Source organism: Chiloscyllium punctatum, chromosome 32, assembly GCF_047496795.1.
Source record: "Chiloscyllium punctatum isolate Juve2018m chromosome 32, sChiPun1.3, whole genome shotgun sequence".
NCBI classification, from domain to species: domain Eukaryota; kingdom Metazoa; phylum Chordata; class Chondrichthyes; order Orectolobiformes; family Hemiscylliidae; genus Chiloscyllium; species Chiloscyllium punctatum.
This window is the reverse complement of record NC_092770.1, coordinates 28446621-28590799: the sequence shown is the minus strand read 5'-3', so window position 1 is coordinate 28590799 and position 144179 is coordinate 28446621. Positions and strand designations below refer to the sequence as shown.

Below are 144179 nucleotides of genomic sequence, written 5' to 3'. Positions count from 1 at the left end.
CAAAACTTTCAACTGCAGTCTATGCTCATGAGACAGATAGCTCACTAAGCTATCCCACTCCGCAAGGACTTCTTCATTTTTAAATCTATTTTTAGGCACATCAAGATCCATATCATCTGGATTTGATTCCTCACTCTGCGGGGCAGTAACTAACACCTGTTTCTCCAGTCCTTTCTCTCTAGTATAATCCGGTTTCAGCATGTTCACATGACATACCCAATACCTTTTTTTCCTATGTGGCATCTTTACAAGATAGTTCACCTGACCCAACCTTTTCTCAATTTGATAGGGACCACTAAACCTGGCTTTGAATGGATCTCCTAACAGGACTAACATGTCATCCCCTCCAGGAAGTGTCCAAGTTTCCGAGCTTTTATCTGCTTCCTGCTTCATTCTATACTGTGCCCTCTTTAGGTGCTGTTTAGCACCTAACTCACCTATTCAATTTAGTCTCTCCCCCACCTCTGATACATAATCTAATTGGGAGATGAGATCTCCAAATTTGGTCCTGTCAATTTTTCTTTAATTAATTTCAAAGGGCTCTCACTTCATGCCCAAATATTAACTCGAGGGGAGTGAACTGAGTCAATTTGTTTGGGGCATCTCTAATGGCAACCAATACGAATGGGATACCTTTATCCCAATTATTCAGGTAATCTTGACAGTATGCTCTCAACATGGTCTTCAAGGTCTGATGCCACCTTTGTAAAGCTCCCTGGGATTCAGGATGATACACACTGGATTTAAAGTGCTGTATACCTAAGCTATCCATAACCTCCTTAAACAGCCTAGCAATAAAATTTGACCCTTGGTCTGACTGAATCTCTCTGGGTAGCCCATACTGTGTGAAGAAAGCTACTAACTCCTCTACCACATTTTTTGACTTGATCCTCCATAACGGAATTGCCTCCGGAAACCTGGGTAGACACATCCATTATGGTTAACAAATACTGGTTCCCACTTTTAGTTCTCAGGAGGGGACCCACACAATCAATTATAACCCGTGTGAAAGGTTCTTCAAATGAGGGCATTGGCAACAAAGGTACTGATTTTATTACTGTCTGTGGCTTACCTACAATTTAGCATGTATGACACTTATGGCACAAGTTAACCACATCCGTATGCATTCCAGGACAATAACAATATTTTTCAACCTTCGCCTGAGTCTTTCATATCCCAAGGTGACCTCCTACAGTTAGTTCTGATGCTACCCGTCACATTTCCTGTCTGTATGCTACCAGCAACACAATCTGGTACAGTTCGGCCCATTTCTCCTCTGCACTAAGTTGCCATGATACCATTTCCATTTGAGGATTCTATCTTTCAGATAATAACCCTCCGGAATATTCTCTGCCTTTTTTTTGGAGTACTCACCCATATATATATCTTTTATTGTCTTGTCTTGCTGTTGCAATCCCTTAGCCTTTCAGGACTAAACCTTTCTGTCTGACCCTCTGCCTGTTCAGGTTTCTCCTGCATCATTACGTCAAACAGGGGATCCACTTACTGAATAAAAGCAAATTACTGCGGATGCTGGAATCTGAAACCAAAAGAGAAAATGCTGGAAAATCTCAGCAGGTCTGACTGCATCTGGTTGCTGCCAGACGTGCTGAGATTTTCCAGCATTTTCTCTTTTGAATCCACTAACTGAACCTCAACTCCTTCATCTTTCTCTTTAGTTTGCGCTTCATGCTGTGACTTATGGTAGTGGGATCTGGTTACAACACAGTCTGGGAAAATACCAGGATATTTCTGTTTTAACTCCTCGGTTTCTTGGTCTTCCTTGGGCTTCTCCACACAAGAAGTGTTACTCCCATCTTGCCAAATCATTCCCAAGAACAAACTGAATTCCAAAACTGACAGTCTGTCAATCACTCCCACTGGAACATCCCCAGTCTTGAGTTGGCACTCTAACCTGATCTTACATAGAGGAAAGCTAAATTTCTGTCCATCTATCCCACAAATTACCACACTCTCGGGTAACAGATCAGAAAGAGTGCATATTCGCTCACCCCTTACTATCAGCGACTGGTTAGATCCTGTATCTCTCAAAATTATAATTTTTTGTCTTTCTCCTCCTGTTCTTTCTGAGTAAACTTTACCCACAGAGGCACATTCTTTATAGAGATCAGGTACTGACTCCATACCTAGCCCCTGCCTAGGCTGTGCACTCTCCTGCAGCTCCTTGGCTCTTATTGGAGTCTCCTTTACCACCTTCACTAAGGTTTAGCTTCTTTTACCACATCTTTTCCCACAATGCCTTTCTTTAACGACCAGCACTGTGACTTTACGTGTCCCACTTTACCACAGTGGAAACACCTCCTTTCCACCCTCTTGGACTTCCTTTTTAACCTGTGGTAAATCTTTACCAATGCTCTCTACTCTTGGTTTCGTAGTGTAGGATCTCCCCTTCTCCCAACTTCTATCCCTCACAGGATGAAATTCTGGCCGGAAGTTTGTCTTATGCAGCAACACATCCTCATCCGCTAATCCTGCTGCCCTTCTCACTTCCTGAACTTGCTTTTCCTCAATGTGAATTCTTACCATCTCTGGAAGTGAGTTTTTAAACTCCTCCAGCAGAATGATCTCTCTTCCTGCCTCAAAGGTCTTATCTATTTTCAAAGCACGCACTCAAAATGACTATGTTTAATTCTTTCAAACTCAACGTAAGTCTGACTTGGTTTCTTCTTTATGTTTCTGAACCACTGTGTATTTGGTTCTGGGCCCAATTCATAAGTACTTAAAATAGCCTGTTTAACCTCTTCATAATCTCTTGACCCCTCTTCTGACAGTGCGGCAAATACCTCACTAGCTCTGCCTGCCAGTTTATTCTGAACTAGCATTACCCACAAATCCTCAGAGCACTCCATCTGCCTCGCCAATTTTTCAAATGAAATAAAGAAGACTTCAACATCTTTCTCATCAAAATGTGGCAGAGTTTTGACATATTTGTATATATACCATTACCTTCTCTTTTAAACTCTGTTCTGTTAACTTGAATTTGCTGACTAAGTCGCAACTTCTCAAGTTCAAATTCTCTCTTTCTGCTTCTTCTCTCTCTTTCTCTCTCCCTTTCTCCTCTCTCTTTGTTCAGTTAAGAACCTTCTGTCTCTCTCTTTTTCCTCTCTCTCTTCTCTCACTTTCTCTCTCTCTTTTCTCTCTGTTTATCTTCTAAATCCATTTTCCTCCATTGTAATTTCAGTTTTTCTACCTCTACTGCACTTGTCTGTTTCTCTGACACACCTGAGTGTTTGACTAATTCCCTTACAATTTCAGCTTTACTTTTGTCCTTAGTTGAATCCAAATCTAATTTCTTTGCTAATTTTAAAATTATGGCCTTTTCTTTCCTTATGAACTTTCTTGGCAAATTTGTGAATCATCTTCAAATCCCAGAACCTCTTCAGCAATATTTAGGAGCCATTTCTCTCACTTTTAATCAACCACAAGTCACCGAAATTAAACAAATTGTCTCACCCATGTTTTAATTAAAAATCTAGGACACTAACCTGCTAGTGTTGGGATTTTTTTGTCCCCACAAATGTATTCAAATCTGTCTAAACCTGTTCAAATCCCAACAGTGAGCTCCCAAAGCATTTAAGGTCATCAATATACTCAATTCAAACTTGATTGGAGTTTGGTTTTTTTTGGAATATAATTTAAACTGATTGGCCTAATTTAAATGTTTTGTCATTTCCAAGCAATCCACCTAATCTAGCTTTCAACCAAGTGTTACATTGTTTCCTTATTCACAGAACTTGGTGCTGTCAGGTAGTTCTACTGCTTTTAACTCCCTTAAAGGTACAGAGCACCCACATCTTCATAACAGTAGAAATGCTCACATTTGGCCCTTAACCAGGTGTCCCATTCAATATGATCAACTCTGTACCCTGTTTCCACTTACATCTCCATACCTGTTGCTGTCAGCTGTAAGAACAATATCTAACTTCTGATTGAAAACATTCAATATTTTGACCCCAATCATTTTCTGTGGCACAGAATTCCACAGGCTCATCACTCTCTGGGTGAAGACATTTCTCCTCATCTTAGCCCTATATAGCCTCCCCCATATTCTTAAACTGTGACTCCTGTTTCTCAACTCCCCAATCATTGGGAACATTCTTCCTGTATTTTCCCTGTCTAATCTGGCAAGAATTTCACAGGTCTCTATAAAATCCACATCTCATTCTTAATCCATTGAAAGGACAAAATGTCAGATTCCAAATATCAGCCATATAAGCAGTAGCTTTCACACAGACAGAATACGGCCAGTTTTCTTTTTGAAATGAAATTGTTATTTTGAATTATGCCTATCTGGAATGTTTACTTGACAGAAATTTGCACTGAAAAACATAGATAAAGTTCATGGAAGGAGATGAATTCCATTCATTTATTTGCTTGATTGTTCGGGTTTGTAAATTTCCGTAGCTTAAACACATTATTAACAACCTTGCACTAGCAGTTATAAAATTATAACCTTTGAATGATTAATACTCAGTGATATATTATACATTTCAACATCTGGTACAATCATAATAAAAAAAAGATAAGAATTTTTAAGAAAACACGAATTGGCGCCAACAAACAAATATGCAAACCAGCTATCTGTGGGAGTTGCAATGTTCCTTAATTTGTTAGAATTATTTGAACAACAAATTGTGATATAAAATATGTTTATTTAAGCATATGACTATTCTACATTATTGTTTTAAAAGGTTTACACAACTGACATTTTTAATCCCCATGAGACTTTAATATTTAAATATGCAGTGAAATTACGTTGTTTACACGCTTTGTATGCTTTCTGTGTGTATGTGGAATTTTATTGTCTATGATTACAATGCCACATGATCCACCCGCAACACAATGTGATAGTCATAGAGTCATGCAGCACATTAACTCATCACAATTCTGCAAAAGCTTCAAGGTGACATAACTTCAGCTCTTTTCAGGGAAGAAACGCCTTCAAAATTCAACACTAGTATCAAATGGTTGTCAAACAAAAACAGAAATTGCTAGAAAATCTCAACAGCATCTGTGGAGGGAAATCAGGAGTCAAGGTTTCAGGTCGGTTGACCCTTCCTCAGAACAGTTGGTAGCCTGTGCTATGGACAGGGCCAGACCCCTTCAAAACATTTTAACAAGGTTAACCAGAAGCAGACGTTTCTAGCTGTTTTAAGCAGATGTAAGGTGAATATTCCAGGAGTGATGCAGCTGGTCAAACCAAAACAAAACAGAATTAATTTACACATGAACAAAAGAAAACTGAATAATATAATTATTTAAAAACCCAAGCGGCATGAAAACGCAACTTAACACAGAGCGGTTCCAATTTCCTGCAACATCCCATACACACTCCCCTTGGCAAAAAGGTAAATTCAAACACAGGTTCTTACAGGAGAGAGATGTCAGAGAGAGAGAGAGTGAGAATATCCACATAACGCTGTTTCTTTGGGTCCCCAGTTAAAACAAACACAAAACTAGAAAAAAACCTGAACTGTGTTGTGGGGGAAATCACCAGCCCTGGAGTCAGAGTCGGGGTTCAACCACAGAGTTTATCGTACAAGGAAATACCGGAGCTCCAGGGAAAGAAAGACACCCAACAGCACAGTGATCAGCTGCGAGTCTTCTCTCATTCTGGAGCACATGTCCATTTTGTGATATAATAGGTCAGGAATGAGGTTATTTTCTCTGTAACATGTTTGTTTGTGATAAACATTGCAGAATCGTTGACAGTTTCGACACCATCATTGTCAGTTCCAGCGCAGACTTTGTTAATTTCAGTGCGGTCGTTGTCAGTTTCAGCACAGACATTGTCCATTTCAATGTCTGCGCGGAAGTCCATTGCTGTAGTAATGGGCACTAAACGCTCTTCCTGAGAAGGATGATTACTGCAGCCCTGGCTATTACATTTTTTATTGAGTCTGTATCAAGTTGTTAGCATTTCTATCCAAGGTGTTGGCTGGACCCATATTCTGGATTAGTGGTGCTGGAAGAGCACAGCAGTTCAGGCAGCATCCAAATAGCTTCGAAATTGACGTTTCGGGCAAAAGCCTTTTATCAGGAATAAAGCTTTACTCCTGATGAAGGGCTTTTGCCCGAAACGTCGATTTCGAAGCGATTTGGATGCTGCCTGAACTGCTGTGCTCTTCCAGCACCACTAATCCAGAATCTGGTTTCCAGCATCTGCAGTCATTGTTTTTACCTCGTTGGCTGGACCCAGACACTTTGGTGGGCAGTATATACTACTTATGTGTATTCTCTCCCCCACCCACCTTAAACTAATTAACTAGGTTGTGAGTGCATTGTGCTGGCATTCTGGTGGCCCCAGGCAGTATCTGTGTTTGTTCTGCTATCTCTCTCCATCTTGTAGTCCAGTGGCCATCTTGTGTCAGGTGGCCAACTTATGGCTGAACGGCCATCTTGTGTGTCTGTGTGCCTAATATCAACTGGGAGAATGACCCTTCTTGAAAAGAAACAAGGACAGAATAACCTTGTTAAGGGAGCAGCATTGTCACACTTGCGTACTGTTTACAATTGAAGGTGGCTATTCACCTCACTAAAGATCAATTGTTCTCTAGAGTGAGTATTATGTATCTCCAAGATGCAAACCCTTTAAACTGTGTTGCCTTTGTGCCAAAACTAAACTGACCACCATTCTCACACACAGGATATGCAGAGAGTGGTGAGCCTGTGGAATTCCCTGCTGCAGAAAACTGTTAAGGCCAAAATCCTGTGTCTGCGTGGGTTTTCTCCGGGTGCTCCGGTTTCCTCCCACAATCCAAAAGTGTGCAGATTAGGTGAATTGACCATGCTAAATTGTCCATAGTGTGAGGTGAAGGGGTGAATGTAGGAGTATGGGTCTGGGTGGTATACGCTTCGGCAGGTCGGTGTGGACTTGTTGGGCCGAAGGGCCTGTTTCCACACTGTAAGTGATCTGATCTAATCTAAAATATTGAAGACTTTCAAGAAAGATATATTTTTTCATAGAATCAAAATAGTTACAGTACAGAAGGCAGCCACGTGACTCATCACGCCTGTACTAGCTCCTAAAAAGAGTTACCCAGCTAGTCCCACCCTCTTTAGGGTTAATGGGTATGAGGAGAAAGCAGGAATAGGGGCTCTGACTTGGATGTTCAGCTGTGATCAGATTGAATGGGAGAGCAGGCTCTAGGGGCAAATGGCTTACTTCTGCTCCTATATTCTTTGCCTTTATGCAGTATTGTTAAGAGGTGATAGCCTAGTGGTATTATCATTAGTGTTGATCCAGAGACCCAGATAATGTTCCATGGCAGATTGTGGCATTTGATTTCAATAAAAATCTGGAAGTAAAGATCTAATAATGTTCATGAAATCAATGCCAACTGTTGGAAAAACCCATCTGATTCACTAATAGAGGTATTGCATAGGGTCTACAGCACGGAAACAGACTCTTCAGTCCATGTCGACCAAGTTCCCTAAATTAAACTTGTTCCATTTGCCTCCTTTTCACCCATATTCCACTAAGCCATTCCTCTTCATGTACTTATCCAAATATCTTTTAAATGTTGTAACTGTACCTGCATCTACCACTTCCTCCTATAGTTTACTCCATACACATACCACTACCTGTTGCCCCTCACATCCCTTTTAAATCTTGTAACTTTCACCTTAAGAATATTCCCTCCAGTTTTGAACTTCCTTACCTTGGGGAAAAGATCTTTGTTATTCATCTTATCTATGCCTCTCATGATTGAACAAACCTTTATGAGGTCACCCTTCAACCTCCTGTGCTCCAATGAAAAAAGGCCCAACCTAGGAGGTTCATAGTTCCATGAAAGTGGAGTACAGGTGGACAGGTTGGTGAAGGAGGCATTTGGTACGCTTGCCTTCAAAGATCAGTGCATTGAGTATGGGAGTTAGGAGGTCATGTTGCAGCTGTACAGGACATTAGTTAGGCCACTTCTGGAATACTGTGTGTAGTTCTGGTCTCCCTTCTATAGGAAGGATATTGTGAAACTTGAAAGGATTCAGAAAAGATTTACAAGGATGTTGCCAGGTTTGGAAGGTTTGAGCTATAGGGAGAAGCTGATTAGGCTGTGACTGTTTTCCCTGGAGTGTCAAAGGCTGAAGGGTGACCTTATAGAGGTTTATAAAATCATGAGGGACATGGATAGGATAAATAGACCAGTCTTTTCCCTGGGGTGGGGGATTCCAAAACTGGAGGGCATAGGTTTAGGGTGAGAGGGGAAAGATATAAAAGGGACCTAAGGGGCAACATTTTCACATAGAGGATGGTCTGTGCATGGTACAAGCTGGCAGAGAAAGTGGTGCAGGCTGGTACAATTACAACATTGAAAAGGCATCTGGATGGGTATGGGACTAGATCAGTTTAGAATATCTGGTTGGTATGGATGAGTTGGACTGAAGGGTCTGTTTTGCACTGTATGACCCTATGAATGGATGACTCTGTCCTGCTTGTCCCAATAACTCAAACTGTCCAGTCCCAGCAACATCCTCGTAAATCTTTTTCTGAATCCTTTCCAATTAATAATATCTTTTGTATAATAGGGTGACCAGAACTGGACCCAGTACTTCAAAAGAGGCCTCACCAACATCCTGTACAACTTCAACATGACATCTCAACTTCTGTACTCAGTGGTCTGAGCAATGAGGGGAAGTGTGCTAAACACTATCTTAACCACCCTGTCTACCCATGATATGACATTCCAAGGACTATGCACGTGAATACTTAGGTCTCTCTGCTGTCCTTAGCCAGCCTGGTCTACATGTGACTCCAGACCCTCAGCAATGAGGTTAATTCTCAACTGCCGGGTTCACTGCCATAGGTTCTAATTGACTAGCACAGGTGCAATGGGCTGAAGGGCTCTTTTCCATGCTGTAGATCTATGTGTTGCTATGACTGTATGACTGTGGTTTGAGAATCACCCTGTTGAATACACACGGACCCATGCCAGAAACTTGTGACTCGATGGAAGCAACATAAGGCCTTGTGACAGCTGCAGAATTAGGCCATTCGGTCCATCAAGTCTACTCTACCAGTTGATCATTCTCAACTCCATTCTGCTGCTTTCTGCCCATAACCCTTGATCCCCTTATTAATCAAGAACCTATCTATCTATGTGTTACATACATTCAATGACTTGGCCCCCACTGTCTTCTGTGACAATGATTCCACAAATTCACCATCCTCTGGCTGAAGAAATTCCTCCACATCTCAGTTCTAAAGGGTCGTCCCTTCACCCTGAAGCTCTGCCCTTAAGTCCTAATCTTTCTGACTCATGGAAACATCTTCTCCACATCCACTCTATCCAGACCTCAGTATTTTACAAGTTTCAATCAGATTCCGGTCCCCCGCCAATCCTTCTAAACTCCATTGAGTGCAGACCCAGAGTCCTCACCTACTCCTCATTTGACAAGCCTTTCATCCCCAAGATCATTCTTATGAAGGTCCTCTGGACTCCCTCCAATGCCAACATATCCTTCCTTAGATACGGGACACAAATCTGCTCCCAATATTCCAAATGCAGTCTGACCAGAGCATATACAGTCTCAGAGCTGAAAAACGTGTTGCTGGAAAAGCGCAGCAGGTCAGGCAGCATCAAAGGAGCAGGCGAATCGATGTTTCGGGCATAAGCCCTTCTTCCTGATGTAGGGCTTATGCCCGAAACGTCAATTCTCCTGCTCCTTTGATGCTGCCTGACCTGTTGCGCTTTTCCAGCAACACATTTTTCAGCTCTGATCTCCAGCATCTGCAGTCGTCACTTTCTCCATATACAATCTCAGCTGTACATCTCTGCTCTTGTATTCTAGCCTTCTCGAAATGAATGTTAACATTGCATTTGCCTTCCTAATGGCCAATTGAATCTGCACGATCTTATGAGAATCCTGAACTTCCCTAGCCTGTCCGAGTCTTTCTGCAGTCTACCCACTTCCTCAACATGACCTGTCCCTTCATCTATCTTTGTGTCATCTGCATACTTAGCAACAAAGCACTCAGTTCCTTCATCCAGATCACCTTTGAATTGAGGGACAGTGATGATAGTGCCATCGGTAAATGTCAATGTATATTTACAAATTGAGCTTAGCATTTGAAGTTCCAAACATCCGAGCCAAGTTTCTGTATAACCACATGTTATTGTTGTCTGGCAGTGATTGGATGAAGTGGGAAAAAGCTTACTGCTGTTCTTCAGTGGAACAACCATTTTGTCTTCCAAAGTAGCGGCCAAATTTTTAACCTTTACTTTGATTGTGAAGGGCTGAGCATAAAGCAATTTGTATTCAGGAACATTTCTGATTTGAGTGCAAGGTGATTGTGAGTTGTTTTAGACTGTTCACTGAACAGTTTCACTCATGCACAATACAGGTTGGCAGGCTGTGGGAGGGCATTGATGCAATGTGTGTTGTGGGACAATTTTGAAAACTGACTGTGTCACAGGAAATTGGTTGCAATTTCAAGGAAAAGAGAAATGAGACTCAAGAGGAGAAATTCATTCACAGAATGTGCTCCAGAGATGATGCTGCATGAATTAAGTTTTCGCCCCATGCCTGTTTATAATTCACAGAGAGAAGCAGACTCAGAACATAGAATCATAGAGTACACACAGAGGACATTCAGCCCATTGGGTCTGCACCGACCCTCCAAAGAGCATCCCACCCCGAACCTATCCCCCAACAGAGACACTCAAAAATCACTGGAGGAACTGAAGAAGATTCATTGGATCTGAAGCATCAACTCTGCTTTCTCTCTACAGATGCTGCCAGACCTGCTGAGTTTCCCTAGCAATTTATGTTTTTGTTTCAGAGTTTCAGCTTCCGCAGTCAGGACATAGAACACAGAAAAGTACAGCGCAGGTACAGACCCTTCGACCCATTGCATCTGTGCCAACCATGATACCACTCTCAACTCACCCACAGCAGGTGGACTGCAGCGCTTCAAGAAGGCAGCTTACCCCCACCTTCTCAAGAGGCAACTAAGGAAGGGCAATAAATACTAGCCCAGCCAGCAATGCCCACATCTCACAACAAGTCCAACACCGGCACCTCCATGCCTTTTGGATAAGGGCCTAATCCACACCCCTACGCGTTTTGTTAGATGGACATTGCTCCTCCCACGGTGCAATGTGCAAATCAGAAAGGATCTTTGTCTATCTCAGAACATACAGAATCTGTCTGCTTTCGGGATTCTGAAGTTACCTCAACATGGTTATTTATATTTTCCAATGCACAGAGCTCTCCCATATCACCTTGTTTAAATGGGATGCTAAAAGATGCAATGCCTGGCTCTAAGTACTTTTGTTCCCATTATTAGTTCAATTTATTTCATATTTCATGGGGTTGTCACTTTCTGATCCATGAAATTGGTTGCTGGGCTTCCTTACATTGGAGGACATTGTAAAAGTCATTCACCCATTGTGAAGCATTCTAAAATGTCCTGAGGCTCTGTGTGAATTATAAATAATGTCTATCATTGTGTGGGAGATACTTGTGAATTCTTTTTGCTCTCAGGAATGAAATATAGCTGAACTCAGACTTTGGGACAACCTGAAGGCATTGATTATGTGACATTTTGTTCTAAATATATATTCTAAGTGTTAGTTAGATATATGAAATTAGGTTAAGATGAGTATCTGCCTTTAATATCACTGAGGATCCTTTGGGTTACTATATTTACTGCTCTCTATCCAAACAGAATTGCTTTCTTAGCTCTAGCATGAGTGTTAAAACAGATTAATGTCCCCTTTTGAAAGTAGCATTCCAATCTTATTATTGTATTCTTCTTCCTATAATCCTTCTTGCATCAGTCAGACACTTGCAGTTTGGAAACATGTATTTTTAGATTCATTTCTGTCGAGGCAGCATTTTATGTGCTACACGTTTGACAGCCTAAGGTATATCAGCTGCAAAATCCAATCAGACTTGAATGATTAGTATATCTGTTGGTGCCAATGCAGGTAGTACCCATGTTTTAAACTGTGTGTTAATTTAAATGGTTGTCTAGCACAGCAAGCTTCTATGTTGCTGCCCAAATGGCCAACATGGGCAAAATCAAGTTTTGTGAAGATTTGTAGCTCAGGTTGAGGTTCTGGATGTAGGTTTGCTCACTGAGCTGGAAGGTTCATTTCAGACGTTTCATCAGCATACTAGCTAACATCATCAGTAAACCTCCCGATGAAGTACTGGTGGCATGGCCCAATTTGTAGTAAGACCTGGCATCATGGTAGCCCACAAACCGACCAACATGCTAAAACAGCAGCTAATGAACTTGAAAGACCCCATACAGACAACAAGCAAAGCTAATGTCAATTACAAACTATCTTGCAAGAACTGTAACAAACATATATTGGACAAACAGGCAGAAAACTAGCCACCAGGATACATGAACATCAATTAGTCACAAAACGACATGACCCACTCCCACTGGTATCCTTACATACAGGTGAGAAGAACACCACTTCGACTGGGACAACACATCCATCCTAGGACAAGCCAAACAGAGACATGCATGAGAATTCCTAGAAGCATGGAATTCCAACTGGAACTCTATCAACAAACACATCGACTTGGATCCTATTTACCATCCCCGATTAAAAGAGCAGGAAATGACATCACCACAGGAAATGATGTCACCACAAGAAATGACATCACCAACCCAAGGAAATCGAAACACATAATAGAAAGTGGGCCATGCCACCAGTGCTTCATCCAGATGCTTACTGATGATGTTACCTAGAATGGTGACAAAACATCTGAAAACATACCTTCCAGCTCAATGAGCAAACCTACATCCACGGGCAAAATCCGAAGAAACTGGTATGAGGTAAAGCCAGCCTACCTAGGTGCCAGCCAGTCCATAACTCTCAAAGACGATGCACATTGTGATAGGGACGTGTGCCAGAAGTGATTTGCAAGTGGTGACCACAGGAGGAATGCAAGGCTTTTAAATGCTGCACTGGAGGCCTTGGTGCGAAAGCTGGAGGGGAAAGGAGATGTGATCTATCCACAGGAGGCTCCTGGCACAAATCCCTTACAATGTAGCATAAGTGTTACTTACACCAGAAATGTGTGCATATTCCCAGACACCATTTGGATCTCTGAGACCATTCATTTCATTAAAGATGTGGCACTGCTGCCTCACAGCACCAGGGACCCAGGAATTAAAGAGTATTTAACTTATCATTGGTGATGGGAAAGGTAATGGATCCATTCAGCAAATATGTAATAGAAAAGTAGGCAGAAACTGAAAGTCTAATTAAATGTATATCGTAGAGTCATAGAGATGTACAGCATGGAAACAGACCCTTCGGTCAAACTTGTCAATGCTGACCAGATATCCCAACTCAATCTAGACCCATTTGCCAGCACTTGGCCCAATATCCCTTTCAACCCTTTCTACAGGAAGTTCAGGAAGTGAGGAGGACAGCAGGTGCCTTTCAAATGTTATAATTGTACCACCCTCCACCACTTCCTTTGGCAGCTCATTCCATACATACATCATCCTCTGCATGTAAGTGTAGCCTACTAGGTACCTTTTTAATCTCATGCTAAATCTATGCCCTCTTAGTTCTGGACTCCCCCCCATCCCAGGAGAAAGACCTTGTCTATTTACCCTGTCCATGCCCCTCATGATTTTATAAACTTCTATAAGGTCACCTCTCATGCTCTGATATTTCAGGGAAAACAGCCCCAGCTTATTCAGCCTCTCCCTGTAGCTCAAACCCTCATCTCTGACCTACTGTCACCATTGTATTTATACAGAGGGTCCAGTTCAGTTCATCGTGACACCTAGGATATTGATAGTGGGGGATTCAGTGATGCTAACGGCATTGAATGTCAAGGAGTGGTGGTTAGATTCTCTTTTGATGGAGATAGTCATTGCCTGGCATTTATAAGAGATAATCTTATTTATGTTATGACATGGGGTAACCCTGCTCCCCCTCCCACTCCCCAGCTAATTTAAACCTGCAACATAGAAATGATTCAATCCATGCTGTAATCTGTTAAAATTCGAGAACTATCCCAAAGGTCAGTATTTAAATTAAAAATGAACAACTTTATTTTATTTAAAGTCCAACAGAGAATAATTAACGAACAACTATTTATAACTCCTTTCTCTAACCTATCTTTTATTTTCCCTTCTATAATACTGGTCCAGTTAAGATTTACCAGAAAATTCAAATTTCAAAACCAGCGAGCTGTTGAATCTTCTCTTTGTATCTTCCTCGGTTTTCTTTTCTGCTTCTTATGGATTTCTGCTTCACAGGTCATTGATGGATAAAGGTACCTTTAAGAGAGCTATTCTACAGGCAGTCTGCATACGTCGGCGGCTTGGCAGTTCTCCTCCAGCTGTTAATTTTGTTTAATATTTATACCCCAAAGCATCAGACCATTTCATTGGTTTTAATATTGTCAAAATACCACATTCAAACTTGATTGGAATTTAGCATCTTGGGTATAATTTAAAATGATTGGCTGAATTTGAATTTGTTTTTGTCTCATAGCAAATCCAGGTATTGCTAGCTGCTGGACCAAATGTTACATTGTAAATTCTCCAGCACTCTGTGTGCTGGCTAAGTCCTTCACTCTTTTAAAGATACAGTACACCTCTACACCTTCATGACACCTCCCCCCTTAAGAAAAAATAAACCATCATAATGAAACGATAGCTTCATTTTTTTTTCTATTCTTAAAACACATTACCATAACATACAGATAACTTTAATCAAAGTTCATGTCAACGTCTTCCCACCTACCCATATACAGCATTGGATAGAGGAATTTTATCTAAACTTTATCAGTTAAATCTGAGATAACGCATCTGCAAATACATTCTTACGACACGCAACACATACGATTTTTAAGTTAAAAATCTGTAACATAAGCATCCAATGAAATAGTCACACATTCTTGTCTTTAAAGCATTCTAAGAATGTAAGAGGATTGTGATCGTATACACAACCGTCTCCGACACATTGTTTGTGACATACACATTAAAATGTTGTAAGGCCAGTACCAAACTCAATAGTTCCTTTTCGATCGTGGAGTATTTCCTCTGGTGGATGTGGAGCTTCTTTGAAGAGGAACCAACTGGCAGTTCAGTCCCATCCTTATCTTCCTGTAGGGATACGGCTCCAACTCCTATGTCACTAGCATCGATGGTGACTTTAAAAGGTTTTGAAAAGTTTGGTGCAGCTAAAACTGGTTTGGAGGTTAACATTGCTTTCAGATGGTCAAATGCCTCCTGGCATTGTTCTGTCCACTGAAACTTTGTGTTCTTCAGCAAATCGGTTAACGGTGCCACCACACTGCTGAAGTTTGGAACAGACTTCCAGTAGAATCCGCTGAGTCTTAAGAATCGAAGCACCTCTTTCTTAGAGGTTGGTTGTGGAAACTCCTGGATGGCCTTCGTCTGTGCGTTTTGTGAGGTCAACCTTCCACCCGATGTTATGTCCCAAGACGGTCACCTCTGCTTTCGTGAATTCAGTTTTGTGTAAGGCTTTTACCAGTTTTGCATCTCATAGTCTTTCAAAGAGCTCAGCCAACTGTATCATGTGGTCTTTCCAGGATTTAGCAAAAATCACTACATCATCCAAATATACTACACAGTTTGTTCACCCAGCCACAACTCTGTTCATGACTCTTTGGAATGTGGCGGGTGCATTCTTCATTCTAAAGGGCATCACTTCAAATTGATATAGCCCATTTGGGGTTACAAACGCAGAAATCTCTTTTGCCATAAGGTAAATACAGGTACCTGTCAGTAACCATACAGTAAGCCCAACATAGTGATATAAGTGGCTTGTCCAACTTTCTCGATACAGTCCTCCAATCTTGGAATTGGATATGAGTCTGATTTTGTAATGGCATTTACCTTCTGATAATCCATGCAGAATCATTGAATCCCATCTGGTTTGAGAACTAAGACAATTGATGAACTCCATTCACTCTGGCTAGGTTCAATGATATCTTTGTCAAGCATGACCTCCACCTCCTTCCGGACCAGTCTGGCTTTGAAAAGATTAAGCCGATCGGAGCAATATTCCCGACATCTACTTCATGTAGACGATAGTCCTTGCATTAGTCCTCTCCACCTGATTTTTACATAAGTCCCAAGATTGCAGTAACAAATCTTTCAACTGCCTTCTGTGCTGATGAGACAGATAGCTTACGAATCTGTCCCACTCCTCAAGGACTTCTTCATTTTTAAGGCACATCAAAATCCACATCATCTGGATTTAATTCCTTACTCTGTGGGGCAGTAACTAACACCTGTTTCTCCAGTTCTTTCTCTCTAGTATAATCCGGTTTCAGCATGTTCACATGACATACGCAATACCATTTTTTTCCTATCTGGCATCTTTACTAGATTGTTCACCTGACTCAACTTTTTCACAATTTGATAGGGTCCACTAAATCTGTCTTTGAAGGGATCTCCTATCACTGGTGACGGTACTAACGTGTCATCCCCTCGAGAAAACATCCAAGTCTCAGTGCTTTTATCTGCCTCCAGCTTCATTCTACACTGTGCACTCTTTACATGCTGTTTAGCTAACTCATCTCCTCGATTTAATGTCTCCCTCACCTCTGATACATTATCTAAGAATGAGATCTCAAAGGGAGTGAACTGAGTAGATTCATTTGGGGTATCTCTTTGTCCCAATCTTTTAGGTAATCCTGACAGTATGCTCTCAACATGGTCTTCAAGGTCTGATGCCACCTTTGAAAAGCTCCCTTGAATTCAGGATGATTGCATTGGATTTAAAGTGCTGTATACCGAAACTATGCATAACCTCCTTAAACAGCCAAGCAGTAAAATTTGACCCTTGGTCTGACTGACTCTCTCTGGGCAGCCCATACAGTTTGAAGAAAGCTACTAACTCCTCTACCACCCTTTTTGCCTTGCCGTAATGGAATTGCCTCTGGAAATCTGGTAGGCACATCCATTCTGGTTAACAAATACTGGTTCCCACTTTTAGTTCTTGAGAGGGGAACCACACAATCAATTATAACCCATGTGAAAGGTTCTTCAAGTGTGGGGATTTGCAGCGAAAGTGCTGGTTTTATTACAGCCTGTGGCTTACTTATCATTTGGCATGTGTGACACATACGGCAAAAGTTCATCACATCCTTGTGCATTCCAGGCCAACAAAAATGTTTCTGTATCTTAGCCTGAGTCTTTTGTACCCTGAGGTGACCTCCTACAGGTAGTTCATGTGCTACCTGTAACCACCTCCTGTCTGTATGCTACCGGCAACATAATCTGGTGTACTTCGGCCCATTTCTCCTCTGCACTAACCTGCCAGGGTCTCTATTTCCATCTGAGGATTCTATTTTTCAGATAATAAGCCTCCGGAATACTCTCTGCCTCCTTTTCGGAGTACTCATCCACATATATCTCCTTTATTGTCTTGTTTTGCTGTTGCAAGTCCCTTAGCCTTTCAGGACTAAACACTTCTGTCTGGCCCTCTGCCTGTTCAGGTTTTTCCTGCATCATTACGTCAAACAGGGGATCCACTTACTGAACCTCAACTCCTTCATCTTTCTCTTTTTGCTTTGTGCAGTGACTTATGGTAGTGGGATCTGGTTACCACACAGTCTGGGAGAATGCCAGGATATTTCTGTTTTAAATCCTCAGTTTCTTGGTCTTCCTTGGGCTTCTCCACAACAAGGGGTGTCACTCCCACCTTGGTTCCTGCCAAATCATTTCCAAGAACAAACTGAATTCCTGGAATTGACACTAGGTCAATCACTCCCACTGTAACATCCCCAGTCTTGAGTTGGCATTCTAACCTTATCTTACATGGGGAGCTCTAAATTTCTGTCCATCTATCCCACAAATTACTGCACTCTCGGGTAACAGATCAGAAAGAGTGCATTCTCACTCATCCCTTACCATCTGCGACTGGTTAGATCCTGCATCTCTCAAAATTATAATTTCTTGTCCTTCTCCCCCTGTTCTTTCTGAGTGAACTTTATCTACAGAGGCCAATTCTTTGTAGAGATCAGGTACTAACTCCATACCCAGCCCTTGCCTAAGCTGTGCACTCTCCTGCAGCTCCTCAGTTTTTCTTGGGGTCTCCTTTACTACTTTCACTAAGGCCACTGGCTTAGCTTCTTTTACCACATCTTTTCCCACAATGCCTTTCTTTAACGGCCAGCACTGTGACTTTACGTGTCCCACTTTACCACAATGGAAACACTTCCTTTCCATCCTCTTGGGCTTCTTTTTTAACCTGTGGTAAATTTTTACCAATGCTCTCTACTCTTGGTTTTATACTGTAGGATCTCCCCTTCTCCCAACTTCTATCCCTCACAGGATGAAATTCTGGCCGGAAGTTTGTCTTATGCACCAACACATCCTCATCCGCTAATCCTGCTGTCCTCCTCACTTCCTGAACTTCCTGTTCAAAATTCTTACCATCTCTGGAAGGGAGTTTTTAAACTCTTCCAGCAGAATAACCTCTCTCAGAGCCTGAAAAATCCTATTTATTTTTAAACGCATACCCATCTATCAAAATGACTATGTTTAAGTCTTAGTTTAGGTTAGCATGGTGCTAGAAAAGCACAGCAGGTCAAGCAGCATCCGAGGAGCAGGAAAATCAACATTTCGGGCAAAAGCCCTTATCAGGAATGTTTAAGTCTTACCTAGTTTCTTGCTTATGTTCTGAACCGCTGTCTATATGCTTCTGGTACCAATTCATAAGCACTTAAATAGCCTGTTTAACCTCTTCATAATCTCATTTGACAGTGCGGCAAATACCTCATTAGCTCTGCCTACCAGTCTATTCTGAACTAGCATTACCCATAAATCCTCGGAGCTCTCCATCTGCCTTTCCCATTTTTCAAATGAAATAAAGAAGGCTTCAACATCTTTCTCATCAAAATGTCACAGAATTTTGACATATTTATATATATCACTACATTCTCTTTTTTAATCTCTGTTCTGTTAAGTTGACTTTGCTGACTAAGTTGCAACTTCTCAAGTTCAAATTCTCTCTCTTTTTGCTCAGCTAAGAACCTTCTCTCTCTTTTCCTCTCTCGCTCTCTTTCTCTCTCCCTCTCTCTTTCCTCTCTCTCTCTTTGTTTATCTTCTAACTCCATTTTCCTCAATTGTAATTTCAGTTTTTCTACTTCTACTGCATTTCTCTGTTTCTCTGACACACATAAGTGTTTGAGTAACTCACTTACAATTTCAGCTTTACTTTTGACCTTGGTTAAACCAAAATCGAACTTCTTTGCTAATTCTAAAAGTATGGCCTTTTCTTTCCTTTGAGATTTTCTTGGCAAATTTGAGAATCATCTTCAAATCCCAGAACCTCTTTAACAATTTTAAGAGCCATTTCTCTCACTTTTAATTTAATCCACCACAAGTCACCGAAATTAAATTGCCTCATCTACGTTTTAATTAAAGACCTAGGACACTAACCTGCAAGTGTTTAAATCTGGTGGGATTTTTCATACCCGCAAGTGTATTCAAATCTGTCTAAACCACTTCAAATCTCGGATGAAAGCCCCCAAGTTGTTACGACACGGGGTAACACCCCCACCCCCACTAATTTAAACCTGTAACAGAGAATTGATTTAACCTGTGCTGTAATTGTTAAAATTCGAGAAGCCAAGAACTATCCCAAAGGTCACTATTTAAAGTAAAAATTAACAATTTTTTAAAAAGTCTAACAGAGAATAATTAACTAGCAACTACTTGCAGCTCATTTCTCGAACCTATCTTTTATTTTCCCTTCTATAATACTGGTCCGATAAACCCTGATTAAGATTTACCAAAAAATTCAAATTTCAAAACCAGCCAGCTGTCAAATCTTCTCTTTGTATCTTCCTTGGTCTTCTTTCCTTCTTCTTAGGGATTTCTGTTTCACAAGTCATTGATAGATAAAGGTACCTTTAAGAGAACTATTCTATGGGCAGTCTGCATATGTTGGTGGCTCGGCAGTTCTCCTCCAACTGTTTAATTTGTTTAATATTTATACCCCAAAGCATTAGATCATTTCATTGGTTTTAATATTGTCAAAATACCAAATTCAAACTTGATTGAAATTTAGCATCTTGGCAATTTAAAATGATTGGCTTTATTTGAATTTGCTTTTGTCTCATAGCAACCCAGGTATTACAAGCTACTGGACCAAATGTTACATTGTAAGTTCTCCAGCACTCTGTGTGCTGGCTAACTCGTTCACTCTCTTAAAGGTACAGTACACTTACTACTTCTCAACTCAAGCCAGGCCTTTCTGCATTAGAACATGGACTACTTCAGGATCTGAGGAGTTGCAAATAGTGCTGAAGATTGTGCAAACAACTGCGAACATCCTATCCGTGCCCTTATGAGGAGACATGGCATGGAACAGTGATATACATCAGGGCCCAATACCTGGTCCTAGACTCTAGGGGGTAGCTCAAATCAGAGAGTGGAGGCAGGGCTGCTCTGATCCAATCAGAGGCCAGGGGCAGCACTGTGGCTGCAATCACTGTCCCTTCCCCATAGTTGGAGCAGGTGAAGGATGTTAATGAAGCAGCTGAAGATGTTTGGATCACGGACACTTTCCTGAGAAACTCCTGCAGAGGTGTCCTGCAGTGGAGATGACTGATTTCCTGCAACCATGACCATCTTCCATTGGGCCAGGTATGGCTGCAGCCAGTGGAGAGGTTTCTTCCATGAGATGGCAATTCCGATAATGAACATAGTGAAACAGAGCTTAGAACATTACGGCACAGTACAGGCCCTTCGGCCCTTCAGCCCTCGATGTTGTGCCAACCTGTGAAACCAATCTGAAGCCCATCTAATCTACACAATTCCATTTTCATCCATATGACTATCCAATGACCATTTAAATGCCCTTAATGTTAGTGAGTCTACTACTGTTGTAGGCAGTGCGTTCTACTAAATAGAACTAATCACAAAATAATCACATTTATTTGGCTCTTCATGACTTTGCCAGATTGATCTGGGAAGAAAGATTGTTGATACACTGTCCTGGAAATAAATGATCTTTGTCATTGCTGGAAGGCGAGATGCTTGTTTCTCAATTTTCCAGAACATGGTCAGTCAATTTTTCTCTCTTCTTTCCTATGGTGACCATTTCTACAGATCTTTGATGAAGCATCATGTATTTCCCACACTGATTCATGGCGAGTTTTGTAATGCTTTAAACTTATTTATGTTTTTTGATTTGGGTTGGTGGGTCAGGGAACATGAGTGGTATTGAAAAAGAATCTGATTGGTTGGTTCCAAACGAACGAGCAGTTTTGAAAAAGTAGGACCCCAGTAATTCCTGATGAAGCAGGAGCCCCAGATTTAACATTGGTTACCTAACCAACTGTGCAGCAGCAACTGGGGTGGCATGGTGGCAGAGTGGTTAGCATTACTGCCTCTCAGCGTCAGAGACCTAAGTTGAATTCCTGCCTTAGGCAACTGTCAGTGTGGAGTTTGCACATTCTCCCCATGTCTGTGTGGGTGTGCTCTGGTTTCCTCCCACAGTCAAAAGATGTGCAGGTTAGGTGAATTGGCCATTTTAAATTGCCAATTGACCTGTTTCCACACTGTAAGTAATCTAATCTAAACTTTTCAAATGATATGCCTTGGGTTTGCAGAGTGAAGGTGGTGGATCTATGGGAATGACCACAGGATTACTTTACTTGCCACTTGTCAGCTCCAGACTGGATATTGTCCATGCCTTTCCGCATTTGAACATGGTCTGCTTCAGTGTCTGAGGATTATGTTATGCTTTACTCTGGATGATCTTCCTGCATTGATAGGATTCTCTTACCAAATAGAAGAAAATCAGGTCTTTTAATTAACTTATTCACAGGATGTGAGTGTCCCAGGCTAGGCCAGTATTTCTTGCCCAACCCTAATCAACCAGATACTTTTGAGGATTAACCACATTGCTGTGGGTCTGGAGTCACATTTTGGCCAGACCAGGTAAGGATGGTAGTTTCTTTCCCTAAAGGACATTAATGAATCAGATGGTTTTTTCTGAGAATCAACAATGGTTTCACGGTCATCACTAGATTCTTAATTCCAGATTTTAATTGGATTCAAATGCCATCACCTGACATACTGAGAACATCAAGAACTGCCCGCCCTGAGGAAGGGTCACCAGACCCGAAACGTTAACTCTGATTTCTTTTCACAGACACTGCCAGACCTACTAAGCTTTTCCAGCAGTTTCTGTTTTTGTTTTTGATTTACATCATCTGCAGTTCTTTCAATTTTTACATTAAGGGGAAATGATGGCCCAGTGGTGTTATCGCTATCTTATTAATTAAGGAAAATCAGCTGGGGACCTAGGATCAAATCCCACCACAACAGATGACGGAATTTAAAATCAATGTTGACAAAAAATCTGGAATTAAGAATCTACTGAAGACCATGAAACCATTGCAGATTGTTGGAAAACCCATCAGGATCACTAATATTCTTCAGGGAAGGAAGCTGCCACTCTTACCTGGTCTGGCCTACACATGCATCCAGACCCACAGCAATGTGCTTTCCTCTCAACTGCCCTCTGAAAGGGCCAAATAAGCCATTCAGATCAAGGGCAGCTAGGGATGGGCAACAAATGCTGTTCAGCCAGGCACACCCACATCCCATGAGTTAATAAAAAACATTACCTCGGTCTCTTGGATTAATATACAGCAAAGAACTACAGATAGAGTCATAGAGCCATAGAGATGTTCTGAAACAAACAAAAACTGCTGAACATACTCAGCAGATTTGGCCGCATCTATAGAAACAAAATGGAATTATTACTTCAAGTCCAGTGACCCTTTTTCAGAAAACAATTCGCTGGATTTATCAGCTGGCAATAACACCACTAGGGCCATTTGAGACTCATGCATCCTATGTTTAACTGTACATTCATCTAAAGGAGTTGAAAACAATTAACCTCCCTGCCTGACTTTACTGAATTCATTGTATCGAGGGATTTCAGTAGCCCAGACAAAGGAACAGGAACATTTGCACTTCTCTTTTGGACATCTTTCAAAACAAGATTTTCAAATATTTTTGCTCTATGTTAGAAACTAGGCGACTTTATGTCTGGATAACCAAGGAATACTCTACAATCTGATTCTAACTAACAGATTGACTAAAGACTTGGACAAATATGAACTGATCAGAAGAAGTCAGCATAAATTCACAAAAACAGAGAAAATAGGAGCAGGAGGAGGCCATTCGGCCCTTCGAGTCTGCTCCACCATTCAATATGATCATGGCTGATCGTGCAATCTCAGTGTTCTTCTCCCACTTTCTCTCAATACCCCTTGATCCCTTCAGCCACCAGAGCCATCTCCAGCTCCCTCTTGAATATCTCTAACAAACTGGCCCCAACAGCTTCCTGTGGGAGAGAATTCACAACTCTCTGAGTGAAGAAAGTCTTCCTCATCTCAATCCTGAATGCCTTACCCCTTATTCTTTGACTGTGTCCACTAGTCCTGGACTTCTCCAACATCAGGAACATTCTACCCACATCTAGTCTGTAAAGTGCAAGTCATAGCTAACAAATCAAGTTGAATATGGAGGAGACTAATGCAGCAGGTAAAAGAATGTCTGTAGTCATTATTCACATAGATTTTCCGAAGACAATGAAAAGGTAACACTTAAGTAACTGTGAATGGAAATTAGAGGCAATGTATGACTATAGGTATGTAACAGATTAGAAGGAAGGCGATGCAGAGTAGGGACTAGTGACTATTCAGTCAGATTAACAAGGCATAATTAATGTGTCCCACAGAGATGTGTATTAGTTTTCAGTTTTTCAATATACCTGGTCAACGACATAGATGAATGAATAATGAGCCAGATATCCAAAGATTAGTGAAAAATATCTTGATTTAATTTTGCTCAAAGTCAACAGTGTGGTGCTGGAAAAGCACAGCAGGTCAGGCAGCATCCCAGTAGCATGGGAGTCGATGTTTTGAGCATAAGCCCTTCATCCTGATGAAGAGCTTATGTCCAAAAGGTCGATTCTCCTGCTCCTCGGATGCTGCCTGACCTGCTGTGCTTTTCTGGCACCACACTCTAGACTCTGATCTCTAGTATCTGCAGTCCTCATTTTCTCCTGGTTAATTTTGCTCAAAGAGGAGTAGGAACTTAGGGACAGAAATGGACCACTCAAGTATTCTACTTCCTTTAGCTTCATACACTTTTACAACCTGGTTTAGGTGGCACAGCAAGTAATGTAGATGGGAGCAGAACATTCGCAAATGTGCTTTGATGGATGTTGGTGGGAAAATCGAGGAGATCCAGTTCAAAGTGGGGAAACGGGAAGCTATCCATTTTGGACACAAGAGAGAACAATTTATTTTATAATTGGTAAAAGCTGGGATCTCTGATGGTGCAAAGATATTTCACTGTCCAATAGCAGAATTTACCAAAAGTTGATTGACATGCATTTTTTAAAAAATTAGAATGGCAAGTGGGAGGTCCCTCTTTACCAAGATTGCAAAAGATGCTAGAGACCTGAAACAAAGAAACACTGTTGGAGAAATTCAGCAAGTTTGGCAGCATCTGCGGAAAGAAAACAAAATTAACGGCCTAAGTCTCGTGACCCTTCTTCAGAAATCAACTCTCTGGATTTATCTGCCAGCAATAATATCACTACACCATCTGAGAAGCATGCATCCTGGACGATCACAGGGTGCAAGTATACCACAACCGTATTAAACTCTGGCCAATCACATTTGAAGTATTGCATTCAGTTCTGGGTACTATACCTTAGGAAGATATTTAAAACTGGTTGGAACACAGATTCATTGGAACTATACTGGAGCTATGCTATATTAAAAGGGTAAGTTAGGAGACACAACTGCATGTTATGACACGATGGTGGACGTTCCTGCTAATTAAACCAAATACATAGAAAAGCTCATCTCGTCTTGTAATCTGATAAAGTATGAGTGACAGAGAACTCCCTAAATTCCACTATTTAAAGTATTAATTTTATTCTTTAATTCTAAATCTGAACATTAAACAACAACTATTTACAGCCCTAAGCCTCCTTTCTCTTAAAGGTCTGTTATCTACCTCCAACTCTACAACAACATACTGATCCAATTAAAAACCCCAACTAAAATTGTATGAACTTAATGTTCAAAACCAGACAGTGGCTGTTGTCGATGGTGTCTGCCTTCCTCTGGCTGTAGATCTCCCTGGGTCATCTTCGGTCTTTTGCTGGAAAGATGTTTCATATGAGAAAGGTATCTTTGATAAAGAGTGTTTTGAATACCAGTCTTTCTTGCTGGCAGTTTATCACTCTCTCTCTGCTAACTCTCAAAATGCTGGCTTCCTTTATACACCAAACATCAGATCGTCTCATTGGTTCGATGTTGTCAAACCAGTAAAATTCAAATTAGATTGGATTTTAGTATCCTGGGGACATAATTTAAACTGATTGGTTAAATTCGACCTGTTGTGAACATAGCAGCCAAATGTTATATATTTTCAATTTTCCAGTACACTCTGAGACTGCTAGTCAGTCACATGACAGGTGCCTTCATTCACTCTCTCTTAAATGTATAGTACACACACTCAACTTCATAACACATAGACTAGGCTTATTGTTTCTTGTGTAAAGATGATTAGATCGTATGTGAAATGAGAGTGTTTAAAGTTATTGAAGTACTTGATTGGGAAAATAAGGTTAAACCTCTGGGGGAGAAGTTCAGAATAAGGCGAATAAGTTTACAATTATTGCTCGGTTAGCCAGCGCTTCTGGTCACACGGTGCAGTGGAGGTCCTCAAAATGTTGCTGTGGATTCAATCTAAAGGTTCAGAACTGTAATTGATAACTTTTGTGGCTGGGTCAGGTTGTAAAAGTGTATGAAGCTAAAGGAAGTAAAATTCTTGAGTAGCCCACTTCTGTCCCTAAGTTCCGATTAATCTTTGAGCAAAATTAAGTCAAGATATTTTTCACTGAACTTTGTTTTCTTGATGTCATCATGGCTGCAACAAACCACAAAAATTAAAGAGAATGCAGCAACAAATAACCCACCATCACTTCCTTTAGAAATATGGTTTTTCTAAGAATCCAAACAGTAAAAGCTTGTCAAATGTCATTCATCCAGCTTTCTGTATGGTCTGCGGGAAAATGTATTAATTTACATCCATACAGATAAAAAAATTATAGTCTGTGAATTATAAAATCAGCCTCACTCAAGTGTTTTCACTACATAGTACTTCATTTGTACTTTCTTGTATATTCAAGAATGTACAAATCTAAATTGTAACTTTTGTTGTAAAAGTGCCACTCTCATTGAATGGCTCCATCAACTCAAGACAGTGTCAGAATCTTCCTTTAGCACTTCCTTCGTGTGAGACCTAGTGGTATTAACACTAGACTATTAACTGAGAGGAGAATGTGAGGACTGCAAATGCAGGAGATCAGAGTCAAAAAGTGTTATGCTGGAAAAGCACAACAGGTCAGCCAACATCTGAGGAGCAAGAGAGGTGACATTTCGAGCATAAGCCCTTCATTAGGAATGTGGGATTTGAGGGGGGAAGGGGCTGCTGCGAGATAAATAGGAGGGGGGATGGGGTTGAGGGGAAGGTAGGTGGGAAGGCGATAGGTAGTTGCAGGTGGGGAGTGATGGTGAGAGGTTGGAGTGGAGGGTGGAGCAGATAGGTGGGAAGTAAGATGGACAGGTGGGACAATTCAAGAGGGTGGTGCTGAAATGGAGGGTTGGATCTGGGATAAGGTGGGGGGAGGAGAAATGAGGAAACTGGCCAACGACATGCAATTCCTGGGCCTCCTCCACCACCAAATCCTAGCCACCTGACACCTGGAGGAAGAATGCTTCATCTTCCACCTTGGGACCCTCCAACCACATGGCAGCAATGTCGATTTTGCCAATTTCCTCGTCTCCCTTCCCCCCTCCCCCCACCTCATCCCAGATTCAATCCTCCGACTCGGCACCACCCTCTTGAACTGACCCACCTATACATCTTCCTTCCCACCTGTTTGCTATACCCTCCCCTCTGACCTATCACCATTACCCCCCACTTACACCTATCTATTGCCTTCCCATCTACCTTCCCATAACCCCACCCACCCGCATATTTATCTCTCAGCCCCCTTCCCTGTTATTCCCTCCCCCACTCCCCACATTCCTGATGAAGGGCTTATGCCTGAAATGTCGACTCTCTTGCTCCTCAGATGCTGCCTGACCTGCTATGCTTTTCCAGCACCACACTTTTCGACAATTAACTGAGAGGCCTCGGTAATGTTCTGGGGACTCGGATTTGAATCACTGTCATAGCAGGTATTAGAATTTGAATTCAGTAAAAAAAAATCTGGAATTTGATGCTGCCTGACCTGCTGTGCTTTTCCAGCAACACATTTGTAAGCTCTGATCCCCAGCATCTGCAGTCCTCACTTTCTCCTAAGTTATGAATCTGTTGTTCAATTGTCAGAAAAAAAATCTCATCTGGTTCACTAATGTCAGTTAGGGACGGAAATCAGCCATCCTCTCAAGTCTGGCCTACATGTGACTCCAGATTCATAGCAATGGGATTGACTCTTAACTGCCCTCTGGTTAACTAGGGGTGGCAATAAATGCTGGCCTAGCAATGCCCATATGCTGTGAATAAATAACTAAAACAATCCATTTTAATCAGCTACCTTTTACAGAATTAAAGGACTCTCCCTGGAGTTAAATAGAACCTCAAATAAGCAGCTATTCAGTGATACAGTCTAGCTGTCTTCGTTGTTCTCATGGCCATCTGCTAATTCTAAAGGATTCCCTTCAAAGGAAAATTGTCTCAATAGTGATTGTCATGAAGGGTGTAACCATTCCCTTTCTGTCATGAAAGATCACTGTTAGAGAAAGTGGGCAAATTAGAACAAGTGATTACATAAGGAAAACAGACTTGGTAAGAGTAATTTTGACTGAAGCAGACACTTAAGAGAATTTGATCTCTCCCTTCCCAGAAAAGCAGCCTTAAAGTCTGCCCTCTGCAGAATTTCCCTATTTCTTGAATAAGCCCTGTAGCCTGGTCAAAGCCATATTTCCTGGTAGACCTTCTAGTTGCAGCTCAGCATCTGTTTTAATTCACCTGAGGGTGTTGCTAGCTGGGCCAGCATTTATTGCCCGTCCCTAGTTGCCCTTGAGAAGGTGGAGGTGGGCTGCTTTCTTGAATCACTGAAAACACATGTTATAGTTATCCCACAACGCCCAAAGGGAGAAAGTTCTGAGATTTCGGACAAGTGACGCTGAAGGTTTGGTGACATATTCCAAGTCAGGAGGTGAGTGGTTTGTAAGGTGTGATTAAATCACATATTAATCTCCTGGTGGAGCTCATTGAGTATGAGTTCCTTTGGAAGTAGGCAATGGCCCACCCAGCTAGAGCTCATCATCGGAACCCTTTATAAAGCAGACCCAGGCCTTCCTGTGGTGAAGTGGTCGTGTCCCTATTCCTGGGCTCGGAGGCTTGGGTTCAAGTCCCATCTTGTACAGAGGTATGTAATAACATCTCTGAACAGATTGAATAGAAAAATAAGTTAATTTTTAAAAAGCTTATCAGAACAGGTGCAGGCAGCAAGCTGTGGACGGGGTCATCTCTGTCGATGGACCCAGTTCTGGAGTTATATTTGTGCCTGGGTGTCGTTGGAGAGGGAGCATGAGGTGTCCATTGATGATCTTGATGCCTGTTGAGAGAGCTGGGCACTGCGGGGCACACAATGCTTTATTTCCCCCTCCAACTCATTTTGATATAACTCCTTGTTGCTTTCCCTAACTCCCACAATCTCCCTCACCTTTGATGGTTTGCTTTGTTTGCGAATGCTGAAGTGACTGATCAGCTGTGTTTTCCCTGGTGGTGGTTATTAGATAAAATAAAAATCAAGAAAAAAAGTCAAGGTTATTTTGGTGGTAGGAAGGTTGCTCAGTTGCATGTGTTAACTCTTGGGGTAGAAACGTAAAAAGAAAAAAAATCAAAGAAAGAAAAAAAGCAGACCCAGGTGATCTGTTGTGGTGATTAGGTAGTATCCCTACCTTTGAGTCCCACCTGCTACAGAGGTATGTAGTAACATCTCCAAGCAAGTTGATTAAAAAAATTAATACAGCATACCCAGTTAGCTTTGTGTCATAGCACTTCTGAATATAAACAAAAAGCAGACCCAGGGATGGAGCTATAGATGTTTCAGTAAATCGGACTATTATTTGAATGGTAAAATGTTACAGCATGCTGCTGTGCAGAGGGACCTGGGTGTCCTTGTGCATGAATCACAGAAGGTTGGTCTGCAGGTACAACAGGTAATTAGGAAGGCAAATGGAATTCTTTCCTTCATTGTTAAAGGGATTAAGTTTAAAAGCAGGGAGGCTATGTTGCAGCTTTATAGGGTGCTGGTGAGGCCTCACCTGGAGTATTATGTGCAGTTTTGGTCTCCTTACTTGAGAAAGGATACACTAGCATGGGAGGGGGTGCAGAGGAGGTTCACTAGGTTGATTCCAGAGTTGAGGGCGTTGGGTTATGAGGAGAGACTGAGTAGACTGGGATTAAATTCATTGGAATTCAGAAGAACGAGCAGGGCTCTTAGCAAAACATATAAAATTATGAAGGGAGTAGATAGGACAGAAGTAGAGGGGATGTTTCCACTGGCAGGTGAAACTCAGACAAGAGGGCATAGCCCCAAGATTAGAGGGAGCAGGTTTAGGACTGAATTGAGAAGGAACGTCTTCACCCAGAGGGTCGTGAGTCTATGGAACTCCCTGCCCAGTGAAGTAGCTGAGGCTTCCTCAGTATATGTTTTTAAGGCTAAGAGAGATAATTTTTGAACAATAAAGGAATTAAGGAATTTTGTGAGAGGGCAGGTAAATGGAGCTGAGGTCATGAAAAGATCAGCCGTGATCTTATTGAATGGTGGACCAGGCTTGAGGGGCCAGATGGCCTACTCCTGCTCCTAGTTCTTCTTTTCTGTTTGTCCTGGGCTGGAACTAACCTTTGTAGACCACGAGTAGTGGCTCTACTTTGGTTTTCAACAATAAATGATGTTCCTTTCCAGATGGGCTTCCTGAGTTATTACAGAGAGGAATTGCAAGTGGTGGTGTTCTGTGTTTTAGTTTGTAGTCTGTCTCTTTGTTGTTCTTATTCAGCTTTTGTGTTCGATGTCATAGAGGAGGAATCGAAAGACATGCACTGGTCAAGTATCCAGTCAAAGTGATGAGTGACTGAACGGTCAAATCTTTCCTGCACATGGACAGTGGAACTGGCCAAAATGACCACTCATTGTCCTTCGAAGGCTTGCTTACTCCCTCCATCCCTCCCTCATGGCAACTCCAATCGGAGAATCTGTCTCTGGAGGAGCAGCAAGGTGAGGATAAAGGAGATCTATGATCAAAAGAGGAACTCGATCTCTCGCTTGCTCACTGCTCTGCTTTTGAGTCCTGTCCATGGCAGCTTTGGGTTTAATGGAGAGAGATCACAAAAATGGAGGTGATAGAGATGTGGAAGGGGAAAGATCCTGGAGGGATTCTAAAACAAGAATGAGAATTTTCAAGTCAAGACAATGCTAAATTGGGAGATGATGTGGGTCAGAAAGCAAAAGGTCAATTGGCTAATGAGACAAGGTGCAAAACTTTATCTGCTCTTGGGAAATAAGACACGGCAAGTGACTGAGGTGTTAGTGGGGGAGCACTTTAGGACCAGCGACCATACTTCTATTAGATTTAAAATAATGATGGAACAGGATAGACCAGTTCTAAAAGTTGAAGTTCTAAGTTGTAGAAAGGCCAACATTGAAGGTGTTAGGCAAGAGATTTCAAACGCTGATTGGGGGCAGACGTTCGCAGGTAAAGGGTCGGCTGGAAAGTGAGAAGCCTTCAGAAATGAGATAACGAGAACCAGAGAAAGTATATTGCTGTCAGGGTGAAAGGAAAGACTGGTAGATATAGGGAATGCTGGATGACTGAAGAAATTGAGAGTTTGGTTAAGAAAAAGAAGGAAGCATATGTCAAATATAGACAGGATAGTTCGAGTGAATCCTTAGAAAAGTATAAAGGCAGTGGGAGTATACTTAAGAGGGAAATCAGGAAGGCAAAAAGGGGACATGAGATAACTTTGGCAAATAGAATTAAGGAGAATCCAAAGGGTTTTTACAAATATACTATGAACAAAAGGGTAACTAGGGAGAGAATAGGGGCCCTCAAAGGTCAGCAAGGCAGCCTTTGTGTGGAGCCGCAGAAAATGGGGGAGATAGTAAACAAATATTTTGCATCAGTATTTACTGTGGAAAAGGATATGGAAGATATAGACTGTAGGGAAATAGATGGTGACATCTTGCAAAATGCCTATAATACAGAGGAGGAAGTGCTGGATATCTTGAAATGCATAAAGGTGGATAAATCACCAGGACCTGATCAGGTGTACCCGAGAACTCTGTGGGACACTAGGAAAGTGATTGCTGGGCCTCTTGCTGAGATATTTGTATCATCGATAGTCACAGATAAGGTGCCGGAAGACTGGACATTGGCTAACGGGGTGCCACTGTTTAAGAAAGGTGGTAAGGACAAGCCAGAGAACTATAGACCAGTGAGCCTGACGTTGGTGGTGGGCAAGTTGTTGGAGGGAATCCTGAGGGACAGGATGTACATGTATTTGGAAAGGCAAGGACTGATTTGGGATAGTCAACATGGTTTTGTGCGTGGGAAATCATGTCTCATGAACTTGATTGAGTTTTTTGAAGAAGTATCAAAGAGGATTGATGAGGGCAGAGTGGTAATTGTGATCTATATGGACTTAAGGTGTTCGACAAGGTTCCCTATGAGAGACTGATTAGCAAGGTTAGATTTCACGGAATACAGGGAGAACTAGCCATTTGGATACAGAATGGGCTCAAAGATAGAAGACAGAGGGCGGTGGTGGAGGGTTGTTTTTCAGACTGGAGGCCTGTGACCAGTGGAGTGCCACAAGGATCGGTGCCAGGTCTACTACTTTTTGTCATTTATATAAATGATTCAGATGTGAGCATAAGAGGTATAGTTTGTAAGTTTGCAGATGACACCAAAATTGGAGGTGTAGTGGACAGCGAAGAAGGTTACCTCAGGTGACAACAGGATCTTGACCAGATGGGCCAATGGGTTGAGAAGTGGCAGATGGAGTTTAATTCAGATAAATGCGAGGTGTTGTATTTTGGGAAAGCAAATCAGGGCAGGACTTATACACTTAATGGTAAGGTCCTCAGGAGTGTTGCTGAACAAAGAGACCTTGGAGTGCAGGTTCATAGCTCCTTAAAAGTGGAGTCGCAGGTAGATAGGATAGTGAAGAAGGCATTTGGTATGCTTTCCTTTATTGGTCAGAGTATTGAGTACAGGAGTTGGGAGGTCATGTTGTGGCTGTACAGGACATTGGTTAGGCCACCGTTGGAATATTGCATGCAATTTTGGTCTCCTCCCTATTGGAAAGATGTTGTGAAACTTGAAAGGTTCAGAAAAAATTTACAAGGATGTTGCCAGGGTTGGAGGATTTGAGCTATAGGGAGAGGCTGAACAGGATGGGGCTGTTTTCCCTGGCGGCTGAGGGGTGACCTTATAGAGGTTTACAAAATTATGAGGGGCATGGATAGGATAAATAGACGAAGTCTTTTCTCTGGGGTGGAGGAGTCCAGAACTAGAGGGCATAGGTTTAGGGTGAGAGGCGAAAGATAGAAAAGAGACTTAAGGGGCAACTTTTTCATGTAGAGATTAGTACGTGTATGGAATGAGCTGCCAGAGGAAGTGGTGGAGGCTGGTACGATTGCAACATTTAAAAGGCATTTGGATGGGTATATGAATAGGAAGAGTTTGGAAGGATATGGGCGAAGTGCTGGCAGGTGGGACTAGATGGGGTTGGGATATCTGGTCGGCATGGACGGGTTGGACCGAAGGGTCTGTTTCCATGCTGTACATCTCTATGACTCTATGACTTGCTGCGAGTTAAGTCACACTCAGTTTGCGGATTGTGAATATGGTCTAGATATTTTTGTCTGTGGGTCTTCACAGTTTTGTAAGACAGCAAAACCCAAACTGACCAGTGCAATCATTTTTGCCACATTCAGTTTCAGCACCGATGGACCAATGGCCTACAGCTGGATATTTCCATTTACTCTGAGGCTAACCCTCTGTCCAGTCAATAGTTCAAATTGCAAAAAATATCGCTCACTCTGACTCCAAAACCGAACAGAAGAGAGATGAGCAGCTGAGACTGTGCTCAAGTCACCGTTAATCAATTATTTAAAAAGAATAATGCCCTCAGGATGAATTAAGGTTAAGATTGCTTAGGATAAATACATAAATAATTAACATCATCCTGTTTCTGTGAAGGAGGAGTGCTCCAAAAATATGGTGTAAATTTTCAGCCTTTGTCAAGGCTTGTATGAGGTGCATCAGTGTGGTTGTTCTGCTCGAAAGGTTAAGAGGTTTGTAAATTAGATTTATTAAGTTGCTAACAAGTGATGAGCCTGTTACCCCATTAATACTTTGCAATTCCAGCCAGCTGCAGTACACAAATTCTCACATAAATTTTCATTATTTGCTCCAATGCTTTCTGGAGACATTTCTTGTAAATTAAATGCAGGTTGACAGTAATTGCAGCCGAGTTTCTCTGCACACCATCATAGATCAGTCCTTGTTATTCACTCTCTCATCAATGCTGTCAGAAATATTACAATGCGGGAGGAAGCCATTCAGCCCCACTATGTCTGCACTGAATCTCTGATTGCGCATTCTGAATTAGTGTCACTCTCACATCTTCTCGACATGTCCCTGCACATGGTCTCAGTTGAACTTGCCTCCCCCACACTTCCAAACACAGCATTCCACACTCTGACTACTTGCTGCATGAAGGAGTTTGTTTTTTTTTCACCTCAAATTTGCATCTTTTACAAATTACTTTATGTTTGTGTTCTCTGGTCCTCAATCCTTTTCTCAATTGGAATAGTTTATCCCTATCTACTCTATTTCCATTCTTTATGATTTTGAAAACTTCTATCAAATTTCCTCCGAGCTTTCTTCTCTCCAGGGAAAGACTTCCCAAAATCACCAAACTATTCATAGGGACAGGAATAGGCAATTCAGCCCCTCCAGCCTGTTCCACTATTCAATGAGATCATGGTTGATTTGTGGTCTAACCCTTGACATTCAATGGTGTTACCATCATTGAATTCCCCTACTATCAACATCCTGGTGGGGTTATCATTGACGAGAAACTTAACTGGACTCACCACATAAACAAGAGCAGGTCAGAGGCTAGCAATGTTGTGGCGAGTAGCTTACCTCCTGACTTCCCAAAGCCTGTCTACCCTCTTCAAGGCACAAATTAGGAGTGTGATGGAATACTCTCCACTTGCCCGGATGAGTGCAACTCCAACAACACTCAAGAAGCTTGACAGCATTCAGGACAAACAGCCCGCTAGATTGGCACCACATCCACAAAAGGCCACTCCCTCCACCACTGATACTCAGTAGCAGCAGTGTGTACCATCTACAAGATGCGCTGCAGAAATTTACCAAAGACCCTCAGACAGCACCTTCCAAACTCATGATCACTTCCATCTAGAAAGACAAGGGCAATGCATACATAGGAATGCCACCCACTGCAAGTTCCCTTCCAAGCCACTCACCATCCTGACTTGGAAATATATCGCTGTTCCTTCACTGTTACTGGGTCAAAATCCTGGCATTTCCTCTCAAGGGGCATCGAGGATCAGTCTACAACATGTGGACTGCAACAGTTCAAGAAAGCAAATTGCCACCATCTGTTCAGGGCAACTAGGGACAGGCAATAACTGCCAACCAGCCAGTGATACCCATGTGTCACAAAGGAATAAAAAAGTGTAACTATGTGATTACACAACCAAGGACATCAATTAGCAGGAGTGACTGATAATCAGGATAAGTGATTCATATAGGAATCATCATTAACAGGAAAATAACTCCATTTGTTGTCGATAATTATTCTTTAACAAACAACAAACATTATCCTTCTTATTCTTTTAAATTTCAAGATGACGGCACAGTAGGTCGTGTTTGGGTTGGGCCCATCTGCTTCAGGCCAGCCGCTTTCTTTGTCTCTCTCTCGCTCCCCTCTTCGTCTTTTTTTTCATCTTCCTGACGTCGTGGGGAGGCTGGAGTGGTGTCGATGGTGACTCCTGGTTAATAGGCCGGATACGTAGATTTCTGGAAAGGCAGCAGGGCCTTAGCTGCAGCAACAGGAGAGCATTGACTCCTGGCTATGGTAAGGCCGGAGCATTGACTCTTTTGGTGGTGGTGGGTTGTCACTGTGGTGGTGTTGATGGTTGGAGCAGGAACTCCTGACTGCAGTAGGCCCGGAATGTGGACCTAGCAGGAGTCCTGGAGCCATGTTAGGACACTGGTCAATGAAGACAAACTCTACTTAAGTATTTTCTTTTTCGTACCTCAAATGGCACCAGATTGTGGCAACAGAACACTTCTCACAGTATCTCCTGAGGTACACGTGACAATAAATTGTTCATTCATTCAAAAACACATTGTTCAGAACTGCTTTGTAAAGTAAGTGATAATCCTTTAAAACCCTAAACATAAAGCACATACATTTGCAAATAAGATAGACCAAAGCAGATAGTTTTACACAAATATTATAGATGGAAAAACATAGAGAGAAACATATTATGTAGTTCAAGTCCAGATGACAATGGTGGAATAAGTTGTTTCTCACAGTTCCTTTGATTGTTTTATTTTCAATGATGGTGAAGTGATGTTGTCTACAGGGTGATGGTTGACCTTCAGTTCAATCGTTGACCAGTTGAATGTCATCTTTTACTAGCTACCTGACGAAGGAGGAATGCTATGAAAGCTTGTACTTTTACGTAAACCTGTTGGACTATAACTCGTCATTGTGTGATTTTTAACTTTGTCCACTACTGTCCAACCCCAGCAACTCCACATCACATTTTATTGTAAAAAAACTCTCTCATTTTAAGATCTCCTAAGCTTTGTCTTTTCACTCAGAGGGTGAGATGAGGAGCGATGTTTCTAGCTTGCAGGCCTTTGGATGTCTCTGGGTGCATTGTACTCACAGGTCCGTAACAAAGTGCAGCTGGACCAATCTGAAGTCTGTTGCTTGGCAGTTTTTCTTTAACTCATAGACTCCTGGTGCTACTTTGCCTCATAAAGTATCCGCTTCACTGCCCCAAAAGGCAACAAAATCTTGTACAGCTAAAGTTAGGGTTGCACGGTCCTATTTGATCTTTAAGTTATAATAAGTTGTAATAAGTTATAATATTTTTAGCTATATAGCAGTCCAATTTGCACTTACTAGCTTGTAGTTGAAAAGCAAAAAAAAAGTTCCTTACAAAGAAGAGAGTTGTTTTTCTCCTAGAGGGTTGTGTAAATTTGGAACTCTCTGCCTTAGAAAGTGGGGTAATTGAATTCTTTTAAGGCAGAGGACAATGGGATTTTTATTAGGCAACAGAATCGAGAGGCCGTTGGGAATGTGGAAGTCAAAACACAAACTGATCAGCCATGACCTCATTGAATGGCAGAGCAAACTGACGGGCTGAATGGCCTTCTTCTGCTCCTATGACTTATGTTGAACATCACTTGGAAAAAAAACCACTGAGAGCAGCAATGGAACTGGATGCAATATCATTGATCATCATCAGCAAAGGGGCTCAGTGGCAGAAACGAGTGGTGAGGGATCCAAAGTAAGGGAATAAATTCCCTCATCGTGTCCCCAGCTATCGAACAGTCCTATTGTCATGGTGAGGATACTGGGAGAAAGTGAGGACTGTAGATGCTGGAGATCAGAGTCAAAGAGTGTGGCACTGGAAAAGCACAGCAGAGTCAAAGTTTCGGAGCATAAGCCTTATGAAGGGCTTATGCCCGAAACATCAATTTTCTTGCTCCCTAAATGCAGCCTGACCTGCTGTGCTTTTCCAGCGCCATACTTTTCGAATGGTGAGGCTACCGTTGTCTGTGTGTTATGGAGTTCTCTCAGCTTGTAAAGGGAATAAATCCAGGACAGAACCTGAAGCTTGACCTTCACTGTCTGTAAGGCAACCAGCAGCAGCAGAATTGTCCTCTATCTCAACCAATGAACCCATGGCCCAGCATAATTTAACCTGTGACATTTTTTCCCCCAAATGTTTTTGTTTCACCATTGGCAGACGTCTTCAACTTATCTAGCCTCCAATGTACTGGAATGCTCTCCCTTAAACCCTTTGGTCTCTCTCTCTTTTCCTTTCTCCTAATTTGAGACATGTTATGACATTAAATCCAAGGTCTAGATCAAAATTTGAAGGTGGGCTCCCTGTAAATGTCAGAGACAAACCTGCTTCCACTTGGCTGCCTAGTCCCATGTAAATCTTTGAGCTGATGGATCTTTAATTATTTTAAGATGAAATTTCAGTCATTCTCAAGAAGATGCCACATTGTTTGCTAATAGAAGACCGCCAGTAGTCTGCATTACTGGTAATGCCACCAGGAGTGGTGGTAGTGCAGTTGGTACTCTACTGAGTACATTGAGCTCAGTGACATGCCTGGACAACCAGTATAGTGCCAGGCCATGTCAATGTGGGTAGGGAACAGGGGGCATGTCGTATAGACAAGACAGGAAGGTGGGACACAGGGAGGGAATTCTGTGGGATAAGAGCGTAGGGCTGTCAATAAATGGCATTGAAGACCCAGAAAGGAAGCAAGCCCCCTTCGGTGATCAAGGGCAAAATTGTTTTGGACTGCAACTTGGATGCAAGCATCTCCTGTCACCTGTTAAATCTGAGTGGCAGGATGATGGGTCGTTTCAGTAGGCATTAGAGACTTCCCCTGCCACTTGTAAAATCACATAGCATTCTCTGTACAGGTTCACCTGCCTGCTTTCCCATCCACTGGTGGTTGTACAATCCAGTGTATTAATGTTGTGTGGTTTGAGTACCAAACCAACTGTATTCACACAGTTCACCGCAGAAGAACTGAGTGGTATTTAGTTATTTAAACTGTGGGAATATAGGAGTTAAAGGTCTTCGATAATAACTGCTGCATTGCTTCTTAATTATTAACACTCTCACCTTTGAGTGTAAGGTTGTATGTTCAAGTGCTACTCAAGGGTCTTGGGTATAATGTCTAGGTCAATACTCTGCAGAAGGCCATTCAGCCGATCAAGTTTCCTCTGCCATTCAATGAGAGCAGTTTGTGTTCTGAACTCCACATTCCCAGTAGAAAGTGAGGACTGCAGATGCTGTAGATCAGAGCTAATAATGTGTTGCTGGAAAAGCGCAACAGGTCAGGCAGCATCCAAGGAGCAGGAGAATCGACGTTTTGGGCATGAGCCCTTCTTCAGGAATCAGGACTCCCAGTGTCTAGGTCAACACACTGCTGCAGTACAGTGCTGCATTCTCAGAGATGCCAATTTTGAGAAGGGTGCAAAAGCAGGTGAATGTAAACGTTAGACTCAAAAAGTCACAAGGGACTCAAATTCAAAAAAGAAATCTTGAGGAGTTCTGGCTAAAATATATCCCTCAATCAACATCACTAAAAAATGATTAATCTGGTAGCTATCTTTACTTATTTGTTGAATCTTGCTAAGTACAAAGGGGCAGTTGTGGCTCACACTTCACAACAATAGCTTACAAGTCCAAGTTCCACTCCGGCAGATTCTGGAGAATTCAATAAAGATTTGGAATTAAGAGTCTAACAATGTGCATGAGTCCATTGTTGGAAAAACCCATCTGGTTCACTAATGTCCTTTAGGGAAGGAAACAACCATCCTTACCTGGTCTGGCCTACATTTGACTCCAGACCCACAGCAATGTGGTTGTTTCTCAACTTCCCTCTGGGTAATTAGGGGTGCGCAATAAATTCTGGCGCAGCCAGAGATGCTCTCATCCCATGAATACATTTTTAAAAGAAAATTCAAGAGACTGTAAGGTATTTTGGGATTTCCTGAGGTTTAAAAACATGATATAAATGCAAGTTCCCTCCATGCAGTTTAACAGTTTATGGAACTTGCCACATGAACATCACAGTCTTTTCAGACCCAGTACTTTTCACTGTTCCAGTTTCAAGTAATGCCATTAATCTAACTGCCCTTTAAATCATCTGGGAATTCCAACATGAACCCAAGAGAATGAGAGGAAACAAGCAAAGTAAGTTAAGTTGTTTGGACACAAACACAAAGATGAATGTGGTTGAATGAGCCTGTCGCAGGGTTGAAGTTTACACAATAAATGTACAGAGATGGTCACATAATTAAAAGGTAAGAAGAAGGGAGATTTATCCGCACAGTACCTTATACTGTATACCACATTATTTACAGTACATCTTTATTGTAGACGGCTCAAAAAAAATACAATTCCTTTGTTTTACAATAAAGCCAGTATTTATGTTGCAATTTTTATTTCACAAGCAATTGAAACTGCCAAAAGTTTTAATGAAATAAACAAGCTTTTCTTAAGTATCAGAAGTCACCTGACAAAGGAGCAGCGCTCTGAAAGCTTGTGATTCAAATAAATCTGTTGGTCTACAACCTGGTGTCATGTGACTTCCAACTGTGTACCAAACCCAACACTGGCACCTCTGCAGCATAGCTTTTTTTTTAACACCAGTGTTGTTCTCTGACCCACATGTATTGGCCATAATAAAATTTAAGTATTTGGCAACATTTCAAATCTTTCAGTCTAGTTCACCAAGTAGGAATCTACGCTAAAATAAGTTTCATTATTTAACAGAAGTAAATTCATACAACATTTTAAAAAATTAGATTTACAAGTATGCCGTGAGATACTGATTTTATACACACTGTAACATGAACAGTATACTGATTTCAGTAGAAAGTTGCTTCAAAATGAATATTGCTTCATGTGAATTTAAAAAATACAGATTTATACTTTAATCTAAGTCACAGGTGTAGAATATTTAAATTCTGCAGTCATAATGTATCGCAGTGTTGTGCGATGTCTAAATCAGTCCTTGTGTTGAAATGATCTTCAACCTGGTGTCTCAACTGATATTAAGGCCAAGATTGTTACTACAGAAATTATTTTTCAACACAGTGTTTCTCAAATTGGAATATCACAACCAACTTCTCAAGGACAATTAACAATCACACTCATGTACAAATAAAGAAAATTGACACAAAAATAATAATTAATATCAGGAGAAAAACTGTAGACAGTGAAAGTGTCTGCAGCATATTTGAGATAAATGAGTTCGGAGCAGCTGGATGAGGAGACAATGGCCTAGAGGTATTAGGGCTGGACTTTTAATCCAGAGAGCCAGGTAACGTTCTGGGGACCCAGGTTCAAATCCCACCATGACTGATGATGGCATTTGAATTCAATTTTAAAAATCTGGAATTAAGGGTCCAATGATGACCATGAATCAATTGTCAATTGTCGGACAAACCCATCTGGCTCACTAATGTTTTTCAAGGAAGGAAACTCCCATCCTTACCTGATCTGGCCTACATGTAACTCCAGACCCACAGCAATGTGGTTGACTCTTAACTGCCCTCTGGGCAATTAGGGATGGACAATAAATGCTGGCCTGGCCAGACACACCCTCATCCTGTCAATGAATAAAAAAAATTCCTTCACAGAAGTTTTGATAGATATGTTCAAAATCATGAGGGGTCTAGACTCAGTAGACAGAATGAAACTGTTTTGATCAGTGAAAAGTTTGAGAACCTGTGGGGACTGTTAAAAGAAAGAAGAGACAACATGAAGAGAAACACAGTGAGTGGATAGGATCTGGAATGTTCTGCCTGAGATTGTGGTGGAGGCAGGTTCTAAGAGGAATTAGGTCTACATCTGAAGAAAAACTGCAGGGCCACAGAGAATGGGCAAAAGAGTAGGTCCAGATCAGCTGCTCTTTTAGAGAACCATTACAAACATGAAGGGCCAAGACTGTAAGACACCAGAGCAGAAGTAGGCTATTCAGCCCATCAAGTCTGCTTTGCCATTCAATGAGATCATGATTGATCTGGTAATCCTCAACTCCACTTTCTGCCTTTTCCATATAAGCCTTGATGCCCTTCCTGATATGAAATCTATATCCACCTTGAACATAAAAACACTAAAACACTATGCAGTAAGGAATTCTACAGATTCCCTCCCTTCAGAGAAGAAATTTCTCCTCATCTCTGTTTTAAATGTGTGATCCCCTTATTCTGAACTTATTCCCTTTGGTCCTAGATTCTTTCACTTTTCCAAATGACCTCTTTCTGTGCCACAATCATTCTAGGTTTAACATGCCCCATTAACAATGGAGCAATTCAGTAACAGGCAAATAATAATCCAGAAAATGCTCTTGTCTTCACCAATATTACAAAGAGAGGCACTGTATTAAGTTATTGTGTAGCAGGACGTAATTTCAACCATGTTTTATTATTGAGTCCTGTTACAATTAAGGTAGGACGAATTTCTTTAAAGTACAACAATGTGCCAAATTAAAATAGATAATAGAGAGGCTGGGCAGAAAGGTTTAGGCTTTGTATTGGTTCCAAAGAAATTGAATCCATTTCTAAAAAGCCTAATCAAAATGAAATAACCTGCCAAAAAGCAGGAAAATAATCCAAGAAATACATTGACAGTTAGAGTTTCGGGAAATACTGGGCACTCCAAGGAGCTCTTTAGCAAGTTCGAATTTAATAGTGGAAATCTTTTTTTTAAAAAAAAAGTCATGAAATTTTGAGACATGGGCAAAATTAAAATTTACTTATCGTTGTCCATCTATGAAGACTGCAGCTTCAGAAGTGTACGATCACATTATCCAAATTTTAATAGGGCTGCCTTTTCTTGCAATGACTGTTGTGCAAAAAAAAACCCGAGAAGTGTCATAACCTCTGATGATCCAAACAATGTTTTGAACAAAGTATCTTCAGAGGCCTTGTACTGCTGAGAAAGCTTGCCTTGTCTTCATCCCGTTACTAATATCAGTGTTGGCCAGAACAGCTGCCTGTGCTGGTGTTGTTGCTGCTTCTTTTGTTCCATTCAACAAAGATCAATGGTACAGTGACGAACATGAATATTATCCCAACAGCTAGAAAAGCCATAGCCTGGATAAAGTAAAAGATCACAGGTAAATTATCTCTCATTCACTGAATTAAGTGATGGTCAGTATTTAAACCATCAGCAGCATGCATTTCTGAGAGATGTGCCTGATGCCACTCTGCTAGGATTTGCAGATTTGAAATTTTAGCAGAGTGAGCATTAAGAGCATCAATTGCTAGCATCATCAGTAAGATGCCAGCGCACAACATTCAATCATTGCAAAATGCTATTAATACAGCTTTATGATAACATATATGGGGAGGTGATGGCCTACTGGTATTATCACTTGACTATTAATCCAGACACCCAGGTAATATCCTGGGGACTTAGGTTCAAATTTCTCCATGGCAGATGGTGGGATAAGCCTGGAATAAAGGGATCAATGCTGACCATTGCTGATTGTCAGAAAATCTCATCCGGTTCACTAATGTCCTGGAGGGAAAGAAACTGCTGGATTACAGGTGACTGCAGACTCATAGCAACGTGGCTGACTTTGGACAGTTAGGGAAGGACATTAAATGCTGACTTAGCCAGTGATGGCCACATTCCAGAAACAAATTTGAAAAATCATTTCGGCTTAAACAACAAAGACAAACCCATTGCAGGAAACATGTCAATGTGGATTCTAAATAATTAACCTGTAGCAATTGTTGTGCTATCTATTCCAAAAAATCTCGACAATTTCTCCCATCAAATACTCACTGGGTTGAAAACTCAAGAATTGATCCAATATCACATGTTGGACTGCAGCATCTATTCAGCGCTCAATGCAGCTCAGAATGGATTATAAGGTACCAGCATGGTTCCCACCACTGGGGCCAAAGGCAGGTGCTAACTTGCTTCAGTTGTCAGGCTGACCCCTGGCTCATTCTCCTCAGCAGTAAACGATAAAGTGGCTGCTATCCCACCAATGACACATGAAGAGTTGATGGCCAATTGGAAGGCCTGTAGCTCAACAGTGCCACTGCTGGAGCTACACTTGGTGGTTGAGATTGCACTGAGGGCCTTTGCAATGGGAAGACAGGATTGATGAGGCAGATCGCAACCTCGCTACAGGCAGGAGCAGGCATTGCTCTCTGGGAAGTGGGGTGTGACGATGGGGTAGAATCATAGAACACCAAGTGTGGAAATAGGCTATTCAGCCTATCGAGTCCACAGTGACCCTCCGAAAAGCATCCTACCCAGACCCACAAATAATTCAGCTAGCCTTCACAGCTGTGGATTTTGGGTGGAAACTGGAGAAAATCCATGCAGACATGGGAAGAATGTGAATGAGTGAGAGTGTGTGTGCGTGCATGTGTGTAAGTATGAGAGTGAGAGATCCTCCCACCTGCCAGAGGTTCTAAAGTCATAATAAAATACTGGGAGAGAGGGAGAAGAGATCCTTAATTGGTCACTGATGTGCTTTAATTTAGTTTTGAACAGGCTTTCCCACTGCTAATGTGAAAGTAAGTTAGGAGAATGTTGAGCATATCAGCCACCACCTTCCTGACTCTACCCATACACTGAACCCCCTGTTATTTGAGCTAGATATGTCTCAGTTGCCTGCAAGGTAAAGTCCTACCAGATCATAAAGCTGCTCTCTCATTAGAAAGGGGGAGTGTGTGTGTGTGTGAGTGAGAGAGAGAGAGAGAGAGAGACTTCTGGTAGTTTAACCTGAGGTTCCCCAAATCTCTAGTGAGGGAAAAGGTTGAGAGTCCTTAAGGGTAACCTCAGCTGGTGTGGGAATTGAACCCACACTGTCAGCATCACTCATCATCACTACGCAGCCCACTGAGCTAGCTAGCCCCCTATTAACTATGAGACATATACAGTGGATTCCTGCTTTAGCTGCAGAACAGCTTTCCTCTTCTTCAGAACAGGATGGTTGTACTGGAAAAGGTCAGCACTCAGAAGAAGGAAAGTGCAAGGGGAAGCAGGCTTGTGATACAAGTATTTTTTAGAACGAACTAGGCAGCAATGTTAACATGCAGAAATCTTAAAATTGATGAAAACGTAATATTAAATATACATACCCCTTTTCTTTGCCAGCTGTTTTGAGGCTCATTTTTTACAAGTTTTAAATATAAGGAAGCAGGAAGAATGAAGATCAGCATGTTAGCCGAAGTCGAGCCTGTACCACAGAAAAGAAAGACCATTTGAAAGGTTTATTAAACACAGCACAATGAAAACGAAATTAAGTTACTCAAAACATTGTGAAGTCGCATACACTAAAATAGATACTTTAACTTACCAATAACAGCAAATACATCCATTATCGATGGAATGTATATAACCAAAAGGTTGCTACCAGTGAGAAGAAAGAATGTAATAATAAAGTGATGGAGCCATGTGAATTTCCCCTTTAATACCAACAAGACAATTGAAGAGCGGACCTGTGCAAATAAAAATGACACCTGCATTTAGCAAATTCTACTAAGATAATCAGTAGCACAGCCAACTACCTTCAGTTCAGTCTCTCTCATAGAGATGTACAGCATGGAAACAAATGCTATTGTCCAACTCAGCATGACGACCAGATATCCTAAATAAATCTAGTCCCATTTGCCAGTATTTGGTCCATATCCCTCCAAACCCTTCCTATTCACATACCCATTTAGATGCCTTTTAAATGCTGAAATTGTACCAGCCTCCACCACTTCCTCTGGCAGCTCACTCCAAACACGCACCACCCTCTGCATGAAAAAGTTGCCCCTTTAGGTCCCTTTTAAACTTTTCCCATCTCACCTTAAATCTAAGCCCTCTAGTTCTGGATTCCCCTACCCCAGGAAAAATACCTTATCTATTGACCCTATCCATGCCTTTCATGATTTTATACACCTCTATAAGATCACACCTCAGCTTCCAACGCTCCAGAGAAAATAGCCCCAACCTATTCAGCCTTTCCCTATCTCTCAATACCTCCAACCCTGGCAACATGCTTGTAAACTTTTTCTAAATTCTTTCAAATTTGACAACATCCTTTTGCCAGCAGGGAGACTAAAACTGAAAGAAGTATTCCAAAAGTGGTCTCAGCAATGTCCCGTAGAGCCGCAACAGCATCTGGATGGGTATATGAACAGGAAGGGTTTGGAGGGATATGGGCTGGGTGCTGTTAGGTGGAACTAGATTGGGTTGGGATACCTGGTCAGCATGGACGGGTTGGACCGAAGGGTCTGTTTCCGTGCTGTACATCTCTGTGACTCTATAACATGAAATCCTAACTCCTATATTCAATGCACTAACCGATGAAGGCAAGCGTACCAAATGTCCTCTTCACCCTGGTTAACTGTGATAGATATTTGGTAAATGAGGGAATCAAGAATTAATGGAGGAATGAGGAAAATGCAATTGAGACCACAAGTAATTGGCTATGGTCTTACTAAATGGCCGAATTATTTGCACCTAAGTCCTATGTTCTGAAAAGGAGTCACATTGAACTTGAAATCTTAACTGTTTCTCTTTCTGTAGATAGCAGCAGACTGAATTTCTCCAACATTCTCTGTGAGACTGTGGATATACCGAGTGTGAAATTCCAGCTGCAAATTACACCGTATAAAGAGCTGCATTGCTGAAGCATCATAGTTGAAGGCTATCTGACAGAATGATGCTTTTTGTGAGAATGCAAAGGGAAAGGAATCTGAGGACCACTGTTGATTTTGGAACAAATTTCTTAAGACAAAGTTGATCAAATGATTTAAATTTAACAGGTAATACTCACTGTGAACAGAAGGACTGGAACAGTTAGAACTACAGCCGTTATTACAGCCAAGCGAAGTATCAAAATGAGTTTGTCACGATGATCATGGTAAGATAAAAGCAGCTCCTCATTAACCGTGTCTGTGAGGAACGAAAAAGTAACCAGGTGTATAATTATTTCTTGTTGTCATTGGCTTGTTTATCGATTTCCAAACAAACCTAGGAAATTTTGCAGTAATCATTCTCGTTATTATTGTTTCATAATTTATTACCAATCTCCTACTTCCAGGATCAATTAAATTAATCACACCCATTACGAAAGAAATACGAATACTGTTTTGGTTACATACTGAGTCAGCTTTTAAAGTAATGGGGGAAAACAAAAATAATGTCAGTCCGATTACTTTCTGTCTTGTGTTTAAGATAAGAATATTGAAATTTTGAACATCCTGAGGACAATTGTTCGGATGGATCACATGGCAGAATCCAGACCATGGGGTCACAGTTTAAAAATCAAGGTTTACCTATTTAAAACAGTGATGAGAGAGAAAGAAAATTATTTTGGAGACTTATGAGTGTTTTAAGTCCTTTCCTCAAATGGCAGTGGATGCAGAACCTTTAAATATTTTTACAGTAGCAGTAGATAGAATCTTGGTGAGTAAGGGAATGAAAAATTGTTGGGGACATGCAAAAATGTAGAGCTGAGAGTTAAATCAGATGAGCCATGACCCTGCTGAAGGGAGAAGCAGCCTTAAAAAGGCTGTGTGCCCTCCTCTTGTACCTTGTTCTTATCTTTTCATCTCAACAACATTTCAAAGTAAAGTACTGGCCTCCCATAACTTTAAACAAACCATCATCCTATGATAAGACGATAAGATTAGGAACAGAATTAGGCCATTCAGCCCATCGAGTCTGCTCCACGTTTCATTATTGCTGATATATTTCTCGAACACATTCTCCTGCCTTCTCCCTGTAACCATTCATCCCCTTACTAATCAAGAAGCTATCCATCTTTGGCTTAAATACACTCATTGACGTGGCCTCCGTAGACTTCTGTGACATGGAGTTCCACATATTCACCAGCCTCTGGCTGGATAAATTCCTCCTCATCTCAGTTCTAAAGGGTCATTCCCTTCACTCTCAGGCCTTGCCCTCAGGTCCTAGCCTCTAATACTAGTAGAAACATCTTCTCCACGTCCACTGTGCCCTGGCCTCTCAGTATTTTTTTTAGTTTCAATGATATTAACTCTTTACTCCTTTACAACTCTACCACACCCTCACTGTAAAAATTGTAGGCAAACTGAAATCCAATCCTTTGTTTTGGTGGTTTCAGGAAAATAAATATTCACTTTTTGTTCAGAACTGATTAATTTGGAAAACTGAATAATCTGACAAAGTAATTGAAGCGTGCCTAGATGGAGGCAGTAATGAGTCATTCTGATGCTTGCTTTTGAACTAAAGCTGATGCCATTTCAATTCCCCTCAGGAGTTAAACTTTAGCATCTTGACTGACTCTGCTGTGATGTTGAGCAATAGTGGAATGCAGTGGTGGTGTTGGCAATCATCTTACAATCTTTCAAGATTTAATGAAATCATGATAATGTCTCAACAGCAATTCGATTTATAGGCAGGGAGCTCAGGTAATACAAACTAAAAGGGACATGAACAGAGAAAATTTAGAAGGTGGGGGGATCGGGGCAAATGCTGCAATAAAGGCACAGGCTATGAAAGCAAGGAGGACATGATAAACCTTGAGAAAACAATGATTTGGCCTCAGCTGGACTACTATGTACAATGTTTGGTGCTGCACCTAGGATGGATGTGAAGTCTTTCGAGATATCAAAGAAGAAACTGATGAGAATAATTTGAGGCACTTCAATTATTTGAATAGATTGGACAGCCTGATCGACTTGTCTCAAAGGGAAGGCTGAGAAGAGACTTAACAGAATTATTCAAAAATCATGTAAAATACAGACAGAAAAGGTTGGGAGAAACTTCCCATGAACACAAGAGTCAAGAATCAGAAGATGCTGATTTAAGATGATAGGCAAAGAAGCAATGATGATAAGAGAATATATTTTCATGCAGATTAGGATCAGGAATGCAGATGCCTGAGGAGGGCAAAGCAAGTTCAATCATAGTTTTCTAAGGGGAACTGGACAAGCACTTTAAGAGGAATTGCAAAAGTGGAGGGCAAAAGGGAAGGGACAGGGGAGTGAGTCTGACTTAACTACAGTTGCAGAGAGACAGCATAAGCAGAATGGCCCAATGGTCTCCTTTGCTTTAACCATCTTCTGATTCCAGGAATGAAAACAAAAATTGCTGGAAAAGCTCAGCAGGTCTGGCAGCATTTGTGGAGAGAAATCAGAGTTAATGTTTTGGGTCTGGTGACCTTTCCTCTGAGGTGTCCGCAGAACGTTCTGAAGAAGTGTCACCAGACCTGATACATTAACTCTAATTTCTCTCCATAGCTGCTGCCAGGCTTGCTGAGATTTTCCAGCAATTCCTGTTTTTATTTCTGATTTCCAGCATCCACAGTTCTTTCAGTTTTGTCTGACTTCAGGACTTTGAATCTGGGCAGAAAATATGAACACTTACTATAGAAGGTCAGGTACCCAAATACTGCTGTAAGCAGGTAGATGGCAAACATTGAGAAGAAGGATATCGTTGAAACAACCTGCATTTTTTTGCATGTGTGACTGAAAAACAAAAATATTCAATTTATACTCAAGGCCACTAGTCACAAATTCATATTAAATACATTTTTAACTGAATATACTTACTCTTTAAGCTCACGATAGATGGGCAGTACTGACGGATGACACACAAAGGCAAAGGCCATAGTGGGCAAAGCATAAACTGTCTGGAAAATAAAACAACAATTCAAATTGACATATAAATACAAACCAAAATCAACTACAAAATAAGCTTAAAAGATTACAAAGCATCCGAGTGTGCGCGTACACACACACACACACACACACACACACACACACACACACACACACACACATCAACAGAAAACACTGTACTATTGGGAATATTTTAAACTGAATAAGTTGTTTAATTCATTTTGGGAAAAATGGGTACTGGCACATGCTCTGTCAAATCATTCAAAATTAACCACCCACCAGGGGCAGATGAAGGGCCGAGGGCTATCGGTGCTGGATTGTTAATCCGGTGATCCAGGGACCTGAGTTTGAATCCCACCACGGCAGATGGTGGAATTTGAATTCAATAAATATCTGGAATTAGGGGTATGATGCTGACCATGAAGCGATTGCTGATTGTTGGAAAGAACCCATCCAGTTCACTAATGTCCTTTAAACAAGCAAACTACCGTCCTTACCTGGTCTGGCCTACATGTGATTCCAGACCCACAGCAGTGTAGTTGACTCTTAACTCTGGGATCTATTTAGGGATGGGCAATAAATGTCATCTCGCTGGTGACACACTCATCACAAAACTACAACTAGTAAGAAGCCAACACTATTTGCTAGCTGTCGGGGGGGGCTAGGGCACAGAAACATAGATATAAGATTAAATGTATGTGATTTAGCAGAGTGAGGAAAAAGAAGGGTTATGAAGTTTATGTTACATTATATTGTCAACATTTGTAACTTCTTGTTCTTCAGCGATTACCAGCAATCTGCTCGAAGATCTTTTCCAGCACTAGTTTGGAGCTGATGTCCGCAGGACACAAAGGAGTCCTGCAGATTAACTATCCAAGTGCCCCCCTCTCCCCGACACAATTTTTGTCTTGTGTGTGGCCTATTCATTTGAAGCTGGATTGTTTTTAATTTTGTTGTACAACCGGCCCATCAGTAGCATTATAAAGGGGATAACTTCTGAGTTGCTTGCTTCCAGATTGCTACACCCCAATGCGTAAGGAATATTGTTCGCTACTCATTCATTTTGCCCTGTCTTCCTCTACACGTGTTGATATAACATTCATAATCGTAAAAATTACAGCGAGATCTCCCAACACATCTTATTGCAATGGCAACATACAGTCATGGAGTTGTATATCATGGAAACAGACCTTTTGGTCAAACTCATCCATGCTGATCAGATATCCTAAATTAATCAAGTACCATTTGCCAGCATTTGGCCCATATCCCTCTAAACCTTTCCTATTCTTGTACCCAATATGTATTCTTAGTATTGGGAATACCTAATGATATTACTTTAGGTAAAAGAAACCCTGGCATTCTTTCAAGTTCAAACAGTTATCAAGTAATGGAAGCAAAAGTAATGTAAAAGACTGATACCTTATCATTCCAGACAAAATATTCTGGTGTACACGTAATTGTACAAACAAGGTCTGTAATATTAACTGATAATGAAGTATCACAGGAAAATTGTGTCTGTTTGTAGATAACCTGAAATCAAGGAAAACAATCACGGTTTTTTTATGTTAATAAGCACAATTGCCTAAATGCATTTAACACTAATCAATCTAGATATCTACTATGTATATATTCCATAGCCATTTTCCAACTTTTCAAGTAACATATTTTTGAGGCGTGGTCTTACAACAAAGTGATATGCTATAAATGTTGGAAACCTAAAATATAAATAGAGTCCAAGTAGCAAATTATTTCTGACTTGCAATGTTAATCCTGTTTTTCCTCCCTCCTCAGTTGTTGCCAGTAATTGCAGTGTCTCCAGCTCAAGCTACTTCAGATTAGAGTTGAGGAGCTGGACTTGGAGCGACAGACGTTGCACTGCAAGGAGAAAGGGAAAACCGAAACCTGGACACTTTGTTCCAGGAGGCAATCACACTCCAAAAGTTAGGCCTTTCAAAGGTCGGCCTATTACCAAAGACAGGAGGGTGAAAGTGAGACAGGCATGGGGACCCAAGGGGCAGCTTTTGAGGAGCCTCTGTCTCTGTAATTATCCAACATTATGGTATTCTTGTAAGCTGTGTGGACAAGAATGGGGACTACAGAGAGGATGAGCAAACTGACCACGGCACTGGGAACCATTCAAGTTGAGGGAGAAAATAACAATGTAGCCATGATCTCATTGAATGACATGAGATGGACTAAATGGCCACTTCTGCTCCTATGTCTTCTAGTCTTATTTCTAGCACTTTCTGTTTTTATTTATAACAAAGTAGTTGGTTTAACTGAATGACATAGAATTATTACTTACAACAATTAGGAAGAAAATCATACATGCGAGTGAAAATCCACTTGTGTATCCAAGGTACCCTACAAAACAGGAGAAGACATTATTTTCAATATTAGCACAATCTACAACAGAAAGATAAAGAAAGAGATTCCATTGTTGGTCTTCATATCCTAAAGTACCTTTCCATCAAAAGAAGAATTGCAGCAATATTTATATCCCTTGAAGCCTAAGAGATTAAAAGAAGTTTAAAAATGCTACTACTTTTCGGCCCTGCAAAGCTCAAAGCTCAGATATCACAAAGTAATAATCAATAATCTTCTCAACCATTTCACATTCTCCACCTTGATGCCCTTCGCATCACTGAAACCTTAATCTGATTTGCTTTAATTTATTTATTGCCATGTGTATATTGTTACAAAGTACAGTGAAAAGTGTTGTATACTATCACCACTCTCGGGCACCATCTTCAAACACAGAAAAATAAACCAATACATAGAAATATAAAGGCAGAAAAATGAAGAAATAAAGAACACGTCCTTCTAGTCAAGTGCTCTGTTGTGGGCCGTGGGCCTGGTAGCCAGGCACAAGTTATCTTTGCTTTATTTCCTCCTATCATGGTTGGTTCCATTAGCATGGCCAATCCCTCAGACCCAAGCAAATCTAGTGTATAACCAATTCGCCATCCATCTGCGGATCTATCCTGATCACTTAAAAATGTTTCCAATCGCAAAAGTGGAAAGGAAATATATGGCAGAGAGGAAGATTTGGCAGGGACCGAGAGGAAGAAGAAAGGAAAGAGAAGTAACAGGATTGGGTCTGCAACAACAACTACAAGATATATGTCAAGGTACAGAAAGAGTGCATTTACACAGGATACCCTACAATGCTTATTTACACAGAACATCCTCCAATGTTTCATCCTTAACTTTTGTAGCTGACTAATTTTGCTTCTTAATCGAGTTCCAAACTAAATTTTACCAACAATGGCATGAATGATGGTTACTCTTTTTCTTTTTGGTGATTCTGAATTGCCTACGAAAATAGAACAACTTCTCATTCGGCTCTGATCAACTATAATACTGCCTTGATGTGACACCTCATCTGAAAGATGACGCCTCCACCAATGTGGACTGCACTACAACATCCCTCAAGACAACACCAACATATCGATCTAAAAGATTCTCAACTCCAGAGCAGAATTTCAACCACAAACCTCTGTCTCAGTGGCAAAATGTTAACAATATCTAAGCTGACAATGAATGCTACATAAAGAGAGGGATTTCTAGATTTGGTTCAGATACATACCTTGCTCCAGATTAAATGCAAGCAGATCAGGTGGAGAGTTTACATTTTTAATCAGAATATTCAGATGTGGCTTTGACAATTCATTGGTGGAGGCCTGAAGGTAGGTTGGTAATTTGTATTCAATCTTCCAAAGATGGAGAGTGAGTGATTGAGCCAAAACAAAACATCTTATCAAAAGAAACAATCTAAATTAAATTTAAAATATGAGAACTTTATGGCTGAGGTTTGTGACACGTTGATCCCTGGTAGTCACCAGGTTTCACAATCTTTCCCCAATATTCCTCACTTCCTCATCTCTTCTGTTACTGTGATTAGAAAAATATTAGTATAACAGACTGAGCGGTCCCTACTTCAGGTTTGACTCACATTTGAACTCTTCGCAAGAATGAGAGAGTGGAAGTTTAACTTCCATCAGATTTCAACATGAACAGGATGGTCTGATTGAAATATACTTGGAGGTTATTAATACCTTGGAAATTGGACCCGGGCCTCATGTGCACACGATGATTGGGGATAGGTGAAACGAAAGAGAAAGACACTGGGCTGGCAGAATTCCACAACATTTTTGTGAGGGTAAGAGCTCAAGAATGACAGCAAGAGTCATATTTGCTTGTGTGTACACTAATTTCACAACAAAGTTCTAAAAATGGCATTAGGGCTTTGCTTTGCATATCCAAGTATATTTCCAGTCACTGCACTTCAAGCAACTAGGCTCTTCCAGAGGAAACTGTGCTTTATCACAAACCAAAATCTGCAACTCCAAACCTAACTTTTCACCCAAAAGTGGTCAAAATAAGGTTGAAGTTAAGTTTGGTAAATCAGCAGAATGCCATTTAATGGAGACCTAAAGTTAACTGTGTTCAACGTTTTTCCAAGAACTCAGCAGCATAGGAGTGACCATCTCCCAAACTATACAATTTCCTAAATCGTAACTTAACCTTATAATCATCAGTTCTATTTTGAAGTTGATTGAGGGCGGTATGGTGGCTCAGTGGTTAGCACTGCTACCTCACAGCACCAGGAACCCGGCTTCAATTGCAGCCTCGCGTGACTGTCTGTGTGGAGTTTACACATTGTCCTGTGTCTGCGTGGGTTTCCTCCCACAGTCCAAAGATCTGCAGATTAGGTGGATTGGCCATGCTAAATGGCCCTGTATAATTCAGGAGTGTGCATGCTAGGTGGATAAACCATGGTAAATTGTGGGGGTTTGGGGATACGGTGGGGGCTGGATCTGGGTAAGATGCTTTTCAGAGGTTCAGTTTAGACTTGATGGGCTGAATGACCTCTTTCTGCACTATAGGGATTCTATGATAACATCACCACTACTTCCTTCCCCTTCACTTCCTGCCAGTTTCTCATCTTGAAAATGGAATTAAAGTTAGCAACATTCACACCCTCTTTCTCCAATGCTTAAACCAACTTCATGTGAGCCAAGGCAGTAAGCAATACCAATTCCATCTGATTGAAGTAATATTGAAATTTATATTGCACATAGCCAAATCTAGACCACATTGACTCAGGATTTACCAGCAATCACTGACTAGCACTCCTGGGTGACTTTTTTTTTGTCCCTCTGTGCACAGGACACAGAGACTAGTTGGAGTTCTCTCCCACTCTGATGGAGGTCAGCTAGATTAAGGATCATGTTGGGTGAATTAAGGATGTCCATATATTGGAAACAGTTCAAAGAAGGCTTACTAGACTGGAATGTGCAGATTGCTTTGTGAGGAAAGGTTAGACAGGCTAAGCTTTTTCCTCTGGAGTTCAGAAGAGTCACGATTAACTTAACTGAAACTAAAAAGATGCTGAAGGAATTAAAACAAAACAAAGAACTGCTCAAAGTTTGGGAGAAGATTTGTAGCTCGGGTGCTCGTTGTTGTGGTTCTGTTCGCCGAGCTGGGAATTTGTCTTGCAAACGTTCGTCCCCTGTCTAGGTGACATCCTCAGTGCTTGGGAGCCTCCTGTGAAGCGCTTCTGTGCTGTTTCTTCCAGTATTTATAGTGGCCTGTCTCTGTCGCTTCCGATTGTCAGTTCGAGCTGTCCGCTGTAGTGGCCGGTATATTGGGTCCAGGTCGATGTGTTTGTTGATAGAGTCTGTGGATGCATGGCACTCATCCACAGACTCTATCAACAAACACATCGACCTGGACCCAATATACCGGCCACTACAGCAGACAGCTCGAACTGACAACCGGAAGCGACAGAGACAGGCCACTATAAATGCCGGAAGAAACAGAACAGAAGCGCTTCACAGGAGGCTCCCAAGCACTGAGGATGTCACCTAGACAGGGGACGAAATGTTTGCAAGACAAATTCCCAGCTCGGCGAACAGAACCACAACAACAAAGAACTGCGGATGCTGGAAATCTGAAACGAAAACAGAAACTGTTGGAGAAACACAGTTCTGAAGAACAATCACTGGACTCGAAGTATTAATTGCTTTTCCTCCACAGATGGCTGCCAGATCTGTGAGTTTCTCCAGCAACTTCTGTTTAAAATCCTGAGGGGACTCGACTGGTTGGATGTCAAAAGGATGTTTCCTGTTATGGGAGAATCTGGAACCAGGGGTATAGTTTAAAAATAGGGGGTTACCCATTTAAGAGAGAGATGAGGGAACATTTTTTTCTCCCAGAAGAGTTTGGAATTCCCTTCCTCAAAAGGCAGTGAATGCAGAATCTTTAAATATCTTTCAGGCAGAGATAGAGAGATTCTTGATGACCATGGGGATGAAAGATTATCATGGGATATGCATGAATGTAGAGTTAAAATCAGATCAGCCATAATCTCATTGAATGGTGGAGCAGGCTCAAAGGACCATGTGACCTACTCTCATTCTTTACTCATGTGTACTCAATGAGCTATCATACAAGCCCCAAACTGAAGCCCATTAATTGACACAGGGGTAATGTTTACCGTGTATGTGCTATTCTGAGGAATCATGCTCAATTATAGTAATAAATTTGTCTTCACTTCCACAGATAAATTGAAATATGTTACTGCTGAGACATTAGACACTTACCTATATTCCTGAATAGACACAAGGGCAGAATAATGATTAAAGTCACAAGTATAACAAGGTTACGGTCAATCAAATACCATGCTCTGAAAATAAAATAAAAGAGGATATTAATAACTGACTGCTATCCTTCTTCAAAACACTTACAGACATGCTCATTTGCAAATTCAGAAACTGTTAATAGCTAGCTAGCACACAGAAGATCTTTTTAGAGGTGTGCAAAGTATTGAATGGTTCTGATATAGAAATTAAAGACAAACTGTTATCTTCGCCAGAGGATTGGGAATCAGAGAATACAGCTTTTACAGTAATTGGTCAAAAAAACAGAAGTGTCATGACCAATTCCAATCCCAAAATCAGTACCATCAAGAAGGACAACGGCAACAGATATTCAAGAACACCACTCCCTTTAAGTTCCCTCCAAGCCTCTGACAAAGTGCCCCACAAGAGGCAGTTAAATAAGAGCTCATGGTGTTAGGGGCAAGGTAGCAGCACGGATAGAGGATTGGCTGACTGGCAGAAGACAGAGAGTGGGGATAAAGAGGTCTTTTTTAGGATGGCAGCCAGGGTCTAGTGGAGTTCTGCAGGGGTCAGTGTTGGGACTGCAACTATTCATATTATACATTAATGATCTGGATGAAGGAACTGAGGGCATTGTTGCTAGATTTGCAGATAACACAAAGCTAGGTGGAGGGCAGGTCATGTTAAAGAAGCAGTGGGGCTACAGAAAGACTTGGACAGGCTAAGAGAGTGGGCAAAGAAGTGGGAGATGGAACCAATGTGACAAAGTGTGAGGTTATGCACTTTGGTAGGAAGAATAGAGATGTGAATTATTTTCTAAATGGGGAAAAGGTTCAGAAATCTGAAACACAAAGGGATTTGGGAGTCCCAGTTCAGGATTCTCTTAAGGTTATTATGCAGGTTCAGTTGTCAGTTAGGAAGGCAAATACAGTGTTAGCATTCATTTCATGAGGGCTAAAATACAATATCAGGGATGTACTACCGAGGCTGTACAGGCTCTGGTCAGACGACACTTGGAATACTGTAAGCAGTTTTGGGTGCTGTATCTAGGGAAGGATGTGTTGGATTAGAACTGGTGCATGGGAGGTTTACAATAATGATCCTGGGGATGAAGGGCTGATCATTTGAGGAGCGGTTGAGAACTCTGGTTAAGTACTCAATGGATTTAAGAATGAGGGGAATCTAATGGAAGCTTACAGAATACTGAGAGGCTAAGGTAGAGTGGAAATGGAGAAGATCTTTCCATTAGTAGTAGAGACTAGGACCCAAAAGCACAGTCTCAAGAGAGAACGGATGATCCTTTTGAAGTGAGATGAGGAGGAATTCCTTCAGCCAGGTGATGAGTCTTAGGACCCATTGCTGCAGAAGGCTGTGGAGGCCAAGTCAGCGAGTGTGTTTAAGACGAGATGGGTTATTGATTAGAAGGAGATCAATAGTTACAGGAAGAAGACAGGGAAATGAGAAAAATATTAGCCATGTTGGAATAGCAGAGCAAACTTGATGGGCTGAATGGCCTAATTCTGCTCCTTTATTAAATGATCTGAGACACTCATCATCCTGACTTGGAAATTTGTTAGCCATGATGTTGAAGAGCCGGTGTTGGACTGGGATGAACAGAGTTAAAACTCACACAACACCAAGTAATAATCCAACAGATTTATTTGGAAGTACAAGCTTTCGGAGCATTGCTCCTTCATTAGGTGTGTGTGTGTCCTAAATTATTAACAATACAAGTTATGTTGTAAAACCTGTATAATGACTCCACTAATCTTACTTGTTGCTTTTTATGTCAGTGGCATTACTGAAGCTACTTCCTTTATTGAATTTGCAGATTAAACAAATAAAGTGTACTTACTCAGAACTGTCTTGACCTGTAAAGGATTGGATGACCTCAGGTAGTTCTTTCTTGACAACAAACAGGTAACTCAAGATGGCTAAAACAAATGGAGGATTACTTTAAAATATGAACATTTGAAATAGGAGGAGACATAGGCCCCTTGTGCCCTTCAAGCCTGATCTGCTGTTCAATAAGATCACAGCTGACATGTTTGTGCTTTGAATGCCATATTTCCACTTTTCCTCAATACCTTTTGATTTCTTGATGAACAAAAATCTATCTACTGCTGTCTTAAAAATATTCAATGGTCTCCATCACTTTCTGAAGTAGTTCCAGATTCACACAACTCACAAAGAGAAAAACAATTCTCTTCATCTCTGTCTTAACAGGACAGCCTCTTAAGTTTTAAACCTCTTAGTTCTGGACTCACCCGCAAGAGGAAACATTCTTTCAGAACACTCCTTTCAGGATTTCATTTACTTCCATCAAGTCAGCCCACACTCTTCGTAGCTCCAGTGGTTACAACATCAGTCTGTCTAACCTTTCCTTATTTGACAAATGGCTCAATCTAGTTATCAATCTAGAAAGCTTCCTCTCAACCACTTCCAAATGCATTTAGATCTTTCCTTAAATAAGGAGACCAAAACTGCACACAGTACTTGAGAGTGTAGTCTCACTAATGCCCTTTAGAACTGAAGCATAACACTCTTACTCTCACAGGCCCCCACAGATTATAAGAGCAGGGAGGTCATGTGTATAAATTTGATTTGGGCACAGCTGGAGTATTGTGTGCAGTTCTGGTTGCCACACTATGTGATTACATTGGAGGGGGTGCAGAGGACATTCACTCGGATGTTGTTTGGGATGATGGCTGGATAAGTTTGGGTTGTTTTCTTTGAAGCAGAGGAGGTTGAGGGGGTCCTGATATAGATGTCGGATGTTTACGAGAGACTCAGAGTGGATACAAAACAACTGCTTCCTTAATTGAAGAGCCAGTAACAAGGGGGCACACCTTTTAGGGAAAAGACAGAAAGTTCAGAGGGGAGTTAAGGAAATGTTTTTCATCCAGAGGGTGGTGGGGGTCTGGTATGCAATACATGGGACAATATTTGAGGTAGGAAACCTCACAACCTTGAAAATATACTTAGATGAGCACTTGAAATGTCACAATGTTCAAGATTACAGGCTTGTGCTGGATGAGAGTAGATTTAGCATACTTTTGTCAGTACAGTCTCAATGGGCTGAAGGGCCTCTGTATGACTCCATGGTTAATACCAGACAGCATTCCATTAGTCTTCTTAACTACTTGCTTACATTTTTGCAATTCATACTTGAACAATTAGATCTTTCCCCAAATCAAACTCTCCGCTTATTTTGCTTTTTAGACTCTTCCACCAAAGTGAATGACTTTATATTTTCTCACATCGTACTCTATTGACCAGATTTTTGCCCAACCTTTCTAAATCCATCTGCACTTCTCTTACATCCTGTTCCACAACATATTTTCCTAACCACCTTCAAATGTAACAATTGTGTCTTTGGTCCCCCATTTAAGTCATTGATATAAATTGTCAAAGGTTGAAGCCCCAGCACAGATCTCTGTGGACTCCACAGAGCTCTGATAAAGAGTCATCTAGATTTCAAACGTTAGTTTGTTTTCTCTGCATAGATGCTACCTGATCCAGAGTGATCTCCAGCATTTGTTATTTTCAGTAGAGATTCCAGCAGCTGCAGTAATTTGCTCCTACTTTGTACAATATGCTTTATGTGGAAACTTTTCAAACACATTCTGAAAATCCAAACACAGTATGTCTACAGACACAGAATATATTACTCCTTCAAGTAATTCCAATATATTAGTTAAACATGATTTCCCTTTCACAACTTCATGCTAACTCTTCCGGATTACTTTCAGCTTTTCTAATTGCCCAGTTGGAACTTCCTTAATCATCAGTTCGAACACCACACCCACAACAGGCATCAAGCTAACTGGCTTAAATTTTGAAGGTTTCTGCCATAGAGTCATAGAGATGTACAGCACGGAAACAGACCCTTCAGTCCAACTCATCCATGCCAATCAGATATCCTCAGTTAATCTAGTCCCATTTGCCAGCACTTGGCCCATATCCCTCTGAACTCTTCCTATTCCTGTATCCATCCAAATGCCTTTTAAATGTTGCAATTGTACCAGCTTCTCCTACTTCCTCTAGCAGCTCATTCCACACACACACACCATTCTCTGTGCGATAAAGTTGCCCCTTATGTCCTTTTCACATCTTTCCCCTCTCACCTTAAACCTATGCCCTCTAGTTCTGGACTCCCCCACCCCAGGGAAAAGACTTTGTTTATTTACCCTATCCATGCCCCTCATGATTTTATAAACCTCTAAAAGGTCACCCCTCAGCCTCCGGCGCTCCAGAGAAAACTGATCCAGCCTATTCAGCCTCTCCCTGCAGCTGAAACCCACCAATCCTGGCAACATCCTTGTAAGTTCTTTCTGAACCCTTTCATATTTCACAATATCCTTCCTATAGGAAGGAGACCAGAAGTGCACACAATATTCCAAAAGTGGCCTAACCTATGCCCTGTACAGCACAACATGACCTCCCAACTCCTATACTCAATGCTCAGATTAATATAGGAAAGCATACCAGACACCTTCGCCCTTGAATTGAGGAGTTATATTAAATTCTTTGTAATCTGATGGAACATCTTTAGAATCCTATGAAGTTTGGAAATTAACCCCAATGCATCTATTACCTTATTAGCCATTTTAAAAAAAATATCCTAGGATGAAATTCATCAGGAGCTTGGGACTTGTCAACCCTCAGTTTACACAGTTTGCTCAACATCTCTGGTGATTACAGTTTCACAATTTGCTCTCTCTCTCTTCCACTTTCTGATTTACAGGTTTTACTGGAATACTATTTATAATCCCTATAGTGAATCAGAAGCAAAACATTTGTTCACTTCATGCCCATTTCCTTCTTATCTACTACTAATTCCTCATTTTCAGATTCACTTTATCATAGAACCATACAATCCTTACAGTGTGAAAACAGGCCCTTCAGTCAAACAAGTCCACACCGACTCACCAAAGACTATCCCACCCAAACCCATTCCCCATTACTCTACATTTACCCCTGACTACTGTGCTTAACCTACACATCCCTGAACACTCTGGGCAATTTAGCATGGCCAATTCACCCAACCTGCACATCTTTGGATTGAGGGAGGAGACCGGAACACCCGGAGAAAACCCATGCAGACACGGGAAGAATGTGTAAACTCCACATAGTGACCCAAGGGTGGAATCGAATCCGGGTCCCAGCGCTGTGAGGCAGCAGTGCTAACCACTGAGCCACCATGCTATCCCGTGCTTACTGAGCCACCATACTTACTCTTTTCCTTTTTAAAGGGTGTTCTTCTATAATGCAACAATTGTGTTCCTCTGTGACCTCACACTGTAGAAAATTGTGCTATAGAAAACTGCTCTTGATAATCGCGCTGCAGAAGGACACTATAGCAAATCACTATACCTGGTCAGTAGAAACTTCACATTATCCAAACACTTATCAATCACATTACAGCCAATTCGCGTTGACGAAACACGCATTATACCAGAACGACTTGTATGTTTAGAAACTGCTGCTATCTGTTTTAACATTTCTAGCTAGCTTCCTCTTGTAGTCTAATTTATTCTCTTGATTTACTCGTTATTTATGTTCTGTCCACCCAACTGACCTGCCACCCACTTTGTGCAATTATGTTTTTTCCATAAGTTTGATGCCTTCTTTAAATTCTTTAATAAACCATGGATGGTTAGTCCTTCTATTAGAGTTTTTCTTGACAGCGCCAGAGACCCGGGTTCAATTCCCACCTCAGGCGATTGTGTGGAGTTTGCACATTCTCCCTGTGTCTGTGTGGGTTTCCTCTGGGTGCTCCGGTTTCCTCCTACAGTCCAAAAATGTGCGGGTTAGGTGAATCGGCCATGCTAAATTGCCAGTAGTGTTAGGTGAAGGGGTAAATGTAGGGAAATAGGACTGGGTGGGTTGCGCTTTGGCGGGTCAGTGTGGACTTTCTGTGCCAAAGGGCCTGTTTCCACACTATACCTAATCTAATCTCTGGGCGGCACAGTGACACAATGGGCAGCACGGTGGCACAATGGGCAGCACGGTGGCACAGTGGTTAGCACTGCTGCCTCATAGTGCCAGAGACCCGGGTTCAATTCCCGCCTCAGGTGACTGACTGTGTGGAGTTTGCACATTCTCCCTGTGTCTGCGTGGGTTTCCTCCCACAGTCCAAACATCTGCAGGTTAGGTGAATTGGCCATGCTAAATTGCCCGTAGTGTTAGGTGAAGGGGTAAATGTAGGCGAATGGGTCTGGGTGGGTTGTGCTTCGATAGGTCGGTGTGGACTTGTTGGGCCGAAAGGCCTGTTTCCACACTGTAAGTAATCTAATCTAATTATGAAATATCTCTTAAATATCTGCCATTGCCCCTCTATTGATCTACCCCCAGCCTAGCATCGCAGTCATTCAATTTTTGAGTCCACATCGTTCCTCTTATTTAAGTTTAAAATACTTTTCTCCCTAGCAAACCAAATATAGACCTCAAACATACTGTGGTTGCTAGCTAAGGTTGCTTTCATTGTGAGATCATTACATAATCCTGTCAGGTTAAATCCCACTACCATTGAGTTAGGAGTTGGGAGTTCATGTTGAGGTTGCATAGGTCGTTGGTGAGGGCACTTTTAGAGTAATATGTACATTTCTGGTTGCCCTGCTATAGGAAGCATAGTATTAAATTGGAGAAAAGATTTACCAGGCTGTTGCAAGGGCTGGAGGGTTTGAATTATAAGGACAAGCTGGAACTTCTTTCACTGGAGCGTAAGAGGTTGAGGGTTGACCTTATAGAGGCTCATAAAATAATGAGGGACATAGATAAGGTGAATAGCAAATGTTTTTTCCCTAGTGTGGAGTTGTTTAAAACTAGAGGGAATATTTTTAAGGTGAGTGGAAAAGATTTAAAGGGACCTGAAGGGCAACTTTTCATATGCAGGAAGGTGTGTGAATGACTCTATGAGGGCGTGGTTAGGGTGAATATCCAAGGTCTTTCTCCCAGGGTACGGGAGTCTAAAACTAGAGGGTACAGATTTAAGGTAACAGGGGAAAGATTTAAAAGGGACTAAAGGGGCAATTTTTTTCATGCAGAAGGATGGTGTGTATATGGAATGAACTGCAGAAGGAAGTGAAGATGTAGGTACTGTTCCAACATTGAAAAGACATTTAGATAGGTACATGAATAGGAAAGGTTCAGAGGGATATGGGCGAAATGTAGGCAAATGGGATTAGTTTAGTTTGGGAAACTTGGTCAGCATGGACGAGTTGGACTGGGACTGAAAGGTCTGTTCCTGTGCTGTAAGACTCTCTTCCCTCATTTACATTCATAAAGATAGACAACATGGAAACAGACCCTTCTGTCTAACTCATCCATGCCAACTCGATATCCTAATTTAAAGTAGTCCCACTTGACAGCATTTGGCCCATATCCCTCTAAACCCTTTCTGCCCATATACCCATCCAGATGCCTTCTAAATGTTGTTATTGTACCAGCCTGCACCATTTCCTCCGGCAACTCATTCCATTCACACATCAACCTCTGTGTGAAAAACTTGCCCCTTAGGTCCCTTGTAAATCTTTCCCCTCCTAAACTTAAGCCCTATAGGTTTGGACACGGCTGCCCTGGGCAAAAGACTTTGGTTAGTTACCCTATCTATGCCACTCAGTGGCATTGAGTTACACAGTACGGGAACAGACCCCATTGGTCCAACCTTCTATACAGTCACCCCTCAGCCTCCGACACTCGAGAAAAAAACTCAGCCTATTCAGCCTCTCCGTATAGCTCAAATCCTCCAAACTTGTAAATCTATTCTCAACCTTTTCAAGTTTCACAACATCCATTCTATAGCAGGGAGCCCAGAACTGAATGCAGTACTCCAAAAGTGGGCTAACCAATGCTCTGTCCAACTGCAACATGTCTTCCCAACTCCTTTACTGAATGCTCTGATCAATAAAGGCAAGCATGTCAAATGCCTTCTTCACTATCCTGTCTACCTGCAACTCCACTTTTAAGGAACTATGAACCCGCACTCCCAGGTCTCTCTGTTCGGCAACACTGCCCAGGACAATTGACAATAGACAATAGATGCAGGAGTAGGCCATTCAGCCCTTCGAGCCTGCACCGTCATTCAATATGATCATGGCTGATCATTCCCAAACAGTATCCTGTTCCAGCCTTATCTCCATAACCCTTGACTCCACTATCTTTAAGAGCTAAGTCGTGACTCGCCTTTCCAAAATGCAGCACCTCACATCATATAGATTAAACTCCATTTGCCCCATCTAAATTCAGATGCAAGAAACCCTTTGATGTGCCATGGAGAGAATGTGAAATCATAGCACAATGATCGGCAGACTAAAACCAAACTGAGCAACCGAAGATCTGAATATTAATTCTTGTGAATTAAATGTCTATAATTCTCTACTACCTCCAATATTCTGTAGTGACGTTGATCCAAATACTGCTAATTTCCCAGGTCTGCCAAATGCATGTTGTCCCAGTGTTTCATAAACCATGGAACCTAAAAGAAGAACAATTACATTGATCGAAAATTTTAAATGTTTGATATTAAATATGAAAGTGCTTAGATATTTTCTTCGACAATTAGCTGCTTCAGCTTTATTAGTAAGATCTTAAGATATAGGAACAGGAATAGTCTGTTTGGTCCTACAGCCATTCAATAGGATTATGGCCGATAAGCTCTTATTAATGTCACGTTGTGACTTATTATACTTTTTTATTTACATTATTGACACCTGATTACACAGTTAATATATATAAAACAGCTCGACATTTCAACAATTCCATTAAGACTAGTGAAAAATATGCCTTTCCCCCATTTTACCAAAAGAGTGGCTCACTGTGTCTTGGGAAAACACAAAAATGCATAATAAGTAAAATTTACTACTTTAGTGCCTACTTTACCTATTACATAAGTTTTGTCTCACTCACTTTTCAGTCAAGTGCATCATATCAAATTCTCAGACTCCAAAGAAAATTGCATAACATTCTTCATCTAAGCTGATTGGAAAAACTTACTTTTACTCTGAATTGTTGATTTTTATTTCAATATAACAAGAGAGCAGAGACTAAAGTGCTGAGGAGACCACATTCTCACGATAATGTAATTAATAGGTTTGTGAAATATATTAAACAAAAACTGCTTTTAGCTTTTAATATGTAGCAAGTACTATGTTTCAGTGCTTCCAACCATGAAATATCAGTTAGTAATGTGACAAACAAAAACAGAAATTGCTGGAAAAAAATTCAGCAAGTCTGACAGCATCTGTGATGAGAGAAACGGAGTTAACATTTCAAGTCAGACATGACTCTTCTTCAGAACTGATTTAAGAAAAATTCAGAATGATTTAAGAAACATGGGCCTAGTTTCTGATTATCTTTCAATGTATTCCTTTCCTTCAAAGGTTATTTTAATTTGTTAGATACTTAACAAGAAAATTACCATTGGACATTATTGACAAAACTGTTTTGATCTGAAGCAACAGCACAGGGGCCAGGAACCCATCACCAGTCACTATTTATTTACACGTGCACAGTATATGGGCTCTGACCAGCCAGATCAGAGACAATCCTTAGAATGGGGAGACTCTCTCGATCTCCTGTTTATAGCCAGTGAAGTTATTTGGGTGGAACTGAGAAATAGGAAAAGGGTGATCACCTTATTGGGATTGTATTATAGACCCCCTAATAGTCAGTGGGAAATTGAGAAACAAACTTGTAAGGAGATCTCAGCTATCTGTAAGAAAAGAATGGTTATAGTAGGGGATTTTAACTTTCCAAACATAGACTGGGACTGCCATAGTGTTAAAGGTTTAGATGGAGAGGAATTTGTTAAGTGTGTACAAGACAATTTTCTGATTCAGTATGTGGATGTACCTACTAGAGAAGGTGCAAAACTTGACCTACTCTTGGGAAATAAGGCGGGGCAGGTGACTGAGGTGTCAGTGGGGGAGCACTTTGGGCCAGCGACCACAATTCTATTAGATTTAAAATAGTGATGGAAAAGGATAGACCAGATCTAAAAGTTGAAGTTCTAAATTGGAGAAAGGCCAATTTTGATGGTATTAAGCAAGAACTTTCAAAAGCTGATTGGGGGCAGATGTTCACAGGTAAAGAGATGGCTGGAAAATGGGAAGCCTTCAGAAATGAGATAATGAGAATCAAGAGAAAGTATATTCCTGTCAGGGTGAAAGGGAAGGCTAGTAGGTATAGAGAATGCTGGATGACTGAAGAAATTGAGGGTTTGGTTAAGAAAAAGAAGGAAGCATATGTCAGGTATAGACAGGATAGATCGAGTGAATCCTTAGAAGAGTATAAAGAAAGTACGAGTAGACTTAAGAGGGAAATCAGGAGGGCAAAACGGGGCATGAGATAGCTTTGGCAAATAGAATTAAGAAGAATCCAAAGGGTTTTTACAAATACATTAAGGACAAAAAGGTAACTAGGGAGAAAATAGGGCCCCTCAAAGATCAGCCTATGTGTGGAGCCACAGAAAATGGGGGAGATTCTAAATGAGTATTTTGCATCAGTATTTACTGTGGAAAAGGATATGGAAGATATAGACTGTAGGGAAATAGATGGTGACATCTTGCAAAAGTTCCAGATTACAGAGGAGGAAGTGCTGGATGTCTTGAAACGGGTAAAGGCGGATAAATCCCCAGGACGTGATCAGGTGTACCCAAGAACTCCGTAGGAAGATAGAGAAGTGATTGCTGGGCCTCTTGCTGAGATATTTGTATCATTGATAGTCACAGGTGAGGTGCCGGAAGACTGGGGGTTGGCAAACATGGTGCCACTGTTTAAGAAGGGTGGTAAAGACAAGCCAGGGAACTATAGACCAGTGAGTCTGACGTCGGTGGTGGGCAAGTTGTTGGAGGGAATCCTGAGGGACAGGATGTACACATGTTTGGAAAGACAAGGACTGATTAGGGATAGTCAACATGGTGTTGTGCATGGGAAATCATCTCTCACAACTTGATTGAGGTTTTGAAGAAGTAACAAAGAGGTTTGATGAGGGCAGAGTGGTAAATGTGATCTATATGGACTTCAGTAAGACATTCGACACGGTTCCCCAAGGGAGACTGATTAGCAAGGTTAGATCTCATGGAATACAGGGAGAACTAGCCATTTGGATACAGAACTGGCTCAAAGACAGAGGGTGGTGGTGGAGGGTTGTTTTTCAGACTGGAGGCCTGTGACCAGTGGAGTGCCACAAGGATCGGTGCTGGGTCCTCTACTTTTTGTCAGTTACATAAATGATTTGGATAGGAGCATAAGAGGTATAGTTAGTAAGTTTGCAGATGACACCAAAATTGGAGGTGTAGTGGACAGCAAAGAGGGTTATCTCAGATTACAACAGGATATGGACCAGATGGACCAATGGGCTGAGAAGTGGCAGATGGAGTTTAATTCAGATAAATGCGAGGTGCTGCATTTTGAGAAAGCAAATCTTAGCAGGACTTATACACTTAATGGTAAGGTCCTAGGGAGTTTTGCTGAACAAAGAGACCTTGGAGTGCACATTCATAGCTCCTTGAAAGTGGAGTCGCAGGTAGATAGGATAGTGAAGAAGGCGTTTGGTATGCTTTCCTTTATCGGCAGAGTATTGAGTACAGGAGTTGGGAGGTTATGTTGCAGCTCTACAGGACATTGGTTGGGCCATTGTTGGAATATTGCATGCAATTCTGGTCTCCTTCCTATCGGAAAGATGTTGTGAAACTTGAAAGGGTTCAGAAAACATTTACAAGGATGTTGCCAGGGTTGGAGGATTTGAGCTATAGGGAGAGACTGAACAGGCTGGGGCTGTTTTCCCTGGAGCATCGGAAGCTGAGGGGTGACCTTATAGAGTTTTACAAAATTATGAGAGGCATGGATAGGGTAAATAGGCAAAGTCTTTTCCCTGGGGTTAGGGAGTCCAGAACTAGAGGCCATAGATTTAGGGTGAGAGGGGAAAGATATAAAAGAGACCTATGGGGCAACCCTTTCACACAGAGGGTGGTATGGGTATGGAATGAGCTGCCAGAGGATGTGGTGGAGGCTGGTACAACTGCAACATTTAAGAGGCATTTGGATGGGTATATGAATAGGAAGGGTTTGGAGGGATATGGACCGGCTCCTGGCAGGTGGGACTAGATTGGGTTGGGATATCTGGTTGGCATGGACGGGTTGGACCGAAGGGTCTGTTTCCATGCTGTACATCTCTATATCTGTCAACCAGGGCTCCCTCACTGGCCCAGGTAAGAGCCCCAATCAAGAATCTCAATACAATGTGATCCACCTAGCCCTTGTTTCAATCACTACTGATCAAAAACAAAATCAAGACAACATGAAAAATATTTTGGTGCTTGAAAACATAGAAAGTTTAGGCTTTGCCATATATTCATCCATTTTCAATGTGTGCTCCAAATGCAGCCAAGGTGTTCCCTGACAGAAATTTTAAAATATGCAATTAAATGCCGCCTATGGCCAAAATGAACCCATAAATTTCAAATCCAGAGCTGAAGACCGTTTTAGTGGTAGTTTACCATAGCATGAAGTTATAAAGACACCCAGCAATTCAGCAATTAATTCTGATACCAAACTCTGACAGAACACCCCCTCATCTTACCTGTCAAGACTGAAATCTGGAGCAAAAGATGAATAGAATAAAGTGACAACAAGGCGATAACAATTAAAAGGAACCTGCAAAAGAAAATAAATAAAACAAAGTCTCTTTACTTCCTGAATAAAGCTACTCTTTTTTTTCACTTGCCCTATTTTAAGCTTTCAAAGAAAACATGTCTCATTTAACAGTCAACACAGAAACCACAGGGTAATTTTGACTCAGGGTAACAGTGTAAAAGCACTATTTCATTTCACTTTCCTGAAATGAAAAGAGATATATAACACACGGATGTTGGTATTGAACATTTTCCAATTTTGGCCCAAGCTCGAATCACTGGCAAAAAATTGCTGCAATTCTCTTCCTGGATGAAATTGAAAGGGCTATTTTTGTATTCTGGTGAAATTATTTTCATGAATACAATGTAACAGAAAAAGCAATTTGACCAGATTGTAATTTCTGAAACAACTGCAGAATTTTAACTCATGTGGCATGCTGATAGTAGAATCATAGAATAGAATCTTTACACGTGCAAGTTGGCCATTCAGCCCATCAAATCCACAATGACTTTCCAAAGAGACTCACACCCAACCCCTGTAACCATGTACCCCCAAGGTGAATCCACCTAACCTACACATCTCTGGACTGTGGATGAAAATCAGATGAAACCCAATCAGACACGGGGAGAAAGCGCAAACTTCACAGAAGCAGTCGCCCAAGGCTGGAATCGAACCTCTCGAGGGTGGAACTGAACTTCGAATCAGCCCTCCCAGGCTGAGTTTGGATGACAGATTTTCTAAGGCCTGAGGAAACTTACCTTCCAGTGTTGAATTGCTAACAGTGAATAAAAATGAGGCATGTATCTTCTGTATGATCAATGACGTGCAAACCTCCATCCTTGATGTGGAGGTCACTTGACTCTCTTCCTATCTCCATTAGGACTGAAAATGGATGGGTTTGAGGAGGGGTGCAATTAGGATTCAGACATATAACATTTTATCCCATCCCACACAATTAAAGTATGCCAAATTCTGTTATGTGAATCTATTAATTTTCTTTACTAAAGGACAAAATTGGTGCCAGAAGGGCATCAATATCCTGGGAGGTAGGTTTGCTAGCACTCTTCGGGGGGGGGGGGGGGGGGGGGGGGGGGGTTTAAACTAATTTGGCAGGGGAATGGGATCCGGTCTTGTAGTCCAGCAAGTAGGCTAGCTGTTTGTCAGGATGTCCAAGAATATAGGGAGGCTGTGGAGAAGGTAGCACTGACAGGGAATACTTGCGGACACAGAGATGGGTTCAAGTGTGTATACTTCAACGTAAGGAGTATCAGAAATAAAGTGGGTGAACTTAAGGCGTGGATCGGTACCTGGGACTACGATGTTGTGGCCATCACAGAAACGTGGATAGAAGAGGGACAGGAATGGTTGTTGGAGGTTCCTGGTTACAGATGTTTCAGTAAGATTAGGGAGGGTGGTAAAAAAGGAGGGGGTGTGGCATTGCTAATTAGAAATGGTATAATGGCTGCAGAAAGGCAGTTCGAGGGGGATCTGCCTTTGGAGGTAGTATGGGCTGAAGTCAGAAATAGGAAAGGAGCAGTCACCTTGTTGGGTGTTTACTATAGGCCCCCCAATAGCAGCAGAGATATGGAGAAACAGATTGGGAAACAGATTTTGGAAAGGTGCAGAAGCCACAGGGTAGTAGTCATGGGCGATTTCAACTTCCCAAATATTGATTGGAAGCTCTTTAGATCAAGTAGATTGGATGGGGCGGTGTTTGTGCAGTGTGTCCAGGAAGCTTTTCTAACTCAGTATGTAGGTTGCCCAAGCAGAGGGGAGACCATATTGGACTTGGTACTTGGTAACGAACCGGGACAAGTGATGGGCTTGTTAGTGGGTGAACATTTTGGTGATGGTGACCACAATTCTCTGACTTTCACCTTGGTTATGGAGAGAGATAGGTGTGTGCAACAGGTTAGGTTTTACAATTGGGGAAAGGGTAAATACGATGCTGTAAGACAGGATCTGAGGAGCATAAGTTGGGAGCATAGGCTGTCAGGGAAGGATGTCATGGAATGTGGAACATTTTCAAGGAATAGATACAACGTGTCCTTGATATGTATGTACCTGTCAGGCAGGAAAGAGATGGTCATGTGAGTGAACCTTGGTTGACGAGGGAGGTTGAATGTCTTGTAAAGAGGAAGAAGGAGGTTTACATAAGGTTGAGGAAACAAGGTTCAGACAGAGCGTTGGAGGGATACAGGATAGCCAGGAGGGAGCTGAAGAAAGGGATTAGGAGAGCTAAGAGAGGGCATGAAAAATCTTTGGCGGGTAGGATCAAGGATAACCCCAAGGCATTTTATGCGTATGTGAGAAACATGAGAATGACGAGAACAAGGTTAGGTCTGATCAAGGACAGTAGTGGGAGACTGTGTATTGAGTCAGAAGAGATAGGAGAGGTCTTGAATGAGCACTTTTCTTCCGTATTTACAAATGAGAGGGACCGTATTGTTGAAGAGGAGAGTGTGAAACGGACTGGTAAGCTAGAAGAGATACTTGTTAGGAAGGAAGATGTGTTGGGCATTTTGGAAAACTTGAGGATAGACAAGTCCCCCAGGCCTGACAGGATATATCCTAGGATTATGTGGGAAGCAAGAGAGGAAATTGCAGAGCTGTTGGCAATGATCTTTTCGTCTTCACTGTCAACTGGGGTGGTACCAGGGGACTGGAGAGTGGCGAATGTTGTGCCCCTGTTCAAAAAAGGGAATAGGGATAACCCCGGGAATGACAGGCCAGTTAGTCTTACTTTGGTGGTAGGCAAAGTAATGGAAAGGGTACTGAGGGATAGGATTTATGAGTATCTGGAAAGACACTGCTTGATTAGGGACAGCCAGCACGGATTTGTGAGGGGTAGGTCTTGCCTTACAAGTCTTATTGAATTCTTTGATGAGGTGACCAAGCATGTGGATGAGGGTAAAGCAGTGGATGTAGTGTACATGGATTTTAGTAAGGCATTTGATAAGGTTCCCCATGGTAGGCTCATGCGGAAAGTTAGGAGGCATGGGATAGAGGGAAATTTGGCCAGTTGGATAGAAAACTGGCTAACCGGTCGAAGTCAGAGAGTGGTGGTGGATGATAAATATTCAGCCTGGAGCCCAGTTACAAGTGGAGTTCCGCAGGGATCAGTTCTGGGTCCTCTGCTGTTTGTAATTTTTATTAATAACTTGGAAGAGGGAGTCGAAGGGTGGGTCAGTAAATTTGCAGATGATACAAAGATTGGTGGAGTTGTGGATAGTGAGGAGGGCTGTTGTTGGCTGCAAAGGGACTTAGATATGATGCAGAGCTGGGCTGAGGAGTGGCAGATGGAGTTCAACCCTGTCAAATGTGAGGTTGTCCATTTTGGAAGGACAAATAAGAATGCGGAATACAGGGTTAACGGTAGGATTCTTAGTAAGGTGGAGGAGCAGAGGGATCTTGGGGTCTATGTTCATAGATCTTTGAAAGTTGCCACTCCGGTGGATAGAGCTTGTAAGAAGGCCTATGGTATATTAACGTTCATTAGCAAAGGGATTGAATTCAAGAGTCGTGAGGTGATGTTGCAGCTGTACAGGACCTTGGTAAGGCCACATTTGGAGTACTGTGTGCAGTTCTGGTTGCCTCACTTTAGGAAAGATGTGGAGGTTTTGGAGAGGGTGCAGAGAAGATTTACCAGGATGTTGCCTGGAATGGAGAATAGGTCGTACGAGGATAGGTTGAGAGTGCTAGGCCTTTTCTCATTGGAACGGCAAAGGATGAGGGGTGACTTAATAGAGGCTTATAAAATGATCAGAGGAATAGATAGAGTAGACAGTCAGAAACTTTTTCCCTGGGTACAACAGAGTGTTACAAGGGGACATAAATTTAAGGTGAAGGGTGGAAGGTATAGGGGGATGTCAGGGGTAGGTTCTTTACCCAGAGAGTGGTGGGGACATGGAATGCGCTGCCTGTGGGAGTGGCAGAGTCAGAATCATTGGTGACCTTTAAGCGCCAATTGGATAGGTACCTGGATGGATGCTTAAGCTAGGACAAATGTTCGGCACAACATCGTGGGCCGAAGGGCCTGTTCTGTGCTGTATTGTTCTATGTTCAATGTTCTATGTTCTAAAGTATCAGACAATTGGAAGTTTATTCTTTATTGTAGTGTAGCGCCAAGATAATTGTTTGCTCTTACCAATTCGCACCGTAAAATCCGAGACTTTGTTCACGGTGCAACAGAAAACGACAATGTGGGAGAGGGACTGTTGTTTCAAACATTTAAGAGGCATTTAGACTGACACAAGAAATGTTGGGATGTAGACTATTTGCAGGCAGATGGACTAGTTTAAAATGGCATTGTGTTCAGCACAGACATGGCAGGCTGGAAGATCTGTGCCTGTGCCTCTGTTTAAAGGCCCCAACTATAATATTCAGGTCTGATCTTGACACTAGTCAGAGGCAAAGATCAATCCCAGGAGTTTACAGGATATATAACCCACATAAAAGGTGATAAATGGACACCAGTCCTTACAGATCATTAAAGAAAGGAACAGAAGAAGGCCATTCGATCCCTTGAGCCTGTGCCACCATTCAACGGGCTGATCCAATATTCCCCATGTGCACTTTACTGCATTTTCCTTGTAACCCTTGATTTCCCACTGGTCAAGAATCTATCTTCCTCAGCCTTAAATATACAAAGGACTCTGACCCTTCAGCTCTCTGTGGCAAAGAGTTCCAAAGACTCACAACCCTCTGAAAGAAGAAATTTCTTCTCATGTCAGTCTTAAATTGGTGCTCCTTTATTCTGATACTTTACTCTCTGGCCCTAGACTCCTCCCATGAGGGGAAACATTCTCTCAGCATTTACCCTGTCAAGCCCCTTAAGAATCCTCAGTGAGGTAACCTCTCATTCTTCTAAACTGCAGTGTATACAGTCCCAACCTGTTTTGCCTTTGCTCTTAAGATTATCCCTCCATTCCAGGAATCATCCTAGAGAATATTCTCTGAACTGCCTCGCATGAAATAATATTTTCCTTAAATAAGGAGCTAGAAACTGGTCCAGATATGGCCTCACAAGTCCCTTACAATGCAACAATGCTGATCTTCTCTCTGGATATAATTGGTAAAGACACAGATTTACTGAGTGGTGGAGCATATGGCTTTCCTATTCTAGACTGATTTCAAGTGAATGAAAATTGGATGGATTCTATAATGAGCTGGTAATCCCATCCACTGGATTAACACGTGATGAAGATGAAAAAAAATCTCAACGAGTGTTACTCTCTAAGGACAGCTCCTAAATTTAGTTGTCAACTACCCATCAAAATTTTGTGTGTTTTGGAGTACTGACTATTAAAGGTGCGGAGGAAATCTTGTCCATAACACTCTGTCACAAGCAGAAGTTAGTAGGTTTACTTTTATCATGAAATAGTAGCTGCCTCTTTTTTTTAAAACACTGTTAAACACCTTATCATTACACTTACATTACATGTTAAACCAAACATAAAGACAAACTAACCCATTAATAGCTCCAAAGCAATGATGCTGGAAGTGTCAACACCCCAAACAGGAAAGTACGCACATTAACGGTAAAAGATTAAATGTGGTTCAATTTAAAATTGAAATCTAGGTATGTGTCAGTAAAACAACCACACACAAAGCATGTAGAGTGCGAAGTGAGAAAGTGTGAAATTGCTCATTGATGGTTGTAAGAATAAAATAGAAACATGTTATCCAAATGATGAGAGGTTTCAGAGCTCTAAAATGCAGAGAGACCTGGGTGTTCTAGTACAGGAATTGCAGAAGGTTAGTATGCAGGAACAGCAAGTAATCAGGAAAGCTATCTGCAGTTGTGAGAGGAACTGAATACAATAGTAGAAGGGGCATTGGTGAGGCCACATCTGGAGTACTGTGTATAGCACTGTTCACTGTAGTTACTGAAGGATGCTAATTTATTGGGAACAGTTCAGAGACTAATACCTGTAATGAACAGATTGCCTGAAGAGGAAAGGCTAGACAGTCCACCCTTTAGAGTTTAGAAGAGTCAGATGTGACTAAATTGAAACATGTAAAGTCCTGAGTAGACATGATTGGGTGGTTGTGAAAAGTATGTTTCCTCTTGTGGAAGCATCTAGAACTATGGGTCACTGTTTAAAAGTAAGGGTGGCCCATTTAAGGCAGAGATGAGGAAAAACCATTGCTCTCAGAGGATTGAGAGTTTTCCTTCCCCAAAAGGCAGTGGATGCAAAATCTTCAATGCTTTTAAGACACAGATAGATTTTTAATGACCAAGGGAATGAAAATTTATTAGGGGTACACAGGACTGCAAATGTCACCAACAATCTATCCTGTTTGAAATCAGATCAGCCATGATCTTACTGAATGGCAGAACTGGCCCTAAGGACCAAGTGGCCTACTTTTGTTCCTTGTTCATATGTGAAGTAATTCCAGATCATTTTCATTGACGATCGTGATTGGGCCAATGGAAAGGAAATTGGACAGGATTTCAGACAGAAATGATGAGCTCAGAGATAGAAATTTCAAACAAGCAGCCTCTCACTTTCTGTGTTGGTCCAAAGTGATTGTGTGTGTGTGTGTGTGTGTGTGTGTGTGTGTGTGTGTGTGTCTTTGCGTGTGCACATATGCCCATGCGTCTGTGCATGTGTGTGTATGTGTGCAGGGTTGCCACAAGACAAAAAGCATTGTTGCAACTGTCATCAATATTATCCAAAGTATTAGGGACATTTAAGCAACTGCTGGACAAGCACATGGATGGCAGTAAATTGAGGGGTGTGTAGGTTGGGTTGATCTTAGATTAAGGTAAATGATTGTCACAACATTGTGGGCCTGTACTGGTCTATGTTCTATATCTGGCTGTGCCATCACCAGTTTAATTTGTAAGAAAACTGCTACATTTTAGGAAGGTTGATTGTGAACTCATCTGGATTGAAATGGAAAGAAAGCTATGAGGAAACGCACAGGAAAGAAATTGTTGAACAAAAATGAATGCTTTTGAGGCCTAATTTTTTTTAAAATGCAGATGAAATATGAAGTAGTTTTAATTTAACATCAAAGTTCACCTTCAAACTCTTAGACTTCGGACTCTGCTCCCCCATCTGCAACTGGATCATGGACTTCCTGACCCATAGATCATAATCAGTAAGGATAGGCAACAACACCTCCACCATGATAATCTTCAAATGGGTGCCCTGCAGGGCTCCAAACTCAGTCCCTTACCATACTCTGCCCAAGACCACAAGAAGCCATTTGGATACAGAACTGGCTCAAAGGTAGAAGACAGAGGGTGGTGGTGAAGGGTTGCTTTTCAGACTGGAGACCAGTGACCAGTGGAGTGCCACAAGGATTGGCACTGGGTCCTCTACTTTTAGTCATTTACATAAATGATTTGGATGCAAGCAGAAGAGGTACAGTTAGTAAGTTTGCTGATGACACCAAAATTGCAGTTGTAGTGGACAGTGAAGAAGGTTACCTCAGATTACAACAGGATCTTGACCAGATAGGCCAATGGGCTGAGAAGTGGCAGATGGAGTTTAATTTAAAGAAATGTGAGGGGCTGCATTTTGGGAAAGCAAATCTTAGCAAGACTTATACACTTAACGGTTCTGTGGAAGTACAGGCATTGGTGTGCTTTCTTTGAGATAGCGTCGAAGTTGATGGACGAGGATAGATCATTGATGATATTTACTCCTAGGAACTCAAAGAGACCTTGGAGTGCACGTTCATAGCTCCTTGAAAGTGGAGACATAGGTAGATAGGATATTGAAGAAGGCGTTTGGTATGCTTTCCTTTATTGGTCAGAGTATTCAGTACATGAGTTGGGAGGTCATGTTGCGGCTGTACAGGACATTGGTTAGGCCACTGTTGGAATATTGCGTGCAATTCTGGAGTCCTTCCTATCGGAAAGATGTTGTGAAACTTGAAAGGGTTCAGAAAAGATTTACAAGGATGTTGCCAAGGTTGGAGGATTTGAGCTATAGGGAGAGATTGAATAGGATAGGGCTGTTTTCCCTGGAGCATTGGAGGCTGAGAGGTGACCTTATAGAGGTTTATAAAATCACGAGAGGCATTGATAAGATAAACAAAGTCTTTCCCCTAGGGTAGGGGAGTCTAGAACTAGAGGGCATAAGTTTAGGGTGAGAGGGAGAAGATATAAAAGAGACCCAAGGGGCAACCTTTTCACTCAGAGGGTGGTACGTGTATGGAATGATCTGTCAGAGGAAATGGTTGAGGCTAGTACAATTGCAACATTTAGAAGGCATCTGGATGGGTATATGAATAAGAAGGGTTTGGAGGATATGGGCCAGGTGCAGGCAGGTGGGACTAGATTGGTTTGGGATATCTGGTTGGCATGGACAAGTTGGACTGAAGGGTCTGTTTCCATCTGTATGCTGTACATCTCTATGACTCTAAATCCTGTGCTGTTTTGAGACTTATGAACAGAGCTCTCATATATTAAACTGAATCTTTTTCTACACCTTCTCTGTAGCTGTAATACTGTATTCTGCATTCTGTTCAACTACCTGGTGTCCTTATGTAAGGTATGATTTGTCTGGATAGCATGCAACACGTTTTACTGTGTCTCGGTACAAATGATAATACCTAATTAAATTAAATCAAATTGACAAAAATCAAAACAAATCAAAGCCTTCAACCTGATGAAATACAGGCCTAAATAGGGGGGAAACAGTTTTAAAAGATTTAAGGAACAGAGGAGAAAGATTTTAAAAAGGAATTAGGTGCAATTTCTTTTACTTCAATAATGGTTCACATGTGGAATGAACTTCCAGAGGAAGAGGTGGATGTGGGTACCGTTCCAAGGTTTAAAAGACTTTTAGATTAAGTACATGAATAAGAAATGCTTGGAGGGATTTGGGCTAAGCGCAGACAGGTGGCACTAGTTTACTTTGGAATTATGGTCGGCATGGACTGGTTGGACCGAAGGGTCTGTTTCCATGCTCTATGACTATGAACAGGATGGATGAGAGATCAAGTGATGCCCAAAAGTGTTAAGATTGCTAAAAATAGTATCTATGGTGAAATCAAAAAAAGGAGCCAACAAATTGCAAACTATATAATAAAAAACAAACATTTAAGTATGTTAATAACAGGCAAAGAACAAATGGGCCTTTTAAAACCAGTGAGGCCAGACAGCAGGAAAGGAGATACATGTAAATATTACATTTTTTATGAGCGCATGAACAAGGAGCAAGAGGAGGCTGTTATATAAGTGTAAGGGGTACTGTACCTTTAAGAGAATTAAAACCTCGCAGAACTACCTGACATAGCACCAAGTGTTCTGAATAAGGTAACAATGTAGCATTTGGTTGAAAGCTACAGTAGCTGGGCTGCCTGGAGAAAAACAAATTCAAATTTGGCCAATCAGTTTAAATTATGCCCCAGAATACCAAACTCCAATCAAGTTTGAATTTAGATTTTTGACAATATTAACACCAATGAAAGAGTTCGATGCTTTGGATTATAAAACAGAAAAAAAAAAATTGAACAGTTGGAGGAGAACTGCCAAAAGACCAACAGCTGTAGGCTGCCAGTGAGAACTCTCTGAGAGGTACCTGTCAAGAGAAGGAGTTTGCACAGAGAAGAAACATTGACACCGACCTGGAGAGCAAATCTACAGAGGAAGATACAAAGAGAAGATTCAACAGCTGGCTAATTTTAAAATTTGAATTTTTCGGCAAATCTTAATTGGGGTTTTATCAGACTAGTATTATAGATGGGAGGTAAAAGATAGGTTAGAGAAAGCAGTTGTAAACAGTTGTTAAGTAATTATTCTCTGTTAGACTATAAAAAATAAAGTTGTTAATTTTTACTTGAAACAGTGACTTTTGGGGATAGATCTTTGCCTCTCGAATTTTAACAGATTACAGCACGGGTTAAATAATTTCTGTGTTGCAGGTTTACCCGTGTCATAACAAGGCCATTTGGCCCTTCAAGCCTGCACCACCGTTCAACAAGATCATGGCTATTCTTATTCCCACATATCATTCAACAATCTTTCATCCACTTGGGTAAACAAGAATCTATCTCGACCTCAAATATATTGAAAATGCATTGACTACCTTTTGAGGAAAGGAATTTCAAAGACTTACAAATCCTCATCTCTGTCCTAAATAGGTGACCTCTTATTTTTAAACTATAACCCCAAGTTTTGGATTCTCCCACAACAGGAACATGCTTTCAACATTCATCTGGTTAAGTCCCCCAAGGATCTTATGTTTCAAAATCACCTCGGACTCTTCGAAACTCCAGTGCCTAGCCTGTCCAGCCTTTTCTCAAAAGGCAATCTGCTCATTCCAGGGATTAGTCTAATAAATCTTCACTAAACTGCTTCCAACATGTTAATGACTTGCCTTAAAATTAGTACTGACACCTTTCTTATGACACCTTCTCCAATGAAAAACGCTAGCTTTCATTTAACAGTGATGCACCTATATTCCTTAAATTCCATGTAGGAAATTTCATAGATGGAATTACCATTAAAAACTGGGGCATTTGAATATTTATCAGACGGAAATCTGGAATATTTTCAGGAGGAAGTTAAGGAAGTGCAGCCTGCAGGAAAGGAAAGGTGTACATTTTCAAAGCTTATTAATTATTATGGGCGATTATACCATGCAGCACTATGGAGGGTTATTTATCCAATGAACCAACTTTCCCTGACTGGGAGCACTGAATTTTTTAATCAATTTACAGTACAAGATTGGGGAATTACTATCTTTACAATTAATTTAAAATATCGGAAATTTAAGTCCAATTGTTTGCCCATCAGACTAATATCTCAAGAGAAAGGCACTGGGGTACATTTACCATGATTGTAGACAATAATTCATGAAGAACAAGAATCAATAAAGGGAAACAATGAAAGCAGTTGTCACTAATGACACAGTTTTAAGTAGGCCATTTTATATTTTTACTAGTATAGCACATTCTGCCTTAAAACTGCTGCTCCTCATAATGATCGTAAATAATTCTGATTAAGATACTAAAAGTAGACAGTCTACGGGTTGCAGGCTATAAATATTAATTGGTGAAAGAAAGCAAAAGATTTAGTGGAATACTGAATTAACTGCAAAACTAAAGTGCACAATATTGGGGGTAGTGTACTGACATGGATAGAGGAGTGATTGGCAGACAGGAAACAAAGAGTACAAATAAACTGGTGTTTTTCTGAGTTACAGCCAGTGAATAATGGAGTACTGCAGGGATCTGTAGTTAAGCCTCAGCTGTTCTTGATACATATTAATGATTCAGATTGAGAACTAAATGTCCTACCTCCAGGTTTGTGGATGGCACAAACATGTTGAGAAGGTGAACTGTGAGGAAAATGCAAGGATGGTTCAAAGAACAAAGAAAATTACAGCACAGGAACAGGCCCTTCGGCCCTCTAGGACTGCGCCGATCCAGATCCTCGATCTAAACCTGCTGCCTATTTTCTAATGATCCGTATCCCTCTGCTCCCTGCCCATTCATGTATCTGTCTAGATACCTCTTAAATGATGCTGTCGTTCCCACCTCTACCAACTCCGCTGGCAACGTGTTCCAAGCCCCCACCACCCTCTGCATAACGAACTTTCCATGCATACTTCCCCTAAACTTTTCCCCTCTCATTTTGAACTCATGACCCCTAATAATTGAGTCCTCCATTCTGGGAAAAAGTTTCTTACTATCCATCCTGTCTATACCTCTCATGATTTTGTAGACCTCAATCAGGACCCCCTCAACCGCCATCTTTCTAATAAAAATAATCCAAATTCACTCAACCTCCCTTCATAGCTAGCGCCCTCCATACCAGGGAACATTCTGGTGAACCTCCTCTGCACCCTCTCTAAAGCATCCACATCCTTTTGGTAATGTGGCAACCAGAACTGTACACAGTATTCCAAATGTGGCCGAACCAAAGTCCTATACAACTGTAACATGAATGCCAATTCTTGTACTCAATACCCTTACCTGATGAAGGAAAGCATGTCGTAGGCCTTGTTGACCACTCTATTGACCTGTGTTGCCACCTTCAGGGAACAATGAACCTGAACACCCAGATTTCTCTGTGCATCAATTTTTCCTAGGACTTTTCCATTTACTGTATAGTTCACTCTTGAATTGGAATTTTCAAAATACATCACCTCGCATTTGCCCAGATTGAACTGCATCTGCCATTTCCCTGCCCAACTCTCCAATCTATCTATATTCTGCTGCATTCTCTCACAGTCCCCTTCACTATCTGCTCCTCCATCAATTTTAGTGTCATTCGCAAACTTGCTAATCAGACCACAGTCAGGAGGTCATATTGCAGCTTTTCAGAACATTCGTTTGGCCACTGTTAGAATATGGCATGCAATTCTGGTCTCCTTCCTGTCGGAAAGATGTTGTGAAACTTGTAAGGGTTCAGAAAAGATTTACAAGGATGTCGCCAGGGTTGGAGGATTTGAGTTATAGGGAGAGGCTGAACAGACTGGGGCTGTTTTCCCTGGAGCATCAGAGACTGAGGGGTGACCTTTTAGAGGTTTACAAAATTACGAGGGGCATGGATAGGATAAATAGACAAAGTCTTTTCCCTGGGGTCGGGGAGTCAAGAACCAGACGGCATAGGTTTAGGGTGAGAGGGGAAAGATATAAAAGAGACCTAAGGGACAACTTTTTCACACAGAGGGTGGTATGGGTATAGAATGAGCTGCCAGAGGAAGTAGTGGAGGCTGGTACAATTGTAACGTTTAAGAGGCTTTGGATGGGTATATGAATAGGAAGGGTTGGAGGGATATGGGCCGGGTGCTGGCAGGTGGGACTAGATTGGGTTGGGATATCTGGTCGGCATGGACGGGTTTGACCGAAGGGTCTGTTTGCATGCTGCACATCTGTATGACTCTATGCCTTCCTCCAAATCCTTTATGTATATCACAAACAACAGTGGTCCCGGCACGGATCCATGTGGAACACCACTGGTCACAGGTCTCCATTTTGAGAAACTCTCTTCCACTACTACTCTCTATCTCCTGTTGCCCAGCCAGTTCTTTATCCATCTAGCTAGTACACCCTGGACCCCATGCGACTTCACCTTCTCCAACAGCTTACTATGGGGAACCTTATCAAAAGCCATACTAAAGTTCATGTATATGACATCTACAGCTTTTCCCTCATCAATCAACTTTGTCACTTCCTCAAATAATTCTGTTAAGTTGGTAAGACATGACCTTCCCTGCACAAAGCCATGCTGCCTATCACTGATGAAGCCATTTTCTTCCAAATAAGAATAGATCCTATCCATCATTGTCTTCCCCAGCAGCTTCCCTACCACTGACATCAGGCTCACTGGTCTATAATCACCTGGGTTATCCCTGCTACCCTTCTTCAACAAAGGGACAACATTCGCAATCTTCTAGTCCTCTGGGACCTCTCCCATTTGCAAGGATGCTGCAAAGATATCTCTTAAAGCCCCAGCTATTTCCTCTCTCACTTCCTTCAGTAACCTGGGATAGATCCCATCTGGACCTGAAGACTTGTCTACCTTATTGCCTCTTAGAATACCCAACACTTCTTCCCTCCTTATACCGACTTGATTTCGAGTAATCAAACATCTATCCCAACCTCAACATCCATCATGTCCCTTTCCTCAGTGAATATCGATGCAAAATACTCATTAAGAATCTCATTCAGTTTCCCTGTCTCCACACATAACTTTCCTCCTTTGTTCCTAAGTGGGCTAACTCTTTCTCACATTATCCTTTTGCTCCTTACATACAAATAAAAAGCTTTGGGATTTCCTTTAACCCTGTTTGCTAAAGATATCTCATGACCCCTATTAGCCCTCTTAATTCCTCATTTCAGATTGGTCCTACATTCCCGATATTCTTCCAAATCTTCATCTGTCTTCAGTTGCGTTGACCTTATGTACACTTCCTTTCTCTTCTTAGCTAATTTCACAATTTCACCTGTCATCCATTGTTCCCTAATCTTGCCATTTTGATCACTCAATTTCACAGGAACATGTCTCTCCTGAACTCGAATCAACTTCTCTTTAAATGTTTCCCACATATTGATGGGTTAATGGATTTACCTTGAAACAACTGCTCCAAATCCACATTCCCAGCTCCTGCCGAATTTTGGTATTCCTGCCGAAAATTGGCCTTCCCCCAATTTAGCACTCTTCCTTTAGGACCACTCTTGTCTTTGTCCATGAGCATTCTAAAACTTACGGAATTGTGATCAGTATTCCAAAAGTAAGCCCCTACTGAAACATCAACCTCCTGGCTGGGCTCATTCTCCAACACCAGGTCCAGTATGGCCCCTTTCCCAGTTGGACTATTTGCATGCTGCTCTAGAAAACCCTCCTGGATGCTCCTTACATATTCTGCTCCACCTAGACCTCTAACACTAAGTGAATCCTAGTCAATTTTGGGAAAATTAAAATCTCCTATCACCACCACCCTGCTGCTCCATCATCTTTCCATAATGTGTTCACATATTTGTACCTCTATCTCACGATCACTGTTGGGAGGCCTGCAGTACAGCCTCAACATTATTACCACACCCTTCCTATTTCTGAGCTCTGCCCGTATTGTCTCACTACTCGAGTCTTCCATAGTGCCCTCCTTCAGCACAGCTGTGATATCTTCCCTGACCAGTAATGTAACTCCTCCATCCCTTTTACCTCCCTCTCTACCCCGCCTGAAGCATCGATATCCTGGGATATTTAGTTGCCAATCATGCTCTTCCCTCAACCAAGTCTCAGTAATAGCAATAACATCATACTCCCAGATACTAATCCAAGCCCCAAGTTCATCTGCCTTACCTACTATATTTCTTACATTAAAACAAATGCACCACAGACCAGTCCCTCTGCATTCATCATCTTCTCCCTGCCTACTATTCCCCTTAGTCATGCTGACTTCGTGATCTAGTTCCTTACAGGCTTCTTTTACTACCTCCTTACTGTCCACTAACTTCCTCTTTTGCTTCTCAGCCCCCTGCCACATTAGTTTAATTCCTCCCCAGCTGTGATGTGGACAGGATGGGTGAATGGGCAAATTCATGGCAGATGAGATATCATGAGGTATCAGGTTACTTGGTAGCAAAAACAGGAAGGCAGATTATTATCTGAATGGTGACAGATCGAGAAAAGGGGGAGGTACAACAAAACCAGGGTGTCCTTGTACAACACTTGCAGAATGTGAGCGTGCAGCTGCAGCAGTGACAAAGGTAAATGATATGTTGGCCTTCATAGCGAGAGGATTCAAACACAGGAGCAGGGATGTCTTTTTGCAACTGCACACAGCATTGGTGAAACTATATTTAGAGTACTGTGTGTGGTTCTGGTGTCCTTATCTATTGAAGATGTTCTGGCTTTGGAGAGGAGTACAATACAGGTTGACCAGGCTGATCACTGACGAATAAAGAGAGACTGGATCGGTTAGGATTATATTCACTGGAGTTTAAAAGAATGAGGGGGATCTGATACTATCCAATAAAATATTCACATGTTTAGACAGGACAAATGCAGGAAGGATGCTCCCAATGACAGCGGAGTCTAGAGCCAAGGGTCACAGTCGAAAGATATGGGGTAGGCCATCAAGGACTGAAATCAGGAGAATGTTCTTCACCCAGAGAGTGGTGAGCCTGTTGAATTCTCTTCCACATTAAATGGTTGAGGCCAGAACATTGCATGTTTTCACAAGTAGTTAAATATAATTACTCAAAACGTCATAGAAATGTACAGCACGGAAACAGACCCTTTCGTCCATGCTGACTGGATATCCTAATCTAATCTAGTCCCATTTACCAGCACTTGGCCCATATCCCTCTAAACCCTGCCTATTCATACACCCATCCAGATGCCTTTTAAATGCCAGCCTCCAACACTTCCTCTGGCAGCTCATTCCATACACCACTCTCTGCATGAAAAAGTTGCCCCTTCGGTCCCTTTTATATCTCTCCCCTCTTACCCTAAACCTATGCCCTCTAGTTCTGGATTCCCTCACGCCTGGAAAAAATACTTTGTCTATTTACCCTATCAGTACCCCTCATGATTTTATAAACCTCTAGAAGGTCACCCCTCAGCCTCTGACCCTCTGGGGTAAGCAGCCCCAGCCCATTCAGCCTCTTCCTGCAGCTGAAATCCTCCAAACCTGGCAACATCCTTGTAAATCCTTTCTGAACCCTTTCAAGTTTGACAACATTATTCTAACAGGAAGAAACCAGAATTGCACACAATTTTCCAGAACTGGCCTAACCAAAGGATCAAAAGGTAGGGGGAGAAAGTAGGATAAAGACATAGAGATGGATAACCAGCAATGATTATAATGAATGGTGTAGCAGACTCAAAGGGCTGAATAGCCTACTCTGCTCCCATTTTAATGTTTTTATTGAAAAGGATTTATAGAGATTTTGTAGCTGAATATAAGTATCTTACACGGTAATTAAAGTTGAGAAACATGAGCTGATACATCTATTTTGATATTAAAATGAGCTGGTTTTAAAACATACACTAAACTAAAAGCATTGAATTAAGTAAGAGTACAGTCACAAAACCAAATAAGATAGAATGGGATGCCAATTTAGATCCTGGAATATAAATACATTAAAGCTTTCTTCACAGTTCTGTTACTAAGATTACATCTTGAGTTGTTACAGCGAAATCACAGATGGTGCAGTTTGAAGATTAAAAGGAGAACTGGCTCAGTTTTAGTTTCAGCAAAAACAGTGGCAATAATACAGAAATTGTTAAGGTAGTCATGGGATCCTCAATATTTCAGAATGGATAGCCTAAACAGCCTGTTTCACTGTCTTCATTCTTAAAACAATAACAAGCATGCGTGGGTGACCTGAAAGCATTAGCTCTACCGAAGGCCGAGGCATTATGGTAAATTGTAAGAGATAAACCTTCATTTAATCACCCATAATTCTTGAAGGAGAATTAACAGTTTGCCTGTGGCTGGCCAAGTGTGTTCAAGGTCAGTTATGATAATGTGTTGGCAAGCTCTGAATGCAGTCTTTCAATTCCTCCACAAATAGTAAGATGTGTTGTTTGTTTTATGTACTTCATAAAGATAAAAGTTTGAGTGGACTTTCTTGCTCTGAATTTAATGCTACTTAATAACATGCTCAACATTCAACTAATTCAGATTCATTCATTTGTCTCTTCCATGTGTGTTGACAACTCTATCACCTGCTAAGCATTTTACTGATCAAAAAGGCATCTCTGGAACAGTTGAGTAAATCTTTCAAGTTCCAAATTCTGATTAAATGATTCAGCAATTTAATCAACAGTGTACCCTCTATTGGTGACATCTGTTGGTCTTGCAAGACCAGAGATCTGCACCTGGATAGTCTTGCTTCAATCTTTGTTAGTAGAGCAGCATCTGTTGTGGCCTTGGAGGCCCAAATGGGAGTGGAAGTGAGGCTGCACTGGAAGGCGCTGTCCTTCGGTGTTGTCTGGATGCTGTTTACTCGGCGAGTGCGCTTTTCTTCAGCAGCAAACCTCAACTTCTCTTCTCCCCTTTTTAGAGCCCTGCATAATTCCAGCCTCCAGCGAGAGCAATCGCTTGCATTATCCTCCCACCTCTCGATGTTCATGTTCAGTGACTTCATGTCTCTCTATTGGAGCATTGCTCCTTCATCAGGTGACTATAACCTGGTGTCATGTGACTTCTGACTTTGTCCACCCCACTGGCATCACCACATCATGGTACAATTCAGCAAAGTTGATCCCCATATGTTGACTGGCCTTCTTACAGTTCAAAGTTGACTTGTTATTTATCACAAGGAAGAAGAACTGCCACACTTTGTCAGTAGACTTTATACCCAAGCCATTTAGTCTATCCACACCCAAGGTGGTTCTCAATTCTGAGCACAGAGAGAATCGCCCCCAAAACATCACAGATTTCCTAACTACATGCAGGACCAGCAAGAAAACAATTGTTTGTACAGAGCTGTGAATGCCCTTTGGTTAATCTACATAACATCTGAAAATGTATTCTGAACATTTCAGACAATTTCAAAATGATGGTATCAAAAATTAGAAAACTTGCCAATGAGCAAACGTCATCAAAAAAAAAACAATAACCTCTTCACCAAACAACAAAGTAATGCTGTGAGGTGAGAGTTTGAATACAACATTTTTCTTTCTGATTGTACTAAAGTGATAGCAACTGTTGATTCGAACATCTAAAGGTATGAACTAAAGCAATAATCTTCATATTTATATTTGATACTTACACAAATGGTATAATCCCTGTATTGGCCATTGCGTACGATAAGCCTAAGAGCCCAGTGCCAATAATAGCATTGCTCAGGTTAAACGCAGACATGTACATGGAAGTTGATCCAGCATGCTGAAGAAAACAGAGAGATCGTTAATGAAATTTTGTCAAACAAGTACGATTTGACTCAACAGGTTTCTCACGTACGAATACACACAATTACATCCTAATATTCATCAGAATTTTAAACATCATAAGTTGCATGTAATGTAACTAAACTCTAAAAGCAAACTAACATTATAGTGCAGGTTCAGAGTCACATCTCAACTGAATAGTAGATTTGCATGAAGGGTTAATCCATTTCTGTTGCATGATACATAATTCATAAAGGGTATGCTATAACTTCTGTTTTTGTTACATTTGTGAATATGTTACTTAATAACAGTGAAAAGGATTCATAAAACAACATTAGCACCAGAGCAACATTCTTTCTGCGCATTTTATAAGATAGCTAACAATTACAATGTTCACTATTCTTCTGTGAAATTGAATTGTTAATCGCATTAGGTGACTGTCTTAGTGGACACAGTGGAGGAGTTTTTATAGTCTGTGCTGTTGGGAGGGTGTTTTAGCTGATGACAATGCACAGGTCAACATGACCCAAGATTTTAAGATCATTAAAAGAAATGAGCATAAAATCATTGACATATACAGATGCTCCTCCACCCTAAATCATCTACCGAGTCCTCCCATTCCTCGATCACATATAGAGTATTCAATCACCTAGAGACTCTCTCACCTTCAACCATCTACACAATGCTCCATCTCTCAGTCACACACACAGTTTTCCTCCTGTTCACTGGATCATTGAAAGAATCTCACCATCCCTTGATCATGTAGAGACTCTTTTCCTATACCCCAATTAAGTAGAGTCTCACCTCCATAAACATGCACAGCATTTCCCTTGCACACCAGATCATTTACAGATTCCCTCTCACCCCATTCACTGCTAGACCCCTCACTAACAGGGGAATGTTCAAAAACATGACTCCCACTGTGATCTCCTACGTCTTGGCGTGACCAGGTGGTTAATCTGATCAGTCCTAGACGCGACTCTTGATTCTTTTATTGAAATGTAAGGTGCCCTCATTATATGTTGGCAGCAAGACCTTAGACAGTGGTCTTTCCCCACTGCACCTTGACAGCAGCTGCCCCAAGCTTTAGCGTGTCCCTCAGCAGACAGTCCTGGCCCTTGGAATGTGCCAGTCTGCAACACTCAGCCAAGGTCAACTCTTTGCATGGGAGGACCATAGAGTTTCAAGCAGACCTCAATATCACAGAGTCATAGAGATGTACAGCATGGAGACAGACCCTTCAGTCCAACCTGTCCATGCCGACCAGATATCCCAACCCAATCTAGTCCCACATGCCAGCACTTGGCCTATATCCCTCCAAACCCTTCTTATTCATATAGGCAAAAGTGAGGACTGCAGATGCTGGAAACCAGAGTTTAGATCAGAGTGGTGCTGGAAAAGCACAGCAGGTCAGGCAGCATCCGAGGGGCAGGACAATCAACGTTTCGGGCAAAAGCCCTTCATCAGGAATAGAGGCAGGAAATCTCCAGGGTGGAGAGATAACACCCCCCCCCCTCCACCCCATTTATCTCTCCACCCTGGACCTGGAGGCTTCCTGCCTCTATTTCTGATGAAGAGCTTTTGCCCGAAACGTCGTTTTCCTGCTCCTCAGATGCTGCCTGACCTGCTGTGCTTTTCCAGCACCACACTGATCTAAACCTTTCCTATTCATATACCCATCAAATGCCTCTTAAATGTTGCAGTTGTACCAGCCTCCACCACTTCCTCTGGCAGCTTATTCCATACACGTACCACCCTCTGTGTGAAAATGTTGCCCCGTAGGTCTCCTTTATATCAATCATTACATAAGCCCAGGACAAAACAAAGATAAAGGTGGGAGTGCACTACCTCAAACAACACTCACGCGGTACTACAGACATGCAGAGGTATCAAATACCCTCACAGGTAGTGGTCTTCTGGGAGAATGTCACAAATTACGAGTCCAGCAATATAACTGCAATACAATTCCCTTATGGAATATCTATGTCACTGCTGCCAGACTTTGCTACCTCCTCTAGGACGGTTGCAAATGTGTTCCAACAGTCAGCTTTTCGAGCCTACTGGTGACTTACATTCTCCTTATTTTCCTTCCTTCCATCATCACTGTTTGCATGGTACATTGTACATTCTAAATCATCATTATCACATTTTCTGGAACATAAAAATAAAAAGATCACTTAAACCATGTTTTGTTACACACGCTAATTTTTAACATCCCTAATTATTGATCAAACTGCATGTTAAACATCCCTAAGGATTGCAAATGACATATTATAATATTGAACTTGGACAAATTCTTTATTGTATCAGAAGGGAACTGGCGATTCTAATGTAACACACTAAGTTGTACACCACACCATTTTAAACAACTGTTTTATTACTCTAACAAGAAAACATAGCTGAAAAAAATATGTAACATACATCCTTCCTAATATGGTTTACTTGTGGGGGGGGGAAGGTGACGGCTTAGTGGTATTATATTGGACTGTTAGTCCAGAGTCACAGCTAATATTCTGGGGACCTGGGTTCAAATCCTGCCATGGCAGATGGTGGAATTTGAATTCAATAAAAATCTGGAATTAAGAATCCAGAATCTAAAGATGACCATGAATCCATTGTTGATTGTCAGGAAAAACCCATCTAATTCACTAATGTCCTTTCGAGAAGGAAACTGCCATCCTTACCTGGTCTGGCCTACATGTGACTCCAGACCCACAGCAATGTGGTTGACTCTAAACTGCCCTTTGGGTAATTAGGGAAGGGTAATAGATACTGGCCTAGCCAGTGAGACCCTCATCTCATGAAAGAATAAGAAAAAAAATTCCAGTTCTCTAAATATTAATTAGCTTAGCATACTTGTTAGGTAGAAACAAGTACTTGAGAATTCTCCTTCCATAATAAACAAAGTAATTCTGATAAAAATGATTACGTTAGCGTCTATGTTATGATACTAATTTTCCTGAGCATCTTGAGCTGCACAATTTTGGATAACTGCCACATTCATTTCAAGCAAAATGATTTGATATCTGGAATCCAAAGTATTATTATACAAATTATAAACTAAACGGGAAACAATGATCTAATCATGTGAAGACTTTTGCACTAATGTGCATATAAAAAAGATGATAACTGTGTACCTTTGCAGTCCATCCTGTGAATGTGTAAAATCTTTGAGTTCAGAGCTACTGGAATTGTTGCCACCTTTAGATTCCAGATTATCCATGCCAATGTCCAGTTGGAAAATTGCAGACCAGCAGTTGTTCAATTTGGTGTTGGAGTTACTTTAACCTGTTCAGAACGACATGTGACAGCATTACTCAGTTAAAGGAGAAACAGCACATTTAAAAGGAAAATTTGCCAGCTCTTGGTTAGTCAGAGCAAGATCAAACTTTCTATTAATAACTTGTTTATAATAACTTGTTTTCTTCTCTGCAATTGATGTGAATAACAGTGAAGTAGAATTTCAGTTGGTTGTGCAGAAAGCAAGAATCCCAAAATTAGCATTTGACTAAATCATTCTGGTTTGCTGGAATGTCCAGATGATTGTCTGCAGCAGAATATTCTCTTAGTAAGAGAGCTGTGGAAGAGCTGACAACAGATTCATAATGTGTAAACACATATGTTAGGAGCAGCTATTCTGTACTTCTGCTGAGTGACATTGCTGGTCTCGTTAGAACTGCAAGAATGTTCAGCATTTCAAAGAATAATGTGCAGAGATTACATTGAAATAAATTGGTTTATTGTTTATTTTTCAGTGGGACAAAAGCCTCAAAGTTTTTGAAAAAATTTAACACGAACAATTTAGTCGCTCGAAAGCAAAAACTGAAGTGGCCCAGGCACACAGATGCAGTGGCTACAAGAGCAGTTCGGAGGATGAGCATTCCCTAATAACCTACTCACCTCCACTGTCCCCAGTATCTGACCATCATGTACAAGGTACAAGTCAGACGCATTGTGGGATATGTTTCTGCCTAGATGAGTACAGCTCTAATAACACACATAAGGCTTACCATCTCCCAGCACAAAGCAGCCCCTTTTGAGTGGCACCCCATTCATTACTCTATCCCCTCTCCAGCATCACTGAACCATGTGTACTATCTATAAGAGTGGGCCCAGGAATAAAAAGCTTAACATATGAGGAACATTGGAGGAGTCTGGAGTTTAGAAGGATGAGGCAGGGGATCTAATAGAAACTTCCAGAATACTGAATGGCCTGGACAGAGTGGATGTTGGGAAGATGTTTCTATTGATAGGAGAGACTAGGACCCGAGGGCACAGCTATAGACCAAAGGGAGGATCTTTTAGAATGGAGATAAGGAGAAACGTCTTTAGCCAGAGAATGGGGAATCTATGAACTTTGTTGCCACAGAAGGCTTTGAAGGTCAGGTAATTGAGTATATTTAAGACTGAGATAGATAACTTCTTGATTGCCAAGGGACCAAGGGTTATGGGGAGAAAGCTGGAGAATGGGGTTGAGAAACTGATTAAATGATGGAGCAGACTCGATGGATTGAATGTGGATGGAGAGTATCGAGCTGGAAAAACACAGCAGGTCAGGCAGCATCCGAGGAGCAGGGAAATTGACGTTTTGGGCGTAAGCCCTTCATTAGAATTCCTGATGAAGGGCTTGTGCCCGAAATGTCGATTCCTCTGCTCCTCGGATGCTGCCTGACCTGCTGTGCTTTTCCAGCACGACACTCTCCATCAACTCTGATCTCCAGCTTCCATTGATGAATACAAAATAAATACTTGTATTCAATGAGAGTCCACACGCACTTCAACAGAAAAAGGAAAAGTTAAAGCGCTGGTGAATAGCACAAGCAGTTAATACCTTCAGCTTGGGAGATAAAACTAAGGAAGGCATGGACCAATGAACAATATCAGTGTTATAAAATAGACTAGAAAATATGAGTTAGAAAAACACCTCAAGAAGGAGAAGATCAAAATATCATAGGTTTCTAAAAAGAAATGTGATGTTTAACTAAGTTAACAAAATTATTCGAAGAAGTAACATGAAGAGTGGACAAAGATAATGTAGTGATATGGTACCCTAAGGCTTTTCAGAAGAATTTGATAAGGTGCCACAAAAGAACTGAATGACAAACACCAGGGTGTGGGAACTTAGGTACCAGATCATGGAATTGACAGATAGAGTCATAGAGAAACAGACCCTTCAGTCCAACCCGTCCATGCTGACCAGATATCCCAACCCAATCTAGTCCCACCTGCCAGCACCCAGCCCATATCCCTCCAAACCCTTCCTATTCTTATACCCATCCAAATGCCTCTCAAATGTTGCAATTGAACCAGCCTCCATCACTGCCTCCGGCAGCTCATTCCATACACATGAAAAAGTTGCCCCTTGGGTCTCTTTTATATCTTTCCCCTCTCACCCTAAACCTATGCCCTCTAGTTCTGGACTCCCCGACTCCAGGGAAAAGTCTTTGCTTATATACCCTATCCATGCCTCTCATAATTTTGTAAACCTCTATAAGGACACCCCTCAGCCTTCAGGGAAAACAGCCCCAGCCTGTTCAGCCTCTCCCTATAGCTGAAATCCTCCAACCCTGGCAACATCCTTGTAAATCTTTTTTGAACCCTTTCAAGTTTCACAACATCTTTCCAATAGGAAGGAGACCAGAATTGGATGCAATATTCCAACAGTGGCCAAACCCATGTCCTGTACAGCCGCAACAGAACCTCCCAACTCCTGTATTCAATACTCTGACTAATAAAGGAAGGCATACCAAACACCTTCTTCACTATCCTATCTACCTGTGACTCCACTTTCAACGAGCTATGAACTTGCACTCCAAGGTCTCTTTGTTCAGCAACACTCCCCAGGACCTTACCATTAAGTGTATAAGTCCTGCTAAGATTTGCTTTCCCAAAATGCAGCACCTCGCATTCATCTGCCACTTCTCAGCCCATTGGCCCATCTGGTCAAGATCCTGTTGCAATCTGAGATAACCCCCTTCGCTGTTCACTACACCTCCAATTTTGGTGTCATCTGCAAACATACTAAATGTACCTCTCATGCTCGCATCCAAATCGTTTATGTAAATGACAAAAAGTAGAGGACCCAGTGCCGATCCTTGTGGCACTCCACTGGTCACAGGCCTCCAGTCTGAAAAACAACCCTCCACCACCACCCTCTGTCTCCTACCTTTGAGCCAGTTCTGTGTCCAAATGGCTAGTTCTCCCTGTATTCCGTGAGCTCTAACCTTGCTAACCAGTTTCCCATGAGGAACATTGTCAAAGGCCTTACTGAAATCCATATAGATCACATATACCGCTCTGCCCTCATCAATCCTCTTTGTTACTTCTTCAAAAAACTCAATCAAGTTTGAGAGCTATGATTTCCTACACATAAAGCCATGTTGACTATCCCTAATCAGTCCTTGTCTTTCCAAATACATGTACATCCTGTCCCTCAGGATTCCCTCCAACAACTTGCCCACCACCAACGACAGGCTCACTGGTCTATAGTTCCCTGGCTGATGATGGGAAAACGCTGGGAGTTAAGGCTTGGTTTTGGACAGGCAGAAAGTGGTGGCCTTAGGATTATCTGCTGGGACCATGGCTGTTTACCATCTGCAGAAATGATGTATTATCAGAAATCAGATGTGTGGTGTTACATTTTGTAATTGATCACAAACTAGGGCGTGGGGTATAGATGGAGAAACATCAAAGCACAGAAAGACAGAAAATGGCCTCCTGAATGTCGGAATAAATGACAAATGGAAATGAAGTGTGAATTAATTCATTTTGGCAGGAGGTCACATATTCCTGAGAAGGTAAGAAACTTAATGGGGCAGAGGAGCTAAGCGACCTATGAATACAGATTCATAATGTAATGTTAAGTAGTTACACAAGTCAAAAAGATCATAACGATTGCAGACAAATTATAGTTCTTAACATTCTAAATGCTTTAAGCTATTTAGATGTCAGGCAATTTGTAACATTATGCAGCAGCCATTTCTTCTGTATGCTGTGTATCTTCCTGACAATGCAATTTGCCCATTCCACACTGTGAGCAGTAGAAGTATAGCAGGTTGCAGCAATGAATGATTGTAACCTGTTGTTATCAAGCAACACCTAACTAAACATACAAATGTACAAATTAGGAACAACAGTAAGTAAACCCTTTGGCCCCTCAAATCTGCACCACCATTTAATAAGATTTAATAATGGCTGATTGGATGACTCTACATTCCTTTTGTCCCCAGTAACTCACCCTTTTTGATTATCAAAACTACATCAATCCTTGCCTTAAGAATATTGAAAATTTCAGCTTTGATCACTTTCGGATCCTTCCTTAATTAAGATGACCAATACAGAACACAATATTGTGCACAGTTGGGATCTCACCAATGTCCAACTCCAAAGTATTGTATTTGTTTTTATTTATTCATTTTTGAGATGTGGCTGTCACTGGCTAGCCCAGTATCTATTGCCCATCCCTAGTTGCCCTGTGAGAAGGTGTGCTGAGCTGCCTTCTTGAACTGCTGTAGTCCTTATTCTGTGGGTTGACTCACAATACCTTCAGGGAGGTAATTCCAGGATTTTGATCCAGCGACAGTGAAGGAACGGCGACATATTTCCAAGTCAGGATGGTGCGTGGCTTGGAGGGGAACCTCTATGTGGTGTATTCCCTTAACTATGGTACCCTTGCCCTTCCAAATTGAAGTGGCATGGATTTGGAAAGTGCTGTGTGACGATCTCTGGTGAATTTCTGAAGTGCAACTTGTAGATAGTACTGCAACTGAGCACCGGTGGGTGGAGGGAGTGGATGCTTGTGGATGTAGTGCCAATCAAGCGGGCTGCTTTGTCCTGGATAATAACAAGCTTCTTGAGTATGGTGGAGCCGTATCATCCAGAGGAGTGGAAAATATTCCATTACACTCCTGACTTGTGCCTTGTAGATGGTAGACAGACTTTGAGGAGTCAGGAGCCAAGTGGTCCTGGTGGAACCCAAACTGGGCAACACTGAGCAGGTTATTGCTGAGCAGGTGCTACTTGATAGCACTGTTGATGACACCTTCTCTCACTTTGCTGATGATCGACTGTCGACTAATGGGGTGGTAATTGGCCGGGTTGGATTTGTCCTGCTTTTTGTGTACAGGACATACTTGGGCAATTTTCCATTTGTCAGGTAAATGCGGAGTTGTAACTGTACTGGAAGAGCTTGACTTGGGTAGTCCAGGAGCCTTCAAAAATGAGGAAGCTCCTCAGTGTGACAGCTGGCACTCGGAGGACTGTCGGAGACCAGGTACCTACTCAGCTCCTGGCAGGAAAGGACCTGGAGGTAAAGACATTCAGCTACTTCACTCACATACACAGGGAGGGACAGGAGCAAACGCAACAGACTGACAATATTCCATCCTGGTAAAAACAATGACTGCAGATGCTGAAAATCAAATACTGGATTAGTGGTGCTGGAAGAGCACAGCAGTTCAGGCAGCATCCAACGAGCAGCGAAATCAACATTTCGGGCAAAAGCCCTTCATCAGGAAGAAAGGCAGTGAGCCTGAAGCATGGAGAGATAAGCTAGAGGAGGGTGGGGGTGGGGAGAGAGTAGCATAGAGTACAATGGGTGAGTGGGGGAGGAGATGAAGGTGATAGGTCAAGGAGGAGAGGGTGGAGTGGATAGGTGGAAAAGAAGATAGGCAGGTCGGACAAGTCAAGGAGACAGTAACTGAGCTGCAAGTTTGAAACTAGGATGAGGTGGGGGAAGGGGAAATGAGGAAGCTGTTGAAGTCCACTTTGATGCCCTGGGGTTGAAGTGTTCCGAGGCGGAAGATGAGGCGTTCTTCCTCCAGGCGTCTGGTGGTGAGGGAGTGGCGGTGAAGGAGGCCCAGGACCTCCATGTCCTCGGCAGAGTGGGAAGGGGAGTTGAAATGTTGGGCCACGGGGCGGTTTGGTTGATTGGTGCGGGTGTCTCGGAGATGTTCCCTAAAGCGCTCTGCTAGGAGGCGCCCAGTCTCCCCAATGTAGAGGAGACCACATCGGGAGCAACGGATACAACTCCCCACCTCTTCCTCCGCTACATTGATGACTGCATTGGCGCCACCTCATGCTCCCGCGAGGAGGTTGAGCAATTCATCAACTTCACCAACACATTCCACCCTGACCTTAAATTTACCTGGACTATCTCTGACACCTCGCTCCCCTTCCTGGACCTCTCCATCTCCATTAGTGACGACCGACTTGACACTGACATTTTTTACAAACCCACTGACTCCCATAGCTACCTGGATTACACCTCTTCCCACCCTATCTCTTGCAAAAATGCCATCCCGTATTCCCAATTTCTCCGCCTCCGCCGTATCTGCTCCCAGGAGGACAAGTTCCACCACAGAACACACCAGATGGCCTCCTTCTTTAGAGAACGCAATTTCCCTTCCCACGTGGTTAAAGATGCCCTCCAACGCATCTCGTCCACATCCCGCACCTCCGCCCTCAGACCCCACCCCTCCAACCGTAACAAGGACAGAACGCCCCTGGTGCTCACCTTCCACCCTACAAACCTTCGCATCAACCAAATCATCCACCGACATTTCCGCCACCTCCAAAAAGACCCCACCACCAGGGATATATTTCCCTCCCCACCCCTTTCCGCCTTCCGCAAAGACCGTTCCCTCCGTGACTACCTGGTCAGGTCCACACCCCCCTACGACCCACCCTCCCATTCTGCCACTTTCCCCTGCCACCGCAGGAACTGTAAAACCTGTGCCCACACCTCCTCCCTCACCTCTATCCAAGGCCCTAAAGGAGCCTTCCACATCCATCAAAGTTTCACCTGCACATCCACCAATATCATTTATTGTATCCGTTGCTCCCGATGTGGTCTCCTCTACATTGGGGAGACGGGGCGCCTCCTAGCAGAGCGCTTTAGGGAACATCTCCGAGACACCCGCACCAATCAACCAAACCGCCCCGTGGCCCAACATTTCAACTCCCCCTCCCACTCTGCCGAGGACATGGAGGTCCTGGGCCTCCTTCACCGCCACTCCCTCACCACCCGACGCCTGGAGGAAGAACACCTTATCTTCCGCCTCGGAACACTTCAACCCCAGGGCATCAATGTGGACTTCAACAGCTTCCTCATTTCCCCTTCCCCCACCTCATCCTAGTTTCAAACTTGCAGCTCAGTTACTGTCTCCTTGACTTGTCCGACCTGCCTATCTTCTTTTCCACCTATCCACTCCACCCTCTCCTCCTTGACCTATCACCTTCATCTCCTCCCCCACTCACCCATTGTACTCTATGCTACTCTCTCCCCACCCCCACCCTCCTCTAGCTTATCTCTCCATGCTTCAGGCTCACTGCCTTTATTCCTGATGAAGGGCTTTTGCCCGAAACGTTGATTTCGCTGCTCGTTGGATGCTGCCTGAACTGCTGTGCTCTTCCAGCACCACTAATCCAGTAAATATTCCATCCTGTTCAACCAACTGACCAAAGGGCCCTTGGTGTGAAGTGCTGAGACCACTGACCAATGGCAGTTCATCACCCAGAGTGTGTTAGTGCTACCCCACCCCAGCCCTCAGACTGGCTGTTATAGCCCTACAGGACTGACTCAATGAGTCAATCCCTAGAATGCAGAGGCACCCCTGAACCTGAACACATAGCAGAATACTTGACAGTGGCTAATCTCTTGGACTGGTATAGGACGTGACTCTGAACATACTGCCAGGAACCACTGACTGACAGGTGCTTCTACGCATTTCAGTAAGAGTTACTGCCAGAAGAGTAATCAAGACTTTGACCATCCACTGCCTCCACCATTGATGCTCAGTTGCAGCAGTGTGTACTATATCTGCAGAAATTCACCAAAGACAGCAACTGCAAAATGTGGGTACAAATGGACAGTGTTCCTATGTAGGCAAGCGCACTATGACAGTTCCAAATATTCTTTTCAATTTGCAATATGTCACAACCATCATGTTTCATTTGATTGTACAAAAACATATTCTGGACTCCAAACCATTAAGCTTCAATAAATATTACAGCTAAACACCAATTCGCAGTACAGCATATGAAATGTAGAACACAGTGCACTATAGACAGTGAAATATTACCACGGCAACCTGTCTACCCACAGTTAAAGCGAAGCGTTGCTATGGTACAAATATCTCATCCTATCCTTCATTCAAGTGTCAACTGATCTGGTTTCGCCTATTATTTAGATTTATGCATCTTAATTAAAGCATTACTGGTCATCCGACAGTCCATTGAGAAATTCATACATATTTGTAATAATGATGTTTACTGTAGCCCATTGCATATTTCACTTTTGCTTATCAAAACAAACAATACTCTAATGTTAAACTTCAAATCACAAATGGATTTAACAAATAACATAAACATTGTGAAACAGAGAATGCTGGAGGAACTCAGCAGGTCTGGCAGCACCTATGGAGAGAGAGGCAGTTAGTGTTTCACATCCAATGTGACTCTCAATCCCAACGAACAATCATATCAGACTTGAAATGTTAAGACGGTTTCTCATTCCACAGATGTGCTCAATCTGGTCAGTTTCTCTGGGATTTGCTGTGTTTGTTTCAGATTTCCAATATCCACAGTATATTGCCTTTATTTGAATTACATTTAATTTGAAGCTGGGAGGAGAGAAATTATAGACCCAAAACTGAATGTGAGATTTTATTTAGGACGGAGGACTGATGTAAGCAAAGCTAAAATTAAAACTGGCAATGAGGAGTGAATACTTAGAGATAGTGGCTCTGCAGTATGAACAATACTACTGGAAAATTATGCTGTTTAATGATGCCATTAGATTGCTATGATTATTCTCTATAAAAACTAGATAAGATTATAAATTCTGCATTCAAAATGTAACTATAATACTATACTACTACTACTCGAACCAACCACGTGACTGATTTGTTTTCAAACTTAACGTTCCCAAGTTAGTAACTATCTGAGGATGAGCTCATTGATTTGCTCCATTCCCCATAGTCAGTGACCAGCACCTTGTTTTGGAAATGTCACTCCTCTATCGAGGCTGGGGTTTTTCAGTCACAGTGAGCTCATGTGAAAGAGGAAGACACATCACTGGAGTTTTCACCTACACCCTCCTGAGCCCCCACGTCATATGGTAACCTGTATAATTTTAGCTTACGTTATTCCGCCCACATATCTAACTCACATACTGCTTTATATCTCAGCTTTCTTGTCCCCTAACTTCACAATGTTTACGTATATTCATGATAACAGCTCTAAACCTACTGACGAATCTTTCGTTAAAGTTTAACCTTACAATCTTGTTTGCTTTTGCAAGCAGAAGTGAAATATGCAGCAGACTAAACTAAATGCCATGACTACATATAGTGTCATACAGCACTGAAACAGACCTTTCGGTCCAACCAGTCCATGCCGACCATAATCCCAAACTAAACTCATCCCACCTGTCTGTTCCTGGTCCATATCAGCCCAAACCTTTCCTATTCATACATCATTCCAAATGTCTTTTAAACATTGTAATTGTAACTGCATCCTATGAATTGCTGAATGGTATATCTGAAGGGTCATCTAAACTAAATGCCATAATTACAAATATATATAAATTTCTGAATGGAATAGCTGATGGGCAGTAATGCTTCAATGGAGACACATTTAATTTAAATAACAAGGTAAAGTGAATCAGATGAGACTCAAATGCAGGGAATAGAGTGGGATATTTGTACTGTGGAAACACTTTGGCTGCAGTGTTGCACCTTGCCATGACAATGTTCCACACTTCATATGCTATACATTGTGTATGGCTGCAACAATCATTGATGTTTAATGGGTTGGAGACAAATTCAGAGTCTGAGAAAGTCAGAGCATAATAAAAATGATCATTTTCGCGCTAATCTTGCAGATGGAGGTCAGCTAGAGGGCAAAACAGAGTGATGCCAACCGTGCAGGTTCAATTCCCACACTAGCTGATCTTCCACCAATGGACTCTCTTTCTCAACCTCTCCTTTTGCCTGTGGTTATACCACCACCAATATTACTCTCTAACGGAAGAGCACTCTTATGGTCTGCTGAGACAAAGGCAACTTTAGTTTTTACTTTTGTAGAACTTCAATATTCATGCCCTGCAGGGAAATTCCACATCGATAGTAAGTAGGTGGAAATGAAAACAAAGAGTTGTTGTAGCAGAAACAAAAAACACAATGATAAAATTTTGTTTGGCATTTTCTATAATGTAAAGTAACTAATGAAGACTGAGTTAATGGGAGCCTTATTGTTACTGTTGTTTTGGATGTTTTCCTCCTTGTAACAAAGATCAATAATTTGTGTATGGCATCTGGCTCGTTGGTCTTAACTAGATTAAGGCAGAAACATTGGAAAGACTTGTGTGACTAAAAATGATATAACAACATTCGAATACCACTAGGCTGTACTATCACATAGTTTTACATCAAACATGTTCTCCTGACCCTCCAACTCATACCAATGTAAGACACTCATTGGAGTGAATTTTCAGACAAGAGGATGGTAGACACTGATGTGCCCCATTTTAGTAGAAGGCACAGTCAGGGAAAGTATATGCTTAATAGTACAATTCAACAAAATGAGCAGGGACAGAGAGACCTGGAGGCTTCTTGCACTTAACTCTTTGAAGATGTCATGATGGTTAGCAAAACTTGTAGGATCGTGGGCTGCATAAATAGAGTTATTGAGGACAAAAATAAGAAAACTACATTGAACCTTTAGAAAGCTCTGGTCAGGCCACAGCTAGAGACCAGTTCTAGTTACCGTATGTTAGAAAGGACGTGAGGGACCTTGAGGGGCCACTAAGGACATTTACCAACATGTTCCAAGAGTGAGGATAGGATTGGGTAACTGGGTTTGTTTAAGATAGACAATTTGCTGATGGTTTAAGAATTAAAGGGCTTAGATTTATGGTTCTGGCTATCAGATACAGGAGGGATGTGAGGGAAAATATCTTTATACAGTATACAGTAATGACCTGAAACTTATTGCCAATGCAGGGGATGCAACAGAGACAAATTTTGATTTCAAAAGTGAATGGGAACAGCAGTCTGAAGGGAAATAATTTGTATGGCTGTAGGAACAGATGGGAAATAGGAACAACTAGATCAATCTACATAAAGCACGGTGGCTCAGTGGTTATCGCTGCTGCCTCACAGCACCAGGGACCTGAGTTCAATTCCAGCCTTGGGTGACTGTCTGTGTGGAGTCTGCACATTCTCCCTGTGTCAGTGTGGGTTTCCTCCAGGTGCTCCAGTTTCCTCCCACAGTCCAAAGATGATTTGGCCATGCTAAATTGCCCATAGTGTTCAGGGATGTGTAGGTTAGGTGCATTAGTTAGGGATAAATGTAGAGTGGTACGGGAATGGGGCTGAATGGGTTACTCTTTGAAGGGTCGGCATGAACTTGTTGGGTCAAGTGGCCCGTTTCCAAACAGTAGGGATTCTATGATTTCTATGAAAGCCAGCATGTACCGAATAGAGCCAAATGGCATTCTCTGACTCATAGTTACTCTATGATTAATGATTTATATTCAGGATGAAGGAATTTCTTTAAGCCTAAAAAGCCTATGAAATGTTTTAAGTGAGAGCTAAAAGGATAAGAAGGGGATATTGCCAAAGTTTTATGAACTCAAAGTTTACATCTAGAGTCAGAGAGCCAGCCTGCATCTGCACATCATACCCCTCTTCAAGGGAGTGTTTAAAGGAAATGTAGGGTGGTAAAATCCCTAGTGTGAAAATTCTGAAACTGCAAATCTTCCAAGAGAAATTAAAAAGAAATTGTATCCAATATTCAGGGGATGTTTAGTAGTAGCCAACTTGATATTGTGCATCTTAAGCTACCAGTCACTGTTAAAATCTAGCCTTCATTGATCACTCCTTTGAGTACAGGAGTTGGGATGTCGTGCTAAGGTTGTATAGCACATTAGTGAGGCCTCTTCTGGAATACTGCATCCAGTCATGGTCACCCTGTTACAGGAAGGATATTATTAAGCTGGAGAGGGTTCAGAAGAGAGTTACCAAAGTATTGCCCAGTATGGACAGTCTGAGTAATAAAGAAAAGCTGGATAGGCTGGGACTTCTTTCACTGAAACATAGGAGGTTGAGAGGTGACTTGATAGAAGTTTATAAAATAATAAAGTCAATGGAAGCTATCTTTTCCCGAGGATAAGGGATTTCAAGACTGAGGGGCACATTTTAAAGTGAGAGATGAGAGTGTTAAGAAAGACATGAGGGACAAACTCTTTACACAGAGGGTGGTTCATGTGTGGAATGAACTTCCTGAGGAAGTGGTGGACGTGGGTACAATTACAACATTTAAAAGAAGTCAACAACACGAGTAGAAAAGGTTTGGAGGGATATGGGCCAGGATCAGGCAGGTGGGACTAGTTTAGTTTAGGATTATGTTCAGCATGGACTGGTTGGACTGAAGGGTCTGTATGACCTATGTCTATGTCTATATCACAGAATCTTTCAGTCCATCTTGCCTGTCTAATATATCCCCAGTAAATTTATTATTACTTTTCCACTGTTCAGTCCAGATAAACAGGGGAGATTAATATCAGGAGTAGATTCTGGCCTGAGAACCCCCTTCCCTAGTCCCAAGCAAAAAGTATGGTTGCTACATGGAGGTTGCTCAAAAATGCATGAGAGGTGAAAGAGGTATGTAATAGGTGAAAGAGGAAGACACTGCTCAGCTTTCAGGTTTTTTTATTGTGTTAAGGTGATAGTATTTGATATAATAGAGCAATGGGTGAAGCACTGTCACAGTTGTAGCTGGAATAGTATAAAACACTGGGCCACAACAGGAGTATTGCAGGCAGTCCGATCACCCTGTTATAGGAAGGATGTGATCGCACCAGACAGGGTGCAGAAATTACCTGGAGAGTCTGAACTGTGAGGAAAGATTGGAAAGGCTAGGGTTGTTTTCCTTGGAATTATGCAGATTGAGAGAGGTCCTAATGGAGGCGTATCTGACGATGAGAGGGAGTCGATAGGGTAGATAGGAAGGCTTTTTTTCCTATTAGTAGAGGGGTCAGCAACCAGGAGGCATGAACTTAAGCTAAGAGGTGGAAAGCTAAGAGGACAATTGACGAGTTTTTTTTCCCCACTCAAAGGGTAAAGGGGATCTGGAACTCACTGCCTGAAGGGATGGTGGAGTCAAAAATATGATCAGTATTTATTTACTTGTGTTGCAACAATTGTGCTCCATGAAAACAGAGACGCAGGTAGACAGGGTATGGTGAAGAGGGCATCTGGTACATTGCCTTTCTTGATCAGTGCATTGAGCATAAGAATTGGGAGGTCATGTTGCGGCTGTACAGGACATTGATTAGGCCACTTTTGGAATACTGAGTCATAGAGATGTACAGCATGGAAACAGACCCTTCGGTCCAACCTGTCCATGCCGACCAGATATCCCAACCCAATCTAGTCCTACCTGACAGCACCCGGCCCATATCCCTCCAAACCCTTCCTATTCATATAAACATCCAAATGCCTCTTAAATGTTGCAATTGTACCAGCCTCCACCAGCCTCTAGCAGCTCATTCCATACATGTAACCCGTCTGTGTGAAAAAGTTGCCCTGTAGGTCTCTTTTAAATCTTTCCCCTCTCACCCTAAACCTATGCCCTCTAGTTCTGGACTCCTCGATCCCAGGGAAAAGACTTTGCCTATTTACCCTAATCATGCCCCTCATAATTTAGTCTCCCTGCTATAGGAAAGATGCTGTGAAACTTGAAAAGGTTCCAAATAGCTTTACAAGGATATTACCAGACTTAGAGTGTCTGAGCAACAGGGAGAGGCTGAATCTGGAGTTGATTCCGGAGATGAGGAGGTTACCCTATGAGGAGAGGTTGAGCCGCCTGAGACTATACTCGCTAGAATTTCGAAGAATGAGAGGGGATCTTATAGAAACCTATAAAATTACGAAATGATGGATAAGATAGAGGCAGGCAAGTTGTTTTTACTGGTGGATGAGACTAGGACTAGGGGACATGGCCTCAAGATGAGGGGGAGTAGATTTAGGATGGCGATGAGGAGGAACTGCTTTTCCCAAAGAGTAGTGAATCTAAGGAATTCTCTGCCCAAGGAAGCAGTAGAGGCAGCTTTATTAAATATATTTAAGACATAGTTGGATGGGTTTTTGCATGGTAGGGGAATTAAGAGTAATGGGGATAATGCAGGTAGGAGAAACTGAGATTATGGATAGATCAGTCATGATCTTAATGAATTATGAAGCAGGCTCAACGGGCCAAATGGCCTACTCCTGCTTTTATTACTATAAAACTATGAATAGACTGGGGTTATTTTCCCTGGAATGTTGGAGGCTGAGGGGTGACCTTACACAAGTTTATAAAACCATTAGAGGCATGGATAGGGTGAATAGTCAAGGTCTTTTCCCGAAGATAGGGGAGTCCAGAATTAGAGGGCATATGGTGAGAGAGGAAAGGTTTTAAAGGGAACTGAGGGGCAACATTTTCATGCAGACAGTGGTGCCTGTATGTAATGAGCTGCCTGATGAAGTGATGGAGGCTGGCACAATTACAACATTTGAAAAAAACATCTGGATGGGTATATGAATAGGAAAGGTTTAGCGGGATATGGACCAAATGCTGACAAATGGGATTCAATTGATTTAGGATATCTGGTCAGCATGGATGAGTTGGACTGAAGGATTTGTTTCCATGCCGTACATCTCTAGTAGCAAAAAGTACAGGCATTTTAAAAAGTGAATTGTCAACTTCCAACAAGTAATTATACTAGTAAGAAAGACTTGTGATTACATAGTCATGATTTGGAGGTGCCGGTGTTGGACTGGGGCGTGCAAAGTTAAAAATCACACAACACCAAGTTATAGCCCAACAGGTTTACTTGGAAGCACTAGTTTTTGCAGCGCTGCTCCATCAGGTGTTTGTGGAGTTGTGTGATTTTTAACTGATTACTTACTATATAACTATAGTCTATTAACCTCAGGATACTCCAACATGCTTAAAAGCCATTGAAATGCTTTTGAAGAGCAGTGCAGGATACAGCTTAAGCCTCACAACTGTGTTGCCCAGGGTTTGTGAAGTTTGGAGCTGTCCTCCAGTAAACCTATTCACAAGTAAAGCTTATTTGTATGTTTGGCAAAATGAAGTTTACCTTTTAAAATCGCTACTCATACTCCAACCCTTGAGGAAATGGATCGACAGTAAGGTCACTTGGAGTAGCGGGGAGTGTGTGGTTTAAGAGGGGTGGGAGTTCAGTGCACTGAATTAACAATGCACTGGGAAGCTGAGATCCATCTGTTGACTTTTGTATTTGCCTGCACAGTACATTAGGCAGCATGCTAGCAACTCACTCAGGAGAGAAAGGAGCCAGTTAAGTTTGTTAATAACTCATTATGAACTCTTGTAATGGGGGCTTTGGGACTCAACTGTAGCTACATGAGTTTCCTGGGCTTTTCTGAAGTTCAACAGTGAGCATAATGTTTGGCAGCTGAAGAAATAACAGACAAAATAAAATGGGAAATCCCCTGTTTCCTCGCCTCATTTTGTGAAGAGTTTCCATTCACAATGCTTGTTCTGGTAATTTGCTTTTGCTCCTTGACAGGTTATTTTCACTGCTTTAGCAGTCACTTTCATGTGGGATATCTGTGTCTCTGTTCTCGGGGTCATCATCAAAAAATAGCTGATCCGCATGGGCACTGCTTGTGCTTTTTTACTTTGGACCTTGGGTAATGGCCAAGATGACCAATGTAATTGTTAGCACCAGGAACAGCAGACAAAACCATCAGAAACAGTAGGAAGACTACCAGTCAGCAACAGAAATTGCACAGCACCTACGTTTTGTGCACAAAATGACCATGTGCTTCCAATTGCTGCCATTTCAACACACACCACGCTCTCTGGCCAATGTCTCGATCTTGGGCTTGCTGCAGTGCGCCAGCAAAGGCTCAGCCTAAGCTAAAGGAACAACACCTCATTTTCCACTTGGGAACCCTGCAACCTTGTGGGGTCAATATTAATTCAATACTTTTAGGGTCTGAGCACCTATTCCCATGTCGTTCCCTCAACCTTATCATAACATGGGCTGCTACTACAACTGAACCATTGTCAGCCACAAATGATCCCCAGTAACAGCTACTGATTCTCCCCGGCTGACCAATACTCATTGCTTTGTCTGCCCTACTGATTTTCTCTCTCTCTCTCTCTCTCCCTCTCTGGGGTTCATTTCCACTACCTTCCCACTCCCCCACTCCTTCTCTAGCATGTACAAGACACCAACCTTTTCCAAACTACAATTAGTGCTGAAGAAAGGTCATTGCAGCCGAAAAGTTAACTCTGATTTCTGTCCACAGATAAAAACCGAAAGAACTGTGGATGCTGTGAATCGGAACCAAAACGTGGCAGGCTAGAGGACACGTTTTACGCTAAATAACTAAAATAAAAGCAATGAACTGTGGATGCTAGAAATCAGAAAACTCTCCACAGGTCAGACAACATCTGGAGAGAAACAAAAACAGAAATTGTTGGAAAAGCTCAGCAGTTGTTCTGAGGAAGGGTCACCAGACCCGAACGTTAACTGATTTCTCTTCACAGATGTTGCCAGACCTGCTGAGCTTTTCCAGCAATTTCTGTTTTTGTTTCTCTCTGCAGATGTTGAGTTTGTTTTAGCAATTTCTGTTTCTGATATCCAGCAGCCGCAGTTCATTGGATGAGTTGAGATGTGCAGCTCACAGGAGGCAACATCCACAAAACAGGATGTGCAGGCAGAGGATCATCTTTGTAGACATATCATGGTCTTGGGGCTCAGCGTCAGGCCTTCGCAGCCTGCTGGGCGAAGGTTCATAGCCAAGTGGATCAGGTGGCTGCACATTATTAGGAGCTGTTAAAATCATCACCCTCCTTAGATCTTTTGCTTTAAGCCCCTTTCTGTGATCAGCCGGAAATACTTGCAGGATTTCACAACTGATTTCTCACAGATGCACCAAACAGATGCCCCTGGTCATGTTTTTCAGGGCTAAACAATGATATACATTGTCCCAGGGAATGATACCAGTCAGAACGAGTGACGTCTGAGGCTCTGGCTGGTTTCCCTCAGATGGTGGTTATCACTGATTCCATATGCCCAGCAAAGGAGGTCACCCCCGGTCACACCAGATTATTTGTGAAATGCCAGAGGTTCTACTCCATCAGTGTACAGCTATGATATGAAGGAGCCGGTGTTGGACTGAGGTGGACAAAGTTAAAAATCTCACAACACCAGGTTATTGTCCAACAAGTTTATTTGGAAGCACTAGCTTTCAAAGTGCTGCTTCTTGATGAAGGAGCAAAGGTCCGAAAGCTAGTGCTTCCAAATAAACCTGTTGGACTATAACCAGGTGTTGTGAGATTTTGAACAATGTACAACTAACATGCAGTCCTGATTATGGAGTTAAAAATCACACAGTCGCTCCAAAAGCTAGTGCTTCCAATTAAACCTGTTGGACTATAACCTGGTGTTGTGTGATTTTTAACTTTGTACACCCCAGTCCAACACCGGCATCTCCAAATCCTGATTATGGAGGTGTACATACGATTCCCAGCTGCCTGCTGTGAAGCTTTTGCCTAATGGTCCATTCTCCTCAATCTTTTTTACACACTTACGGACTACAGCTGCCAGTTACACTTGTGAGGAATCTGAAAACAGCAAAGTCCAGGACAGTGAGAATGTGATCAATATGACAAAGTGATGTGTCATTGAGCCAGCAATCAGGGTGCTGAAGATGTGCTTCAGGTGTGATGACATATCTGTCGGTGCCCCTCAGCGTGCTCCCACCACACTCTCCAGAATGGTCGTGAGGGGCTGCATTCTGCAGGAAACTATCCAGATTCGGACCTTCATGAGAAGCAAGGTGGACAGCACAGAGCCCCTCCAGAAAAGGAATCTCCCATGGCCAATGTACCAACTGTGGTATACGTCATTGCTATGAATGACAAGGTTTGTTTTGCATTTATTTTCAGGCCACATATTACACACATATCACCCCCACTCCTTCTCTCAACTAAAAAGCAGACCTACAAGCCCCAAAGCATCCCTTTCCAGCCACCCATTGTTTAGCATTAGGTCTCACTGTGTATCAATTCTGAGAAGGCCACTATTTGGCAGCAGGGGAAAATAGGAGTACAAGAACACAAGATACAGGAATGGATTTGGCCCATTGAGGTCGCTCTGCCATTTAACACAATCACAATTGCCCCCAACTCTCAATAATAGGATATCACCAAGCTTTCCAAAGAGGAAGCACGGTGGTTCAGTGGTTAGCACTGCTGCCTCACAGTGCCAGCGACCTGGGTTCGATTCCAACCTCAAGTGAGTGTCTATGTGGAGTTTTCACATTCTCCCCATGTCTGTGTGGGTTTTCTCCGGGTGCTCCAGTTTTATCCCACAGTCCAAAAATGTGCAGGTGAATTGGCCATGCTAAATTGCCCATAGAGTTCAGGGATGTGCAGGTTAGGGACATTAGTCAGGTGTAAATATACAGTAGTAGGGGAATGGGTCTGGTTGGGTTACTCTTCGGAGGGTTGATGTGGACTTGTTGGGCCAAATGACCTGTTTCCACACTGTAGGGATTCTATAAAAAGCGATGTCTCATCCCCTCTGCTCATTCCTCCTCTGCTTTCCCACCCTGAATAGCCCAAAGGTTCACCTATCCCAGCCTGAAATGTTCTCAACAATGAAGCATCCTCAACACTCTGAGTGTCACCAAACTTTCCAGTCCTGAATGGTCATCCCATGCAGCGTAAGTTGCTGAGTGGAATAAAATGGTGCAATAGGCTTCTGAGTGCGGAGGTTGAAGCGATTCACTGGAAGCATTAAGGCTTTGTTTGATCGAAAGATGTGTAGCAGGAATGCGATCACATAACGTGGCTGAACGTACTTATTGTTCACACTCTCTTGACCTACTTAGGCAATCAAACTGCTTTCAGCATTGAATCTGCAACGATGGCATTAGACTTCTGCTGTTGATCTCTTAAGCAATCATCCGCTACTTATTCTTACTTTTCAGTGGCAGGCTATTTTCGCCTATTGATGTGAAAGAGGATCTCCTACGGGTCTTAAACACCACAGCACTAAGTTCAGGGAAGCATCAGTGAAATAAGGCACACACTTAGCATAGTAAAGCTCCATTAGAACAGTCAGTTAACTTCTTCCTCCACCTCCGCAAACCAATAACTGGTATCTTTGCAGTTTCACTTTGAATAGTGCAGCTGAAACTGAGTAATGTGGGCCACCATCAAACTTGCTCATTCTAATTAGATTGAATCCAGAAGTTACATCCAAATGCAATGACCTAGTTGCACTGTACTTCAGGGCTCCTGCCTGTTGCTGGACACCATCCACCTCCAAGAGCATTGTTAAGTTGAATTTCCTTCCTTAGAGTCTGAAGAACATTTCTACAGATTCAGTTACTTGTAAGTCTCTTTGGGAAGTCCGGGTTACCAAGAACAGGAAACCAAGCAGCAAAGTATTGCCTTGTTTTTCTATGTTAAACACACAGCTATAACAGCACACGACACACTGAAGAATGCTGGTAGCAAGCTAAATGCTAGACTTCTGATACATATAGATATGTACAAAATCTAATTTTATAATGACTATCTTTACTTTATAAAGTCAATTGTGAAGAACTGTCTTGTGTTGAGGTGCACGGAAGTTTTCATTGAAACTCATGCTTCCTGTGTGAGTAATCTTTTCTGTGTGGGCAGCAAGGAGTTAGGTTTTGAAGAGAGAACTTATAGTGGGAAATGGTGCAAAGGGCTGTTCCACCTCTAAACACAAAAACTCAGAAGTTTACAGGACGGATGGAGGACATTCAGAAAAACACTTCTTTTTCAATAGTCTCTATTTTACTCTTATCATTCTCCCCTTAAAAGTTGCAATGGTCTCTGTCTCCCCACTTCATTTGCATGTTTTTAACTATGCTCATAGAGTTACAGGAATCTACAGCAAAGAATAAGGCCCTTCAGCCCAAAAGGTCTGTACCAGTCAAAAAGGACCAACTATTCTAATCTCATTTTCCAGCCAATAGTCTTGTACGTCTTGGCAAAGCAAGTATACATCTAAATACTTCTTAAATGTTATGAGGGCTTCATGCCCCTACCACCCTTACAGGCAGGGAGTTCCAGATTCCACCTCCCTCTGGGTGAAAATGTTTCCCTCACATCGCCACCAAACCTCCTGCCTCTTACTTTAAATCTACACTCCCCGGTCACTGATTCCTCCATCAAGCGGAAAAGTTTCCTCCTGTCTGCCCTATATACACTGTACAATTTCTCCCTGCCCTTGTAACAGGGATTTTTAAAACATATCCCTCTCGATAATTATCTCTCCAACTAATCTTTCCCTGTTCAGCCCATAAAGAATAACAAAAGTTTCCAGACTTTCTTCTTTATGAGATCCCCTTCTACTGAGCTCTGCTCCAATGAAAATAGTTTCAAGATCTCAAGAATCTAACGCAGGTCAATAAAACAAGATGATCTGACACAATCTGACTCCCAGCACCAACTCTATATCCCCCAAGCATTTCTTTAGGAGCAGTTTGTTTCAATGTTCTATTCTGAAGTAGCTTCACCCACAACTACCTCATTTGTAAACAAGAACTTCTTGTATGTTACATGATCGTATATGAATCAAACTATATTCAAAAACTTGTCATATATATGAGCTATGAACTCTAGATGAAATACTTATGCTGCATTTGTCCTTCAGTCAGAGATGAAAAACTGCTGCTTCCTTGCCATAAAGATATTGAAGATGTCAAATCAGCTCTTATTTGAGGTTTAATTTCACATAAATGCGACAGAAGTGTACAGAGTTTTGATATCATAAATTGATTCAGCTTAGAAGGCCACTTAACCCATTGTGCCTGTGTCATCTCTTTGAAAGAGCTGCTCTTTTAGTCATATTTTCCTGTAGCCCTGAATTTTTAAAATCACTTTCAAGTAAAAATCCAATTTACCTCTGAAATTAATTATTAACCCTCCTTCGAGCACCTGTTCATTGAATTTAAAAGAAGCTTCCCCGTGGATTGTTTTGTTGTTCAGTCTGACTTTGCATCCTCTGACCATGAAACAGTGTTCCTAATGGCCAGGCAGGAACAGCAGTGTATACAGGAGTTGCACATGGGGGCCCTGCAGAATTCCCATCGTAGCACACTCTGAAGGAATTACCCAGGAAATTGAATCTTCCACTGGGCAATTCCTCTATCCCTGGAATCCTCAAAAGTCTCCAATGAAATCAGAGGATTCTGATGAAATTAAGTAAAATAGTTTCTCATGAGAAGTTAAAATGACACCATATTTACCTAACACACACTGAACTATATCTCCCCCAGATCCCTTCCAGTCACCAGACCCTGACATGACATTCCCCCGCGCCCCCCCCACCCCCTGGATCTGACATACTCCAGGATCTACACCCCCTGGAGAGCTGACACCTCCGCTCCAATCCACACCCAAATCTCCTCTCCACTGGATCTGACCCCCAAATCACCTCCCCCCTCACTGCTGCTGTCACTTGACCCAATATTCTCCTCCCATGATGGACCTTAACCCAATTCGATAAGCTCCCTCCCTTCGCTGGACCTGATGCAGTCCCTCACTATTGGACCCAAACAGCTCCAGGCCCATCATTTGCCCTTCCCACATCCCACCAGACCCAACATCCCCTGCCCATCGCAACCTACCCTCTACACTGTATTACTCATCTGGACCCTTGCCATCTGATACACAATCCACTTGGCTCCCAACTTTTATCCACAGCATTCTGCACATCTGGCACCCTACCCAGCTGGTACCCTACTTACCTGGCCTTCCACCCATTACCCATTGGGCACCCTACTTTTCCAGCATCCTAAAACCACACTCACCTTAGAACACTTGCCCTTTGACATCAGAATATGTCAAAAAGAGAGCAGTCAGCCTTACCGTGACAGTTCTATGCTACAAAAGAGCTGTCAGAATGGATGTACAGCTCTGACTTTCTGAATGAGACCTGGAAAAAGTGAAGACTGTAGATGCTGGAGAGTCAGAATTGCAAAATGTGGCACGAGAAAGGCACAGCAGGTCAGCCAGCATCTGAGGAGCAGGCGAGTTAACTTTTCGCATCAGGAATGTGAAGTGGGGAGGGGGCTGAAGATAAATAGTGGGCACGGTTGGGCTGAGGGGGAAGGTAGGTGGGAAGGTGATAGGTGGATACAGGTAGGGGTGATGGTGATGTGTTGGAGTGGAGGGTGGAGCAGATAGGTGGGAAGGAAGATGGACAGGTCGGATAGGTCAAAAGGGCGATGCTGAATTGGAGGGTTGGATCTGGGATGAGGTCTTGGGGGGGGAGATTCGGAAACTGGTGAAGTCGATGTTGATTGCCGTGTGGTTGAACGGTCTCAAAGCAAAATTGAGGTGTTCTTCCTCCAGGTGGCGGATGGCTTGAATTTGGCGATGGAGGAGGGCCAGGATTTGTATATCCTTGGGGGAGTGGGAGTTGAAGTAGTTGATCACAGGATACTGGGGTTGGTTGGTGCCTGTGTCCCATAGATGTTTGCTGAAAAGCTCCAGAAGTTGATGTCTGCCTCCCCGATGTAGAGACCACAACAAGAACAACAGACGCAGTAAATGAGGTGGGTGGAAGTGCAGGAAAATCTCTTCTGGATTTGAAATCTTCCTTTAGGGCCTTGGACAGAGGTGAGGGGGGAGGTGTGGGCGCAGGTTTTATACTTTGTGTGACAGCAAGGGCAGGTGTTATGTGTAGAAGGTGGGTTGGTAGGGGACATGGACCTAACAAGGGAGTTGCAGATGGAATAGACTCTGCAGAACGCAGATAGGAGTGGGAAGGGAAATATATTTTTGGTGGTGGGGTCTGATTGTAGATGGTGGAAATGGCGGAGGATAGTGTGCTGGATCTGGAGATTCATGGGGTGGAATGTGAGGACCAGGGGGCTCTATCCTTGTTGCAGAATCACCAGGAGCAAATCATTTAAACTGTCCTGCTCTAAGAAAAAAAGCCGTTCCAGCTTCTTCAATCTATCCATATAACTGAAATCCGTTATCCTGGGACCATTCTGGTACATCTCTTTAGAATGCACGCTATTATCTAAAGGGAAAGAAGACAGTATTTGATGCACAAGATACAAAAATGCAACAAATTAATTTTGAATAGATCAATATATCCCAGTTGTCAAAGGTCCGAACGTACACATTCTGGCGAATTGCTCTGGCCACAAATGGCAGTATAATCTGTCGCTGTGCTTATAAAAGGATCCTCAAACGATCTCAACAATTTAAAAAAAAACAAAGAAAAACTATTAAGGAATTGGCATCGCCGAATATTGTGCAATGCAGGAAAGTTCCATTTCCTGCATTATTTCCATTGATGACGATCATCGAGGGTTGAATTTTTTTATTCATTCTGAAGTTTCCACTGAAAGCCCCTCTCCCCTCAGGTCGTGAGATTCAACATTGAAGCTGCCATACCTCTCCTCAAATATTCCTTTAGATTTTATTAAACTTTAACGGTAAGACAATGAGAATGTGATGTTTGATCTGCGCATGGTCTAAAAACAGGGAACAAGTAAGCGTTTCTCAACTTCCCGCCCTTACATGCTTAAAATGGGGGTTCTTATGTATTTACTGCATGAGCAGTTAAGCAAATTAATTTTAAAAATACACATGAAAGGAAACATCTGGGTTTTTCTAAACACAATCCAATTTGGAGCAGTCCATGCATTTTCTAAAAATCTGCAATTCACTCTTTCCAAAACCAACTTCTCCAGTCTCTGACACAGTTATCCCCTGATTTTCTTGAGATCTGAGTTTTATGAAGAAAAATGCTCAAGAAGGTAATGTAGCAAAAGCAAGATTTGAACATTCTAGCCCAAAAGCGCGCTCAAATATAGGTTTGAAAGACTTTTTTTTGCTATTTACCTTGTAATTTTAAGGCTGGTGAAGTCCCTTCCACACTTGCTTCAGGTCACTTCTTCTGTTGATGGATAAGAATGGCTTGTGAAATGTTTCCTTGTGTGGATCCGGTTCAATTAAACTCGACTGGTAGATCTGTCTCAGAGAGTTAACGTTGGAGGATTTGGCTTAGCGAAGCGGTAGTGAACGTACGGAAGCAAAACCACGACAGCAGTTACTCTCTAAGCCTTCCAACTCCCCTGTATATTAGCGGGACTTCACCTCTCTTCCACCGCCTCAGCAAATCTCGCGACACCATCCAAACCCAGTGACATGTTATGCTCAAGGTAGAAGCCCACAATTCATGATACAGTGGGGCATGTCCCACCAGCTTTCCTGGGAAATACATCAGTAAATTACAAAAAGTAAAAGTCAATCAGCATATCTCTGGGTGCCAAGGTGGACAGGTGGTGACTGAGCTAATGGTCTGTTCTTGGCTCAGATTTCCAGCATCCACCGTTCCCTTTTGCCTTTTGATTTTGGAAGAGATCCGGAGAGGTTGATTTGCCAGGAACAATGATCCAGGATACTTTTCATCATGTACCCATAGTGCAGCTTCATAGAAGCATAGAAAATAGGAGAAGGAATAGGCCATTCGGCCCTTTGAGCCTGCTCTTGCCATTCAGTAGGATCAGGGCTAATCATCCAACTCATTACCCTGTTCCTACTTCTCCCCCCCCCCCCATATCTTTTAATCCCTTGAGCTATAGTCAACTCCTTCCTGAAATCACGTAATGGTTCATCATGTACCCGTTGTTCAGGTTTTCCATAAGGATGTGGTGCTGGAAAAACGCAACAGGTCAGGCAGCATTGGAGGAGCAGGAGAGTTGATGTTACAGGTATAAGACCATCAGGATTCCTGATGAAGGGCTTATGCCTGAAATGTCGATTCTCATGCTGCTCGAAGCTGCCTGACCTGCTGTGCTTTTCTACCACCACACCTTTAGACTCTGACTCTCCAGCATCTGCTACCTCACTTTCTCCCAATTTTCCCGTAAAACAACTGCTATGTAAATGGGTTGTTCATTAGAATGTGGGGAAAGGTGATGTCTGGTTTGTTTCCCACCATTTACCCAGATTAGATACTGGTTGACCAGCATTCAAAAGTATGATCATGAGAGCCTTTAAAGTACAACTGCAGAAGGACCTGTAGTTGTTATCACCTGTTAATCATTAAATGGAAAGAGGTTGTGATGTCTGTTTCAATAATCCTCTACGGAAAGATTATGCTTTTTATGTCAGCATTCTTGAGCACTAAATCATTTTACTCAGCACTTGGAATTTAGTGTCAGGAGAGAGTAACAGGGATTGAATGGATTTTGATAGTGATGACAGAGTGAGCATTTGTAACCAAGCAAAAAAAGCATCAAAGGATAAATAAAGCTTTGGACTACAACTTGATACAGGACATTGGCAACCAAGTGAATCATTTTGATTTGGAATTTTCCAATGAGATTTATAGAGATATGAAGGGAGATTTGAGATAGAATTGGTAATTCTTTCAGTCTTGATATCAGAATGATCAGTTTGCCATGATCTGAATATGAAACCCAAACAAATAAGAACAACAACTGTTATCATTGATGGGGTAGGAGTTCCACAAGCTGTACTGCACCTAGATCTCTCTGAGAAGTACAAAAGCCAGGCATTGAATTTTTAAGATATTAAAGATTTTGAATGCCCCACCAATGTTATTTATGAATGTTATGTGTAGAACAGCAGACTCAGGAAGAGAGGGAGAATATTGAGCAGGAGGTGATAGAACTGAGGTATCTAGCTGAATCTTGTGAATTCAGATTATGGAAGGATAAACTCAGTAGAGATATGATTATTTTTGGAACAAAAGATTCTGCTATGAGATCCTGTCTGCTGAGAGGAGGGAAGGTTCTTCACCAGGAAGTTGTTTACATGTGCAGAAACTCTAAGGTCGCTTATCAACTGTTAAAAAATGTTAAAGTGAGGCAGTGCACTATGGCAATCCAAGCTACCCAAAAGTCCAGGTCAATGATGAAAAGGAAGAAAACTTTCAACAGGGCAAACAAAAAGATCAAAACCAGAGTACAGGATGCAAATGGTGTTCAAGATATGAGAAGAAAAATAATCAGATCAATGTGGGGAAAGCAATGTGGGTAAACTGCAAGATGCTAAACCACTTTGCTAGGCAAGTGTTTTGCTAAGAAGAGGCAAACAAAATGCACAAAGACCATTGCTGGATAGATATCAGATCGTGTTAAAATGAGAAATTACTCTACTTCCTAAAACACATTGGTGCTATTATGTTTTTTTGCAGGTTGTGACTTGTGATTGTTGGAAATACAAATACACAAGGAGACCATCAAGTTGTTGTGAAGTGTTAGATGGAGAAGATGTGTAACATTAGGGCATGAAAGGTAAAGTTGATGTTCTCCCAGGGAACAATGACCACTTCAAGAGGATAAGCTTAATTGAGAGTCCAATAAAACAGAACCAGAGAGCTTCAGTCAACACAAGTTAAAATTTTGGATTGGTAACCTTTCACATACAAGAAAAGACAGAGTAGATTGCATGAGACCAAGGCATAGAGTGTTCAACAAAGTGTGGACAGAATATAAAAATGCTTTCACAAGTCTTGGATGTTGACCTTGTAAATGCCATACTGAAGCAAATAAGGTTGTGAGACCAACTCCACATGTTCTGAGGAAAGATCAATCTGCCCTCAAGTTCAGCCAGAAAGACAAGATAGAGGAGCTTGGTGAGAAGGGAGTAATCAATAAAGTGATAATTCCTATCGATTGGATTTGCAACACAGCAGCAGTGACAATTCCTGGAAAGCTGAGATTATGTATTGATCCAAAGGACCTTAATAAAGATTTAAAGAGATCCCAATGCCAACCATGGAAGAGATTCTGTTGAAACTCCCCATGTCAAACATCTTTGCTACCCGATGGGGGGATGCTAAGGATGGATTTTGGTGAGAGAAGTTAGGCAAAGACAATAGATTTCTGACTGTGTTCTGGATGCCATTTTGGAAGTATAAATAGATTCCATCTTCCTTTTGGCATTTCTAATGCTACAGAAAAGTACCAGCATAGACGGCATGAGATAGTCAGTGATCTACCAAGTTTGAAAGCAGTTTTTTTTATTCATTCACAGAATGAGGGTGTCACAGACTAGGCCAGCATTTATTGCCCATCCCTATTTGCCCAAAGGATAGTTAAGAGTCAACTACATTGCTGTGAGTCTGGAGTCACATGTAGGTGAGATCAGGCAAGGATGGCAGTTTTCTTCCCTAAAGGACATTAGTGAAACAGATTTTTTTTTTCTGACAACCAATTCTTGGTCATCATTAGACTCTTATTTCAAGATTTGAATTCAAATTCCACCATCTGCCATGGCAGAATTCAAACCTGGGTTCCCAGAACATTATCTGGATCTCTAGATTTACAGTCTAGCGATAATACGATTAGCCCATCACCTCCCCATTGTGTGGGGATGACCTGTTGTTCTGTGGATGCACAGATACAATCACAATAAACCATCACATCAGATTATAATCTCATGATAGCGATTTCTTACAAATATAAAACAAAATCCTGGAACTTTCTCCCTACCAGCATGGAGGGTGCACCTACAACAAATGTATTGCAACAGTATCTTCTCAAGGGCATTTGAGTTTGGGCAATAAATGCTGTCCTAGCCAGCAATGCCCACATTCCCTCAATGGAATACAAAGGAGTAGGCTATCCTATCGTTCAGGGTAAAAACAATGACTGCAGATGCTGAAAACCAAATACTGGATTAGTGGTGCTGGAAGAGCACAGCAGTTCAGGCAGCATCCAACGAGCAGTGAAATCGACGTTTCGGGCAAAAGCCTTTCATCAGGAATAAAGGCAGTGAGCCTGAAGCGTGGAGAGATAAGCTAGAGGAGGGTGGGGGTGGGGAGAGAGTAGCATAGAGTACAATGGGTGAGTGGGGGAGGAGATGAAGGTGATAGGTCAAGGAGGAGAGGGTGGAGTGGATAGGTGGAAAAGAAGATAGGCAGGTTGGACAAGTCCGGACAAGTCAAGGAGACAGTGCTGAGCTGGAAGTTTGAAACTAGGATGAGGTGGGGGAAGGGGAAATGAGGAAGCTGTTGAAGTCCACATTGATGTTCCGAGGCGGAAGATGAGGCGTTCTTCCTCCAGGCGTCTGGTGGTGAGGGAGCGGCGGTGAAGGAGGCCCAGGACCTCCATGTCCTCGGCAGAGTGGGAGGGGGAGTTGAAATGTTGGGCCACGGGGCGGTTTGGTTGATTGGTGCGGGTGTCTCGGAGATGTTCCCTAAAGCGCTCTGCTAGGAGGCGCCCAGTCTCCCCAATGTAGAGGAGACCACATCGAGAGCAACGGATACAATAAATGATATTAGTGGATGTGCAGGTGAAACTTTGATGGATGTGGAAGGCTCCTTTAGGGCCCGTGGCCCAACATTTCAACTCCCCCTCCCACTCTGCCGAGGACAAGGAGGTCCTGGGCCTCCTTCACCGCCGCTCCCTCACCACCAGACGCCTGGAGGAAGAACGCCTCATCTTCCGCCTCGGAACACTTCAACCCCAGGGCATCAATGTGGACTTCAACAGCTTCCTCATTTCCCCTTCCCCCACCTCATCCTAGTTTCAAACTTCCAGCTCAGCACTGTCTCCTTGACTTGTCCGGACTTGTCCGACCTGCCTATCTTCTTTTCCATCTATCCACTCCACCCTCTCCTCCTTGACCTATCACCTTCATCCCCTCCCCCACTCACCCATTGTACTCTATGCTACTCTCTCCCCACCCCCACCCTCCTCTTGCTTATCTCTCCACGCTTCAGGCTCACTGCCTTTATTCCTGATGAAGGGCTTTTGCCCGAAACGTCGATTTCGCTGCTTGTTGGATGCTGCCTGAACTGCTGTGCTCTTCCAGCACCACTAATCCAGTATCCTATCGTTCAGGCCTGCTCTGACACTCAGTAGGATCATGACTGATCTGATTGTAACCTCAAATCCACCATCCTGTCCACCCCAACAGCCTTTCACCTCTTTACTTACCAAGTATCTATCCACCTCGGTTTTAAAAATCTTCAAAGACTCTAATTCAGCTGCCTTTTCGGGAAGAGAGTTCCAAAATCTTTTGACCCTTTAAAAGAAAATAACTTGCTTCATCTCTGTTTGAAATGTGCTCCCTCTTATTTTTAAAGGACCCAGTGACCCCTCATTTGACATTCTCTCGTAAGAGAAACATTATCTCCACATATACGCTATCAAGACCCTCAGGATTCTATCAAGTTCACTCTTTCTCTCTGAAACTCTGGAGGATGCAAGCCCAACCTATCCAACCTTTCTTGTTAAGACAACATTTTCACTCCAGATGTTAGTCTTCTCTGGACTGCTTCTATCAAATTTACATCACTTCTTGATTAAGTTAACTGATAGTATATACAATATTCCCGAAATGTTTTGACCAGTGCCCTGTATAGCTGAAGGTGAAAGTGTGTACTGCAGATGCTGGAGATTCGAGTCGAGAGTGTGGTGCTAAAAAAGCACAGCAGGTCAGGCAGCATCAGAGAAGCAGAAAAATTGATGTTTTGAGCAAAAGCCTGATGAAGGGTTTGGTGTACTCAGCCCCCTACTGTACTCAGTGTATACACGTGACTGCGTCGCCAAATACCAGACTAATGCCATTTACAAGTTTGCTGATGACACCACCATAGTCAGTCGAATCTCAGATGGCAATGAAACAGACTACAGATGGGGGATGGAAGACCTGAAAAAAGGGTGCACTGAGAACAACCTCGCTCTCAATGCCGGCAAAACCAAGGAACTCATTATTGACATTCAGTGGGATGTTACTCATAACCTCCTGACACATTAACTGTACAGAAGTGAAACAAGTGGAGGGTGTCAAACTCCTGGGAGTGGTCATCCACAATAAGCTTTCTTGGATCTTCATTTAGATGCACTGGTTACAAAGGCCCAACAATATCTCTTCTTCCTCAGGCAGCTGAGGAAATTTGGCATGATGGCGAATACCCTTGCCAACTTTTATAGGTGCGCCGTCGAGTTCATTCTGTCTGGATGTATCACTACCTGATATGGCAATTGTACCACTCAAGATTGGAGATGGTTACAGTGAATGGTGAACTCAGCCCAGTCAATCACAAAGGCCAACCTCCCATCTATGGAATCCATCTACCAGGCCCGCTGTCAAGGAAAAGCCACCAGCATTCTCAAAGATCCATCCCACCCTGGCATTGTTTTCCTACAACCTCTACCATTGAGGAGAGGGTACAGAAGCCTGAACACATGCACCAGCTGGCTTTGTAACAGTTTCTACCCTATTGTTGTTAGAATACTGAATGGACTTACAAACTCTAAACATTCACCTGTACCTCTGTTTTTTTTTGCTTTTACTGCTGTTTTCCTATCATTGACATATCTATGCTATTTAACTCTGTGATCTGTCTGTATTGCTCACAAGACAAAGCTTTTCACTGTGCCTCAGAACACATGACAATAAATTCAATTCAATTCAATTCAATTCAATTCAAATAGAATCACAGAGTCATAGTCACAGAGACGTACAGCATCAAAACAGACGCTTTGGTCCAACTTGTCTATGTCTACCAGATATTTTAAATTAATTTAGTCCCATTTATCAGCACTTGACCCATATCCCTCTAAACCCTTCCTATTCATATACCCATCCAAATGCCTCTTAAATGTTGCAATTGTACCAGCCTCCACCACATCCTCTGGCAGCTCATTCCATACATATACCACCCTCTGTGTGAAAAAGTTGCCCTTTAGGTCTCTTTTATATCTTTCCCCTCTCACCCTAAACCTATGCCCTCTAGTTTTAGACTCCCCCACCCCTGGGGAAAAGACCTGGGCTGTTTACCCGATCCATGCCCCACATGATTTTATAAACCTCTAATCAACCCTCAGTCTCCAGTGCATTCAGCCTCTCCCTACAGCTCAAACCCTCTGACCCTGTAAATCTTTTCTGAACCCTTTCAAGTTTCACAACATCCTTCCTAAAGGAGAGAGACCAGATTTGCATGCGGTATTCCAATAGTGGCCGAACAATGTCCTGTACAGGCACAACATAAAATCCTAACTCCTGTACTCAATGCACTGACCGATCTTTCTCAACCTGGTTCTATCTGCATGTAAAATGTTTGCAAGTCATATAATGTCATTTGCACAGAGGTTGATTGGAAATAAAGGACAAGCACTAGCATATTGTTCCTTTGAAGGAAGTTAACGATGCTCATACAGTGAGTGAAATCTTTCAGATTTCAACAGCACTGCTTGTTAGTAGTATGAAAGCTTATTAGTGGCATGAACACTTATTGATAGTAACAAGGTTTATTTTCAGATAGGTGACACTCTAACCTCTGAGATGCACATATTATGCCTTGAGGGAACTCTAGAATGCTTCCCATGCCCTGTACAATCACATGTACAGGAAATGTTGCCTGTTGCTGCAGTTAGAGCTCTTAAGTTTTGGAGTTTAATCTGCAGCTAACATCGCTGTGACACACCCATGAGGTTGAGACAGCAACAGAAATTACTGGAAAAGCCCAGCAGGTCTGGCGGCATATGTGAACAGAAATCAGAGTTAATGTTTCGGGTCTAGTGACCCTTCCTTAGAAGAGCACAACCATGAGGTTGAGAACTTTGTGGATAGCATCTAAATGGATGTGGTCAGCCCATGGCCGATGAATATGCAAGAATGGGTGACAACTCGGCAGTCATTAAGGAATGCGCAAGTAATGCAAGAGACCCCTGAGTGCTTCTCACTCTCCAAGCAACATTCCATTCTGCATGTTGATGAGTGTCATTAGAACATAGAACATAGATCAATATAGCACAGGAACAGGCCCTTCAGCCCACCATGTCTGTGCTATCCATGATGCCATTCTAAGCTAATCCCATCTGCCTGTACATGGTCCATTTGTCTCTATTCCCTGCTTGTTCATATGTCTTTCGAAATGGCTCTAAAGCTTTGCTAACATATCTGTTTCTACCATCTCGCTTAGCAATACATTCCAGGCATATTTCACTTTCGGTGTAAAAACATGCCTTGCTCATTTCCTTTAAACTTTTCACCTCCCACCTTAAATCTATGTCCCCTAGTATTTGACATTTCCACCCTGAGGAAAAGATTTTGACTATCCATCTTATCCGTGTCAAGCATAATTTTATATACTTCCATCAGGTTCCCCTCAGCCTCCAACATTCTAAAAAAAAAATCCAAGTTTATCCAACCTCTCCATATAAGCTATGCAGTCCATTCAGGCAACAGTCAAAAAGTGTGGTGCTGGAAAAGCACAGCCAGTCAAGCAGCATTCGAGGAGCAGGAGAGTCGATGTTTTGAGCATGAGCTCTTCATTAGGAATCCCTTGTAGAGGGAGAAGAACTTCTTCAAGATTGGCATCATTGGAAGAGGCTTTGCAGTAAGGTTATAATCAATTAGGAGAAAGGACTGCAGATGTTGGAGATCAGAGTCAAAATGTGTAGTGCTGGAAAAGCATAGCTGGTCAGACAGCATCCGAGGAGCAGGATCATTCCTGATGAAGAGCTCATGCTTGAAACGTCGACTCTTCTGCTCCTCGGATGCTCACTTACTCCTAAGGGTCCTTCCATTTACTGTGTGCTTTCCTCTTGCATTTGACCTCCCACAATGCATCACCTCTCACTTGACGGAATTAAACTGCCATTTCTCTGTCCGACTTTCCAACTGATCCCTTGGAGAGACAGGTCCAGGAGACACAATGCTGCAAACCATTAGTGCCTCCTGGTGCTCACTGCAACAATGCTCCAATAGGGGATTGTCAGTCTGCCTGGACACCCCATCAGATACACCTCAGTCAGTGGAAAGTATGGTGATGTTATGTTACACAGAGAGAGCTGGAGGAGTGGAGGGAAGAAGCAACAGGACACACTACAGAACAACTACAGGTGCTCTGAATGTTGTTAGGAGCTCCCCAACACATCTGTCAATGACCTACAGGAGCCTCAGAGGCTCTAGGTTCCTTGGTCCAACGAGGCCTAGGGGATGCCTGTTCATGGTCATTAAATCAGATTGAGCAGACAGAAACCAGCAACACATCTGCACATGTTGGTGAAGCACCTCAGCAGCACATGGCAAGATTTCATGCAGTTTGCTGTCACATAGTAATACCACTCTAATCTAGACAATGGAATATTGATGTCCATTAGGTTAAGGCAGAAATGCTAAGAATCACATTAAAATATTGTCCTGATTTATTCAGTGCGTGTTTTTATTTTGCAGTACGAAGGCCGTCTGATTTTTTTTCTTCAGAGATTATGAGTAATATCATGGCATAAGAGGCACAGGATGCTTGCTCAGAGCTGCAGGCCTCTGTGTGATCACCAAGGTAGAGCATTGTGAGTTCTCAGATGCATCCGATTGTGCCATGCATGGAAGACAGGTAAGGCCTCTGTCTTTTTAGATCAGTTAACAGTGCCCAGGTGCTTGGCGGCAGGTCAGTATGAAGTTGGCCCTGTCTCCTATGTGTTAACGTCTGAGGCATCACTGTGTTAGTATCACTGTCTCTCCACAAACTCCTCATCAGCTGCCTCCTCTTCTTCCTCCAAGTCCTTGTTGTCAGCCATCTGCAAGGTGATGCTCTGCAGTACAAATCACACAGCAACTATCTATGGCACCCTCACCGGGTTATATTGGAGAGGAGCCCCCAGAATGATTTAGGCAATGGCAGCACATCTTCAACAGACCTTGATGCTCCTTGTGACATTACAAGTGTCAAACCTCTGCTCCTTCATAATGGCATCATCAGCCATGAATAAAGTGGATAGCCCCTTTATCACTTAGATCTATTTCATTTAGATTCATTTGTAAACCCAGGCGTCAAAGTCTCGGAATACTGGGTAGGTCATTTAGGATGAGCTGAAGAGAAATTTCCTCATCAGGAGAGTGGTGAATTTTCTGCCACAGACAACTGTTTTGATCAGAATATTGAATGTTTTCAAGAAGGAGTCAAATATAGTTCTCAGGGCTAAAGGGATCAAAGGGTATGGGGAGAAAGTGGGAAAAGGGGACTGAGTTGGGCAATCGCCATGATCAGGCTAAAAAAGCAGACTGCCCTACTCCTGCTCCTACTTTCTATATTTATGTGACCGACAATCACAGATTTACTTCACATTGAGAGAACAGAATCCCTTACTGTCAATAAATGTGTCCATTTCCTTGGGTTGCCCTGCTGGTATATGTTTGATTTTCATTTCTACATATTGTGTGATAAGAAGGAAAGGGCATAGTTTTGCTTTCATTTTGGAATTGTTCTAAGCACAGTGCTGGGTATCTCATGTCAGTATATATTCATTTTTAATGAGAGTGTATGTACAGCCTTGGAGTAGAGCTTGCGGTGAGTAGCTCAGTGGATTAGAAACAAGGGAAGAAGAGAAGGGAAGTCCAGAAGGAAAGTCTATTAGAGAGAGACAGGGAAGGCAGAACCATCCAGAAGTCCAGATAACGTGCGCATTCATTCTGAGCAGAAGGTGCTGTTAGATTAGCAGACTTGGGAAGAGTCCGAGTTTTAGGAAAAAGTTTTGAGTGGCTTAGAATAAAAGCTCAGAGCCAGAAAATGGCTGGAATGTGTGTGTGGAAAACACATGTGTTTGCTCTAAAAATATTTAGAAACCATTAAAAAGAAAATTTCAGAAATCAAGTTGGGTCATGCAACTGATGGAGGAACTTTAAAGTGGAGACAGGGTGACTCTTCACAGCAGCTTGACTTTGTAAGGTCTGTAAGGTTGACTCTGTAAGGTAGCTGTTGATTATAAAAGGGTTTGAATCGTTGTTTCCAATATTTGTAATAAGATTATTTCAAATAGTTATTGTATACTTTAACATAGTTTGTGATTTTTTTTCCTTAAGAGTATAATAAACTTTGATGTATTCTGTTGTTAAAATACATTGACAGCCTCTTGTGAATATGTTCAGTGACTGACTGTCATGATAAACATAAAGAAATGTAAAGTTTATGATCTATCAAACCAAGTTTCACTGTGGAATCTGACTTGTCCAGTATTATCATCAGTCAGATCACAACAGAGTGAATGCAATGTGAATGATTCCCATTGAACAACATCCTTTTCTTGTAAGGCAGACTCTGAAGTGTCCTCTCCTTAGTGACTCAGATTTGTAATGACTGGTGGCTTTGTCCCCATGCCATGTGACACCTCTTTGAAGTCTCTGAACCAACACTTTAGATTTTGTCAGTCTCCCACTTCAAAATCCATCTGCTAGTGTCAGGTTTGAGCACAAAGTAAAATGTGCAATGATGAGACCTCGTGACTCACTCTCCTGCAGGTGCTGCATTTTGGGGAAGCGAATCTTGACAGGACTTATACACTTAATGGTAAGGCCCTGGGGAGTGTTGCTGAACAAAGAGACCTTGGGGTGCAGGTTCATAGCTCCTTGAAAGTGGAGTCACAGGTAGATAGGATAGTGAAGAAGGCGTTTGGCATGCTTTCCTTTAATGGTCAGAGTATTGGGTACAATAATTGGGAGGTCATGATGCGGCTGTACAGGACATTGGTTAGGCCACTTTTGGAATATTGCATGCAATTCCGGTTTCCTTCCTATTGGAAGGATATTGTGAAACTTGAAAGGGTTCAGAAAAGATTTACAAGGATGTTGCCAAGGTTGAAGAATTTGAGCTATGGGGGAGGTTGAATAAGCTAGGGCTGTTTTCCCTGGAACTTTGGAGGCTGAGGGGTGACCTTATAGAGGTTTATAAAATCATGAGGGGCATGGATAGAATAAATAAACTAAAGTATTTTCCCTCTGGTGGGGGAGTCCTGAACTAGAGGGCATAGATTTAGGGTGAGAGGGGAAAGATATAAAAGAGACATACGGGGCAACTTTTTTACACAGAGGGTGGTACGTGTATGGAATGAACTGCCAGAGGAAGTGGTGGAGGCAACATTTAAGAGGCATCTGGATGTGTATATGAATAGGAAGGGTTTGGAGGGATATAGGCTGGGTGCTGGCAGTTGGGACTAGATTGGAATATCTGGTTGGCATGGACAAGTTGGACCAAAGGGTCTTTTTTCATGCTCTACATCTCTGTAACTTTATGACTGTACATGCAGATCATACAAAAATAAACAGACCATAAGATGAACAGAGCAAGGTATACAAAGTTACAGTAACATAGGTGGTGTACAAAAGCAAGATCAACATTAGCTGTGAAATTTGAAATTCAGAAATCTAATAACAGCAGGGAAGAAGCTGTTCATGAACCTGTTGGTACGTGCGTTTAAGCCTTTGTACCTTCTGCCTGATAGGAGAGGTTGGAAGAGATTATAACCGAGGTGGATTCAAAACCATGAGGGGCTTGGACAAGAATAGACAGAGAAAAAATGTTGTTGTTAGTCAAAACCTTGAAAAGAAAGTGGCACAGAAGTAGGCTAATTGGCAAAAGAAGCAGTGACAACAGAGGAAACGCTTTCAGGAAGTGAGTGGTTAAGAGTTGGAATTTACTGCCTGCTTGTGGTGGATGCAGGTTCAATCAACTCATTTAAGTGCGAATTGGATAATTATTTGAAAAGAAAAACAAACGCAAGGATATTATACTGGGCAAAGACAGATATAGAGCTCAAGCTGAATTCCTCTTCCATCACAAGGAATGATGAGCTGAAAAGTTTCCACCTAATTTCTCTCCATTCTGAGATTCTTTAAAATTGTCTTGGGTCTTACAGACAAAAGTGACCAAATTCTTTCCTCAACCTAGTTGAGGATGAGTCAAAATTTCTGGCAAATTTCAGCTTCAGATGTGAACACTTTGATAAAACTGGCTCCCCTTCATTGGTCAGTGCATTGAGTATAGGGGTTGGGAGGTTGTGTTGCAGTCGTACGAGACATTAGTTAGGCCATTATTGGAATACGGTGTGCAATTCTGCATCACCCTCCTTTTGGAAAGATATTGTGAAAATTGAAAAAGTTCAGAAAACTGGGTTTGGAAGGACTGAGGGAGAGGCTGAATAGACTGGGGCTGTCTCCCTGGAGTGTTGGAGGCTGAGGGCTGATCTCATAGAGGTTTATAAAATCCTGAGGTGCATGGATAGCCTTTTTCCTGGGGAAAGGGAATCCAAAACTAGATGCCATAGGTTTAGGGTGAGAGGGGAAAGATTTAAAAGGGACCTGAGGGGCAACTTTTTCACACAGAGGGTGGTGTGTGTATGGAATGACCTAGTGGAGGAAGTAGTGGAGGCTGGCACAATTACAATATTAAAAAGACATCTGGATGGATATATGAATATGAAGGATATGGGCTGAATGCTGGCAAATGGGACTAGATCAGTTTAGGATATCTGGTTGGCATGGATAAGTTGGACCAAAGGGTCTATTTCTGTGCTGTGTGATTCTGTGACTCATAGTTTGGAGCTAATCTTTCCAGCATGGAATGGTTGGCCAACTCTCTGCGCACATTGGTGGAACTAATGATGATACAGCACCTGATGGCTAATGTCTCAGTTTTCAATGCAGGACAAGAAACATTCTGACTAGATACTAATTACAAGGACCCCCAAGATGTCAAGGCTCTGCTGTAATCGGTTCTCTAATAGATCTGCTCAGTAAAGATCTCCTGTTGATAATATACCATGCAGAGAACCCTTCATCCCCTCACTGCTTTGCTAGTCAGCTTGTCCACCTTTTATTAGCCTCTGCTCGTTCTCCTTCTTGTGCTCATTAGCAAGAGGGAGCCCTATTTGGCCACGCTTGCATGGGAGCAACTCGTCTAAGCAGAAGACTTCAGGTTGACAAAATGTGTTTCAGCACCTGTCACACAATCTCCTGTGGACAGATGCGACTTGGAAGGAAGGAACTATTGGCAGGAAGGAACCAACAACTAGGTTGTAGGCAGCTGAAGTTCATTGTCATCTTTGGAATTAAATATTGAATGCTACATATAATATGTGGCTGATTCAATATTACTGGACATGAATTTCTACCACCTTGTCTTTAGTGCAGCAACTGTGAAATATAGTTAGTGGTGTGCCTGATAGGATGTTGGCGTGAGTCCAAAGACATATCCTGTCAGGCACTTCACTTAGGGGGCTGGGATGTGCGTGTCTCCATGGTCCCTGATTTGTCAGAGAACAGAATTATATCTGTGACAATGGAAGCCCCTTCATAAGGTTGACCTTGCAATTCTTGAAGATTGTCAAAACCAATATGTAAGCCTGGCAGAGTCAAATAGGGAGCACTCTGGAACAATGCCCTTACATTCAGCACTTGCAGATATATAAAAATTATGCTGCAGCTCACCAAATCACTATGAATGTCATGTATTCTGTGAGGCAAATGTTCACCTTGGACATGGATGACATTGAAACAGGTGTACATCTGCTTTACTTCTCAGGTCCTATGGTATTGGAAGTTAACATGTCACTGTTTATTTTCATTACAATTATCCCTAAAGCTTAGCTAAATGTTTTGTGCTGATTTTAATTTCTATGTAACATATGACCTGGTGAGGAAAGAAAGGAGGGTGTGTTTGCAAACAGTGGGCATATGGTCAGTTGTCTGTTCATGAAAAAATGTTGTTAAGAACATACTTCATCCAACAAGGATGTACAGTTTGGATTCCAAGCAATTGTTATAGTTTTAAGTACTGTTTACACTATCCAGGTTATGTTACTAACTGGTGTTTATTGGATGCAAAACATTTTAACTCAGTGCTAAGTTATATTTATTGTTCGTGGAGAATGTTGATATTTGTATGATTATAATTGAAAGTATCTGTAATAATTAAAGTCTTGTATCTATAGGTGGGTGGGTGCCATCTATTTTCATAAAACTTTACAAAGCTTGCACTTTTGCTTAAAACTCTTATTTTAAATGTGGCTCTTCACACAACTGAACGCGGAAGGGCAAAGTGTTGTTTACAGAAACTAGAAATGTTTTGCAGGACAGCTTGCTTTTGAATTAAAAAAAAGTGTAAATGTAGTCATCTTTTGAGAGGCTATAATGTTAAACCAATAAAGGAGGAGGAGGAGAATTATGTTTCAGTGTTTGCACTGTGAGTTTGTGATTCTCAAGTGTTTGTTAGAATACGCTGTTCCAAATCTAAGGTTCAGGCAGAAAAATTGCATGTTAGCAGATAGTGTTCAGCTGTAAGAAAAACAGAACATAGCAGCTTAGGCATTATCTCTGAAGAGAGAAACAGATGGTTGAGTTTAATGTGGGGCATTGAAGTCCCACTACCAGAATTGGAAGTGAGAGGTAACCCCACTATTGTGGGCAGCAGGACCCCTGGATGCTGTGCTGCTGGTGGAAATTGCCATTAGACCATTGGAGCAGGAGTAGGCCATTCAGCCCACACAAGGAGAAAGTGAGAACTGCAGATGCTGGAGAGTGAGAGTCAAAAAGCGTGGTGCTGGAAAAGCACAGCAGGTCAGGCAGTATCTGAGAAGCAGGACAGTTGATGTTTCAGGCATAAGCCTTTGATTAGGAATGTTCTGATGAAGGACGTATGCCCGAAACATTAACTCACCTGCTCCACAGATATTGCCTGACCTGCTATGCTTTTCCAGTGCCCACTTTTCAATTCAGCCCACACAGCCACCTTGGTCAATCAATTGCACCATAGCTGATCATTTACCTCATTTCCACTCTCCTGCATGATCCCTTGATGTTATTAGTATCAGAGATTATTACAAACCCACAACCACTTCCATCTAGAAGGACAAGGGCAACAGATACATAGGAACACCACCACCTGCAAGGTCCCCTCCAAGCCACTCACCATCGTGACTTGGAAGTAGATCGCCATTCCTTCAAGCTGGGTCAAAATCCTGGAATTCCTTCCCTAACAGCATTATGGGTCTACCTACAGCAAATGGACTGCAGTGATTCAAGCAGATAGCTCACCACCACCTTCTCAAGGGCAACTAGGGATGGGCAATAAATGCTGGCCAGCCAGTCATGCCTATGTCCCATGACTGAATTTAAAAAAAACAGGAAAATTGATTTAATCTTTTTACACATATCACAACCTCACAGTCACTTTAATCTTGGTGAAGGGTTCAAATACATCATTTCCTGGACAATATCAAGATTTAGAATGGTGTTGGTAGATGTACAATGCAAATAACATGCGTGTCACAAAAACGCCAATCAATGACCATGTCCAATAAGTGAGAATCTAACCATTGTGCCTTGGTATTCAGTAGTATTACTGTCATTGAATACCCCATGATCAACATCCTGGGATTACAATTGAACAGAAACTGAACCAGACTAGCCACTATGACTATAAGAGCAGACCAGAGGCTAGGAACCCTGCAGCCAGTAATTCATCCTGTGACTCTCCACCATTTACAAAGCTGAAGTGAAGAGTGTCATAGAAACTTTCCACTTCCCTGGATGGGTGCAACTCCAACAATACTCAAGAAGATTGACACCATCCAGGACAAAGCAGCCAGCTTGATTGGCACTGCATCCACAAGCATTCACTTCCTCCACCCACCGACATTCAGTAGCAGCAGTGTGTACCATCTACAAGATGGACTGCAGAAATTCATGAAAGATCCTTCGACAACACCTTCAAAACCCACAATGCAATAATCCAGCAGGACAAGGACTGTGTGATAGTCTGTTTTATCCCGTAAATTCCTCATGGTCTGCACTCACTCATGTCGTGAAATCCAACAATAGCCCTGTCTCTTAAGTAGATGTGTTAGCTAGGGTTTAATACTATTTCCACTGTTTGGGCGAACCCCTTTGACAATGACTAACACTACCCCATTACCCCACCAGCGAGGAAGCCCATCAGATTAAATTCCAATCAGGCGCTGAATGTTGACCAATTGGCTTCTCCTCATATTAGATGCCTAATGTATAAGGCCTTGCTCTGCCTGAAGCTACTAATCATATGCCAGTAGTTACCATAAGGAGCTGGAGGGAGTGATGTAGTCTGACATCAGAGAGAAAGTGAGGGGGTTTGGGAGGTCAGGAGAAGATGATGGTCAGGCCACGCGGGGTGGGGCGAGTTATACACAAGAGCAGGTGGTTGTCTTTCAACAGGCCACAGTCTGTGCTCCCTGGATCGAGGTGACTGTGGCCAGGAAGCCTCCATATTTTTCCTGTTGAGGAGGCAGCCACTTTTCTGAACCTCCCAAGAAAGCACTTACTCAGGCCGGTGTTCCATTCAACTCTTGGCTGGTCATGAATTGGATGTCTTAATATTCATTGAGACTGTACACAATTCTTCATTCAACAACTGAGACTATGATCCATCTTCATAAGTCACAAGTGACAAGTTGGTGACAACAAGTACTGCAGATGCTGGAAACCAGAGTCTAGGTTAGAGTGGTGCTGGAAAAGCACAGCAGGTCAGGCAGCATCCGAGGAGCAGTCTGATTCCTGATGAAGGGCTTTTGCACGAAACGTCGATTTTCCTGCTATTCGGATGCTGCCTGACCTGCTGTGCTTTTCTAGCACCACTCTAATCTAGACACAAGTGACAAGTTGGACATGCAATGACATTTGCAGGATGGTTCTAGGAATGAGAAACTTCAGTTATAGAGATAGAGTGGATAAATTAGGATTGTTTTTCATGGAGAAGAGAAGGCTGAGAGGCAACTTGAGAGAGGTTTGCACAATGATGAACAGCCTGGACAGAGTAGATAAGGGGGGAAGCTGTCCCTGCTTGGAAAGAGAATAAGATCACAAAGATTTAAAATGATATGCAAAATAAAACAAGAGTGATGAGGGTTAAAAAAAAAATTCACACATGAAGTAGTTAGGATATAGATAACACTGCATGGAAATTTCTTGAAAAGAGTCCACATTACAGAAGGAGGTGCTGGAGGTCTTAAAATGCATTAAGGTAGATAAATCCCTGGGCACTGATCAAGTGTATCACAGGACATTGTGGGAAGCTGGAGATGAGATTGCAGGGCTCCTTGCTGAGATATTTGTCACCAATAGGCACGGGTGAGGTGCCAGCAGACTGGATGGTGCCTAATGTTGTGCCATTGTTTAAGAGAGACTGCAAGGAAAATCCGTGGAACTATAGACTGGTGAGCCTGACTGTAAGTTGTTGGAGGGTATTCTGAGGAGCAGGATTGACATGCATTTGGAAAGGCGAGGACTGATTAGGGATAGTCACCATGGCTTTGTACATGAGAAATCGTGTCTCACAAGTGTGGTTGAGTTTTTTGAAGAGATGGCCAACAAGATAGATGACGGCAGAGCTGTAGACATTGTCTGCATGGACTTTAGTTTGGCTTTCAACAAGGTTCTGCAAGGATCCTATAGCTACCTTCACTACAGCTCTTCACACCCTACGTCCTGCAAAGATTCCATCCCATTCTCCCAGTTCCTTCATCTATGTTGCATCCATTCGGATAATTCCACCTTCCAAAACAGTGCTGCTGCAATGGCTTGTTTCTTCCATGGCTGTCGTTTCCCACCTACTGTGGTTGACAGGGCCCTCAACCAATCACCCATGCTTCTACCCTTGTCCCTTCCCATCACTCACAACAGTGTGATCAGGTCCCCCTTGTCCTCACTTTTCATTCCATCAGCCTACACATTCAAAGGGTCATCCTCCATTATATCAGACAACGCCAGCAGAACACCTCCACCAAACACATCTTCCCCTCACTCCCCCTGTCTACATTTCACAGGGATTGCTCCCTTTGGGAGCATAAATAAAATGAATAGCCAAGGTCTTTTTCTCAGGATAGAGGAGTGCAAAGATAGATGCCATAGATTTAAGGTGAGAGAGGAAAGATCTAAAAGGATAGGGGAGGGGCAACTGTCTCAGAGAGGTGCATGTATGGAACAAATTGCCAGAAGAAGTTGTAAAGGGGATATAATTGCAACATGTAAAAGAAACTCAAACAAGTACATGGTTAGGAAGGGTTTAGAGGGATATCGGCCAAATGCAGGCAAAAGGGACTAGTTTAGTTTAGGATATCTGGTCGGACAAGTGGACCAAATTGTTGGTTTCTGCAATGTTTAACTATCTGACTTTATGAACCTATGTGGCGGAGGGAGGTTCAATTAAGGCATTCAAGAGGGCATTGGATGGTTATTTGGATATAGGAATAAAGACAGAAGATTGGCACAAGGTAACAGAATCAGTGCAGGCATGATGGGTAGAATGTCCTCCTTCCGAGCTGTAATAGTTCTGTGTTTCTGATGTGGGTCTGCCGCATATAGTTAAAAGAAAATATACACTAAAAGTCAAGGGTATACCACGTCATCTGTTGAACAGAACGTCAGATGGCTTTAATAAAAGCTGCTGTTTGTTTTCAATTCCATCATTTTTATTTCCTTTATGCTTTTGTGGGATGCAAGTTTCACAGGCAAGGACAGTATTTGTCGCCAATCACAGAGTCTCCTTTACTGAGTGGTTTTCTAGGCTGTTTGGGAGAGCAATTAGGAATAATAATAACGTTAGAAATAGGGGCAGGAATTGGCCAATCAGCACCTCAGGCTTGCCCTGCCACTCGACAAAATCGTGCCCCATGGCCTGAACGCAACTTTCATCACAGCCCCAACTTCCCAATGTTTCAAAAAATACGTGCGTAGTGATTGTAACAAGGTCAGCCAGGTGGACCTCATAGATTATGAGTCCCCTGAACGGGTCCAATCAGGGACCCCTGGCTGACAGATGTAAACAAGAGTGTCAGGGGCTCTATTCACTCTGGGAGCTGGCTCTGAGTGCTCTCAGTGGCCAGGACTCTCTATGCGTAAATAAAAGGTGACTTGGTAATGTGATACCAGCCTCTGTGGAGTTTTTCTCAGTGACAGTGAGAGTAAAGCACGCTCCTGAAGAAACTCATTCATAACAGTCATCTTTGAGTTGGGGTAAGCATTTCTGGCATCATACTGTTATTTGGGAAGCTTGACTCACTTGACGCTGCCATCAAAGTGTCCGGCCATATGACGTTGGAGAAGATGAAAAGCAACGAGTAATTCTCCTGATAGTCTGTGGACCTGCAGCTTTTTCTGTTATTAGCAGCCTAACTTTCCTGAAGGTACCAGATACTAAGACTTTCCAAAAGCTGACAGATTTAGTTAATGAATATTATGTCCCTATGCCTCCTCTAATTCTGAGATGCCATCACTTTTAGTTGGCAATTCAAAAACTAAGGGAATCTGTATTGGGATTTTTGACTAGGTTAAGATAGAATAGAATAGAAAAGTACAGCACAGAACAGGCCCTTTGGCCAATGATGTTGTGCCGAGGGTTAATCCTAATGTAAAATATAGTAACTTAACCTGCGCACCCCTCAACTCACTGCTATCCATGTGCATATCCAGCAGAAGATTAAATGTCCCCAATGACTCTGCTTTATACCTTCCTCCTAATGTCTTCTAACTATGACTCCTCATACCAGTAAATTCTGCCCTGGGGAAAAATCTCTGGCAATTGACTCTATCTATGCCATTCATTATTTTGTACACCTCGATCAGGTTGCCTCTCTTTTACCTTCTCTCCAGAGAGAAAAGTCATGTGACTCTGATTTGGAATGTGGCATAAATGATGTAATCCAGGTAGCTGTGGGAGTAGGTTGGTTTGAAGTAGATGTCCATGTTGCGTCAGTTGCCAGAGAAAGAGATGGAGAGGTCCAGGAAGGGGAGGAAAGTATCCAAGATAATCCAGGTGAACCAAAGGTCAATGCTGGAAGGTGTTAGTGAAGTTGATAAACTCCTCTTGGGAGCACGAGTTGGCACCAATCCAGTCATCGATGTAGCATAGGAACAGTGGGGAATGGTGCCAGTGTAACTGAGGAAGATGGATTGTTCCACCTACCTGATGAAGAGGCTGGGGCCCATGCGAGTGCCCACGGCTGCACCTTTTATCTGAAGGAAGTTGGAGGATTCAAAGGAGAAGTTGTCAAGGGTGAGGACCAATTCTGCCAATCGAATGAGTGTGTTAGTGGAAGTGTACTGGTTGGGTTGGAGGAAGAGGAAGAAACGGAGGGTTTGGAGGCCTTCACATGGTGGATGGATGCATATAGGATGTCCATGGTGAAGATGAGGCATTGGGGGCCGGGGAAACAATATCCATGGAGGAGGTGGGCAGCATGTGGGGTGTCCCGAATGTATGTTGGGAGTTCATGGATCAAGGGAGACAGGACAGTGTCAAGATATGAGGAGATATAAACAGAGGCTCTGTTCACTCTGAGACTTGGCTCTGAGGAATCTAGATCAGTGTCAAGGACTCTCTAAGTGTAAACAAAGCATCACTTGGTGATGGGATACCAATCTCTGTGGAGTTATTTCACCATTTGTTCCGATACTTTCAGGGATCTAGTCTCCACAACTTTCTGAGGTAGAGACATCCAGACATTTACCATCTTCTGGGAAAAGAAATTCCCTCACATCTCAGTTTTACATGAGTGCCCTAAACCACATTGCTGTAAGTTTGGAGTCACATGTAGCCAAAATAGGGAAGTATGTAGAATTGGAAAAAGCATGGCAGGTTAGGAAGCATCTGAGGGGCAAGAGAGTCGAAGTTTCGGGCATAGACCTGATGAAGGGGGTGGAAGACCTGGAAAAATGGTGGTCTGAGAACAACCTAGTGCTCAATGCCCACAAAACCAAGGAACTCATTATTGACTTTCGACAGGATGTTACTCATGCCCCCGACACTTTAACAGCACAGAGGTGGAACGAATGGAGAATGTCAAGCTTCTGGGAGTGGTCATCCACAACAAGCTTTCTTGGACTCTTCATTTAGATGCACTGGTTACAAAGGCCCAACAACATCTCTTCTTCCTCAGGCAGCTGAAGAAATTTGGCATGATGGCGAATACCCTTGCCAGCTTTTATAAGTGCACCATCAAGAGCATTCTGTCTGGATGTATCACTACCTGGTATGCAACAGTACCATTCAAGATTGGAGATGGTTACAGAGAGTTGTGAACTCAGCTCGGATAATCATAAAGGCCAACCTCCTATCTATAGAATCCATCTACCAGGCCCACTGTCAAGGAAAGGCTGCCAGCATTCTCAAAGATCCATCCCACCCTGGCAATGTTTTTCTCCAACCTCTACCATCAGGGAGAGGGTACAGAGGCCTGAACACACAGACCAGCCGGTTTTGAAACAGTTTCTACTGTTGTTAGAATACTGAATGGACTCACAAACTCCTGATATTCGCCTGTACCTGTGTTTTTGTTTGTGCTGCTGTTTATCTCTGTGATCTGCCTGTATTGCTCGCAAGACAAAACCTTTCATTGTGCCTCAGTACATGTGACAATGAATTCAATGCCAGAGATGTCCACTTGATTGCTCCTCGAATGCTGCCCGACCTGCCATTCTTTTTCCAGCACCACACTTTATCAACTCTGAACCTGCAGCATCTGCAATCCTCACTATCACCAAGAATTAGAATTCCTTCCCTAACGGAATTAGTGAACCTTTGGTTGGTTTTTACATTCTATAATATTTCCATGGTCACCTTTACTAAGACTACCTTTCAATTGCAGATTTTTAAATTTTCCCAATTAACCTGTTCAGAGCTTGGGGCAGTTCAGACTTGAACCTGGGCCTCCTAGGTCATATGTAGGGACACTATCTCTGAACCATCGGTGTCTTCAGATCTTTAAAATACTTGAATTTAAACTGCACCAGCTGCTGTGTGGGATTTAAATCCATGTCCCAGAACATATACTGGATCTCTGGATTAGAAAGCTATGTACGTGACTAGTCACATGAGCAAAAGTTTAGGCATGAGTTACTGTACAAAATATAATAAGGTTTCTTAATTGGATCTAATTGATGGGGATTTAGGATTAATTAATTAATTAGAAAAATAGGAGTTTGGTTTAGATGAGTGTGATACTGGATTAGTGGTGCTGGAAGAGCACAGCAGTTCAGGCAGCATCCTGGATGCTGCCTGAACTGCTGTGCTCTTCCAGCACCACTAATCCAGTATTTGGTTTTCAGCATCTGCAGTCATTGTTTTTACCTTAGATGAGTGTGAGCCAGTATTAAACTGACCAGGATTGTGAGCTGGAATTAGGGTACAATCGAATCTCAGTCCCATCATTTGTAATGAGTAAATGTCGAAAAGCAATTGGGAATTGCCTCTCATGACCACAAACTATTCTAGACTGGAACTGCAATAGCTTGTGGTGTACACTTTAGCAGCCATTTCCAAACATTGACAAATTGGTTTCCCCTCTGCTTTTCTATCATCAATTCCTGGAATCCCTACATTGTGGAAGCTAGCTATTTGGCTCATCGAATCCATATCCGAAGTCCATCTCACCACTCCCCACCCCCAACCCTATCCATGATTTGGGGATGCCAGTATTGGACTGGGTTGTAAAAATTAAAAATCACACAACACCAGGTTATAGTCCAACAGGTTTAATTGGACGCACTGATGAAGGAGCAGTGCTCCAAAAGCTAGTGCACCCAAATAAACCTGTTAGACAATAACCTGGTGTTGTGTGATTTTTAATGTTGTAAACCCTATCCATGTAATGCCTGCATTTAGATTAGATTAGATTAAATTACTTACAGTGTGGAAACAGGCCCTTCGGCCCAACAAGTCCACACCGCCCCGCCGAAGCGTAACCCACCCATACCCCTACATCTACATTTACCCCTTACCTAACACTATGGGCAATTTAGCATGGCCAATTCACCTGGCCTGCACATCTTTGGACTGTGGGAGGAAACCGGAGCACCCGGAGGAAACCCACGCAGACACGGGGAGAACGTGCAAACTCCACACAGTCAGTCGCCTGAGGCGGGAAATGAACCCGGGTCTCAGGCGCTGTGAGGCAGCAGTGCTAACCACTGTGTCACCGTGCCGCCCACAATTTACCATGGCTAATCTATCTAGCCTGTACGCTAGCATGGCCAATCTATCTAACCTGCACATCTGTGGACATTAATTGGGCAGAATATATATCAGAATATTTTACAATCGTATTAATTGTAAAAATAAGGTGCCTTAGCTCTGCCCTTTCACATATTTACATTACTCCACCCCTCCCTGCCCATTAGTTCATTATCCACAAACTCATTACAATCAAGAGAATTGCAGAGAACTCCTCACTCCTTTGCATTTTAAGGTGAAACATACATTGATATAAATGAAGTAATCAGATCATGCTAGTACCTGATCAACTATAGCTGTAGTTGAAGCAAAAAAAAGTAGTCACCATAGTCTTATCAAACTGCTCTCTCATAAGGCAAGAATACTGCAGATGCTGGAGATTAGAGTCAAGAGTGTGGTGCCGGAAAAGCACAGCAGGTCAGGCAGCATCTGAGGAATAAGAAAATCGACGTTTTGGGCAAAAGCCCTTCATTAGGAATGAGGCTGGGAGCCTAGAGGGTGAAGAAATAAATGGGAGGGGGATGGGGCCGAGGGGGGAAGGTAGCTGAGAGTGCAATAAATGGATGGAGGTGGGGGTAAAGGTGAAAGTTCGGAGGGGAGGGTGTTGCAGATCGGTGGGAAGGAAGATAGACAGATGGGACTGTGGTGGTTTAACCTGAGGGTCACCATGCCTCAGGTGAGGGGAGAGGTTGAGAAGGAGAGTCCTTCATGGTAACCTTCATAGTGAGGTAGAAGAACAAATCGGTAAACAGATTATGGAAACATGTAGAGACAATAGGGTCATGGTGATGGGAGATTTTAACTTTCCCAACATTGACTAGGATACATTTAGCGTCAGAGGCCTGGATGGGGTAGAATTTGTAAGAAGCGTCCAGGTGAGTTTTCTAGAGCAGTATGTCAATAGTCTGATGAGGGAAGGGGCCATATTGGACTTAGTACTGGGGAACGACCCAGGACAGCTGGTAGAAGTTGCTGTGCGGTTTTCTTTGGGAACAGTGACCACGATTCTGTAAGTCATAGATAAAGAAGAAAGTGGTTTTAAAGGAAGAATACTAAACTGGGCCAAGGCCAATTATATCAAAATTAGGCAGGAGCTGCGAAATGTGGATTGGGCACAGCAATTTGAAGGAAAGTCCAGATTTGAGATGTAGGAGGCTTTCAAAGATAGATTAAAGATAATGCAGTCCATTGAAGGCAAAGGATAGGAGGGGCAAGATTCATGAACCGTGGATGACAGGAGAAATTGTACGACTAGCCAAGAGGAAAAAGGGAAGCGTATATAAGGTCTAGGCAGTAAGAACAGAACAGGCCCTGGAGGAATATCGGAAGAGTAGGACAAGTCTTAAAAAAGGAATCAAGCGGGCTAAAAGGGGTCATGAAATAACTTTAGCGAGCAGAATTAAGGAGAATCCCAAAGCATTTTATTCTTATATAAGAAGCAAGTGGGTAATTAGAGAAAGGATTGGTCCATGAAAGGATAATGAAGGAAGGCTGTGTGTTGAACCTGAGAGAATGGGTGAGATTCTGAATGATTACTTTGCATCAGTGTTCACTGAGGAGAGGAACATGATGAATCTTCAGATTAGAGATAGAAGTTTGATTCATCTGGATCACGTTGGCATAAGTAGGGAAGAGATGTTGGGTAGGCTAGACGTTATTAAGGTGGACAAATCCCCAGGACCAGGTGGGATCGATCTCAGGTTGCCGAGGGAGGCGAGAGAGGAAATAGCTGACAGATATCTTTGTGGCATCCTTAAATACAGGTGAGGTAATGGAGGACTGGAACATTGCTCATGTTATCCCCCTGTACAAGAAGGGTAGTAGGGATATTCCCGGTAACTACAGACCAGTGAGCCTGATGTCGGCGGTGGGGAAGTTGCTGGAGAGGGTACTGAGGGATAGGATCTATTTATATTTAGAAAATAATAGGTTTATCAGTGATAGGCAACATGGTTTTGTGCGGGGGAGATTGTGCCTTACCAACTTAATAGTTCTTCGAGGAAGTGACCAAGTTGATAGATGGAGGAAAGGCTGTTGATGTCACATACATGGACTTTAGTAAGGCATTTGATAAGGTTCCCTCTGGTAGACTAATGGAGAAAGTGAAGTCACATGGTGTGCAGGGTGTTCTAGCTAGGTGGATAAAGAACTGGTTGAGCAACAGGAGACAGAGAGTTGTAGTTGAAGGGAGTTTCTCGAAATGGAGAAAGGTGACTAGTGGTGCTCCACAGGGGTCATGTTGGGGCCACTGTTGTTTGTAATATACATAAATGATCTAGAAGAGGGCAGTGTTGGCGTGATCAGCAAGTTTGCAGATGAAACAAAGATTGGTGGAGTAGCAGAAAGCATAAGGAACTATCAGAGAATACAGGAGGATGTAGATTGACTGGAGAGTTGGCAGAAAAGTGGCAGATGGTTTTTCAATCCAGACAAATGTGAGGTGATGCATTTAGGCAAGACTAATTCTAGAGTGAATTATACAATGAATATAAGACCTTTGAGAAAAGTTGATGGGCAGAGAGAACTGGGAATGCAGGTCCATTGTACCCTGAAGGTTGCTGCACAGGTGGATAGAGTGGTCAAGAAGGCATATAGTATGCTTGCCTTCATAGGACGAGGTATTGAGTATAAGAGCTGGCAAGTCATGTTAACTTTGTACAATACATTGGTTCGGCCGCATTTAGAATACTGTGTACAGTTCTGGTCGCCACATTGCCAAAAGGATGTGGACACCTTGGAGAGGGTGCAGAGAAGGTTTACAAGGATGTTGCCTGGTATGGAAGGTGCTAGCTATGAAGAGAGGTTGAGTAGGTTAGGTTTATTTTCATTAGAAAAAAGGAGATTGAGGGGGGAGCCCGATTGAGGTTTATAAAATCATGAAGGGTATAGACAGGGTGGATAGAGACAAGCTTTTTCCCAGGGTGAGGGATTCAATAATGAGAGGTCACAGTTTCAAGGTGAGAGGTGGAAAGTTTAAGGGGGATACACGTGGCAAGTACTTAACACAGAGGGTGGTGGGCATTTGGAACGTGTTCCCAGTAGAGGTGATAGAGGAAGGCACGGTAGATTCATTTAAGATGTGTCTGGACAGATGGATGAGTAGGTGGGGAGCAGAGGGATACAGATGCTTAGGAATTGACTGACAGGTTTAGACAGTACATTTGGATCGGCTCAGGCTTGGAGGGCCGAAGGGCCTGTTCCTGGGCTGTAAATTTTCTTTGTTCTTAACCTCAGTCAGTACAGGCGCTGTTAATCTGCGCTGTTGGTGTCATTCCATGTTGCAGATCTATCGTCTAGCCAACTGATCTAAAGGTCAAATGATGGAGGTAAATGATTTGCACTACGTCACGTCTGACATAATTTGTTTATTAGAATGGCTTTTGGATAGTTGGAAGAACTGCCTTTGAGAAACCGCATTTGATGTGGAAGTGCTGGTGTTGGTCAGGGGTGGACAAAGTCAGAAGTCACATGACACCAAATTATAGTCCAACAGATTTATTTGAAATCACAGGCTTTCGGAGAGCTACTCTTTCATCAGCTGAGGCTTCTTCATCAGATGCATATGTGAAAGTCACAGATCACTGGAGTCTACAGCTCTTACACCCTCCAAAACAAGCTACATTATAAAAATAGGATAACATGAGGTAATTCCCATAAAATATGCTTAAGTGAGAAATGGAGGTGACTAAACTCCAGAATGCAGCTATGACAGACTGAAATTGTGACAATCTCAAAAGGCATAGATGAAATAACTGTTTCAGAGTATCACTTTATTTACAATATGTACAGTACAATCAGTGTTTCATTGAAACAAGAATGTAGCATTGGCAATAATGGACTCTCTTTGTTAACAACCAAAGTCCCTCCATCCACATTGTCAGCCTTTCACAGTTAACGGCATAGAAATGTACATACAAGGTGACTTTTACATAATGTCAGGGAAAGCTTTAATTAGTGTCTGAAAAAGCAACATACATGAAGGCATACTACCCACATTAAATAAAAGAATAGGCTAAAAGCAGCAGACATGCTTTATAAGCTTTCTGCACTGCATGCTTGCACTGATAGAAATATTTAAGGTGAATTATACAAGCAATATCAATGCACAAGCTTTTTTTAGCTGAAGTTCTGGCATTTATCTTTCAAACATGAACTTCAGTGGTATGTCACAATTCATCCTTATGCATTTTGTAACATTTTCCCCAAAGATATTAAAAATCATCTTATCAATTGGCCAGTGTTTCACTTTTTTTTAAAAGAAAGAGCACGTTGTCTAACAACAAACCCTTCAAATATTATTGATTTTCATTCAGTACAATTTACTCAAGTCTTTTCCATCAAACATGGTTTCAAGATTGAACAACTAAGGTTCTGTTTGACAGAAGTGGCCAGTAACTCAGAACTTGCAACTGTTCAGTCACTTATTACAGTTACACTGTGCCAGTTCATTCACCATTTTGGCATGATCACACTGTTTTAGCACTTAACATTGTGTTAAGACAAGCTTACATTGAGCAAAGCACTAAAACAGAGCTCCTTCCACCAGTAGTCAGCTGAAGTTCTTCAAACAGCCTTTGTTGGAGCTTTTGCTGACTTTAATAAAGAGTCCATTAACTGCTCACATAAGGACTTCATGGAACCATAACACCTCTTAAATATTGACAATATATGTACACATTATCCAAGATTATATACATTTATATTTACATGGTCATAAATATGTTAAATTATACTGATTTCCTCCAGGTCTATAAATATTCCGTGACAAATAGCAAATTAAAAAAAAACACATCATAGCCAGTTGACTGTCATAGGAAGCACAAAGTGTAAGTTTTCTTTCAAGTAACCAGGGTGACAGCAGGATAACACTACAACACTGGGAGGCAGAAAATCAGTAAAGTTTGATAGGCAAATACTGAAATACAATATTACTTTTAATGAGTTTTGTGTTTTCTTTTAGGTCCCTCTTTCGAACTTCTACTGTTGCCATTTTTCACTATTTTGTTGTCATTTATCAATGATAGTGATAGATGGCAGAGGAATATGTGAAAGGGGCAGAGAGTGAGTAGTTTAGTGTTATGTTTTCAGCTTCAGTTGTTGATAAAGGTACCATATTGTTCATTACAATAACACAATTTTAGTTCCCAACAATTGTTGTTTGGTTTCAGACATGTGATATAGAAGGGACAATGTAGTGGTGTTTTGTCTGCTCATGCATTATCACGAGTGCACTTTGTGAAGCATTCAATATAGGTACTACAGAGTGTACTGCTGATGTTTGTTAGCAGAATACAAAATGGCACACCACAGACTCTTCTCCCACCTAATTCACATGGCCAGCAACTGCTGACAACAAGCTGGAAAGTTAGATAGGACAGATTAATCTTTACAAAATTGAATACCTGGCAGATCTGAATAAGCACTGCAACTGTAATGAACATATAGTATGAAATATATTTCAAAAATTCAATATCTATTTCAGTCACTTTGTTAATTTGGATTCTAGACATTAATTTTCTCATACTTTCACACATGGTAGCACTGTAACAAACAGCATTGTTAAACAAGAGAATCCAGCTTCACAGAAATACTCTGAACATGCTAAATTTTTTGACAAGGCATGATAACATGCTTAATTCTATACATTGTTTCCTTAAGTTCCAATTGTCTGTGCCTTGCCAACTAAGGGAAGTTTGAGCACTTCATTCAGATAAGCTGGGCTGTTTCAGAGTAAGACTTTTCCATTGTGTCTTACCTGACTTTGTCAATGTGTTATTTTTATAAATAGTACATTGTGAACTGAAGTAAACACAACTCTCAACTAAAGATTCAGATTAATGTCTTAAAATTGAACTAGTCAAGTCTCTATCCACATAGCCTTTTTTTAAAAAAGGTCAAAAATATTATTATATGTTTACGTGCTACTTTTTTTTAACCTACCAATATACAGTGAACTATTCAGGCACACCTACAGGAATTTAGATACTGTATCTACAAATAAAAGGGTCCGTAACATTTTGTTCTGCTAAGCACATGGCCTTATAAATACATATTGTACACCAATTATTCCATTCTCTAGGAATGGTTTTATTACTGCTTGGGTCCCACATTACTCAATAATGACTATAATATAAATAATCTACTCTTTGGAAAAGAATTCCTATCTTCCAGGAAGACAGCGAACATGAAGTCTGCCTTCCTGATCACTTGGAATTTTTGAAGGGGTAAAATAAATATCGTGATGGTACTTTCGGAGAAGAATTTGTAAATGCCTTTCTTTCCTTTCAGTTGAGTACGTGGTTTATTTCTGTCGCAGCTTAGTGCCCATCACTGGACGGTGCATGGTGGGCCCAGTCAAGAATGATGAGGGTCATGCTTCCAATCATAACAAATATGCCACTGATGAGGAAAATTAATGCCTAGAAAAGAAAAGAACTATTTAATCCAGTATTTGCTTTCATGTATTCTATGCAGTTAAAATAAAAGGTGTCAAGAAGTTATCACTGGGCACGATTTTAACTTAGTCAATACCTACTGCTGGTACAAAGTTAAGATTAAATCCATTAATTCTTTTATGTGGTTAACACTTTTTTTTAAAAAGTGTGCTGTTATATTGCTCCTGCAGACTTTAGAAATGGTTTCACATTACAATGATGAAACATGTCTGGTGAAAATAAATTTGACAGGGCCACCAAACAGTCATAGAGTGGCCTCTCAGCATCCACCTCACTACATTTTCCTTTACATTTTGAGGTAGTGTTATGTTATCCAAAAAGTTGAGGGAAATAAGAGCAACTATGATATCCTACTGAAGACATGTCACCTGCTGCTAAAATGTAATGGTGAAAAAAAAAGCAGTAGAAGTCCCACACAGAAAATGCAGGAAAAACTCAGCAGATCTGACCTCATTTGTTGAGAGAAAATAGAGTTATTGTTGCGAGATCTTTAGAATACTGGACTCAAAACATTAACTCTTTTTCTCTGCACAGATGCTGCCAGATCTACTGAGTTTCTCCAACACGCTGTTCTTGTTTCAGATTTCCAGAAACCACAGTTTTTTTTGTTTTTTTAAACAGGGAATTTACTTATCTCAGATATTTGCGGTCATCAAACACATTTATTCAATGCACTTTAAGAGTCACATTGGTACTTACCCCAATCTTCTGCACTGACTTCATAGGCTCTTTCTTTACAAGTTTGAGGTAAAATGCAGAA

General features: G+C 42.0%; 2 protein-coding genes across 2 annotated transcripts in view; both read right to left on the bottom strand.

The window, feature by feature from the left end:
• Positions 1-39337: 39337 nt before the first annotated feature.
• On the bottom strand, positions 39338-113306 carry LOC140458005 (sodium-coupled neutral amino acid symporter 1-like). The gene is made up of 16 exons (XM_072551947.1): positions 113069-113306; positions 89257-89407; positions 88192-88270; positions 86002-86117; positions 67751-67824; positions 63551-63643; positions 57020-57098; positions 55147-55229; positions 50844-50902; positions 49958-50068; positions 48470-48549; positions 48285-48385; positions 45709-45827; positions 44242-44383; positions 44024-44121; positions 39338-42013 (listed from the first exon to the last, which is right to left on the bottom strand). Exons 2-16 carry the CDS (start codon positions 89340-89342, stop codon positions 41891-41893), a joined length of 1443 nt encoding a protein of 480 aa, XP_072408048.1. The 5' UTR covers positions 89343-89407; positions 113069-113306; the 3' UTR covers positions 39338-41890.
• Positions 113307-140713: 27407 nt separating this feature from the next.
• Positions 140714-144179, bottom strand: part of LOC140458004 (sodium-coupled neutral amino acid symporter 2-like) — an 18240-nt gene continuing 14774 nt past the window's right edge. The window contains exons 15-16 of the mRNA XM_072551946.1: positions 144119-144179; positions 140714-143383 (exon numbers count right to left, since the gene is read on the bottom strand). The exon at positions 144119-144179 is cut by the window's right edge and continues 37 nt beyond it. Of these exons, the coding sequence (XP_072408047.1) occupies positions 143282-143383; positions 144119-144179 (163 nt within the window). The 3' untranslated portion in view covers positions 140714-143281. The remainder of the gene's footprint in view (positions 143384-144118) is intronic.

What these genes read in the sequence shown, in the direction of transcription:
- LOC140458005 (XM_072551947.1), bottom strand. Translation starts at nt 89,342, where the DNA reads ATGGATAATCTGGAATCTAAAGGTGGCAACAATTCCAGTAGCTCTGAA. An exon ending in GTCACTACAGAATATTGGAG is followed by an intron (nt 57,099 to 63,550) that starts GTAGTAGAGAAT and finishes CATTTGTTTTAG; the next exon opens with CCATCTTGAGTTACCTGTTT. An exon ending in ATTTTGTCTGGAATGATAAG is followed by an intron (nt 48,550 to 49,957) that starts GTATCAGTCTTT and finishes TTTATTTTCCAG; the next exon opens with ACAGTTTATGCTTTGCCCAC.